Here is a 144,179-nt window from a genome sequence, read left to right as displayed (position 1 = left end):
CAAAATCCAGGAACACTGGTTAGGTTAACTGCCCGCCGTTACATGACTAAAATACTGTTGAGAAACGGCGTTAAACCTAAAACAAACAAACAAACATTGGGTTAAATATCATACGTTCCACATAAGCGTTTTTTTATTGCAGCTACAAATTCTGAAAAAAAAACACGTTGCAGTTTTAATATATTTCGAAACTTTCGAATTTCAAAGACTGATGTATTCACACCTCTCAACGTACAAGGTTGTTACTATACCTGTCCATTATTAACCTGTACCTGTCCATTCTTAAAGTTTCCATTATTTTAAGAATGGACTCTTACAGGTTAATAATGGACAGGTATAGTAAAATAATCGTGTGTATAGAGCGGTATCGGTACAATAACCTATATAATGGACAAAACTAACAAAGGATTACGTCACAACCGTGTTTTAACTCTAGAAAAATGTATTTTAAAACAAGCTCTTAATTTACTCACTGTATAGCTAAAATGTATTTTTTTTCTTATAAGTAATATTTGTGTGAATGTAATAGTTTCCTGAAATCTATATATGTATTAAGGACATGTTACGCTCTTTACATAATGCTCCAAAAAATACAAACTCATGATAATGAAGTAAAAACGATAATCTAATTTTGACCAAAAATCCTAATGACAACTAATGGCAACATGATAAGAATTTTGCTCTGAATACACAATGTCTCAAATTGATATATTAGTTCTACATAATATTTTCTAATGAGTCAAAAAGCTCAAAATTCTCACATCACAATGACAAGTAAATAAAGTGCAGTATTTGAATAGAGTTACAAACTTGAAAATACTCACACCATGACAATACAAAATATACAAACGCAAAATCTATGCAAGCACCTGATTTTACAAAAGATATAAAATTGTAATACCATGAAAACTTTTAAAAAAAGTTGGTAAATTTGGTCTATCATATTTAAAATTTCTAGTTGTCCTTGGAAAGCTTTATGAAAAATGTTCCTTTAAAACCCTAAACACTGATGCAGTTACTTCCCGTTACAGGACATGGTAATTGTTTTATGTTGTTACAAACTTGAAAATACTCACACCATGACAGTACAAAATATACAAACGCAAAATCTGTGCAAGCACCTATTTTTACAAAAGATGTAAAATTGTAGTACCATGAAATCTTTTAAAAAAGTTTGTAAATTTGGTCTATCATATTTAAAATTTCTAGTTGTCCTTGGCTTTATGAAAAATGCTCCTTTAAAACCCTAAACACTGATGCAGTTATTTCTCCTTACAGGACATGGTAATTGCTTTAGGATAAATTACAAAGCAGACACACTAGTGATAATCATGTGAATTGATCCAATGCTGTCTCCCTATTCATTATAGTTAGCAAAATCTTAACCTTTACCCTGCTAAATTTTTAAAATAGACTGTTCAGTTTGGACAGCACCACTTCTTATTAAAATGGGATGTCCACTGAAAATTTACTGGCTGAATAGCGAACAGTGCAAACCATGATCGAAATGCATCAATCTTAGAAAAGAATTACACAAGAAACATTTGTGTGAAATAATTTTACAATCGGGCCAGTATTTTCATGCATGAAAGCTTTTTTAAGTTTCCTCTATACACATATAGAGAAAGAATACCACACCTTCTGGCGGTCATGTTTTTTGACAGGTCGGAAAAGTTGGACAATCTTGGTAGAGGGGCACAGAAGAACCATCTGAGTGGAATTATTTTCAAATCAGGTCTGCTTTTTCATATAAGAAGATATTTCAAAGTTTACATTTTATATATAGGAAACAGTGACCATGCACTGTGGCTGCCAAGTGTTTCGACAAATCGGATAAATTTGAACAATCAAGTTTCATGAATATAACGTCATAAATGTACCCTCTAGAATGTTTACGAGCATTTTCTTTGATTTAACCTGATGGTCTAGGTTTTGACCCCACATGACTCAATTTCGGATTTATCCTAGGAGTTACCAAAGATAAGAGGTAAGGGTAGATTTCTCAGAAGCACAGAACACGTAAACACAGCCACAGAGCCACGGAAGATAAATATTTTGACTAAGTTTCACGAAGATAAGGTCATAAATGTGGTCTCTAGAGGATTAACAAGCTTTTCCTGTAACTTGAGCAAGTGAACTAGTTTTTGACCTCATATAATACAGTAAACATACTGACCAAGTTTCATGACGATAGGGTCATAGATGTGGCCTCATGAGCGTTAACAAGCTTTTCATTTGATTTGGCCGGATAACCTAGTTTTTGATTCCATATAACCCAGGTTTTTAACTTGGCCTAGGAATCATCAAGATAAACATTCTTACTTAGTTTCATGGAGACAAAAACATAAATATGACCTCTAGGGTGTTAACAAGCTTTTCCCTTTGATTTGACCTGGCGACCTAGTTTTTGACCATACATGACCAATTTTCAGACTTGTTGAATGTCACTTCTATCATGTTCACAAGATAAAAGTAAATTGTTTTTTGCTCTTTCAGGGGTCAATCATGGGCTATAATTCCAGAACCTATGATTGGATCTGACAGACTCATCATGAAGTCCAGGATCTATTGTTGTTAAAGGTATTTTGCAAGTTTGCAAGTTTGTATCAAATCAAACCATAAATGGAAGTCTCTATATGGCTGCAAAACTCAAATAGCAAATTTTGACCCTTTAAAGGTCCATAACTCTAGAAGAATTGATACAATCTGGCCAAAAAGGACCGAACTATCATGCCAATACAAGTTTGTGCAAGTTGATTAAAGTTTATTGCAAAATGAGGTCTCTATCTTATTCACAAGCCAAAAGAGCAAATTGTAGCCCTTTAAGGTACTATAAGTCTGTAAACCATTATGGGATCTGGCCAGTTTCTGAAAGGTGTGTGTGTGTGTTTGGGTTTAACGTCTTTTTCAACAATTTTTCAGTCATATAAACGACGGTGTCTACTTCTAGCAGTAAGCACAGCGCCCACCTTTTTAGTGCTGCCTCACTGGAATATCACGCCGTAGACACGTGGCATGATATCCCACCCAGTCACATTATACTGACACCGAGCTGACCAGTCCTAGCACTATCCCCTTAATGCTGAGCGCCAAGCGAGGAAGCTGCTAGTACCATTTTTTACGTCTTTGGTATGACGCGGCCGGGGATCGAACCCACGACCTCCCGCACTCGAAGCGGACGCTCTACCACTAGGCTACCGAGGCGGTCTTCTGAAAGGTACCGAGATATTAAGCCAGTACAAGTTTTATATAAGTTTGATAAAAACTGATTGCAAAATGCGGTCTCTATCGTGTTCGCAAGAAATTGCGTACGGACGGACGACTGACGAAGGGCAATCGCAAAAGCTCACCCTGTCACTACGTGTGCTTAAGTATTTTTGGATGTTGAGGAGAAAAGTGAACTAAAATCTCTAAATAAGGTGAAAAATCGGTAAAAAAAAAACAAAACAGGAGACACAAATGATCCAGAATTGAGCAAAGCAATATTTTAAGAAATAATCTATTGCACAACCGTTTTTAACTCTTATTATACACGACTGGTGGTAAAACATCTTACGTAATAATTTCACAAGAGCGTAGCCCGTGTGAAACTATTTCGTATGGCGTATAATCGCCGGTTTTGCTATAATTTATTACGATTGTAATATGTTTTTAACTGTAAACTCGGCGATATATGACCATTTTGTGTCGATTCGCCGTAAAACCTAACTCACTCACTCACTTTACTGTAAAATTTAGATCAAATATGATAGAACTGTTTCTTCGATCATGTTTGCCTTCAAATGGTAGGTCATCACGTTTCTTTGTTTATACAGGCCAGAACCGCAAATGATCGTATTAGGGCGCTAATGATGGCGAATCATTCTGCAGTGTGTGTTTGTGGGGTGGGTGTGTGCGTGCGTGCGTGCGTGTGTGTGTGTGTGTGTGAATTAATCAAGACAGTTGTTCTATGAAAAATGTCGTTTTAAATATGTTTTTAAGTGAAATGTTAGCACTATTTCTCGAGACATATATGGCGCTAAATGTCACGGCGACGTGACGTGACATAATATCGTTGTGTTGGCTTTGGCATTGCCTGTTATATTAACGATTATATGTTAGGACCATTTCAAAATAAGGACTGTGCAATAAAGTTTCAACTTCCTTACTAAAGCTAACTGTTCTAAATCATTTATCCTTCTTTGAAATAAACTGTTTTATGGAAAGTAAAGTAAATAAAAATTGTATATATTGGACTTGAATGTGACATTATATTTCAGTCGTTTTTCCAAAGAGTACTGGCTTCCACAACCGCATGAAATGCGGAAATAGTTACAGTTCTGTCTTGAGTGTGCTGTTTCATATTTCTAGGACCATCTTTTCTGATAGGGATGGTGGTGAGCGTCTAAATCTGCTTTTGCTTTCCTTGATTGCATCCAAGTCTTCAAAATGATCATGTTTAATATTTTATTACTTTTTTCTTTTACCATATAAGTCATAAAACCTATAAGTAACTTCCAGATTGGAATCAGGAAAGGTATGCAGAAGTTGAAGAAATGCCAATTCCTACAGAGGATTTGAAGCTTATATTGCCCCTTGTTCTCGAGTATCTAATTACAAATAGAGATAAGTTAACTAACTCCTTGATTTCTATTAATAAACAAATTCATACACATATGTTGCATTTGAATGCACGTAAGTAGCAAAGTTCTTCCTTGAATGATATGAGAAGAAGAGGAATCTGCCGTTGTTTAAAAGATTTCTGTGCACCAAACACCAAAATTGTGGGATTGCCCACTGTTAATGGTTGACCCCATTACTATTTTACAGTTCATGTCCAAGAAATAGTTATCAAGTGTTTTTAACAGCTTTTTTCGTTCATCCACTGTAAATTATTAAAAAACAAACAACAAAAACATAGGTAACTTCACCTATTGATCTATTCAGAATGACGATATCAATTATTTTCGTAGGAACACTCTCCATCATGGGCATTGATTCGATCTACTTGCTATGGTTTCTGTGCTCCGACCGTGTGTCTTTTGTGTTGTTTCCTAAGCTACTTTGTGCAATTTATTTACGGCCGACCAACACATATGGTTTCTTGTCCGGTTAATACAGTTTGGATATATTCTTTCGATTAGCTGCGGGCGAATTTGCTCTTAGAATTCCAGTTTTGATAAAATATCCATGGAACAGCCCAGAAATTCCAGCTATTTTTGTGCACCATACAGAAGATCAAACAGAGAGCCGTTATAATACGGTACAGCATTTTTTATGTTGATATTCTATATTTTTGTCGCATCTTGTCGTTTGTTTATTTACTAACGCCACATGGATGTTTTTTTTTAAACAGGAATAATCTCTTTCACAGTTTATAGATAAAGTACAAATCCTCAATGAATTAAATCAATTTTGAAATCGGATTAAGAAAGGAAACCGAGATGGACGAAATGCCGTTAAAAGTGGCATATGCTGGTCATTATAACTTTTGGGGTTGAATTAGTAGTTTGTTAGAAAAAAAAAACAGAAAAAAGTCCTCAGAAATATCAAAGAACATTTTTGAGATATTGTATCTGTAATTCTGAAGTAACGTCTACATCTTGTACACTGTATACAATATGTTTTATTGTTCTTGTACTGGTAAACTACAGCAAAAATATATTCTTCGAATATCAGTTAACAAATAGTGTTAGCTCTCGAGCACTTACTGGTAGTCTATCTTTAGTAGTTTACTAGTGTGTCAAAATTCAGAACATAGGTGTCAGAATTCAGAACAGAATTTCTAACTAAACTTATCTATACATATTTCTAAAATAGACTCGTCGGCATTGGAATTAAAAGGTATAAACACCGTAATTGTGTATCACAAAGTCAGAAACAAGAAAAGAGGCATTCGTATGTGATTATTGAAACAAAAATGTATTCACAATGTTACTGCAGATGGACGGGGTACTTGATAATATCATTCTTTGCTCGAAATTCATAAAGTGTTACGACAATTATTTATGCTTTTTGAACTGCCTTATTATGCAATGCATGCTTGTGCATTTCCCCCCTGTATTGTATACTTAACTAAAGATTATAAATCAGCAATAAAACTTCAACTTGGAATTAGTTTGAGGTTCGGACATTTTGTCTAATAAAATAACCGGCATATCAAGCATAGAAAAATATAAGGTTCCTTGCATTCAAGCGACCCATTTACACTTTGCTGGCGTAAAATAATTCTTCCAAACATTCAAGGAAATCTTATGTTCAGCAAATGTCGGTTTGATAAAGATAATACGTCTTGTCTTCAAAATAACCAGTTAAGTGAAAAACGCACAAAACGATTTTTGTTTTGCATAATACCCAGTTAAGTGAAAAATGCACAAAATCGATTTCTTCAGACACTCAAAATGAGGAAACGAATAAACATTATGCATTGGTTTAAACATATATTTAATTCTATTTAACTTCTGTTTCATGTATGAATTAAATAAATTTGAACCGTTTTTAAATTCAATTAAACTGGAAATCTGTCACGTTCTAACCCACATTGTTATCATACATAAAAAGGATTGGCTTTAAAAGTGTTCATTCGTGCAATTTAATCTTGATTTTCCTTGGTAATTTTAACTTTTACTTTAATTCCAACGTCGCTTTTACCCAAGAAGACTGCTTGCAGTTCCAAATGGCGTCATTTGTTTACTTTTTGACCTAACAGAGGACACATTTTGCAGTGGTAAATGTGTTTGTTATATACGAATTTTCAAAATAACGATAACGCCCAGTTGGTGGCCATATAATTTATCTTCTCTCGGCTTTTGGTCTTACATGTTTATCTTTGTTTGTTAAAAAGTTATTGAAGGTAAAGAGTCAGTTTATACTGACGAAAAAATCGTAGCCGTGCATGAAAATGTAATTCCTGTACAAAACGAACACATTACGGGATGTTTATTGATTTGGACATATACATAATTTTATACTGTAATTTAAGATTTTTATCTAAAACCTCCCATTGCAAAAATATTTTGGTACAAGCAACATTTTGTTGTTTGATGTTGTATACATAACACATTTGGTGTTTGATTGTTTTACCTATTCAATCCAATTTAAAGATTGGCAATTGGAGATATTTAAAAGTGATATAATTACATGTAGCATCATAATTGAAACACAGTTTTCCTACAATATATGTACAATTAACCCCATAAAATGTCAGTTTATAAAAGTTTTCAGTTTAATTTCATTCTAATTATATCTCAATATTATTCATTGTTTTTGCATTAACATAATATTTCCATACTGGTATAATCAAACATATACTTTCTTCGTGTTTAAGTAGCGTTTTTTTTGTGCGGAACCCACCCAGTCATGTGGTCCAATTATTTGCCTGTAATTGACACTGATTCGTTCAATCATTTTAGATCCTACTACACAGCCAACACGCAAACTTGCATTCTTCTTATTCCTTCTTCTCATAATTTTTATTGTTATTATTTTATATTTTCATTATTAGATTAGTAGATTTACTCAGCATCCGTCCATTATGAAAACGTTTACATACAGAGGCAGCCACCCTGGGTGCCAACTTCATCCTCTTTCAGTACAGACACAGAGTGATCTGACTAGAGCGACAGAAAGGCCCGGTAATAAAAAGAGAGAAATCTTTAAGAAACAGGCATTTCTGGCTTACTGAACTTAGCTCTTTTTTAATCATTAATGTGCTTAGTGTACAGCATCAATACACACGTAGCACTACTTCATTTGAAGAACCAATGCGCACCTCATACCTAGGTGGTCTACTCTAAAGAGCATCTCATAAATGCCAAGCGCTTGACTGGTATTTTAACCCTGGCCCTCTAGATTGAAAGTCAAGCGTGTCACAAATATACCAACGTTTCATTGCATTTATTTCACCAACGTATTCATTACCAGTCCGGATTATAACATATTTATTGGACCTTTGCTGTTGAAAAATGATGTAAGTTTCAAAATTACAAATCAATTTCATTAACTTTTGCCTTTTAATTCTCAATGAATGTGTTTTTTATGAAATATATTTCCTTCCTTTTTAGAAGTATTTTGTTTGAGTAACTAAAGAAATCAAATGAGAGTTCATTGCAGGATGTACAATGTTGACATTTTAAAAGAGATGGTGCATTGTACCTTAGTCCTCAATGTAATCTGCAATTTTGTTTAGGTTCTTTCTATCATTTGTACTTTACTAACGTGATGAAAATTCGTTTTTTGTCTCCAGGTTAATATGTCCTTGACCTTTGATCGACTGAACACAAAAACACACAGGATCCTTCCAAAGTGGAGATTAGTCGAAATGTCAAATTTGAAAGCCACACTAATTACACTTTGTTACTTACAGACAATGTTGAAGGATGGACAGATGGACGGATAATACCATTCTATAATACTTTCCGCTTTTTCAAACTGCTGTATAAAAAAAATATAACAAATTATTTTAAGGTATATATAACTTAAAGAAGTCTGTATATTAGACTTACGCCACATATAAAGAAATTAATATAGGGAGATAACCTTAAAACAAGTGTGGTAAAAGTTATGTCCTTGTATGCTGCACTTCATCTCAATGTTCTCTGTCGTATATTATCTGCGTAAATTCCCTACATAATTGTAGTGTAATGCCCTGGACAGTAAAACTTACTAAATGGGACATTACTAAAAAGGTATGGTAGAGTAAAGGTTTGCGTGCGTCGCACATTTTCACATGAACATGTATTACGTGAAACTTATCATAAGTGCCAGTTTGGTTTTATATTTCATTCATGAGCTCGACTCCACACGAATATGGACAAATATCAAATAAAGGAAGATGATTAAACAAATAAGAAGGATAGAGTTATGTCATGTTGTTGAGCTGTCCGTAAGACAGCACGCTAGACTTATCTCAGTGCTTGACTCTGAATTTCATCTTTGCCTGTAAAAACGTTATAAAACATTAACCAAACAAAATTCTAAATTTAAAAAGGGCATAACTATATCAAAATTCAAATCAGAGTAATGGGGATTGTTTCTCCTTGTGTAGTAGTAAATTGCTATTTTAAGTTTCAAGTCAAAAACTTTCATAGTATGAGAGATATTTGACTTTATCAAAACTTTAACAAAAAATCGAAGTTAAAAATGGGCATAAGTGTGTCAAATATAAAATCAGAGTTATGAAGAGTGTTTCTCCTTGTATAGACTTTGATAGTTAATAACTATTCTAAGTTTCAAACTATGATAGTAAGAGAGATATCTCACTTTATCAAAAAACTAACCAAACAATTCAAAGTTTAAAAGGGGCATAACTAAATTAAATTTCCTCATCGAAATTAAACTTTTTTGATGGAAATAAGGAATACGTTATTGTCTTTTTAATTTTTTATGGTACCTAGAAATATGGCATACAACGGCTGCAGATTGGTGTCATCAAAACCATTTTCATATCTGCTCCCCAATGCGACAGTAATTAACTGATCTTCAATACCAGGAATTAAAAATGTACAAAAAAGCTAGAGAAATGCATAATATTTTTGTTGCTTTCACTAGTATTGGTGCGAACCACATTACATTTTGTATTATATATATATATATATATATATATCACCTTTAAATATTTCTAATTGCCAGTCTTTATATTGGATTGAAAAACTTCAAGAAGACATCTCGGTAGAACAATCAAACAACAAAAATGTCGTGTATACAACATCAAACAACAAAATGTTGCTTGTACCAAAATATTTTTGCAGTGGGAGGTTTAAAAGTAGCAGATAAAAATCTTAAATTACAGTATAAATTTATGTATATGTCTGGATCAATAAACATCCTGTAAAGAGTTCGTTTTGTACAGGAATTACATTTTCATGCACGGCTACGATTCTTTCGTCACTATAAACTGACACTGTACCTTTAATAACTTTTTAACAAATAAAGATAAACATGTAAGACAAAAAGAGTGAAGATAAATTTATGGCCACCAACTGGATGTTATCGGTTGAAAATTCGTATATAATAAACACACCACTGCAAAATGTGTCATCTGTTGGGTCAAAAAGTAAACAAATGACGTCATTTTGAACTGCAAGCAGCATTTTTCTCACCTAAAAGCGGCAAAATGCAAAATACGTCCAACCCCTGCATTTTATGTGACTACACTCTTTCACAATGTATGCATTAACCTGTAAATGTCACGCGTAAATAATTAAATGTTATAAATAAATGCAATCGCACACCTGGACAAATCTAAAGAGATTAATTGATACAGTATTATTATGCACTGCTCTAAAAGACGAAATTTCGCATAATATATTATGTGACTTCTTTCGAAATTGAGGCAGAGCACAAATTGTATCTGAACATATCACTTAAACAGGTTTTGATTAAAATAAACTTTTATAAAGACATTTAATGTCTTCAAACAGTTTAGAAGATATCTTCGCATTTTATTCTTATCATTTATATGACCGTAAATAGAGATGTTGAACAGTAGAAGTGCAAAATTTGGGATCTGATGAGATTTAAAATGGATTTCTCCTTCGGACAAAACTGGATTATGTGCATTTTCTTAGAGTGTTTCCTCAGTAATTAGTGAAACAAAATGGAAAACAGTTGGTTGTGTAGACTATTAACTTTGACTATATTTGCTCTATTTATAAGTGGCCTAATTAGAAATCTAGACAACGATGCAGAGCATGCTAAAACAAATCCTGCTGAGCATGGTCTTGATTCAGATGGAACCGGGATTAGAAAGTTTTACAACGAGTCAGAAAGTTCAGTTGCCGGTAGTTTCGAGCATCTTCTTAGGAGAGATAGGTCACTAATTGATGGGGAAGAAAACGTATTCATAGAGAAGTTTATACAAAAACGTTGGAATGTAAGCATCAACGTGACAAAGCTTATGGAAGAGTACTCTCTCATATGTCCTCTGCGAGATACCTGTGGTGTGCATTTAAGTAAGGATCTGGTGTACTCTGGAGAGATGGATGATGCATTTTCAGGTACAATGCTTTTTTTATCTGATAGTATCATGTACGTAAATGAAGAATGAAGATCTAAGTAAGAGAAGGAATATCTAAAAAGGATGTTGACGTATGGGTAAGGTCGTTGACTTCCAATCACATATCAATCACTGCTGTATGTTCCAAACTTCATTACTTTTATGCATTGAAGCTATCTAGTAAGCTTGCTAACGGTTGTTGGTTCTACCCAGATGCTCGCCCATGCCTAAAATAATGTTCGACGAGGCACCTTCCATCGTGAAAGGCTAAACATTCTTTATATGGGGCATAATTGTGTCGGTGTTTTGTTAACCTTCTATACCTCTGAAAAAAGGGCATTTGAGAAATGCAGACATTTATAAATGGTTTATGTTAATTGCAGACCTTTATCGTTTTCGAAGACAAAGTATTCAATACCAAGGAATAACCAATGTAAAAATGAATTATTTATACAAAATTGAGGCGATACAAATGATTTATCAAATTTGCATAACAAATTCCTAAATATCAATGTATGTCATTTAACGGACATTTCAGTTAATGCTCATACCTATGCATTATTATAGTGCACTTTATTTTCTTAATTGTACATAATAGCGCTAGATTTTTTTTTCAACCCGGCTTTATTCCTGTTTTCAGTTAATGTCAGTGTGTTATTCGTTCTAAGTGTCGACATACTGTTGAGTTGTATAAATATATTGTGCTTGAAATGAGAATATGCATATTCGGAATAGTTTTACATTATAAATGAATAAGAAATATTTTTAAGTAAATATTAGGAATCCATCACCAATTTGGTGTTAAATAAAAAATGCATTTACATCTCAATATTTCCCAGGACTCTTATCTGATTTTTAGGAAGCATTTAACGTCACTTATCTACATAAGTGACGTTAAATGCTGCCTAAAATACAATAAACATATACAATTCAACAGCTCACTGACACTTTGTAGTACCGCTTTCTCTGCGAACGTAAATCAGGAAGATCTACAGCTGTATTCTGTAAACTGACAATAGAACCAAACACTGTTTGTTTTTTTAATACATTCCATATTTAGATGCTAGATGCGTGAGGGGTGCGGCACATTTCACTCCTTCTCATAGGCTCAGTAAATCCGAGTATATTACTGTGCAAAAGGCGTAAAACCAAAATATTCTTTTTAATTTTGTTAAATAAAATAAGCAATTTCGCCTAGTTTATATTTACTATATGATTTAAGAAAGATATCATTATCTTTTGTATTGGGTCACTATTTTCACTATAAATAATTCATTTTAATATTTATTATTTCTCTTCATTGAGAACTGTTTTTTTTCCCCAATTGGTTAATGCGCAGAAACCATCTCGAAATCATACTGAAATGCAATAATACGTTAACGTAACTGTATAGATATTATCATTAAGCAGTTTTGTGAATCTATAATGTGTCAATATTTTACAAACTGGAGACTTTGCCTTAAATTCGCCGGGTTCGAAAACGTTTATTTCAGTTAAGAAATCATATAGAAAACGTAGGTGTCCAAAACTAGGTCAGTAGGTCTAAAAATAGAAAAACTTTGTGACCTCTCTAGAGGCCATACTTTTCAATGGATCTTCATGAAAGTTAATCAGAATGTTAACCATAATAATATCTAGGTCAAATTTGAAACTGGGTCACGTGTCTTCAAAAACTAGGTCAGTAGGTCAAACAATATAAAAACCTTGTGACCTCTCTAGTGGCCACATTTTTCAAGGGATCTTCATGAAAGTTAATCAGAATGTTCAACTTGATGATATCTAGGTCAAATTTGAAACTGGATCACTTGCTGTCAAAAACTAGGTCAGTAGGTCAAATAATATATAAACCTTTTGACCTCTCTAGATGCCATATTTTTCATGGGATATGTATGAAAGTTGGTCTGATTGTTTATCTTGATGATATCTAGGTCAGATTTGAAACTGGGTCACGTATGGTCCAAAACTAGGTCAGTAGGTCTAAAAATAGAAAAACCTTGTGACCTCTCTAGAGGCCATACTTTTCAATAGATCTTCATGAAAGTTAGTCATAATATTTACCTCGATGATATCTAAATCAGATTCGAAACTGGGTCATGCGCCGTCACAAACTGTCAGCAGGTCAAATAATAAAAAAAAAATTGTGACCTCTCTTGAGGCCACATTTTTCATGGGATCTATATAAAAGTTGGTCTGATTGTCCATTTTTATGATATCTAAGTCAAGTTCGTAACTGGGTAAAGTGCGGTCAAAAACTAGGTCAGTAGGTCTAAAAATAGGCAAACCGTGTGACCTCTCTAGAGGCCATACTTTTCAATGGATCTTCATGAAAGTTAATCTGAATGTTAACCATGATAATATCTAGGTCAAGTTTGAAACTGGGTCAGTGTCACAAATTGACATACGGGCCTTATTTTATCTGTAGTGTAAATGCAGGTATTGCATCATCTTTTTGTAAATTTTTGAGTTATTGAGGTAAATGTCAGATTTCACGCATGAAATACCTCTCATGTTTTTCTGTATTTCATAACTTAAATTTCCATGTAAATTTCATTAAATTCTGTTCAGTAATAAGAAAGTTGATATTTTATAAACTTCAGTAATTTATGTTTTTATCCCCAAAACCACTATAATGGGCCTCAAATTGTCAATTTAAATTCGCGCCAAAGTAATTAGATTCCCCGGCTATATCGTGAATCCCGTGGAAACACAAATAGTCGGAGTCCACGGCTTAGCCGTGAATCCCATGAAATTTAGTATTTGGCGGGACATTATCCTTTAAATAGACTGGACTAGATATGCCTTGCGCACACCACCTTCCGACTTTATAGACGAATCTATGTCTGATTAAATTTTCTTGCTAGAAATGTATGCTCGATCGAGGTAAGAAATTTATTTGTTAGATTTTTGTATGATTTTTGCATTACGATTTTTATTTGGTAAATTTTTGTGCATTCTGCAGAATTCTGTAACATTTACTTTTCGGCATGTGATTTTAGCTAGTTTCGGTATGTCAGGATGATTTATTAAATTTTTCAGACTTTTGTAAATTATTTCGAAAGAGGAATCTAAAATGTTTCATTTATATAAGATGTAAAATTTGTACTGAAATTTGTAACATGATATTTATAAAGTACTTTGTTTCAAAAACTTATGTCAAACATTTTTGTTAATTATGGAACGCCATTACTGCATTGTATGGTTATGTATAAATCTATATGGCAAGTCTAGTGCCATGTTTGTAATATATTATTGTAATATGAAATTGTGTGCCAGTCTATTGCATACACATACAATGTCCGTTTTGTTGTATGACATTAGATATTATATGGATGCCAACTATCATATAACGTTTGATTTACATTGAATTTTGTTAATTTGTAGTTGTAAATAATAGCTGCAGTTTATCATGTCCGTATCTATAATGTTTCATCATATACTTTTCATATTTTTCTCATACTTTAACTTTAGTCTTTTAAGTAAGTAATCTTTGTAATAATGGAAGTAATAAGTGACGTATTTTAATCATGTGACGTTTGAACTTAGTAGCACATATATTTTGTATAAGTAGCACGTATTATTTATGGGAGCCTACGGAGGTATGGTGTACCCAAAGGAGCAGCTTTATGCCCTGACTTATTTGTTTTGCTATGGTGCTTACCATATGTTATATATTTTAGCTTCTTCCGCCAGACGATTTTACCTGGTGATGTCATAACCCGGAAGTACAATGCCCGAGGTTCACTTGTCTTCACTCGCCTGGATGTGATATTCCCAGCGCAGAGCTTTCGTCCCATGGTTGTGCCGTAAACCGCAAAGACGATGATTTTTGTTATCCTCTGAAGTCAGCTCAGGGATGCAATCACCTACCACCATAGGGAGCCAATACGGAATCAACGTATTCACGGTTTAAAGGGACTAGAAGATATGTTGTCATATATTGTTTGTGCTACTTAAAGTTCACAATTAAATTAAAGAACTGTGTCACGTCAGATTAGAATGGACTATAAGAACTTTTGTATCTAGAGATACTGAACTTTCTTTTTTTTTCTTTCTTATAATCAGTTTTTTTTTCTTTTCATATCTATTCATTGTTAATAATCATCTTATGTAAATAAATTTGTAAATATTGTAAAGGGTGTTGATTTGTTTTGATGGTTACTGTCGCCGGTACGGCCTTTCCTGTCACAGTCAGGTGCCGTCAAAAACTAGGTCAGTAGGTCAAATAATATAATAACCTTTTGACCTCTTTAGAGGTCATATTTTTCAAGGGATCTGTGTGAAATTTGGTCAGAATGTTCATCTTGATGACACCTAGGTCAAGTTCGAAACTGGGTTACGTGCGGTCCAAAACTTTGTCAGTAGGTCTAAAAATAGAAAAACCTTGTGACCTCTCTAGATGCCATACTTTTCAATGGATCTTCATGAAAGTTTCTCAGAATGTTCATCTTGATGATATCTAGATCCACTTTGAAACTGGATTACATGTCCTCAAAAACTAGGTCAGTAGGTCAAATAATAGAAAAATCCTTGTGACCTCTCTAGAGGCCATATTTTTCAGATCTGAATGTTCATCTTGATGATATCTAGGTCAAGTTTGAAACTGGGTCACGTGTCGTCAAAAACTAGGTCAGTAGGTCAAATAATAGAAAAACCTTGTGACCTCTCTAGAGGCCATATTTTTCAGATCTGTATGAAAGTTGGTCTGAATGTTCATCTTGATGATATCTAGGTCAAGTTTGAAACTGGGTCATATGAGCTCAAAAACTAGGTCACTATGTCAAATAATAGAACATACGACGTCATACTCAGTTCAAAACTGGTTCACGTGGGGACAGGTGAGCGATTCAGGACCATCATGGTCCTCTTGTTTCAGGAAGCGGACTAGAGAGTGGTTCAAATAAGTTTGAAATTTTCATCACAATCGAGTTAAAATAAATTAGTATGAACTAACCTAGACAAGTGAGCTGTATTTTTTTATTCTGTCGTAGTATACAACAATCAAATATTTGTGGATCATGAAATATTGCTCACAACACGGACAAAAAATTAAAACTGACTTGACTCAAACCTTTTGATAAAGAAGACTTTCTTCACTGTACGAATAATGGTTTCCAATTTTAAAGCGCCATTTAAGTCATGACAATAAAATAATTTTAAAACGATGATATCAAATCAATGCAAGCTCATTACAATTTCATGTACGTTTACTTATAGCATTAAGTTTATATATCTTCGCTTCGCTCTCGTCCGATATGGATTTCCTCGACAGCGTATATCCCGTATCCTGTCACCAACAAGCAGTGTACCTAATAAAGTATATGTGTGGATAAGCAGGGAGTCGTTACGGTAAGCAAGAAAGACAACACCCACCAAAATTAAAAGAATTTATTTCTTAAGAGAACATAAATTTACTTATTAATATAGATGGATGGTCCAGTGTCCTGCGTTAACATTTGTACTTTAACATCTCCTTCCCTGAAACTTCTCTGAACCCCACTTGGGTCAAGACCATGACTTCTCATATGACACCAGTACTGGTTTTTCCAGGATGCGAACTCGGGAGTGGATCAGATAATTATGTTTTAAGCTTTCATCAAACTCGAGCTTAAATAAATTAGTATAAAATAAAAACAAAATTAAACAAGAGGGCCATAATGGCCCTATATCGCTCACCTGTTATCATTGCACTTAAGGACAAGAAGTTCAAAAAATCATAATCAAGATCAATCAAAAGAATCATGAGAAAATATAGTTGAAATTTTCTTAAAGGTACAGATATGTCAAAATACACCAGTCCTATAAATTGGAGGTACCATCCATGTTGTACCACAGGAAAGTGGTCTCAGTTTTTCCCTACGGCCAATAATAAAAATGTTACTAAATAAGTTATTTATAGTAACATAAAAGGGAAGTAATTAAAACAAAAATAAGAATCTGCCAAATAAAAACAAGAGCACTCCAATGCAAGGCAAATGCAGAGCAATATACACTCAAAACAAAGTCATATGACCTTTGGCCCCTAAGCGTGACATTGACCTTGAAGTGAGCCATCCGAAGCATGCGCTCTGCACATCGTTTTGATGAGGTGAACATTTGTGTCAGGTTTCTTTGAAATCCTCCAAGGGATTCAAGAGTCACAGAGTGGAAGGAAAATTGCTAACCAACAGACAGACAGACAGACAGACAGACGGACACGGAGGCGATAACATAATACGGCTCTTAGGGCGTATAAAAAGGAATCAAGATCTTATGGTGATACAAGTTGTGTGCAAGTTTGGTTAAAATCAAATCATAAATGAAGCTGCTATTTTGCAGACAAAGTCAAAATAGCTAATTTTGGCCCGTTCAGGGGCCATAACTCTGGAACCCATTACGGGATCTGGCCAGTTCAAGAAAGGAACCAAGATCTTATGTTGACACAAGTTTTTGTGCAAGTTTGATTAAATTCAAATCATAAATAAAGCTGTTATTGTGCAGACAAGGTCAAAATAGCTAATTCTGGCCCTATCAGGGGCCATAACTCTGGAACCCATAATGGAATCTGACCAGTTCAAAAAAGGAATCAATATCTTGTGGTGATACAATTTGTGTGCAAGTTTGGTTAAAATCAAATCATAAAAGAAGCTGCTATTGCGCAGAAAAGGTCAAAATAGCTAATTTTGGCCCTTTCAGGGGCCATAACTCTAAAGCCCATTACGGGATCTGGCCGGTTCAAGAAAGGAACTGAGATTTTATGATGACACAAGTTTTTATGCAAGTTTGATTAAATTCAAATCATAAATAAAGTTGCTATTGTGCAGACAAGTTCAAAATAGCTAATTTTGGCCCTTTCAGGGGCCATAACTCTGGAACCCATAATGGGATCTGGCCAGTTCAACAAAGAAATCAAGATCTTATGGTAATACAAGTTGTGTGCCAGTTTGGTAAAAATCAAATCATAAATAAAGCTGCTAATATACAGACAAGGTCAAAATAGCTAATTTTGGCCCTTTTAGGGGCCATAACTCTGGAACCCATAAGGGGATCTGACCAGTTCAAGAAAGGAACCAAGATCTTAAGTTGTGTGCAAGTTTGGTTAAAATAAAGTCATAAATGAAACCGCTATCATGCAGACAAGAAATTGTGGACGGACGACGGACGGACGGACGACGGACGAAGGGCGATCACAAAAGCTCACGCTGTCACTACGTGACAGGTGAGCTAAAAATAACAAAACCAGGGACCTTGAGTTTGAGCCCCAGCCAACACCCTCCTTTTTAAGGCCTTTTTAATTTTACTTATTAATAAGATGTTGAACTTTTATTTGCATATCAGTCCAGTACAGTTGTTTTATGTAAAGATTTCAGCTGTAAAACATGGTAGATATTAACAAAGGTTTTCCTAATTATTTATGTGCATAAAAGGACAGAAAGTTATGAAAGACTGGTTGTCTATACATATTTAGAATGGGTCAGAATGCTTGACCTCTTCAATGAGTTTTTATTTTAGAAAATACTCAAAAAAATGTCCGTAGCAAGTGATGTTTTATTCCCATATTTCCAACAAAAGTACGTGCACAAAACAGCTTGTGACCTTGTATTGAAGATGTGTCCGTATGTTAAGTTTATTGTTAATTAGACTGATCAACACATAGAAGGGAATGATGGTCTAGTGATGAATGTGTCAGCTACTCGATCAAACAGTTGCGAGTCAAGCCCCATTTGGGTCACCATTGCACCTTCTTATATGACACCAGTACTTGTTATTTTTGCCCGAGTTGACCATAGCCTTATTTTGTATATAGCCTAGCTGATTCTTAGCACTGCCTTGTTTCGGCTACCGTGATTTGCCTTGATCCAAGACTCATTTGATATGGTTCATTATCACTGAGATCACTTATTTTGATGTTCATTATCATTGAGGTCACTTCTTTTGATATTGTTCGTTATTGAAGCCACTTCTTTAGATATTGTTCATTATCATTGAGGTCACTTTTTTTGATATTGTTCATTATCATTCAAAATTACCTTTTTTTAAAATTGTTCGTTATAATTGAGCTCACTTCTTTTGATATTGTTCCTCATCACTGAGGTCAATTCTTTTGATATTGTTCATTATCATCGAGGTCACTTCTTTTGATATTGTTCATTATCATTCAAATTACCTTTTTTTTAAATTGTTCATTATAAATGAGCTCACTTCTTTTGATATTGTTCCTCATCATTGAGGTCACTTCTTTTGATATTGTTCATTATCATCGAGGTCACCGCCTCGGTAGCCTAGTGGTAGAGCGTCCGCTTCGAATGCGGGAGGTCGTGGGTTCGATTCCCGGCCGCGTCATACCAAAGACGTAAAAAATGGTACTAGTAGCTTCCTCGCTTGGCGCTCAGCATTAAGAGGATAGTGCTAGGACTGGTCAGCCTGGTGTCAGTATAATGTGACTGGGTGGGGTATCATGATATTCCAGTGAGGCAGCACTTTAAAGTTGGGCATTGTGCTCACTGCTACAAGTAGACACCGTCGTTTATATGACTGAAAAATTGTTGAAAAAGACGTTAAACCCGAACTCACACACACACTTTCTTTAATATTGTTCATTATCATTGAGGTCACCCGCAGATTAATGGAGGATACCACTTGCTCGTTTAAGTTAGTCTGTTGTTTACTGTAACATTGTTGGCAATAAAGTAAAAGTGTAATACCAGGTGATACTGCCTTTCTTGTCTGTTTGTGACTAGCTATTTTAGTATTATAACGGTCGAAGTAAAGAAAGATATCACTGGTCAGTCATAGTGTCTCTTGTGGAGTACAGTGTAATGCCTGCTAAAAAAGTTAGAACTGAAATGCCAAGCCTGAAGGTTTGGTTATTCTTTTGACAAAATTGTATGTTTTATCTAGAAAATGAACGTGGTCTTCTTATGGTTAGCCGATTTCTTTCCCACGATCTAACAAGTGTTCCTAGATCCTAAACTTAAGTCAAATGCATCTTCATACGAAAGCTTGAAGGTCTCTGGCTATTTGCATAATGAATTAAATTCAGAGTATTGCATGTTTGTTTCAAGTTTATATTTTTTTATTTATAAGATATGGTGTAGATACATAAAGATGACCATTTGTAAGACTGACCTTTAATCAGACTAGGTGTGGATGGGGTGTGGGTGCAGGTGAATCAACTTCAGATAATTTGCCATAAAACCAGAGATTGAGAGGACTGGATTGGATGTAACACATAAACTAAACTAAATAATGCCTATATACTTCATTTCATATCATTTTCTCATTTTCTGATTTGCAGAATTTGCAGAAAACGGAAAAAAGTATTGTCCATTGAAAATCTACCATTATATCGTGCTCGTGATCATAATCTTTCTGTAGGTCTTGTAACATTTTGAATTTAATGGTGTATATTACTCATGTCATTAAAAATGCTTTTTCCTTCTTGGGTAAAGTCCGAAAGTGATTTTTGTTATATTTTTACAGGAGCATCTTGCTTTTATGCAGACAGATATATCCTAAATGCTTTTAAAAAATCAGAATACAATGTTAGATTTACATGGTTTTATTGCTTTAGTAGCTCAAAAGGGCTGAAGTGTCTACATCAAAATATTTTAACACTTTTTCTCAAACTGCTGGAGATATATTTAATATTTAAGCTCCTATTATCTGTGAAATTGAGAAATCGTGAAGTTGAAATCATGACATCGTGACACTGAATTCGTGAAATCGCGAATTTATGAAGTGGAAATCGTGAAATATTAAATCTGAAATGTCTTTACAAGTCTTTCGTTATAACTTTGAGTACAAACTGTTATAAAACTTTCTGTTTATCTTTTTCGTAATTCTTAGGGAATTACCTAAAATATCTTTTTAAGTGCGGTTTAGGATAATTATTTATGGAAAATAACTATAATTATCATTCATGTCGAAATTGCCTGTAGAGAAAACTGAAATTTACAGAATTAAGTAAGCAATGATATCTAAGTAAGACAAAAAATAATCACCTCCTCGTCCCTTCCGCGCACACTCCTCATTTCAGTTTTAGACTGCGCTGGTTCAGCATCAACGTACCACACAACACACGTTGACGGGGTCGAATTCCTAGTGGCATAACCTTGATTTAGGATAATCATCAGTAAGTTTTTCACCCATGAATACCCGTTGATTCCATAATTGTACGGGTTCATATACGTGAACGTTGTAATTCTGTTTTGATAAGCGTCTACGGTATTAAAATTCAGAACATACACATTTCAAGCATTCCCAGTTTAATTTGTTTTTCTAAAAACTATACCCGAAAATATCCGAACATGTAGCGCGCAAACGGATTAAATCTATCGCCGTAATATCATTTGGGAGAAGTCTCATTATTAGAAGTAGTAGTAATATCATAATTATCATTATCAATACTTTCTTTCTTTTTTTTTACTTTAGAGATTTTCTACACAAACAGGTACACGTACAAGTACGAAACTGCAACCTCTCTATTGAAACATAGGCGACCGCCCTATTTAGTTTTATCCCAAGTCATGGTCAGACTTCACTTAAAGTACGGAGTATGAACTTACTTAAAATAGGTTTCGTGAAACAGTCATTTGCACAGTTTACTCCAGTTAAATTTTGTCATAAGTAGGCTTCGTGAAATGGACCCTGTTCCGTACTCCACATAGATAGCGATATATTATCTATTTTACTTCTCTCACATTTCAAATCCATTATTTATCGAAATAAAAGAATATCTGTGCTTTTCAAATATGCTTAAAATAAATATGCTGTGATCCCAGGCTATTTGGCGTCATGTAAAATCGTTGAAATAATTTAGTTTAATTCAGCTACACAAGATATCTTCTTTTCTCGTCTGATAAATTGTTAAGACGTCAGCGAAGGGTTTCGGCAGTGGATGAAAATCACTGAAAAATGCAGAAGATGTCTGAATTTTCTCGTAAAGCGTATCAAATTCGAAAACGGTAGAGTGTGAAAGGTGTATTTTGGCGTTCTTTCTTCAGCACGCTCGCTAGATTGCGGTCACCCTGTGTTCCGTTTGTATTTTTCAGGTGACCCTGGGTATTTGATGTTACTTTTCAGGTCTTTACTTTTTATATATATTATATTAAAAAAAAATCTTCTGGAGTCTTACTGATAGAATTTCAGACTCCTGTAATTATAAATAGGCCAATTATTGGGTGTGGCAAAATGATTTACACGATGTCACCGTTGGGACAAATCATTTATTCTGGTTATGGTACAAAACACGGATATGTCCATGTTATTAAAGACAACAAAACAAAATAATACAAGACAATTTATATTTACATTCAAAGCAAAGTATTGAAAGAACCAAATATTATATATTTTAAAAAGTATCTGTCATGAAAAAACTCTATTATTAATGTTTAGAATCATGAATTTTTTTTCTCGTTTGATATTGTTGACCGAAATTTATAAATTACTTTATTTCAGCATTATAATTCATTTTAAATGTACCATACACGCCGTTATAAATATGACGCCCTCTGCTCATTGCAAAACTAGTCGCTAGATTTTAACAATTAAAAAGACATGAAATAACCATTTTACCGATATTTTATTGAAATGTACAACAAAGTATTTATGACTTGTAATAAACCATGACTAAAGATAAAAAAGATACAGCCTGCCCTGAAAAAATAAGAATACGGTAAATTATAATTTCCTTTTGGCATTTGACCCAGCATCTAAAACTCTATTTTCAAGAAATACCAGTAAAACAGATGTTATTTAATTGATGATGTTTAACAGTTTTTCCAACTATCATACAGTAGGGTTATTATAACAAGAAGGAAACTTGGTTCGGCTATATTCGGAGTTTGATCTGGCGGATGCACCTCAGATCAAACTATTGTTGTAATTATCTTCTTATTATATACCTCCATATCTTCTCCAATGTCTCTCTGTAGATATCTTCTTGGATTCAGTGTTACTATATTTTCTCGTCCTCTGGGGACATGGAGCTCATTCAATAGGTGTGTAATAGAGTTCCGTTGCTAGGGGGCGCAAGAGCTGTTGCACATTTAATTACCTCTCAGACAAAACGAGTCTCCTATTATTCTGCACGGTTACATTCTAGGCTTCCAAACGATCTTTTTACAGATTTTGTTTTGAAACATTTAGCCAAAATATAACAATGAACCAATCTGAAATCGTGGATATGAATCAAATACTCAAAGACACATGCCTAAATATTTTACAGAATCGGAGTTCCATGTAGTTCACAGCGGACTGGTTTGCAAAATTTCTTATCCTCAAGTACAATTTATGATATGATTTTAACCAGATTTTTTAAACTTGTTTCATTTGCCTTTTGTTTTATGTCTATGAATGTTTATTGAATTCAGTATGAATTAAGTCGCTCGTTAGACATTGGTAAATCGGTGCAATATATGTTCTTGACAGGCAAATTGCATACGTTGTGATATTTTTATATATTTGCAAGTACGTAAGATGTCCGACTCCGCAGAAGTTGCCAGTTACAAACATGTAAAGCATTGCGTCAAAAGCAACTTGGTTCACTATACCAACCTTAACAGTCGGCTTTATTTTATTGCGATTTTTGTTGGAATATGAAAATTCGTTTACTCTCGTAAACAGACTCAAATCGGGTCTGCTATTCGTTCTATGCTTGCAAAGGAAGTCCTTACAAATTTGAGCCGTGCCATGAGAAAACCAACATAGTGGGTTTGCGACCAGCATGGATCCAGACCAGCCTGCACATCCGCGCAGTCTGGTCAGGATCAATGCTGTTCGCTTTCAGAGCCTATAGCAATTAGAGAAACTGTTAGCGAACAGCATGGATCCTGACCAGACTGCGCGGATGCGCAGGCTGGTCTGGATCCATGATAGTCGCAAACCCACTATGTTGGTTTTCTCATGGCATGGCTCATTTTATTTTCAAACATGTCTATCGACGGAAGATAAAGTAGCTCATCTACAATATAATTTACAATTTTATACAATTTACAATACAGTAAAATTATTAAAACGAAATAATACAATTATTTAAACGAAATACTACGGTACAAACAATAAACAAATACGGTACAATAACAAACAAGACATTAATATCCATTGTCACTGGCACTAGACCAGAAAGAAAAAAAAACACTGTAGGTATTATACCCTACACCCAGGTGTATTTTCAGAACCATGGTCAGGAACGGGAAAATGCACTTAGCCTTTTTAAACGCGCATTTTCGTTCTGGTCTTGTGTCAGTGCTCATTGCATATCGCTAAATGTAATAAAAAAATGATACATCGTTCCAATCAGCGATTCGCAATTTTTACCACTTGATCTTCCAGTATATTTCCGTAATGGACATAATCTCCCGCATCGGACGATGAATCGTCTTAGGTTGCTGGGGAGTGTTTTTATTATTTTTTCATAGTATTTAAGCAATTCCTGGAAACTCAAAAATTTCTGTTTTCACTGAATCAGTTACAAAGTAGCAGTGCTTGTAATTTATCCTGTATTCTTGCATAAAAACTACTTTTTTCTCTGGATCCGCCCATGTATAAACGGGAGAAAAATCGTGTGCAAACAAGGCAATTCACGTGCTGTTAATACATGATTTTTATTTTTGAAATGCTTTGCCAGGGACATATGTATGTATTTCTGCGCAGACTGATATTTGGCATCTGCATCTTGTTTCTTCCATAATAACCTCTTCTTGTAGCATTATAGATACAATGTAATCCATAGTATGTTTAGCTGTATCAGTTTCCAACCCCAAATGTACTGCCCCCATCAATGTACGCACTAGCTTCTCTTAGAGTTTACTCCCTTTACAAAGCGTCTGTTCAGTTATTGTAAATAACTGTGAATAAATAAGTATCGCGTGTAACTTGTGCTATTGCCCGTTTTTAGGTATTATATTAATGGTTTTTGTTAGTATCAGTCGGTTTGTTTTTACCTGATTGTTCGCAGAATTCATATAATAAACCTCGAAAGCTAGTCACTAGCTTCGTACTCATCCGTACTCTGTTTGTTCGTACTCAAAATAATTCGAATGTAAAGTTGTTATTCTTAAAATAATTGTGTTCCTATTTATCAAATTTTTTAGTTGTATGCAAAATTATGTGTAATGTAACGTTTGTAATAACTAAAAATAAAAATAAGATGCTCAAAAACCTTCAAATCACGCTTTTAGTAGTGTTGTTGTTATGTGTGCCCCGGTTATGGATATTTAAAACATGTTTACCGTTTCCAAGAACAACAAGAATGGTAAATAAAAAATGTACCGGAATCGTCAAGTCATCACATATGAAAACAATGCATTTAGTCGTCGTGTAATGTTTTTTTATGCAAGAATAGCGACAATACACGTTTGTTTTGTGTATTAACGCCTGCAGAAGCCCTTGGGATATGTTTGTGACCTCGACCTTCGGTCTCGGTCACAAACAATCCCGCGGGCTTCTGCAGACGTTAATGCACAAAAAAAACGTGTATTATCCCTACAATATGACATTAATTTGTGCTTCAAAACTACATTATTGAGTAGGTCCTTTATGGTCACCACTAGTGCGAATAGACATTTTAACTGCTTATAAAAATCCAGGAAGTTTCAACATTTTTGTTTGTACTTAAATTTTATTTATGCAACTTTATATGCAAATTATCCTTCATTGTGCCAACCCCTGCAATTTGAAAGCAAAATGCCAGTCGTCAACGATGTTTCAGGAGATAAAGCGGCTCAAAGTCTGTTGCAGTAAAATCATTACTAGTTCGTTCACATCTTCTTACGCAATATTGTGTTACAAAACTTATGAAGCTATGCAAGCAACTGTTAGCATTTCCTGTACATATAAATTTATTTCATTTTGAACATTAATTTTAGTGCACTTGGAATGAGAGCACACTAAAACTATTTTACGAAACATCGACCGGGACCAAGAATCGAAACTGCTCCCCTGCCACTAAATGATATAAACCGTTGAATGATGAAAGTATCCGCATGAAATTCAACATCAATAAAGGCTTTATATCTGTTGTATAGATGCTTGTATATCTTTATTGTTTTTCCTTTCTTTATGAAAAGAATAAAACTATTGCACTTAGAGCACACTAAAACTATTTTACGAAACATCGACCGGGACCAAGAATCGAAACTGCTCCCTTGCCACTAAATGATATAAACCGTTGAATGATGAAAGTATCCGCATGAAATTCAACATCAGTAAAGGCTTTATATACGTTGTATAGATGATTGTATATCTTTATTGTTTTTCCTTTCTTTATGAGAAGAATAAAACTATTAACACTGGCTTGTACAATACGGGATGAATTCGGACTTGTTCCAACCTTAAGAAAATATAAAACACCACTGTTTGCTCGGACAATATGTATTTGAATGTAGAACACCTTATAATATACCTTACTATAAGTAGCAATAAGACTGGATAGAATACAATCCAGCCAAATTACCGGACACGGTCCAAATATCCGATTATTGGAGGCCATGGATTCTATATAGTTTACACTGTGTCATTGCTATAAAGTTCGGTATATTTTATACAATTAAATTAGTTACGGGATCAAGTTTACTATATCGTGTTCAGGTATATAATAAGCAACACATTAAACGGCAATGACGTATATAACGTGGTTTCAAACACTCCTAAGCTATATTAGAACTAAGCCTTCGTGCAAATATAGGTTTAGTAGTGCTAATCGTTTAATAAGTGTATAGTATTGTACAGAACAATGTTACATATCTTAAACTAATAATACGTATACCACAATAAAATAATGCAATACCATATACAGTATAATAAATAAAATACAATACGATACAAATGCACCAAATTCGATACGGTAAGATACGAGTATTTTGCAGAACCATGTTTTAAAATATTTCAACACGACGAAAACGATATACAAATAATCCACTCGGACGTACAGGACGAAGAAATTATACGTCTGAGGTTCATATTTATTAAAACATGGATCTGTTATATACATGTATTATTTCGATTATAAGGCGTGTAAGGCATGTAAGGCGCAAAAATGCAGATCGACGTGACCTCAATGTAATGTTTTAATTATATTAAAACACGACGTTCCTTGAATAATCTAGGAGTGCGACGCACATGAGTTAATCTGCACGCCATATATTAGATTCAGTATAATGTGAATTAAGTGTAACGCCTTCCTGATATATCATTTCGATTTTTAAATGTCTTTTATATAAACAAATCGATCAAATATAGTAGCACTTATTCTCGGTGCCAAATAATATGTTGATGTGACGCTTATTTTGCCGTGTTTTAATGCCAATTAACAGTCACGTCTTTTCACAGGAAACGATACCTGTCCATTCGATTACGACACTTGACGATACAATACCGAAAAGTACAGTACAATACAGAAAAATAAAAAAGGGGGTATTACTTCACCAAGTACATATTGTGCTCTCAACACACTTGACGGTCGGGCAAGCATAATGGATGAAAATGTAAAAGCATTCAACGTAATTTACGACAAAATTTAGCAACCTCACAACAGTAATAAAACGAATATTTTGATGTTAACAGTAAAAGGAGAAAAAGGATAACTTTCACATTTAAATATATATTTCTTAAATCAAACTCTTTAACGAATGTTTCTTTTTAATACTTTTATATGGATAAGTCATATCATACGCTTATTTATGTTGAAAGTTTTTTTTTAATATCTAAAAAATTGTTTTTGTTATTTTAGTAATTGCGGATTTTCTGCATTAAGACGGATTTCTGGAAAATCAATACGAGGGATGTTCGAAATGAATTGCTTATTTCTATCTGGAGACTTCAAATTTCAAGTTAGCCCAAAAGGGCTCATTTCATGCCCTCGAAGTACTCCCCGTGGCTAGAAATGTAAAGTTTCAGCCGATGTATCCACTTCTTGAAGGCGTCACGGTACGCTGATTTGGGCACAGTAATAAGGTACTGATGAATGGCAGATCCAAGTGCCTGTCGGGACTGGTATTTCCGCCCAGCAAGGAATGATTTCAATTTGGGAAACAAAAAGAAATCACATGGGCAAGGTCTGGGGAATACGGGGGGTGAGGCAAAACAGTTACTTTTTCTTTCTTCAAAAACGCCGTAACTATTGCGGAGGTATGAGCGGGGGCATTGTCACGTAGAAGACGGACATGTTTAAAACCAGTGGCAGGGCGTCGTTTCTGATAATACTTTTTCAGTTTCTTCAGTACTACGTCTTTGTAGTACTTTCCGGTGATGCTTTTGCCCTTTTTCACCGGCACTTTTATTGCGACTCCTTCACCAGAGAAGAAGATTGCATACAAAACCTTCTTTGCACTCAAAGAACGTTTGGCAATTATTGGGCGTTTGCTGTGTTTAGTGGCCCAGATCTTATTGCTAACCTTTCTGACGGGCTCAAAATAATGGACCCAGGTTTCATCACCTGTGACGACATTGGCAAACTGCTTCTTGTCATATTTTGGAAACATTTGAAGCAGCTTTTTGGCCACTTTAACCCGTTGCCTCTTTTGCTCACCAGTCAACAGATGTGGCACCCATCTAGCAGAAATCTTTCTGACTTTCAAATACTTCTTCAAAATAAGTTGAACCGTTGATAGTGATATGCCTACCTTTCGTGCAATATCACGAACTGTAAATCTGACATCTCCTTCAATGATTTCCTTTATTTTGGAAACGATTTCTTTACGAGATGCAGATTTTGGCCTACCTGATTTCGGTGCATTTTTGATGGACTCTACACCAGACTCAAATTTCTTTTTCCACCGCCGAACTGTGTCATAAGACACACAAGAAGGTCCATAAGCAGTAGAAAGTTCAGTCCTCAGCTGCTTCAAAGAACAACCAAGTTTTGAGCGAGCTTTGATGTAAGCCCGTATTTCATCTTTCTTGTCGACGCTTCTACCAACCATTTTTACTACAGTGGTCAATGATTGCGTGTATTCAAATGGCAAATTTTATGTCTTACACTTAGTCTAACATGTACATTTATACACCGTTGTGTAGGTATTGAATAACCCTATACAGGTAGGTATTGGTTTTTATCGTGCCCCACGTGGATATCGAGCTAGAGGACAATAAGCAATTCATATCGAACACTCCTCGTATATTGCTTTGTTTTGGAGTGCTGATTTCTTTAATCCAGCACCGCGACCTATATTTTTGACTTTTGGTATTTGATGGTATACTTACTGGATATGTCATTGCAAAATAAAGCACTGACCAATATAAGCTACACAATTAATATAGTTTCTACAATATTTCTTCAAACAAACTGCAATGAATACAATACAATACAATACAATACAATACAATACAAGTAAACCTTGCCTATAAAATCGTTATCCATCCTCAACTAGAATACACATCTACACCCTTACATCCACATGCAAAGGTAAAAAACACACAGAAAAGAATAGTTCAGTTCCGTGCTAAATGTATCATATGAGATTTTACCTGTCTTGTCAGTGTTACAGCCATGCAAATAAGACTGTGTTGGCGTTGGCTAGAACACATCCCTAACCCAGATGCTTCTTTGTGGTTGTGGAAACCACTCAGTTTTAGACCAAACAGCAATGTTCCTGTTTAAAGCCATGCGAATGAGACTGTGCTGGCGGCGCTCCCTTGAACATATCCCTAACCTAGATGCTTCTTGCATTTTCACTTTAACTGATGTTGGACCAATTAGCCTTTTAGAATTCTCACTTTAACTAACAAGTTTGCGTACGCTCCATGTGTCTATAACACTCGAAAGAGGCGTTGACGTTAACCAAAAGACAGACAGATAGGTAGGTAAACAGATAGCTAGATAAACAAAACGTTCTAATCCACCAGAAAAGGTTAGATCTGAAGCGCCAACAACATGCATTTAAAATTTTGTCTCGCGTGTGCTGCTTAGCTCAGTTTGTCTTGTCCCCTGTTCTGTAGTCGGGACAGAGACCAGAGATATGAACATTGCAGCAACCCTTTTATTGATAATATATGAATAAAATATGAAAACACCCTGTAGAGCATTCAGTCCGGAAACAACAAATGAAAACCAAGAAATTCCGATGACGTTGTCCAATATAAGGAGTGGCCATGTTATCCCAACTAGAGTACACAGTTTGATGTACAGGAAGAAGTCATGTCGATTCCTTGTGCTCTGAACCCTAGGCGAGGAGTGGATTCTGTAAAATACTAGAGCGAAAAATACAATATTAGAGATAAATATCAGACCTGCAGGAGCAACAAATGTACAAAGGAAAATGTTGAAGTCAGAAATAAAGCAGTGATGTTTGCTATAGCCAATGTCTGTTCCTTTAGATTCTGTCAAAGTTTTAGCAACAACGACCGAGACAAAAGCGCCCGGTATTGCAATAATGTACAAGAAATATTTGACAAACAAATTCTTGCTGGTGCGCGTTTGAGATAGTTGGCCTATATAGAATATTTTGAACATATGAAAAGAAGACACATTCATGACACAAAACGTTCCCACCCAGAAGAAATGATTACCGATACCGACAGCAATGCACACAAGGTGTGACTTGATACTGAGACCGAACTGCAATAGTGACTGAGCCATCGTTAGGAAAACACAAAGTATCATATTTGTCTTTCCTGGAACAGTACGTAAATCTGGAAATAGACTATATGTAATAAAGGTTAAACACAAACATATCAGAGAGATTATCGTGCATATTAAAGTAAACAAATTTAATACGTTTTCTAATGGGTGCGGTGGTGTCACTGCTGAGGAAGCTGATTCTTCGTGTAACATCTGTCTAAAATCGGTTGCACACACGGCAACACCTATTCCTTTTATTTCTTTATACTTTGAACGACCAAATGAAACGTTGAGACTTTTTACATGAACTTCTAAAGTCTGTGCATCAATCAAAACACCATTACGATCGAATTTCACAAATGGACAGGTAAGAAAATTATCAACTTTAAACTTACGCCTCGCTATGAAATCCTGATGTCTGGTTATGAATATTTTGCAAGAATGTAAAGATACACCAATTTCCTTGAAGGAATGTGTTGCCCGTAGGACAATTAATTCTCCATTTTCTGTGCTGATGTCTTCTGTGTGGTAAGTAGCAGTAAGAGCTTGAATGAGTGCTTCACGGACAGACATTATATCTTCCGCATAATTCACAGTTATCCAAAGATCAACAAAGAGTTCTTCTCGACCAGAAAAAGTGACTGTAACTGTATCTGTTTCATCCTCAAGACATGAGTCTAATGATTCACAAAAAGCACTAGAAATAAAAATATCAGTTGTTGCAACATTGAAAATATTTATCACTTGATTTCCAATGTTTTCACACAGGTTTCCTAAATTTATTGTAATGGATGTGTTGTCTTTTCCTGTCCGATTTTTGTTTGCTTCCAATGGGTGCAAGTCTATCTTTAAATTGTACTGTTGGTTCCATGCGGACTTCATGAAGTATCTGCAAGTGCTGTTACGAAGAATCATTCCTCCTGCGCAATAAAGTTCCCGACATACTCTCTGAATTGGAAAACAAATATATAATAATAGCGACGTACACCTATACTAAGCATTCAAAACATCAAAACTAATATAGATGGCACCAGATAAAGTGGACACGATGATTTCATCCTGACTTTATATAGCCCGTGACACACTGGAAAATGCTTTGTTTACAATTTCGAAGCTGCCCACACAATTTAGAATTGACTAAAGTCACGCTACAGATGGTACGCTATGGAAATTAATAAATTATCATTTGCTAAATAACTTTTTAAATAGACTTAAGTACATAGGTACGAAATATTTACATACTGCTATTCAACACCTACGTTATATGTTATGTTAAGGATCACTAGAGTACAAGAAAGTTATACTAAGATATGGGCACGTTTTACATTTGTGTTGACTGTAACGTTTCACGTTAAGCAAATATGAATGTCACTTAAAACATTCAACGCTACTGTTTTGTTTTATGACAACTTGACAGTGACAAAATGTAAAATGCATTTAACTCAATATATTTTGTACTGATTGTTTTGTAATCTTTCGCAATAAAGATTATATCTAGAACAGCGGGTATGAAATATGTGTACCCTCAAGGTATCAGTTATCAGAAAACCTCTGTTCTATGGCTGAATGTATCATTTTCTTTACTTGGAATTGTAACAGACTAGCGCGTGATCTGACGAAATGGTGTACTTTATTTTCTTTCTTTTTTATCTGAATTCAAGTTCTTTTTTATCTGAATACAAGTTCTAAGATACTGACAGTCATAAATATCTGTTTCTGTTAAACTATAATTATTTCTTAACAAGTGCAAACATCAAAATAGCTGCTAAAATTTCATTTTAATCTATTTGAATTTTTCTCGTACATAAGGTATGATATAAAAGTGCAGTTGCTAAATGTGGTCATGATCACACCTTCTCGTATTACACCAGTACTGGTTTTACAATGATGTGGAGTCAAAAGTGAAAAAGCTTTAACCTTTCGTAACAGTTGTACTTAAATAAATTAGTATAAAATATATGGTATAGGCATATGCTAGCTACACTACTTTTTTTACAAAAAAGAATATTGATAATAGAGAGTTTGAGATTTCAACCTTCGCCTTCCCCTTCAACGTCTCTCATATATATTTGGGGTATAACGTCACCGATATGCGTGTATTTCATATATGTCAGACGTTGCTACTAACTAAAAGTTTTCCATGTAATATCAAGTAAGCCTAAGACTTCGCTTTATTACTATGTGAAATAAAAAGCTTAGTTTCAGGATTTCTGCTTATTAAGTTATTCGATTATCCATATGTATAACTGGACTAAATTTGATGCGAAACACTTTCAATAAGTATAAGAATAATAAAGTTTTGTTTGGCTAATGATTTTAACTAAATAAATTGAACTGAACCTGGACGTATGAAGTTATCAACTGATTTTGAGAAATTTTGAGATTTTGTTCTAACTTTAGCTTCTACGGCATATTTGTGTCCTCAGGCGGTATTTATTATACCAGATGGGCCTTTTTGTCGTTAGAAGTGAAGTTTTGAACGTCCGAAGATGTGATATCACGAAAGTCAAAACTTCAGTCTTTGTACATCTACTCTGTCCACATACTCTGTATCAAAGACTGAAATCTGGATGGAGGCACATGGCATGACAGTCATTTTACTTGAAAAATGAATAATAACACGCGATTATCATTTGGTGGAACATTTTACTTTAACTTCCAAATAAAATCAATCCGTTTCTGTCGGTCACTTAATAAGACAATTGCGTTTTAAATATAAACATAAAATGGTACTAGTAAGACGGAAATTTTTTTCTGAAGTATCAGACAATTTCAGATCTATGATATCATGATGCGAGAAGTTTCATGTTAGCTGTATGGGATAACTTCATTCTTTACATGCACGGACCCAGAGCCTGGCAGAGGGGTATTGTGGGTCAATCCCCCTTTGATTCTTACATTTTACAAAGAAAATCTGTCTTGAAACTCGGTGTGACTACCCGCCCCGCCCCCCCCCCCTCCCCCCTCTCCCGCCCCCATGAATGGGTGACCCCTCTTTAAACTTGGTGTCCCTCTAATCAAAATTCCTTGATCTGCTGCACATGCTTTACTTATGAAATAATAGTATATTCAAACAAATACGTGTATATGCCCACATGTTATTTTGTGCGATAATTTTCGTCTCCACCTAGCAGTTCTTGACTGTTTCGCTAGACACATGGTGACTTGGCACGATTATATTGAGCTGTCTGAGAGTTTGGCATTATACAGAGTCAAACTGAGTGTCATGATGCCAAAACGTATGATATCACGAGAGTATCTTACATTTGTTTCAAATCGCTTATTAAATGTATTCATAAATTGTGTATATTGGCTCATGTTATCAACATATCTTTTAAAAGGTTAGATTTTCAACAGGTACAGTCTACAAGTAAAATGCGTCTTTGAAGGAATTCGACGTACAAAGTACCAGTTCAAAGTAAAAAAAAAACTATAAGAAAAACTATGAAATACTAGTCAAGAGCTTTTCGTGTTTGCTTTATCTCATATATTTAACTTAACTTCAAAGTATATCGAGAAATGCATTTGTAGTAGTTGGTGTCTCATGTTTTTGTTTAAAAAATATTAACTGTAATATCTTTCAAGAACACCATCAACAATAGAATACGTTGATATGATTATCATTTTTATTTCCTCTCATGCATAATTTACAATCGTGCATTGTATAATGACATCATTTTATATAAAATGTTTTTTTTTTGTAATCGCACTAATATCCATGCGTTGATTATGTTAATTGAAATGTTTTTATTTAATATTCATTTTTAAAACCTCTTGTAAAAGTCCTGCACTTTCGGACAATTGATATCAAAATGCACGAGAAAAACGATCATAATTACAGATAAATTGAATGGGCGGATTAAGAGAAGTAAGGTTCAGTCTAAAGTTTGAAATCTCAAGGAATTTCAATCGAACTTCAACTTCATACGTTAACTTCGCAAGAGACGTTGAAGGGGAAGGCGAAGGTTGAAATCTCAAACTCTCTATTATCTCGATAATCTCAGCTTAAAAACATATTGCGCTGCGTTTTTAAAGAAAAAAAAGTGACAATTACAACGTATAAAATATAAGGTAAGACATAATAGTGTTCACCGGATAGTTTTTTCTCATGAGAAATGACGGATAACTTGAAATGATTTTGCAGATCAGTCTGAGAAATATACAGTTCTTAAAAATATGTAGGGACACCGATCAATAAGTAAGACCCATATTCTCCTTGAGAATCTAACTGAGAACCACGTAACAGAAGTGTTTTCTCATCCACCTCTGATTTATGTTGGGAAGTTTTTATTAATACAGCCCGTAAATAAACCAAATATAGTTTCAAACAACAATAAATCTGTATGCAAAAAAGATACTTAAAATATAGAAATATATATCGTTAGATACCACTGTATAATAAAAGCCATGTAGTTTTTTTTCTTTTAATACTTTACCAGAATATGATCGTACGTTCCGTTGTGACAGTTTGGTATTTCGTTTGTGAATTGCATTTGGTTGAAGTCCGCCGCCGACAAAGAAAATATGTACTTATAACTTGGAACTTCTATCCAAGGAACTATGTGCACAAGCGTTATTACCTGCAAGTATTCCATTAGCATCAAAGGTTAGCGAATATTTGCACATATATTGACAAGTTTTATTATAAAACGAAGAAAGCACATCGTAAAATGATAAGTTTACCTCCTGTGACAAATCTACATAGTATAACAGTAAATGTGCATCCTGTACTATTGAATGTACAACATCTACAGTATAAAGCATAATTCAAAAGGACACAATATTTGAGGAAAATGACGTCATATACCAACGGTAAAAATGACAGCTTCTGCTTGCCATAAAAATAAATCGTATTTTCTGTATTTAACTGTTAAATATGACAACATATTGAATGTGCTAGTCTAAAGATGCAAGGAAGTGTACTAGCGTTCGAACTTTCAATCTCTAATGTACCTTTACCTCAAACGTTCGAATGGCGCCATGCTTTCCATGCATGTCGCCTGAACATCTTGCTGCACTGTGGCGTAAATTGATGGCAAAAAGTGGTCTGCCAGTAAAAATATTACAAGGAGAATTCTAATTATAAGAGACTGAAACGCGATTGTGCCGGTTATGTGTAGTCTGGTGATTTAAGCGTGCTTCATTTGTCAGTAAAATTATTACCGAATTGTAGAATGACTGCGAATAACAATGCTATTTTTACAATGTATTGCACGCAGCAGGCGGCTTTTGACAGTAACAGTTTACATATTTGAATAGTACTTGCACCGACATAACATTTCTAACAAATACTTTAGGAGTATGCCATACAATATCTACGCAGATTATAAGTGGTAAAATGTGTCTTACTTTTATCCATTTTGGAAGGTTGCATTCAGCACAATACATGTTTTTGTATGGGCGCCATCGTGGCTGTAAACTTGAACTATGACACAAGTCCTTTAGCTTTCTTTGCTCAGTCTGGTTGGCCGTATTGTTTCCTTTGCATTCTGATACCAGCTGTGTATCATTCTCACCGGAGAGTTGATCAGGGTTACAGAGAAAGCATGCAAAATTCTTGTAAACTTTCTTGTCAACTCTGTACTCTGAGAGAAACATTGTCTCTACTGAAACACTTTCACAGATTTCCTTTGTTATTACATCGCCTGAAAGCCACAGTCCAGTTTCATTGCAATGTTCAAAGACTTTCCTTTTAGAGAAAGGGTATTCTTTTTCGCTCACTGCTATTGATTCGTAAACAACATCAACTGATGACTCTTTTCTTTCATATCCAATTCCTTCCAAAGAGGCAGATTTTATTGCATTGTACTCTGCTCCTTTACAGTTCGAGGAGTATGCGGGAACAAATGCTATTTTTATGCAATGTGTCTTAATGATGTCCTGCAACATTGTCATATTTGTATAAAGAGTAGGTTCTATAAAATTGTTACAATGTATTTGAATGTTCAAGGTAACATTCGAGTTGTTGTTATTGCATAAATAGCAATAAATATTTCGATACGCAATCATCTTGTCGTTTGCGGTTACAAGGATGTTTAAGATGGCAGTATCTGCAGCGGTAGAACAGTTCATTTCAAGTTCAACTGCATTGTTTTCGCCAAGGCATGTATCAATTAAAGTGTAAGATTCTGCAGAGCTAACATTCAGGAAGTCACTTGCCATGCCTAAATGGCCAGGTAAGACTTTGCTTTTCTGAAAGGAGGGAAAATAGTCATGGCCGACGCATGAGTATGGTTTCTTAGTGAGAACAAGGTCCCAACAGCATTTCATGTCTTCTGCGCATGTATTGTTGCAAGAACATCTATCACAAACAGGGTTAGAGAATCGATTAAAGTTGGTTAATGTAGTCTTTACTAATTCATTTGATGGATCTCGAAAAGATGTGTTCTGATAACAAAGTACGTCTACTCCAGTACCACATACGTCGGTATATCTTTCCAATTTTTCCCTGCTGTACAAGGTATTTTTACTAAAGTTATGATGCCGAACAGGACTATGAACTATATTAAAGTCATCCCATAGTAATCCGTGGAGATACGATTCAATATTTTTCAGTAAGTCCGTTCCCGAAAATGGCACCGAGACTGTTATTCTGGAGTTTACCTTTTCGTAAGTCTGATTTCCAGATAGTACACTAACAGTGTGAATGTTTTCTCTAAAAGTTGATTGGTTACTTATTTTGTTGCATGCATAACAATAAATGTTCTTAAAAGGTTTTAATCTTTTTGTGACTGGAAAGATTTTGCAGGCGTGTTGAATAGCATGTCCTGAAAGCTCACTTGACTGGCCACACGTGTCAATAAGTGCCACATTCTGCTTAGCGGCTACACTGGGATTACAAATGTAACAAAATACATTTTGGAATTCCCTGTATGGACTCCAGAAATTTTCACACGCCCAAAGTATATCTAAATCATTTTCCCGCCAAAGACCAGTCGTATTGCATGAACTAATTAGTTGTTTATTATTTTCTTCTGTGTTGCAATACGATTTTACATTGCCAAAACCTCCATTTGGATTAAAAGTTATTTCACATTCTGACTGGTTCAGTGCTCTTTTCAATGCCATAAAGGAAGAGACTAGGTGCATCTGTGTCTCTAATAATGAAGAGTTAAGACATTTAACGTCTCTCTTCCAGGGGACACAACTCTTGTCATCGTTACATAGTGCACAGAACATGTTACTATAATATATGCCCGTTATGGAGGACGTGCACGGATGAAATTCAGTTTCACACATTTCAACGACAGTTTGATTCTCATTGAATTTTCTTAGGCAGGTAGTAACCATGTTAAAAAGCTCCTTCTTTTCTTTTGGATACAAGATTAAATTAACACAGTCTTGTTTTACATATCCATAATGGCTACTGGGGCAACATCTACCGGAAAGGAGGCAATCTCGTGAACAATAACATTGTGCACAGTCTGAAAAAAATACCAATTGTAAATCCATTTATTAACAGCTGTAGTGCCTAAATTGTATAAGGTTTTGCAAAAGATAAATATTAACAGTTTAGATTTTAATTTTCCTGAAGATTTAAAATAATATTTTAATTTTAAGTGAATAATTAGAATAAAGTATAATCATTGAAATAAAGTGTCATAAATACATCTTTACGTTTTTTTTAAGTTATTTAAAAATATGACTCTATTTTAAATAAGCCGTGTTTTCTTGATTAATCATAAGGACTGGATAAACGCTCAGTGTTGTCCTATTTTCTGGTCCTTTTAAAGTCATGAAGTTCATTCATATTCACTGGAATAGAATTCCATTCAATACGGTGTTATGGGGCGTGGAGGAGTTGCATTACCTCTCATAAACAGACTCAATTTTTATGTTGTTTGGTTGCGTTCTATGCTTCCAAAGGATCTTTTCATATATTTTATTTTCTGATAAGAACTTCGAAACAAAGAGCTCTTTAACGTTTTATCAATAGACATTATTGTGCTTCTCTCGGGTAGTAAATGTTCCGGTCATTCAACAAATGTGAAATTTGAAAGTGTTAGTTATTAGTGCATTATGTTTTGGCCCCATAATAAGAAGACATGTTATTAACAGTCAGTTGCTAACTGTCTAGTGTTCTGCGACAAAAATATAATGTCAATAGAAAAAATAGTGCAATAAACACAGTGCAATTCTTCTTCTACACCTTTGTTGACAAAATGATTTCTTAACTGCAATGAACGTTTTCGAAACTGGCGAATTAATGCAAAAGTCTCCAGTTTGTAAGGTATTGACACAATAGCAAATGAGGGGTAAGCTGTATTGTTCAGTATAGATTCACAAAATTTCTTATTATAATGATAATATTTATACAGATGCTTTAACGTATTATTTACATTCCCATAATATTTCGTAGTAATATGCCCGCCCTAGCCAGTTTTCAATACCGAGTGATGATTAATCTTAAAATGAAACATTTATTATGGTGGCATATTTCTGCCAACCACATATCCACTTACTTATGTAGACAGTTTTCACTAAATATGTCACATATCCGGTTATTATCTGGCAAGTGGCAAATTTGCGTGTTATCCAGATTTTATTTATTTGGTTAGGTTTAACGTCGCACCGACACAACTATAGGTCAAATGGCGACCGTTCCCAGCTTTGATGGTGGAGGAAGACCCCAGGTGCCCTTCCGTTCTGAGTAAAACCACTGACCTTCCGTAAGCCAGCTGGATGGCTTCCTCAAGCCCCATGTGAGGCCTGAACCCACATCGATGAGGGGCAAGTGATTTTAAAGTCAGCGACCTTAACCACTCGGCCGCGGAGGCCCCTATAGCATTCAGAAGGAATGATAAATTTGCATAATTATCATGCCCATTTACATGTATGTATTTCATTCATTCCGTAATGACAGGGGACAATTACGGGATTTTACCAATCATAACTGACTAACTGACAAAAATCAAGATACCTAGTTAACATATTAAGTGAATATGTAGATGGCAGTAGTGGGCACTACGAAAAATTCGAGATAGATAAGTGGATATGTGGTTGGCAGAAATATGCCACCATAATTTATAGTGGCAATAGTCACACAACACAAAAATAATCTTATCTTTCTTAAATCATATAGTAAATACAATCTTGGCAAAATCGTCTTTTCTAATTACCATAATTAAAAAAGAATATTTTGTTTTACGCCTTTGGCAAAATAATATGCTTTGTTTTATTGAGAGTCTATGAGAGGAAATGAAATGTGCAACACCACTCACCCTTCTGGCACCTGATTATGGAATATATTAAAACAAACGGTGTTTGGTTCTATTGTCTGATTACAGAATACAGTACCGTTTTCTCTGCAAACGTAAACCAGAGAAAGGGAATTCTACGACTGTAATTCTAGATTGATTATTTCTTGGTATAGAATTCTTTTTCTTCGAAAATGGCTAAGGTCTACAATGAACCCTTAGCCTGCTAAATTTCTTAAATGGAATGGTCCATCATTCAATTTGAGCAGAACCATTTATTACACAAAGGAGTGTTCACTGAAAATTTACTGACTGAATAGCGAACAGTGCAGACCATGGCCAGACTGCACGGATGTACAGGATGCTCTTGGTCTGCACTGGTCGCAAAGGCAGAATCAATTGCCTCCAGCAGGCCAAAGGTTAACATAAAACATCTATAAACATCTGCATTTCTAAAATGCTCTTTTTGTCGGTAGTGGATGAAGTTTAACATTACACCGACATAATTTTACGTCATATGACGAATTTCTATCTGTTTTGGTCGTGGAAGACATGTACAACAGGTGCCTCTTTGAGAATTATTTTAGGCACGGGCGAGCACCTTGGTAGAACCGCCAACCTTCAGCAAGCTAGCTGGGTAGCTTCCATGCCTAAATGTAATGAAGTTTTGAGCACACAGCAGTGAGGAGTAAGGGAATGGAAGTTAATGACCTTAACTATAATTCAACATCCTTCTAAGATATTCCTTCTCTTTATTCTTCATTTACGTACATGCTACTATAAGATAAAAAAGGCATTTTACCTGAAAATGCATCATCCGGCTCTCCAGAGTACACCAGATCCTTAGTTAAATGCACGCCACAGGTATCTCTCAGAGGACATATGAGAGAGTACTCCTCCATAAGCTTTGTCACGTTGATGCTTACATTCCAACGTTCTTGTATAAACTTCTCTATGAATAAGTTTTCTTCCCCATCATATAATGACGTATCTCCCCCCAAAACAAATTCGCCACTACCGGCACCTGAACTTTCTGACTGTCTAATCCAGGTACCATCTGCATCAAGACCAAGCTCAGCAGGACTTGTTTTAGCATGTTCTGCATCGTTGTCTGGATTCCAAATTACGCCTCTTATGAACGGAGCAAAAACAATCAAAGTTAAAAGTCTACAAAACCAACTGCTTCCCATTTTTTTGTAGCACTACTTACTAAGAGAACACCAAGAAACGGCACATAAACCAGTTATGTCTGAAGCAGAAATCCATTTCAGTCTATTCAATTCCCACATTTTGCACTTCTACTGGTTTTCATCTCCATTTACGATCATATAAACGACAAGAAAAACAATGTGAAAATATTTTCTTTATGGTTCGAATACAGTAAATGTCTCTATAATCTTTTTTCAGTCAAAGATAATTTACCAAGTGCTCTTTGCAGATACAATCTGTTCTTGTTTTAATTTCGAAAGAAGTCACATATGCGATTTAATTTTAAGTATTCTTGAGCAGTGCAAAATAAATAATGTTTCAAATAATCTCTGTAGATTTGCCCAAGTCGGTGATTGCACAAAAGGTGTACTTAGTATTAGTTACGCGTGACATTTTCAGGCCCGTACATAAAAGAGTGAAGTCACAGAAAATGTGGTTCTTCTTGGGTGAAAATTCACTTGACGTTTTAGTAAAAGTTAATATGCACTGGAAAATTAGTTTCAAACAGCATGAAAATTTACACTTTTAGTGCTACAGGTTTTCATTTACATTATATCAACAAATACCAGATTTTTCAAATGTTTTTAGACAATCCTGTACATGTAAAACAGAGGTTTAAAAGAGTGTAAAATAGAATTAAATATTTGTTGAAACATATGCATAATGCTGTTTCATTTCCTCATTTTGAGTGTCTGAAAAAAATCGATTTTGTACGTTTTTCACGTAACTGGGTACTATGCAAAATAAAACAAACAAAAAAAACCATGTCATTTTTATCAAAACCGACATTTACACAGCATAAGATTTCCTAGAATGTTTGGAAGAATTAATTTTTACGCCAGCAAAGTGTGAATGGATCGCTTAAATGCAAGGAACCTTAATTTGTTTCTATGCTTGACACTTAAACAACCTCATTGTCCTTACATTTCTTAATCCTTACCCTGCTGAATTTCTATGATGAACTTGTCCAACTTTCAATTTGGACAGTACCATAAACTGTGAAAAGGGATGCTTACCAAAAAGATACTGAGTAAATGGCGAACAGTGCAGATCATGATCAGACTGCAGGCTGATCATCATCTACACTGGTCGCATTTTTTGCTTAGGCAGAATCAATCTTATCCAGCAGGATACGGGTTAATCCTATCTTATGTTTTCGAAATTAATTAAATTCATTGAACATATGTACGCTATCTGTAACCTGTAAAAGGTGATTCCTCTACACTGCCGAGAAAGATCGTGTAGAAATAAGTTCACAGATACCTTAAGAAAATCTACAGTAAAAATAGGATGGACTGAAAATGATATTAAAATGCTATCTCATCAACTCATCAAAATCACTTCTCTTCTGTCAGAAAGGTAAAAGATACTTATGTATAAAATGCAAAATGCATTCAACTGTTCATGATATTTACGCTTTTTATTTTGATTCTTCTGTGTGGGTATCAAAGTTTATTAATTTTGCATGATTTAGTCCATTTAGTATTTATAAGATTCCGTTTCACTGTTTGTAGTAAAGGATGGGACTATTTGGCCTCGAGGGTAGCGGTTTAAGGCGGTAACGAGGCTCCGTGCCGAGTTACCACGTAAACAGTTACCCGAGAACCGGGTATTCCCATCTGCACTTACAGCCAGTGATAGAATCTTTTTCATGTATATCAAATTCAAGAAATAATAGTAAAAATCAGATCACACGAACAAATTTCTATTTGGAACTATTTCCCACAGAAGCGTATTTAAATAAATCGCGGGAAATCAACATCCGTAAACAGGAAAGATGTCATGGTGTTTCAAATACAAATAACAATCTTTAGTTCCGGTATTGTTTTATCCATCTCACTACCCTCAAGTTTCTAAATCCGATATTATACTTTCGGATTTTTTTTTAATTCCTTGAGTATTTGTATGTCACCTATAACCTGTAATGGGGTAATTCCTGTGAAAATATTAGGCCTATATGTAGACATGACAGATCGTGTAGAAATGAGTACACAGATAGCAAGACCTTAAGTAATTAAGCAGTTCTTGGGCTTCCGTTTTATCGTCAACTCATCTAAAAGACATTTCTTCTGTCTAGATATGTAAGGCGATACTAATGTAGTGCATTCAACTGTTCATTGTATTTTCGCTTTTCTATTTCTTTCTCATGTTCGGGTATCAAATTTTATTTGTTATGCATGATTTTGTCCTGTGAGTATACATAATTATAGTATCTTTACGTTTCTGCATTAACTGGTGCCATCCGAGAGGACAGAGTCTTTTATGGAGTTAAGAAATGTTTATCCGTCTGGAAAGAGAAGATTACATATAAAACCTGTGTAAAATGATATGATAATTGAGTTGGTGTGTGTTTTATACAAAATTAAATTTACAAATTATGCAAAAATATGGAATAACTTTTAAATTTGAAAACATATAGTTGATAGAGTCTTGGCCGGGTGACTTGACTTAGAACTAGACATCGCTTCTGGAAGCTTGGTAACACATTTATGATTTCAACAACAACGCATTGTACCTTTATCATACCCCCACCCCTACCCCCACCCCATCTTTCATTCAGGTTTTTGTTCTGTAATATATCTGACTGAAAAACAACATTCAAAAGAATATGACATTACTTAGATAAGGGACACCTAAAACAGAAATGCGCCAAATTCTTTTTCCCTTGTCACAGGTATGTTGCGTTAGTAAAACCAAACGGAAAGATGCGACAAAAAAAAAGAGAGCTTCGTTACATAAATCAAAAGTGCTTGACATTCATATACAAATGCAGATGCACGAGTTGAGAACTCCGTGACCGTGGGGTTAAGGCCGCTGACTTCAAATCCCTTGCCCCTCACCAATGAAGGTTTGAGTCTCACTCGGGGAGTTTAATTCTTTTTGTGAGAAAGCCATCCAGCCGGCTTATGGAAAGTCGTAGGTTCTCCCAGGCGCTCGTCCGTAAAGAAATAATGCATGGAGGGACATTTTTGGGGGTCTTCCTCCGTCATCAAATGCTAAAAAATCACAATATGACTTATAATGTTATCGGTGTGACGTCCGACCCAACAAAAGATTCACAGACAACGGCGTAAATTCATCCCCTGCCATTGTATGTACAGAAAGATCTGACGAGCGGGATAGAACAAGACGGAGTCAACAATACAGTGACATGATTATAACCAGTTAAACAAGCTTTTTGTGGACACAAGCACATTTCCGTTGGCGTCTTTGTCTTGGTGTATGGAAAATAGGTCGCGTAACAAGTTGATTATCAGGAAGGTGCTTAATGGGATGGTATTCTTTCAATGCTCGTCGTAACAACTTCTGAAATATTGCTCCAACTGTAACCATTCTGTACGAAAATCTCAACGGTCAAAGAATAACAGATGCATTACTGTATACTGTGCAATAGTAGCATCACATTTCGCCCCATTAATGAGAAATTAGACTAATTAACGTCAGCAAGAATTTGTGCTTCATAGTTGTTTCTTACTGTTGAAGATAGTGCATTTTGCTATTCACGAGGGATTCGAGTATTCGTGGCGCCCTGAAAGCCAAAATAATGGCTATATATTTTTGATTATTTATCATGATAATAAAATGAGTTGGTACCTTATCTGGCACTTAAAGAAAAATTGAAATATATTTTTAAGAATTCATAAAAAATATAATAAACAAGAGGACCATGATGGTCCTGAATCGCTCACCTATCCCCATATGACAGTGTTGAACTGAGTATGACGTCGTTATTTCTATTATTTGACATAGTGACCTAGTTTTTGAGCACATGTGACCTAGATATCATCAAGATAAAAAATTCTGACCAATTTTCATGAAGATTCATTGAAAAATATGGCCTCTAGAGAGGTCACAAGGTTTTTCTATTATTTGACCTAATGACCTAGTTTTTGAAGGCACGTGACCCACTTATAAACTTGACCTAGATATCATCAAGGTGAACATTCTCACCAATTTTCATGAAGATCCCGTGAAAAATATGGCCTCTAGAGAGGTCACAAGGTTTTTCTATTTTTCGACCTACTGACCTAGTTTTTGACCGCACATGACCCAATTTCGAACCTGACCTAGATATCATCAAGCTGAACATTCTCACCAATTTTCATGAAGATCCATTGAGAAATATGGCCTCTAGAGAGGTCACAAGGTTTTCCTATTTTTAGACCTACTGACCTAGTTTTTGACCCCACGTGACCCAGTTTCGAACTTGACCTAGATATCATCAAGGTGAACATTCTGACCGAAATTCATGAAGATCTCATGAAAAATATGGCCTCTAGAGAGGTCACAAGGTTTTTCCATTTTTAGATCTACTGACCTAGTTTTTGACCCCACGTGACCCAGTTTCGAACTTGACCAGGACATCATCAAGGTTAACATTCTGACCAATTTTCATGAAGATCCATTGAAAAATATGGCCTCTAGAGAGGTCACAAGGTTTTTCTATTTTTAGACCTACTGACCTAGTTTTTGACCGCATGTGACCCAGTTTCGAACTTGACCTAGATATCATCAAGGTGAACATTCTGACCAATTTTCATGAAGATCCATTGAAAAATATGGCCTCTAGAGAGGTCACAAGGTTTTTCTATTTTTAGACCTACTGACCTAGTTTTTGACCCCACATGACCCAGTTTCGAACTTGACCTAGATATCATCAAGGTGAACATTCTGACCAATATTCATGAAGATCTCGTGAAAAATATGGCCTCTAGAGAGGTCACAAGGTTTTTCTATTTTTAAACCTAATGACCTAGTTTTTGACCCCACGTGACCCAGTTTCAAACTTGACCTAGATATCATCAAGGTGAACATTCTGACCAATTTTCATGAAGATCTTGTGAAATATATGGCCTCTAGAGAGGTCACAAGGTTTTTCTATTTTTAGACCTAATGACCTAGTTTTTGACTGCACGTGACCCAGTTTCGAACTTGACCTAGATATCATCAAGGGGAACATTCTGACCAATTTTCATAAAGATCCCATGAAAAACGTGACCTCTAGAGTGGTCACAAGCAAAAGTTTACGCACGCACGGACGCACGCACGGACGCACGCACGCACGGACGACGGACGACGGACGCTGCGCGATCACAAAAGCTCACCTTGTCACTTTGTGACAGGTGAGCTAAAAATCAACCGCTGAAAATATTTCCAGGCAATTCTGCTAGGGTTTGATGAATGTAATTCTTGTAACTAGTTTTTTTAGCCAACATTATTAAAATGCCGCCGAACTCTAAACTTCATGCATATTGTTTTTTTTTCATTTTTCTGCATGATGGCTCCCTCCTGTAAACACTTAGTTGTCGTTGTCAAAGGAGACTGATTTAACTGGCTTCATTGGTTGGATTGGATACATGGTTTTCTCTGGTTTGACGTTAAACTTGCAGTAGGAGGATGGTAGAAACTAACTTACCGCAGGACATATTGCATCCATACACTTACAAGAGTTGAACGTTTAGAAGGGTGAAGATCCAAAGCAATGAAACATCGATATAAAAATGGAAGAAAGTTAACGTGATTTTATATTTTTGATTCATTTTTGCTTAAATTACCGTTAGTATCCCTTTACTATTTCTTTTGTTTCTCTCTATGTGCATATGTAACAGTTAATCTCTTCAAATGTTTACTCTGAAATGGCAACTTTTAACCATGTACCTATAAAAAAACCTGTTGGCTTAGCGACGCCATATATTCCAATATGGATACAGACCCCCCATCCCCTCTTTCAGTCTATTATCTTTAAAACAAATACAGTTTATTAGGAATGAGATGTCATTAAAACAGCCTCGTTCTCATCAAACATCTGGTCACATAACTGGCTTTTCTTCTAATTATACAAAACATATTACTAAACGTTTGTTTTAAAGTAGTGACCCCGAATGACAAAAAATGAGAGAAAACAAGAATTAGTGTTGATCTGAAGCTGATATATTTTCTACAGCACACTTGCGAACATACACAGATTCAAGATAAAACTATATATACAACTAAAATGTGATTATGCCATTTAAGAAGGCACTAGGTAACTGATAATCGGCAATATCCGTTCGATTACATGTTCTTCGTACGCGAATTCTTTGGTTTCCTCGTATGTGCTACATTAAAGATCGAAGTACATCGAAATAAATAATGAGACTATGTAATCGCCGGAATTTACCGATTGACATGAAAAAAACCGGCTCAATAACGTATTTCACGACAGATGTTCTCGTTCCTCTTCAAACGTTTGTCGCAATGGCGACATTTCCATTTGTTTGATTTTGTGGATTGATTCACGTTTTTTAGTCTCAAATATATCGAATCTTCTGCTTATTATACGATGATGGAATAAATAATTGGTCGCATACGACATGAACATGATCGTGTTTAATGAAAGGAGCATAGCAAAAGTACGGAACGGAAACATCTGGCCATTTGTTTCACTGAAAAATGGATATTTTATCAGAACTGGAATTCCAAGAGCCACTTCGCCCGCAGCTAATCGAAAGAATATCCCAACAATATAACCAGACAAGGAACCATACGTATTAGTCCATCGTAAATAAATTGCACAAAGCAGCTGAGGAAACAGCACAACATACACAAGGTCGGAGCACAGAAACCATAGCATGTAGATGGAATCTACGACAATGCCCATAATAGCGGAGAGAGTACCCACACCAATAATTGATATCCTCATTACCCATATGATTTCAGATTCTGATGCCTGGAAATAGAACAAGAGGGCCAAGATGGCCCTAGGTCGCTCACCTGAGAAACACACCATAATACACCATAACAGTGTAAACATAGACCTAGTGATTGCATGGAAAAAAATATTCTGACCAAGTATCATTTAAATTGGTGCAAACACAAGAAATTTTTTTATTTGACCTAGTGACCTAGTTTTTGACCCCAGATGACCCATATTCGAACTCGACCTAGATTTTACCAAGGCAATCATTCTGACCAAATTTCATGAAGATCAATTGAAAAATACAGCCTCTATCACATACACAAGGTTTTCCTTTGATTTGACCTAGTGACCAAGTTTTTGATCCCAGATGACCCATATTCAAACTTGACCTAGATTTCATCAAGGCAATCATTCTGACCAAATTTCATGAAGATCAATTGAAAAATACAGCCTCTATCGCATACACAGGGTTTTTCTTTGATTTGACCTAGTGACCTAGTTTTTGACCCCAGATGACCCATTTTCGAACTCGGCCTAGACTTCATCAAGGTAATCATTCTGACCAAAATTCATGAAGATCAATTGAAAAATACCGCCTCTATCGCATACACAAGGTTTTTCTTTGATTTAGCCTAGTGACCTAGTTTTTGACCTGAGATGACCCATTTTCGAACTCGGCCTAGATTTCATCAAGGCAATCATTCTGAACAATATTCATGAAGATCAATTGAAAAATACAGCCTCTAGCGCATACACAAGGTTTTTCTTTGATTTGACCTAGTGACCTAGTTTTTGACCCGAGATGAACCATTTTCGAACTCGTCCTAGATTTCATCAAGGTTATCATTCTGACCAATACTCATGAAAAATAATGGAAAAATACAGCCTCTATCGCATACACAAGGTTTTTCTTTGATTTGACCTAGTGACCTAGTTTTTGACCCCAGATGACCCTTTTTTGAACTCGGCCTAGATTTCATCAAGGCAATCATTCTGACCAACATTCATGAAGATCAATTGAAAAATACAGCCTCTATCGCATACACAAGGTTTTTCCTTGATTTGACCTAGTGACCTAGTTTTTGACCTCAGATGACCCATTTTCGAACTCGGCCTAGATTTCATCAAGATAATCATTCTGACAAAATTTCATGAAGATCAGTTGAAAAATACAGCCTCTATCGCATACACAAGCTAAATGTTGACGGACAGACGACAGACAGACGCCGGACATCGAGCGATCAGAAAAACTCACCTGAGCATTGCTCAGGTGAGCTAAAAATAGATGAAGTTACAAAATATCTAGGGGGTGGGTGTTTTTGCAGTGGAAGAACGGAAAATGATGTTAACTTCACTTGATAACTGTTTCTCGGACATAGACTGTAAAATAGTAATTAAATCAGTCATAAACAGCATACAAACCCACAATTCTCGGGTTAGCTGCACGAAAATCCGTCACTAAATAACCGCAGTTTCCTATTCTTCTGATATTATTAAATGAGGAACTTGGCTACATATGTGCATTCACATACAACATATGAGTGTATAAATTTATATAGTAATAGCAAACAAGGATTTTCTCAACAAATCGCTATTTTTAAATAAGTGTGGACATTTTCTCATTTGATCGTGATACTAAATTAATACTTATTTAATACTCAATTAACTCAACGTGGTAATTTATCGTATACATGTACTACTAAAATTCAAAAAGACCTACTGTTGAAAGGACGTATATAAAGCTGGATGGTGTTATAAGTGTATGAATATCATTTACCTGTGGTCTGAAAACAAGTTTGTACACATTTCGTGCAAACATGGTACTGGCTGACAATGTTGTTGAGTCAGCAGACGACATGACTGCTGCTGACACAGCTCCCAGTCCAACAAAGGCCACTGCTTTCGGCGTTAGATACTCTAGAACAAGGGGCAATATAAGCTTCAAGTCCTTAGCAGGAATTGGCACTTCTCCAACTTCTGCATACCTTGTCTGGTTCCAATCTAGAAATAACTTATAGGTATTATGACTTAAATGGTAAAATAATTCAGTTCATACTCACACTCAAAAAAACTTATGGCAAGACCTACAAACTGTTTTATGTATAGTTGACATTGACCTTCATATGATCGTCACCTTTAACATTTAAACCTAAAACAAATCTTTCACCATACACCAAAGAGCATTATTTTACGAGTTGAATACACAGTTCCTCGTTTCTAAATATTTTGATATCATAGTTCATACATAATGTAGTTGAAACGAAACACCAATGATGCAATGGGTTTGTTACGGTCAATCTCTTTTCTATATCTTGAAACTAGATATTATTTATTTACTGATGTCATTTTAGTATAAAAGTCAGAATATACCTGTGACGCTCGCTACTATCCCTATCAGAAAAGATGGTCCTAGAAATATGAAACAACACACTCCAGACAGAACTGTAGCTATTTCCGCATTTCGAGCAGTTGTAGAAGCAAGTACTCGTTGGAACAGCGACTAAAATATAATCATCAGAGTCAAGTCCAATATATTAAATTTTCATTTACCCTAACTTCCAAACAACATTTTGTTTCAATGAATGATAAATATTTTAGAACAGTTACATTTAGTAAGGAAGGTGTAACTTCATTAAACATGTACAGTCCTTGTTTTAACTGATCCTAATATATATTAGTTTATGCACATGGTAAAATGGTGTTTTGTTCAATTCTGGAATAGTTATGCCTCCCCTTTTGATTCCCGATTTTACACCGTATTTGGAGCTTTTAGTTCATTTTTCATCATAACGTTCTAAAATACTTTTGCTATATCGTTGTATTCACATATTGAGTTTACAGCTTATTTTTCTTCATTGTAGTTTACAAGAACGCTGTAAAAGATTTTTTCTCTATAAGTTTGTATTCTCATGTTTCAACAGTGAAAACCATATAGTATGTCCTATTTTCTATCTTATGTTGCTGTAAATGTGAACACATAGATTTTATTGGAATACAAGTGTGTGTAATATCATGGCCAGTATAGAGCTCCTGTTCGCGTACTATACTAAACTACAAACTACATGTATATATTAATGCTGAAGCGTTACTCACATGCCATGGAATTCCACCAAATGCAATAAATAAGTAATTGTCTATATACACTCCTGCATAAGCGGGATCGAGGGTCTTTACCCAGTTAGATGTAGCATTAACTGTGATATCTCCAACCGCCTCATGAGTCATGGCAAATGGGACGACAAGCCACTGAAATAAATCATACATATATTATATAAGGAAAACTATTTACTTAAAGACAATGCATATAGTATAGATTTCCCAAACGATTATTACTGTTAAAAGCTTGTTTATTTTCAATAGTATTTTTTATGTCTGAAAATATTAAAAGAAACACTTTCCCCCTTTACGAACATTAATGACGTTCAGGGACAGTGTATTCATTTATTCGTTTTTTACGCGTTTTATGCAAGAGTAGTGTTAACGCATGTTCATTTCGGACCTCATTACCGGGCTATGGCACCAACGAAATGCCTTGAGATTCTGCAGATGTTTTAACGAAAAAACATGCTTTATCCCTACATTATTTCATTATACATATAAGCACTTACCAGACCTACAAACACACAGCCAAGCTGTACAATGTCTGTATACGCTACTGAATAAAGCCCTCCGAAGAAGGTGTAAAAGACCGCTATGCATGCAGACACGATAATTGAAATTTTGGCGTCTAACTCTAGAATAACTGATAAAGTTGCACCTGCAAAGAAAGAAGTTGACAACACGATAATACAAATATTGGCATCAATTCATAAGAATAACTGATAAAATCTATCACCCGACTAACTGGAAGAGCTGTACCTGCAAAGACACAATAATACCAATCTTGATATCCATTTCTAGGATAACTGTTAACTCTGTTCGCTATTCTGACAGTAAATATTCACCCCCATCCCCACCCTTTTGAAAATAGATGGTACGGTAGACCAGTCCATTTTAGAAATATGGCAGGGTAAAGGTTAAATATCGTGTTACCAGATACATACTTTTTCAATTTAGATATATGTTCTGTGTCCTGTATTAACCTATAGGAAATTAAACTAACAATGAGAGTAGTACTGTCTGAAAATTAATACATTACAGTTTATTTCCACTTGCCTGTTTCTGCTGAATAATAATAAGATAATAAAGAATCTTTAAGAACGAAAACACATTGTCACGTCATTAATATATTATACTTACCAAGAGCGGATAATATAGCACCTGTCCAGAACACTTCGCCCATTAACGCTGGAATAAACAATAACCCACCCATTCTCTCTCCATACTTGTAAGTAAACGGGTCTAGCATTGTAACGTACCCTTGAGATCGCATCTTGCCGACAAAGAAGTAACCGGCTGAGAAAAAATATGTTTCATATTTATACAATACCTCTTAACAATATGCCAGTGTAAATGGACGTCAAGAATGCTTTCCTACGAAACTGAAGGTCGCGGGTTCGAGCCCTGGTCACTTCCATTGCAATGTAATTTCACCGCAAATTGCCTAAGCTGACTTAGCTTTAAATTGGAAGCAGCACATTGCTGGGAGTAGGATTTAATTGATGTTATAAGCTCTTCAAAAGTTCTTTAGAGTTTGTAAGCATTGTTCCACAATGTGACGGTAAATAGAATCCATCTTCTATTTACCTTTATCTCTCTGATCATCTTAAATTCTTACTGAAACAATGAATGATTTACACTTCTAACCTTTTACTTTTTCATCTCTTCGTGTATTTTCAATACTATAATTTACACTAGAGTTCGTTCTCTACAAGAACGTTATTTCGCCTCGAGGTTTATCTCTAGCGTTTCACACCAATATTACTTACACTTAGGTTCCACATATGCTTTAGACCTAGTACGTGAACGATATTTTTTGTTTCTCAGTATCGTCTACTTTAATCTGACGAATTCTGGGAAGGGACCGATATGGCTAACCGGTGTTGACTTTAAGCTGCACCTAATCTTTAGCCTACTGGCGGTTAGTGATTCTGCCTTTGCGACCAGTGTAGACCAATATCGGTCTTCACTGTTCGCTTTTCAGTCTGTAAATTTTCAGTGAAAACCCCTTCGAATAATAAATGGTATGGTACTGCTCAAACTGAATGACATGTCGATCAATTTTAGAAACCTAGCAGGTTAAACTTTGTATAAGTATTTACTTGCCTAAACATAGTCCAGTTGCATATCCAAAGGGAGCTTGGCACCAGATGAGACCCGTCGTGACTATAGATTCCGCTGTTCCATTGATAGCTCCTCCTCCAATCAAAGTAGCTAAAAACAAAACTTAATTCATACATCACCTTAATACGTTAGAACCAGAGTCAAGTAAAGAAAATATTAATTAACAAATCTAGAATGGATATGCGACGTAAATGTTGCAATATATTTTCTTTGTTGTTTCCCTTTCATTGCAAAATAATAACTATGCATAAAATATATTCAAATAAATGAATACTTAACAGTTTTACAAAGTTCTAAAGGATTCGTGACTTCCATAATTCTCATGTAAGAAGTTATAATATGCAATGCCAGCGATTTTAATTTATTTCGACCTCTGTAAAATCATCGCACTGTCTTGATATATATAAAAGAAATTGTACAGCCACACCTGTAATGGTAAAGGTTCCGACGAACATGCCTATGTTACGTCCTGCTATCATCATATTGTCTGCCTCTTTACCTTTGTCCCCCTGTTTGGTCTTTCGTCCTGCCCACAGACCAACCAGTAAGATAAGCAGGTAAAAGACGATGATTGAAACAAGCCCTAGTACGTGAATCGCCATTGTTGTCTTCAATTAGATTCTGAAAACTTAAAAGGACAAAAATTCTAAATTTCAGTTTTTATGCATTGCAAATCTGATGGGAGCCTGGAAAGTTCCAGCTTAATTTACTTTCTGTGGTACCAAGACAATATTTTTCTTTTGAATAAGATGCCTCTAAAATTGTTCCCAATTTTATCATTCAAAGTTTGTTTTTTTCTCCAGTAATTATACAACTAATATAGGTTAAGAAATTATATAAAGTGTCCTAATTCACATATTTGACTTTCGCACACCTTTACTTGTGTACCATAGGTATCTATGCTTTTTTTAGTATTTTCCAAAACCTCACAAGAGCTGTTCGAATACTGACAAGCTAAGAGTTAAGTTGAATCAAAATGTCAAAAAATTTACTGAATATGTATGGGGCTTCAGTAATTTATTGATATTTATGGCTGTATTTCTAAAAGACATGTAAATATACCCATAACTCAAGAACCATTTATTTTGAACGACAGAGAAATCGTAAAATACATTTTGATATCGTACGTACCGGTATTGAAAGTGTGTTTTCAAAGGCTTGAACTATCTTGGTTACTTATCGAAAAAAAACTTCTATCAGAGTTTTGTTCAATAAGTAGATGTAAATGCATTGCACGAATATATATAATATTTGTTTGTATGAGAACAAAAACACTCAAAAACAATCAAGGTTTTGTGTTACAAAATTTTGATACATATAACAAGGATAGTTATGAAAGCATCAACTGCCAAATAAAAAACCGCTTTCCTGTGTTTTAGCAGTCCTGGAACGAATTCATCGGGTTAAGTATCAAAGTAGATAAACAAACTTAAACATCTTGCAAATATGAGCTCTTACATCAAATTAAATTAAGCAAAGAACTAAAGAACTACATGTCAATCGCCTCTCTTAAGCGATAGTAAACGGTAAGTGTCCTCTAAGAGACAGATTGTATCATGTCTCGCTTTCATGAAGTTATATAGTTATGCCTATTTATTTCACATCGATTCGAATGTCATAATCGTACTGAACCATGACCATGCCATTTCCTTTGCTTCGCCCCTTCGCGTAGTACAGTGGTAGCTTCGATAGCGCGATTACGCGATAAGTGACTGGAAAATACGATGCGATGGCACGTTATTACCATGAGAAAACGCGGTAAGATGATGCGAAGATTTTAGCATCACACTGTCTCATCCTGTATTTGCATCATATTATCGCGCTATCGCCATAAGAACATATTTGAAAGTTATATGACCTATAGGTTTCAACGGGCTTGTTATATTAAAAGAGAGAAAAAAATGAATTAAATGGACGCCCTGAAACTAAATAAATCGCCGTAAAAATCGGCAACGTCACTACTATTTAGGGCATGGCTTAAACGTGATTTTTCGACGCCATTTGAGTAAAAAGTTTGCATTTGACCTTTTTCATAATTGCAAATCGGGTGAAGATCAGCATTTGCTATTATTATTAGCGGTCAACGTCTTGTTGGGACTTAATTTCCCGGGAAAGTAGACTGTCGTCAGTGAACAGCTTGGTGCCGGATAAAGTTATTCAGCCAGGGAGGTCATTAATGTACGTCAGGAAGAGTAGAGATCCCAGCACCGTGCCTTGGGGTACGCCTGATAATACATATTTCTCTGAAGACATCTCTCCATCAAGCAGGACATTCTATTCCCGGTTGCTAAGGAACAACTGGATCCATCTGACTGTACTCCCTCGTATGCCGTAGTAGCCTAGTTTGTACATGAGGCGTTGGTTGGGTGCTTTGTCGAACGCTTCAGCGAAATCTAGCTGTATCACGTCGACTTGGTTCCTGCCATTCAGCTAACTGGCGATCAATCGGATTGTTCAAATAAGTTGGGTCTCGCATGATCTTTGGCACGAAAACTGTGTTGGCAGTCATGAAGTACTTTATTCTTCTCGTAAAAACGCATGATAGAGCTATGAATAATATGTTCCATTTTATTGGAAACAATTGATGTTAGTGACACTGATGTTTAATTGGAGAGTAAGTGTCTTTCTCCCTTCTTGAACACAGGGACGACATGTGCGCCTCTCCAGTCTTAGGGAACCGTGCCATGTCCATGAGAAAACTGGTATAACCTGGCCAGGACTGGTGCTAGTTCATTCGCGGCTTGTCTGAGTAGTGATGAGCTGATGTTATCTGGTCCCTATGCTTTGCGAATGTTCAGTTGTGACAGCTGTTTATGTACTCCAGCGGTGTTGAATAATATTTCAATCATTGAGGGGAATGGGCTTGGTCCTTTGTCAGACATTGATGTTAGATCTTCCCTGGTGAAAACTGACTGAAATTGTATGTTTAGGATTTCTCCTTTACTTTTGCTATCACTGTGGATGAAACAATCTTGGTTCTTTAGTGGTGCTACACTAATAGATTCCTGTGTCTTGGCCTTCACGTAGCTCCAGAAACGTTTCGGTTTGTCAGCCAGATTAGTTGTCACCATATATCTTTCATGTATAGTGTTTGTGGGATTTATTTATTATTTGGGTTTTACGGCGCACTAACACAGCATAGGTTATATGGCGCCAAACAGGACTACAAATTTTGGTTTCACATCTCATATACATCGAAATAAAAACATGAGGTATGGAATCAAAATTTGCATACCTGCTGGAATCATAGAGTTACCGCAAAACCAAGTGTTAAGACCCTATTGGTCGCCTCTTACGATCATGCAAGGGTAAGGCAGTGGTTCCAATTCTTTTCATACACAGATCGTCCCAGAACCACATGGGGCCTGTGTTTGTGGGAAGTTCGAATTTCCCGTTGAGTTGTGGTTTTGAGATCAGTATACCCGGACCAATCATCTGGACTTCTTTTACGTTTAGCCTTCTTGTATGCCCGGAATTTGTGCTTGGAGAGTCGGCGTAGTTTCGTGTTTATCCAGGGGTGGGCGAACCAAGATGCTATTCTGCGGGTAGGAACATACTTGTTTTTGACGGAGTCAATGGCGTTCTTGATCATGCGCCACATCTGTTCCACTGTCTGGAACTTTTCTGACATGAAATTGTCATTAAATGCAGCGAGGGTGTCCTTGGTCCCTTATGTGTCGGCTTTGTCCCACAAGTAGATGGTTCTTCTTTTCGGCCTGGAGCGAACGGGCTGCATGGCTGTGTCTTAACGTCGTAATCACTCTTTGCGGAGATTGGGAGCAATGTCTTACATCGCTGTGTGAAGCTCGGGTAGGAGGTGAATATAAGGTCGAGGACGTTGTTTTGCCTTGTTGGTGTGGTCACCATCGACTCTATGTCTAAGTCTGATACAAGGTCTATGCATGTATAGCTCAGGTACCAAATGAGGTATCTAGAGTGTTAACCAGCGTCTGCAAATATTTGACAAATACAAAATTGATGATACTAGATAACCGAATTCCATACTTAGCCCGGGCTTCATCGTCCGAAATTTAATTTAGACAAACATTCTAACCATCTTATGTTAAAATCGGGCCAACATTGTGACGTCTAGTGTATTTCAAGTAAACTGACGACAGACGCCGAACCAACAACCTATACCAATAGCTCATACTGAAACTGTGGGTGCGCGAAAGACGATAGACGCCGAACCAACAACCTACACCAATAGCTCATACTGAAACTGTGGGTAAGCGAAAGACGATAGACGCCGAACCAACAGCCTATACCAATAGCTCATACTGAAACTGTGGGTGCGCGAAAGACGATAGACGCCGAACCAACAACCTACACCAATAGCTCATACTGAAACTGTGGGTAAGCGAAAGACGATAGACGCCGAACTAACAACCTACACCAATAGCTCATACTGAAACTGTGGGTGAGCGAAAGATGATAGACGCCGAACCAACAACCTCTCCTATACCAATAGCTCATACTGAAACTGTGGGTGAGCGGAAGACGATAGACGCCGAAACCAACAATCTATACCAATAGCTCATACTGAAACTGTGGGTAAGCGAAAGACGATAGACGCCGAACCAACAACCTATACCAATAGCTCATGCTGAAAACTGTGGGTGAGCTAAAAGGCAGGAAGTTTGGTACACGGCCCCACGTGCGGTTATTTATATATCACCGAGTGCGGTATTTTTATCTGACAAAAACAAAAAAACTCAATCGCCTAGCGGCCTATCTATTTATGAAAAGCTATCCTACCTGTACCATTGTATATTAAAATACAGCAAAATTTTATGTACTTTTTACTACCTTTCTGAAATGTGATACTATAGTTTTTTATTATAAACTTTGCAAGTCGAACTTTTATATAACTTAAACATTTAAGCATATTCTTTAACATATAAATTTACAGAATAAACAAATATGAGCCGCACCATGAGAAAAACCAACATAGTATGTTTGCGACCAGAATGCCAGGATCCATGCTGTTCGCTAACGGTTATTCTAATTGCAATAGACTTTGAAAGTGAACAGCATGGATCCTGACCAGACTGCGCGGGTGCGCAGGCTCGTCTGGATTCATGCTGGTCGCAAACACAAGTTTCGTTGGTTTTCTCATGGTGCGGCTCATTATTTTGTTCTCTTCCTTCTTTAATTTAATGAGAACGGCTGAACATACAGCAGTGACATTAAAGTATTATCTTGAAAATTCTACACTCAGGCTATATATATAGGTTATATTATAATTTTACAAGTATGTCTACGCATAAGACATTATAACACAAATGTGAATTGTGAAGACTATACAGGCGAGGCAACTTGAAGTGTACTTGTGCTCCATGTAAGGAAAAGGCCCCAACTTCCGGAATTACAAAAAAGGAGGCTGTTCGTGATAGAGTAATATATTTTGTGCTGTATATGTCATCTCATTGCATTCTATCATACCTTAAAGTATCATTACATTTCTTTCAGTAGTTGCAATTTTTCTGTCTGGACACTAATTTGATGAATAATTAAAATATTAGACATGAGTACGGTTCTTTTTTCTGCATGTCTAGCATTAACACAATGAGTTGCAAAACTATTGTTTGGATGAAAAAGAACGGAATTAGAGACTCTGTTAGTTCTTCAAATTAGATATATTACCCTTACGCTCCGCACTTTGTCTTATTGCAATTTACTACCGGATCAGGTTCCCTTAAATTTCGTTTAGTAGTTGCAAAGATACTAGACATCATTTTTAATAAAAAATATTTAGTACAGAAAGTGGGATCAAACATTAAAGATATGTAGTTATAATTATTTCACTCTGCGCTTCCATTTACTGTAGTCTATCACTAAGACAAGTTTAACTAGTTGCAAAGGAATTTTCCGGACAAAAAAAAAGATGTGAAAAGAATACGAAATGGGAGCAGAATAAAATATATTCAACATAAATGTGTTTTTCACATTTTTTCACATTTTTTCACATCTTACTGTCACAATTCATACCACCAGTTTTCTAACTCTAACATTTAATCGCTGAGGCAAGTTATGAGTGACGGACATAGGGACTCACGGACGAACTGGCGAACGGACAGACGGTGCTAAGGATAATAGTTATTGACATTGCAAAAGTAAAACCGTTTTAAGAGTTTTGTATTTTAAAGCAGCATGCCTCCAGATTTGGCTAAAAAATAATATTTCTTTCAAATTGAAGTTTGTCATATTATGAACATTAGAATATGAGATTTTTGCGTCGGGAATCGAACCCCGGACCGCCGCGGCAATAAAGACATTTTCCCGTCGTCGTAACCAATAGCGCTATAGCTGAAGTAGTGAATAATGTCTTCAAAATATAGATATTTATAATCGAGACAGTTTACCTGGAGTAAAAGCGTGACAAACGCTTTTCGATTTTCATCGTAAAAAGTAGTAAAAACAGCTAATTCTCATGTGTTTCCGTAACATAAAGTTTGTCAGTAATTAAGTTTTAAAGCCTTCTTACGAAATATAGCATTTATTTCAAGATATCTAAAAAAAAATTATTTTTTTGTTGTTAAACGATCTGGAGGCATGCCGCTTTAAAGTGTAAATGTAGTTAAATCGGTTAAAGATATGTGTCAACCGCCTCGCTCCGCTTACAGTAAAGAATAGTTGTTCCCCATAGGGTCAGATTTCGATCTCCCGACAGTAATTTGAATAGACTGAAAAGTTACACTTCGACTGAGAAATAGTGCATAAATAACCGCAAACAGGCAAAACATAAAATAGCATGTTATGCATAGTTTTATCAAACAACATGTATCCGCTATCCACTATTGCATAATTCCCTCTTGAATTATAATATTTATTGCATGTCTTTCATTCAAATTTCCGACACTATTTAAAACTATATTCCGTATCTTTTCTGCAAAACCTACTGGATTATAAAAACACACCTTTGTTCATGATTTAAGAAACATATCTTAACCACCGACACATTATAAGTCATATGGGCATTTCCAACTTTTGATGTCAAAGGACGACACTAGAAGCCCTTTGTGCATTATTTCAAACATTGGTGGGAACCTGAATAGAACAACAGGCTTTCAAGCTCTACGCCCAAGGCAATGTCTCCAACCAACAGCATTGATCGGATCAGAACGGGACCGGCCGACCCAGGCCTAGGCATCAACGACCCACACGGGCGGCGGTCGCACGGCGCGATCGCGGGTCTTCCCAGCCCGAGACAGTCCGAGCAGTGGGGTACCGGTTTCCCTCCAGGAGCCACTTAACCAGCCGGCCACGAAGACAATTTCCTTATATTTGATCTAGTAAAACATATCGTTTGGTGAATTCCACAGAGCCTTGGGTATTTTATATGTATGCTCTCCCATGTATATAGATTATATGCTTCTTAGGTCTAAATCAGTAGATGGAAATAAAACAAAGTGCGTAGATCATTTTCAATAAGACATAGTCTAGGAAAAATGAACAACTTTACCCCGGGTCCCGCCACTTCGTCTGAAATCATTCACCCTCCATCGCCTCTGATTCATGTCGGGAAGTTGGCAGTAACTTGCAGAAAACATGTTTGTATTGGTACAGAATCCAGGAACAGTTTGGTTAACTGCCCGCCGTTACATAACTAAAATACTGTTGAAAAACGGCGTTAACCCCAAAACAAACAAAAAAATGTTGACTATGACCGACAAACTTTGGTGACAATTTAACCACTGTATTGGCTACCACAATAAATACACACAATTGATACAAAACTTTTAATGACGGTGTGCTAGTGGCTTATATGGTTGCCGGTTTCTACTGGTTTTTCTTTTTTTGTTGTTGTTGTTTTTTGGCATGCTGGCGTGTTTGACTAGCGTGTGCCAATACGACAAACATTTTATGTACCAACACTACAACACGACAAATTAGCGTGCCGATACGACAAATAAGGTAGCTGGCATATTGGCGCACTAATTTGTCGTTTTGGCGTGCATGCTTGTAGGTGCGGTAATTATAAAATTGGCACTGAGTGCATATATCTACTATGACGTAATAGATGAATTTTCAATTATCGTAAACCCTTATGCTTTGTTAAAGTATCAAGCTAGCTGACAAAATGCATAGGTCCAACTTCTAAATAGGATTTAGCAGGGAAATGTAGAGATACATAAGGCCTAAAAGGAATTGTTTCCGGTGACATACTAAAAAATCAGGGTATGTAAAGGGGTTGGATTTTTTTTATCAATTGGGACTTTTCGGAAATTATTTTTGTATCAAAAAATGAATAGAAATAAGTCGGTTATGCCTTTAGAGCATCAGTACGTTGATTTCTAACATCACTGACCATATCGAACTAGACAAAGTTTGGTTTAAAGCAGAAAAATAACCTAGATATGTTAACTATTTAAAGGAAGTCATTATAGAAAGCGAAAGGAACCAATGGTCGTAAAGACTGTTTTACGAAGTAGTAATTTAGTGTTACAATTATTAACACTTACCCTATATTATAGCGTTTTGATGTAGTTCACACGTGAAATGATTTCCTGTTCTATGTGTGTGGGGGGTTTTTTTTTTTTTTTTTTGGTTTGTTTTTTTTTTAATAAATTCTTGTGTCGATATAATAAGAACGAGCAAAATGTTAAGCAAATTTGACCTATATTATCGTCTACCAAAATGTTAAATAAAGGCAATTCTCATGGAAACTCTATAATCACCATTTTGACTGCCATCACCTCATTTACTAAAATGTCAAATATAATCACTGTAACACACAGAGATAGGGGAAGTATTTTCAGAGAAAAATTATGTAAAAAGTAGATCAAAATCAGCAAAAAGTCCTGGTTTCTTATCGATGTTTAAATCATACCAAATATGCTTTTCTGAAATGCCAAAAGCTAATAGAGTTTTACTCTTTTTTTTTGTGAATGCTCATATGATTACCCAAGGAAGGTTACGTGCCTGGTTCGGAAGAAAACGATACTGACCCGCAAAACTTATAAGGCTTCGGAAGGAAAAAAATGATTTGGCGAGATATAAATACGTACCACCTGATGATTCGGTGGGAAATCATTGGGTACCCGATGAAAAAACGATTACTTCTGTATTTTCCCCTCCTAAATACCTTGTAATGTACACGATAAAAACGATTAAAGAAGTACCTTGATTAATGTGTTAATTTGTAGCTAGTCTGTTTTGGGTTTAGTGTTATTTTTTAACTGTAACAGTGGGCAGTTAACCTAACCAGTGTTCTTGGATTACCAATACTAAACGATTCTCCTCAAGTAGCTGTCAACTTCTTCACATAAATCAGATCTAGAGGTGAAACTACGTCAGACACAAAGTCTTTAAATGAGCCATGAGAAAACAAACATAGTGCGTTTGCGACCAGCATGGATCCAGACCAGCCTGCATCCGCTCAGTCTGGTCAGGATCCATGCTGTTCGCCAACGGTTTCTCTAATTGCAATAGGCTTTGAAAGCGAACAGCATGGATCCTGACCAGACTGCGCGGATGCACAGGCTGGTCTGGATCCATGCTGATCGCAAACGCACTATGTTGGATTTCTCATGGTGCGGCTCTAAATTTATAAAATCGTCAGGGAGAAATGACGCGCTCGGGAATCGAAAACGGCCCCGAGATCTGCGCTATCCCTATTTAGCTAAACACACGGGCTATTCTGCATAACAGGAAAAACTAAAAGTTAACGTACAAATTAGTTTTATACCCTTATATAGCCCGTGACAGAGGGTTACACCCCTTCACCATAAAAAAAATAAACAATATCAAAAATCTGTGACAAGTTTCCTTTATCAGAGAACATTGCAAAAAATGTAATAAACTGTAAGTCTTGTTCAAATATAGGAGACAGGTAAGATATTTTATTACCTGAGTGGACCGGCCACTTAACCCTTATCCTTCTAAATTTCTATAATGAACTTGTCCATCTTTCACTTTGGACAGTCCCATTGACTGTTAAAAAGGATGCTTACAAAAAAAATATTGGCTGAATGGCGAACAGAGCAGATCTTGATCAGACTGCATGAATGTGCAGGCTGATCAAGATTTACACTGGTCGCAAAGGCAGAACCAATGGCGTCCAGCATGCTAATGGTTAATGTTGTTGGGATTTTGTGAAAAAAATTCTGACTGGATTTGCTTGAAAAAAAAAATTTCCTGGTTTAACATATTGACAATAAAATCGGGCTCGCAATTAAATAAAAAAAATGGCTACAGGTCAGATGAAAAAAAAAAACAACGTTATTTCAAGTACCCTTATAGCTATATTACCCGTTTTTCTTTTGTTTAGATAGAATATCATTGAATACTGCACTCCCCCACGTTTCCCCCCCCCCCCCCCCCCCCCACCAACACACCATATACAACTATTTTTTTGTTTGAGTTTAAAATATTTTCTAAGAATCTAACTTCTTTTTCAGGTGAAAAACATGACTAGGTAAACATGACTACATGTTACGACAGAGGCCTGTTGCTCTCAATCCTCAGCAGAAGACAACATCCGGAATTCACAGACTTCCGTCATGCAAGAAAATGTGATAAACAAAAGGTAAACATTCCTGCTGTTTTCAACGATCTAACAATAATCACTTACTTTAAAGATAACAAAAGAAAACGTAGGATACTGTTAAAAATTTACCTTAGATATAAAACGTTTGTCCGCTATTTGGCAGTATGTGCAGCAATTCAGTTAAAGCAATAAATCCATTTGACGTTGTTTAATCTACTATCCCACACGAGTGTTACAGTAACACGTATACATACGGTACAATATCATATCACTATTTCGTACCTAAATGTAATTTGTAGGCTGATTTATTTACTGGTATCAGTTAACTTGTAAATAACAAAACTTAATTCACTTCAGGGTGGTAGTGTTAGATATTATTACCTGAATTGTATAATAATAATCAACCAAGATGGCAGACTATTCATAAATGTTCATATAATTTACTTCACGATATAAATTCAGTACGACATGTCATTGATTAAAATATCTGCTGGTAAAGTTTGAGCTAAATTTGTTATGAAAAATAAGAAAAATGTATATTTTGGTTACATTTTCGAATGATTTTCCATTGATACGACTGTTACCTATTTACAGCGAAATCTGTTTCACCGAAGTAATGTTTGGGATCATGGAGGATATTCAGTTGTACGATAATAAAATATAATTCCATTTAACCCTTACCCTGCTAAATTTCTATAATGAACTTGTCCATCTTTCAATTTGGACAGTACCATTAACTGCTAAAAGGGGTGCATACCAAAATGATACTGACTGAATGGCGAACAATGTAGATCATGATCAGCCTGCACGAATGTTTAGGCTGATCTTGGTCTGCACTGGTCGCAAAGGCAGAGCAGGCAAACGGGTGATGCCCATTTCATTACCTCTAATGAACAGACTCTGTCAAACCGAGTCTTCTGCTATGTTGCTTGGTTGCGTTCGTTTGATTTCAATGGATCTTTTATTTTTATTTTAGAAAACCCATGTTTTCTGAAGAAGAAAAACATTCTTTATACACTGCACTTTTTATAATTGATTAAAACATTTGCAAATACAAAAAAAAGTGTACAAAATGATAATTTCAGTGCAAAATATGTAGTGAATCATAAACAGAATGTTTTGATATGACACTGCTTTTATGCAGCGTCAATGACTTTTGTTATGGCATAGTTTTGTTTTGGATATGTTTGTTTTTGATATTTGTTTAAATACATGTTTTATGCATGAGATAGTTTTACCAAATACACCTTGATATGCATTATTCAGCTCAGAAATTACGGTATCGCTCACCCGAGTGTAACTGACATATTATAATGTGTTGATGACTTTCTTAGTTGGAAAAGATCAACAAGATCCCCGACAGTTCTATTTATGGCAAACGAAGCAGAGTTTCATACAATTCACAATGTTGGTCTCTAATTGCCATTTTTATGGCATATAAAGTAGTGTCTTTTACTGAACATTAATCCCGATCCATGAGAGCAATGTTTATGGCAAAAGAGAGAAATGTTTTCTACTAATGAACTAACTATTATTCCTGACTGCTTTGCTGATGACAAATAAAGAAATGTTGTGTACTACAAAAACTGACCCCCAATCCCAGAAAATCATGTTCATGGCAAATACAGAAGTGTTTCTACTGAAGCACCCAGATCCAGGAATTTATGTTTATTACAAATAATGCAGTTTCGTTCGCTGAATAAAATCCCTACAATCCTTGACTGACATGTTTATGGTCGATTAATAAAGTTGTCTTTACTAACTTAGTTGTGTGTACTTTCAACGGAAAAGATGGTTGTAAACAAGTATGTTGTAGTTGTAACAAGCATAGATTATAAAAGATCAATTTTATTTGAGTCGTTTGCATAAAGAATCATTTTATTTATCTTAATTAGGGGTTTTAGAGGAGATGTCAGACAAAGTAGAAGTCGATGTACAAGGTACGGACCAATGGATGAACGACGGACAGAGAATGACACAATAAACTTGTCTTTGATTGAATTGTGCTTCAACTTAAAACCATGGTGTGTCTTTATTTCCAAGTATATTTGCACGAATTCGTTTTGATAATGTATCCTCGTATCGGTACGGCCTTGATCTGTACATCTCTCTTGCTTGCTGATCAACAGGTTGCCACTTTGAGGATGGCTGCAATAAGGTACTGACCCTCTGAAATGAATGAAAACAAAAGCTACACAGGGATGTCAGAAATACACCAAACAATACGTATAGTATTTTATATATTATTTGATTAAAAAGGAATTTCGTTTCAAATGTTAGTATGCAATTTCTAAACTTTTACCAAGCATAAACGTACTAGAAATACGGTAAAAGCATAATTTTCTACTTGGGCCAATTGCCGTTGGTTTGATGGCTGACCTAATCCCCGAAATCAAATCCCATTTAATAAATAGATAAAGTTTAAACCAAAAGTCCACCAATTTATATCGCTGCTGAAAATACATCTGTGGCCAAACATGAAAGATAATATGATTTCAAAGTACGATCAAGAGGCATAATTACAAACTTGCTTTAATGTAGTAGTACAGGTCGCACAGTCGACATGCATGGCATATAGCCATTTTGCAGCTTCGAAGCGGTAGCGAAAGTCGGGATACAACTTTTAAATTAGGCAAAGACGAACAGATGGGTATAACCACCAACATGCTTTAATCAACCTCGAGATTTTCGATATGCAAAACTCCTGCATCATACTCGTTTTAAACCACAGTTGTGAGCTGAGTGTGGATAGGCATGTGATTTGAAATCAGTGGCTTTAACATTCGACAATGAAGGCATCAGTTATCTACACTTTGCATTTAGCTGTCTGCAAAGTATCTTTCTACTGGACACTGATGGGTGGATATACTGCTGACATACACTTAAACGAAACGAAGCATGAAAGTCTGAATGTAACCATTAATGCCAACTTTTGTCCAAGTAAACACTATTTCACTTGTCTATAGACTAAACGTCAAAGGACTTACCTGTTTCAACGAGCCTTCCGCATTTCGTATTTCTTTGAGCATAACGAATACAACCGGAACAAAAGGTATCAATGACATCAATATGCCAATGGCAATGGCGTAAGGCTGATACACGTAAGAGTCTCCGTAGTTAGGAGTTGAATATGTGAGAATTACCACAACACATGTTATCTGTGCGGAAAGAAAAGAATATTGCAAATTTAGAATAATCATGAAGCATGCTTTCAGTCAGGAAAACAGCATAGTGTCATGAAACATATATCAATTAGTGTCAGTTTATGATAATCATAAAGCATGTTATCATCCCGAGAAATGAGTTTGCTACTTTAAGGCATCTTATTAGTCCAAACAAATGCAAAATGTCATTTTATTCCTCCATCCCCTTACTTCGAAGGTCAATGGAAATAGATTTAGCGTTGTCCGTACGGTTTTTCGTTCGTGCGTGCGTGCATCCAAAATTTAAAATGCTTATCATTCAAAAAGTATTGTAGTTATAATCACCAAAACTGAAACAGTTATTTACTACTAGTAGCACGTGACCTTTACTCACATATAGCATTAGCCCCCATTGACCCAGTTAAAGTAGTTTTCCCTCTTGATTTGGTAAAACTAGGACATTTTGACTGTACCAAATAACTTGTTGATGGATCTTCATGAAACTGTACACAAATGTAGATCACTATAGAACGGTCGTATATGAGCAATGCTTCTCAGGATTACTTCAACAACTTCATAAATAGTGTCCTTTAATTGTTTTACAATTCATAAACTCCCACTTAACAAACTAATTCAATGATGGATCTTCATGAAATTTAACACAAATATAGATCACTACAGGGCGTTAGTGCTTGCACAACTTTCATCAGTATCTATTTAGTAACTGCAGATTTTTTGCCCTTTTATTGTTTTAAAATTAAAACATTCATCTGGAAATGAAATATCTTTCAAAATATAGTCCCCCTATTCACAAAACAAGATATTAATTCACTGAATTGGCTTGTTATAATGATCACTTTAAGCATCTTATCTGTCTTGAAAAAAAATAGTGTCGTTTTATTATGTCCATAACACACGTCGTCTCCAAAGAAATAGAAACTGATAGTGTTATTTTAGAACAATTATGAGGAATTTATCAGTCTGTAATAAAAATTGGAAAAAAATCATAATAATTATAACGCATGCAATCTATGAGAAAACAAAATAATGTTATTTTAGATTAATTATAAGGAGTGATATAATATCATAGTAATATCTTAGAATAATCTAAACGTATTATATCAAATAATAACGATACTCTAGTCAGATATAAAATAGGTCACCCTCAATTATTCGCAAGTAAATGTAAAAAATGGGTAGGTGAAGAAGGAAACTTGATGCACTTACAATTTTTGGTTACAAATTAATATAATCCATATTTTGTACATCCATATTAGAATCAATTGTATGAAAAGTTCAAAGCTGAGACTAACATTCCTGATATTTAAACTTCCCAATTTAATCTGAACAATGAAACTTCAAATTTAAACATTCATTTAGCTTTTCTGTCATTGCTACTGCACAGGCCCAGTATTGGCAGTAATTGAGATAATCTAGCAAACATTGTAGAAATAATAAACTATCGAAGTCTGGGATGTAGAACAATACACACAAATCAGCAAATGTTGTTATGATAAGATCTTAATAATGATAAGCAATAACGAAATATGATATGGCAACAAAAACGAGTTACTGTCCGAAAATAAAAAATAAACATCCATACCGTCAACATTCCTGTCATAATGATACACCAAAATATTCTCAATATTTTGGACACTTGACGTCCTGTCATTAGAGCAATATCCTCAGCAAACCTATCCGCTCCTGAAAATATCATTTAAATGGTTAAGAAATAATGTATAGACAAACGTTATTAATGGTCGAAAAAGAGGTAATATGGCCGCGGCATACTGAGAAATTTTCCTCACTTATCAGGGGAAGGAAGTGTGCAAATACTACGATTAAGTCAGTTTCGCTGTTAGCGTTTTCTCCCCTTAGCGCTTTGATAACTCTTATCTCAAACAGTGATCAAGTAACAAGACATCATCTCTTACATGCTTGATTGTCTATATACTTTCAATTGATATAAATGAATAGCATTCTTTATTCGGAATGTGAATGTTGTCACTGATGCTTTTCTTTAAACAAAATATTTTAGCAATTTATTTTCTGTGCTTTGCGCGAAACAATGGATACTTTTTCGCTCCTAATACGCAAGTGTTTCATTAGAAATTTATTCGTTTTATAGATTTCTGATCTGAAATTTTAATCCAACAAAAGTATTTAAACTGTACGAGAGGAAAACATTTCAATACAAGATAGTGATATGTTTTGTGATAGTATTTATTATCAGATCAGAAATCAGATTTTTTTTTTTTGAATAATTGATGTATTCTTCAGACTGAATGACAAGCAGATAGATCTATCAAGTTTACCAAATCTATTCAATAATTTCATTGCACATCTTTTAATAATATCATGTATTGGTATTCAAACAAATCAAAGAATACATGTGTATGTGTATGGATGAATGGCTATACCCTGTTTTAAATGTACGCATGCAGCTATGATAAAACATAGAGTTCTTATGAAATTTGATAATATTGAATTAGGTACATTATATACAATATCTGCCCATCTGTTTATAATATATCATCTCCAACACCATTCCCCTTATTTTCAGAGTCCTTATCTTTGCATCATCTTAACACACACTTATCAATAAGCATCAGTAGCTTTGCGGAGTAACTTTTGTAGTGATTCCTAGTGATTTCAGTCTTCTTTTAAGTTCTTTCGTGGTCATTTCACTGTCGGGTTTTTTCATTTTCTTTTTCAAATTGCTTTAAAACTTAATTACTGACAAACTTTATGTTATGGACACATACTAGAATTTGCTGTTTTTAATGCTTTTTACGATGAAATATAAAATATAATTCCTTGTGCTTGTATTTTTATCTATAGTTATATTATTTTATGAATGTTTGCCCGGTCCTGAAGATTTTTAAACGACATTTTGTAGAACGGTTTTAAGTACGTAGAAGAATGGTCACTATAGTAGAGTTTTTCGTTGAAAAATCATGATAAGTGTGACACGTTTTCCGTCTTTTACAGAAAAAATATATATAAAAAATGTCAGACAGATGACTCGAACACACTACCCTGCGGTTAGTGGCAAAACGCTTTGTCCGCATGATACATGATGGTATATTATTAGCATTTCAATAGTTATATTGTTGTTTAGGTTCGGACACCGAAAATTTATTTACGAAAACATGCGGAATATTCATGAGTGCCAGGTCAATACTTACGGACAATACGTAATTATATTATATAGTTTAATTTGAGAATTATTTTCTTTCCTTGTTTCTTATTATTTTAATAAAGGGTAAACCATGAAAAAAAAATAAAACCTAAAATGTTGACCCAAATGAACACAGGTGGTAGTTATTAGTTGTCGATTCTCCATTCATTATGAAACACATGTGCATCTGTCCACTGTTAATTACATCTAATTAAGAGATAAACATCTTTTTGGCGTAAAACGGCACGCACTAGAAAACTGCTATCAATTTTGTAATCTCATATTAATTCTTTGAAAGGCATTTAAGTTTAGTACTACATTGTCAAAAATTATAGCCATTTAGATTTCGAAAAATGTAGGAACATTTCAATTCTTTCTTTGCGAGATTTTTTTTACAATTGGTTATTCCATTTAATTATTAGAACATTTTACAAGGTGCGTATAAAAAAAACCTACAAATCATAGTCAATATCTTGTCAATTTTCTTTTAATTCTAATTCACTGATACAATTCACTGATACTTTGACATAAATCACGCATTTAAATTCAAATACTTATGTCATACATCGGCACGTGTCACGATGTTATACTTTTCATTCATACATGCCGTGATTCGGATGGAAACATACGTGTCCCTTTAGAATATAATTAACATAATTTAATTTCTGCGTACACTGATTTAAGGCATATGACCATAAAATTTATAATGCTAATATTTTGTTAATACAATACGCTGTCCCGTGCCACGATGATATATACATGTATACAAGAAACAGGATGCTACCTGACCAAAATGACACTTTAAATTTAAATTTAATAAATAAATTAATTAAATAAAGTTTAAATAAACTTATTCACTGAAACACCCAGTCATTTTGTCAAAATAAGTCATAATAAATATATTGTATTATTATTTTGGTTATTACTGTAACGCAACTACAGAGCTACTTTCACTTTTATTTTCGAATTTTTAAAAACATATCTCAGTATTTTCAAAGGAAAATGCCACGAAAACTTTAAAAAGAAAAAAACTTTTAAAAGAACATTGGTCAGAGGGAACGCACCTAAAAATCATGCTAAACTAAATAATTATACAATCATGTATTCCTATTCCGATACGGCTCTATCTTACCGTAAAACTTAGCACGTTTTTGTCAATATACAGAAAGCGTTGAAACTCTGTTTTTAAACTAATTTAGAAGCAAGAAAGAAATAACTTAATTTATAATAAAATATATGTCTAGAATGTGCATGGCGGGAACTTTCCAAATATATCAGGGATGAAAATTTAACTTTAATATTTCCATCAAAATAATCAGTAAAAACAGGGTTATCGTGTAATTCTGCCAAATATATATAGGGAGTATATTGAATTTGAGAGACTTTTTTCAAACGAATTTAGAAGCAACCAAATATTTACTTATTTTGAAGAAAAATATACCATCGTAAAGGTATTGAATTGTTTTTTAAGGAAATATCAGGGATGGTATAATAGAATAAATAGAAATGTGTAATTTATGACATTTTCTATGGTAAATGTATCATTTTCCTATATAAATCAATGTAAGTTTAGGAATAGGATTTATCAGTTGCGCTGTCCGGTGGCTTATCAGAATATGTGCCGTAGATGTACTGATAAGATCGCCAAAGAGGAGAATTGTTCAACATGAATATTTTCACGAGGATAGCTGGCGACGTATAACCGATTTTGAGTGTATTAATATTAGAAAAACACGATTTTGCTATACAATATTTCGATTCTAATTTGCCCTTTATCTAAAACAGAATATAAGATGTAACAGCAATCTTTCTTGGTCACAACAAAAACATTGACGTCATCAACCGTAAATGTTACGTCATTGTAGCGTAAGCGTGTTTTAACAGAAACAAGCTATTGGAAAATTTGTTACAATATATCGTTCTGAAATGATAACATTTCAGTTCAACATATAAATAAGAGCAATTCAACAGGACCTCGTATTTTATAAAGTAAAGGGTGTTTAAATCCATTTTGTGTGTATGTGTTATAACGAAATTTTCATTTTACGGAATCATTTTTAATTCTTTTGTAGCTCCATTTCCTATTTAATTCAAGCAACTTCCTATTTAAATGAAGCACTTCAAAATATACAGCGTGTCATAAAGTAGGGGAGACAATGTTTGCATTTTACTGAGTTTTGGAATGTACCGTAATGTTCCAAAAACTAGAAAAAAATACAAACCATAGACCCAGCAAACCATTATAGACTCCAGTGCAGAACCAAATAAAAGGGCGTAAGCAGAAATATACCAGTCGGATAACTGGAACAGATATATACCACCCTGAAAATATACAGTATAGTCGGATATGTATTAACAGATATATACAAAATATTTCAGCAAATATATACCGTTCCAACAACTGGAACAGATACGTACAGCGCTGAAAATACACAAAATTTCAACAGAATTATACCAATTAGATATCTGGAACAGATATACACAACCATGGCAAAACAGAACATTTCAAAAGAAATATACGAGCCGGCTAACTGTAACGGATATACTGCATCATGAATGTACACAATATTTCAGATAAATATACCAATATTTCAGATTGGTATATCATTCCGATACGATAACTGGAACAGTTATAGGCATACACCAACCTAAAATACTCAGAACTAAAGTAAAATATACAAGTAGGATAATTGGAACCGCTATACCCCACTCAGACAATACAGAAATAGTTAGATAACTGTAACAGATATACAACACAATATATGTACAATATTTTCAGCAGAAACATACCATACAGATATCTGGAACAGATAATTATGTACTGTGCCATGTTGAAAGTACTCGATATCTTAGGTTTTAAATATCATAAGAAGATAACAGAACGCAACCAAGCAAAAAACCACCAACTGAATCTGATTGTGAGATGAAAGTTCCAGGGTGCATATAAGATGTATACAGCTTAAAGATGAAAATCCTTTCTTCTTGTTTTCTTTCACTTTCAAACTCTTCTTTCTTTAGTTAGAAACATTTTCTGATACAAAAATACAAGTTTAATTTGATAACAATTAAATGGTTTCAGAACAATTTTTAGAAGTCTGAATTATTGACTACTCATAAAACCGGAATTTCACTCAAACTTTCAACATAGAAAAAGGTAGATAAGGCTAACATAATTGATTTAATTAATCTTAGTATAATGGTGGATAAATAACGCCAAACTTACACTCATCGATAAAGGTAGACCTAGAAGAAATAAGAACAATGCTGTCCCAATAAGAACAAAAGTTTTATATGGCAAAAGCTGTTTCGGGAACACGTCAAGCAAGGTCCCGGTAATAGTCTCCAAAAAGGCAAACTGAAAACAGAAAACAAAACAATGAAATAATATATATCTCTTAATTCTAGTATGTGAATTTTAAAAGCAAACAGAAAGACCTGAAATTGTTTTAAAAAGAAGGTAACTTTGCAAGTGCTTCAATATTCCGCTTTTGTCCTTTCTTATTACTTCATGCTTGTTGAGGAAACTGTATTGAACGTTTTCTTTGTAACAAATGATAATATTGTCCATTAATAATACGTAAGTAAGTTAAAAAATGGGTCAAACGTCATTGCCTCCTATGAGATCTTTGAACCTTACGCCTGTGAACAGAACTGAGTTCTATTTCTAACAATTTATACGCCATGTAACCATACCTTCTTAAAACCAAATACTTAATGCTTTGACGAAACAAACCTGTGCAAGGGAGATATGCTAATTTAACTAGTTCATGTAGTATTGTCAAGCGTTACACAATATACAGGTATTTGAAAATTTGTAAAATAACCTCCCTTTCTATTTCAAGACATTTAAATATTGCGACTTTTGTTACTATTACGTGTTAACGGATTCGCATAGAAGGGACGACTTAAATGCAATGTAACTTTTGCAATGTATGATTTGTGTAGAATTAACTGACCTGCTGGGCCTTGTCCCACTGTTTTCCCTTTTGTGGTGTCCAGTATATTTTTTTTTTGGAACTTTTAACCAAAATACACTTATTAAATGGCTTGCAGGTCAAATGTCAAAACTATTGCCCGGGTTCCAAAGGGCCACGGGTCAATAGTTTTGACAATTAACCTGCAAGTCAAAGTGTATAACGGGATATAAGAAATGAATTTTAAGTTTTGTTCTCAGATCCAGTATAGCCCAGTAAACGTACTGTATAGACCAGTTGTGGAGCATAAAACTATGGACCGGTAAGTTATTTAAGGAGAAATGTAGTAATGAGAAACGTATGCAAAAAAGAAGAAAATAAGCATATACGCACCACACTATCAAATGCTACCGTAATTAGCGTAAAGAAAAACAGAGCAGCCCATAGCTGAGGTAAAGGCAATCTGCTGATAGCTTCTGGGTAAGCAACAAAAGCCAGACCAGGTCCTGCAATAGTAAGGCGTGGTTTTAGTTTAACATCTACATTAAATTGTATTAACACTTCGTGTTAGATTGAATATTTTCATAACCATTGACTACCAAAAACAATTGAAATCAGTGTTTATCCCTTAGTCAAAAACATGATAAAATAGAAACAAGGAAGACAATCCTTGCATAATAGTAACAGATATGATATATTAGGTTATGCGACTTCATAAAACTTGGAATCCCGGGAGATATTTTCGGCAACGTCGCAAAAAGCACTTTCACAGAGCAGCTCCTTGTATTTCGGTATTTCATTAATATAATACGGGCTCAACAAATTAATCTAATTTCTATAGTCCGGCTTTTCACTTAGTGTTGAGCACAATTTCAATGTAAACAATTATATCTACGTAGGCATTTCTAAATGAACATGATTAAATTTCATCGATAAACTGATTTTTAAGAGTTCTGTAGAAATTATGTAGGAAAACATTCTTGTATTTTAATTTATTTTTAGTTGTTTAATACGATGACATGGTATATTCTAAACTTGTTAAAACAATCTATATCTCTAGGTCTGTCATAATAGCTTTATTGAAACTGACGGTACAAAAGGCATGTTCTATATACCTGTAGCTGTGGCGGCGGCTTCCACGGATGTTCCAGCTTCTTTCGCCATGAAACCAATTATGGTGAAAACGACCAATCCTGCATAGAATGCTGTAAATGCATCTGCCACGACACATATTGTAGTTTCTCTGTAAAATTACGTACAAAAAAACCTTGAAGAAAATATCAATATTAAACAGCATTCTAAAGCACACACATTATCTGAAACTTCAAAACTTCAAAGAAACTTTCAAAAACTTCAAACTTCGTTAATAAGTTTTGAATTTATTATCAAAATCTTTTGATTTTTGTTTGATTATTTTTTCAAACATCATGTTTTGTCGACAATATTACAGTTTCAGTCTTGTAGTTCAGTTATCATTAAAGCTGCAGAATATCTTAGATGACATTAAAACATAATTGAGCCGCGCCATGAGAAAACCAACATAGTGGCTTTGCGACCCAGCATGAACCCAGACCAGCCTGCGCGCAGTCTGGTCAGGACCCATGCTGTTCGCTGTCAAAGCCTATTGCAAGTAAAGAAACTGTTAGCGGACAGCATGGATCCTGACCAGACTGCGCGGATGCGCAGGCTGGTCTGGATCCATGCTGGACGCAAAGTCACTATGTTGGTTTTCTCATGGCGCGGCTCAATTGTTAATGTCTTTTGGTCACTATAAATTATGAAAACATTAAAGACATCATAAAATCCAAAATGTTCAATATCAAATCTTCAGAACGTATGCAATGATGTTTAAATGATTAAAAAGAAATAGAAGTGAAAAATCAGGTCCAGGGAAAAACATTTCTTAAGCGCACATATTTTTGTTTTGTCTACTCCTAAACGTTTTCCAAAATTTTCCAGTAGTCTCAATGGAATTTACAAAAATGGTTAATCAAACAGCATCTTCGCCTCGTACATTACGACATCTTACAGGTTGTTTACGGATGACTTGTGTTGTTCAAAATATTTTCCTGAATATTTAATATACAGTACACTAATGAAACTGTTGCAAGGAAAGCAAAATTTGAGCCGCGCCATGAGAAAACCAACATAGTGGCTTTGCGACCAGCATGGATCCAGACTAGTCTGCGCATCCGCGCAGTCTGATCAGGATCCATGCTGTTCGCTTTCAAAGTCTATTGCAATTAGAGAAACTGTTAGCGAACAGCATGGATCCTGACCAGACTGCGCGGATGCACAGGCTGGTCTGGATCCATGCTGGTCGCAAAGCCACTATGTTGGTTTTCTCATGGCGCGGCTCATTTTTCTTTGTTAATCAATTTTAAATGATTTACGATGTATACATGACCTGTGTGTAAGTTTCACCATTCTTTACAGTCTAACTCGTCTTGATGTTGGTATTTTTATCACTTCATACATCGAAACTCTCTTTGAATGTGTTTACATTAATGTCGTATCTTATTCTGTTAGCATTCGTGGCACTTGTATAGAAAATGTTGTCAGGCCAGCAAACAGATATACTTTTCACTTTTCATCTTGCTCACACAAGGATGCTAAGGGACGTAATTTTATTGTATACCAAAACGTATGAAATATGCTGACAGGCTTTTTGTTTTAGAACCAAAATGGGAGTTGCTGGTCTCTGTATTTTATTTATATAGAATCTAGTCTTTAAAAACGTTATAATAGTATCATTGTTTTACAATATTATTATTTTCGTTATTTTTACTAGTTATGATAAGGTTTGATGTAGATCTATATATAAGTTGCCTAACTTTCTGGTTTTGAAAGTTCTGAAATAATTTTTGCGAGCACATCATAGAAATTGTGTACGCTACATGAATAGTGATATTAGACACTTTGCAAATAACATTTTATGAAAGGAAAACTTTAATTTTAGGATATTTCAACATTCTTGTAATTTATAATTTAAACATTGTCTTCAGGAAGAATACACATTGGAAGTGACTGAATATGGCACATAAAGAATGAATGTATTGATTTCAGTGTATACAAAGTATATTATTGTCAGTTTCAAACCTGACATAGCCTGACCACATTTCATTCAACTGAATATATATTGTTGAACCACATAGGGGAGATCGTATCATATATTTATCATATGCTTTTTTTTATTAAAAATTTATATCTATAAGAGATGCATTTTATGAGTCAAAAAAGGTATTCTATAAACAGTTAAAAACACTGTTTTATAATAACATTAGTGAGTAATACGTAAACATTTCAGAAACATACACGAGTGATTTCTGATGAAATTTGTTATGGCTTGCCATAGTTATCGCCCCTCCATATGTCGGTCCCAATGAGTAGAACACTTGGATAGCAGCCTGTAGCCACACCTAAAATCATGAGCATGAAATATTACAATGCTGTCCATAAAATTTCAAGAATCCTGTCACAAGGCTTCAGTCAAATTCATAACCAAGAAAGTGATACCACGTGAATCATCGACTAAAACGTAGCAGATGAAGTCATTTATTGAAATCTAGAAGTCATTCATTGAAATCTAGGCAGTATTTATCTATTTTGTAAACGGTATGAAATGTAAAAAAACTCTCTCCTATGCCAGTTGCCTGTAAATTTGAAGGAATTTGACTGTATATTACATACAGGTAAAATAGCATTGTAATGAATACTAACATTGAATGGTTTTGAATTATTTTAATTAATGCTACATTTTGGCATTGTGATATTTTTCTGTAAGCATGTCTCTTAAAGAAAGTGGTTAATACTAGTATTACTATTACATGTTTCTCAGTGAATCATCAACTATATAATTCAGTGATAAGAAACTATAAAACGGGTATAGGTTAAAAGAAATGTTTTATGAGTAGTATCAAAATATGTTCACTTGAGAACACCATAGCTTGCATATACGAGTACATACGTGACTACACTATTCTTGTGTTCACTCTGGGAGCGATATTTTGATTTTACACGCGTTCTAAAATATGACTTTTGAGATCATATAAATAACCACAGCTATTTGCCGCCGACCATTACCAATTATCATACGATTTTCACGTGTCAGAAATTTTTTTACAAAAAAATCGATATTGCAAATTTCAAATATGGACATGTTTAAAAATATGGAATAACATACTACCTGCGGTGATGCAAGTTTTTCGAAGTTAGGAGTTATGTACCATAGGATTCCATCAACAGCGCCATCTAGTGTCAAACCTCGAATTAATAACACAGTCAGTAAAATATATGGTGCTGTAGCTGTAACATATACCACCTAAAATTCAGTATCGTAATTAAATGTAGGCATCAATAATTCATTACTGTAATCAGATATAAAATGTACTTAAATATAGGTTGTAACATAAATACAACCTAAAATTCAGTAACGTAATTAAATGTAGACATCCATAATTCATTACTGTAATCAGATATAAAATGTACTTAAATGTAGGTCGGAACATAAATATCACATAAAATTCAGTAACGTAATTAAACGTAGGCATCAATAATTCATTACTGTAATCAGATATAAAATGTACTTAAATGTAGGTCGGAACATAAATATCACATAAAATTCAGTAACGTAATTAAATGGAGACATCCAAAAATCATTAAAGTAATCAGATATAAAATGTACTTAAATATAGGTCGGAACATAAATATCACATAAAATTCAGTATCGTAATTAAATGTAGACATTCATAATTCATTACTGTAATTAGATATCAAATACATGTATACTTAAATGTAGGTCGTAACATATTTATCACATAAAATTTAGTATCGTAATAAGAAAGTGGCATCCTAAATTTAATATTGTAATTAAACATAGGCTGTAACACGTACCTCAAAAATATAGTATCGTAATTAAATACATGTTTTATATATATCGTAATTAGATAATGGTTCTAACATTACATGTACCGTACAAATTTAGTATGACACTTAAATGTAGGCTGTAACATAAATATCACAAAATTCAGTAGCGTAATTAAATGTAGGTTGTGTAGGACCTCCAAACGAATAAATGACCGCAAATATGAAAATGGTTACAAATGTAGGGATAATACACGTTTTTTTTGTGTATTAACGTCTGCAGAAGCCCGCGGGATTGTTTGTGACCGAGACCGAAGGTCGAGGTCACAAACATATCCCAAGGGCTTCTGCAGATGTTAATACACAAAACAAACGTGTATTGTCGCTATTCTTGCATAAAAATATATTTCACGGCGATTTATGTATTGTTTTCATACGTGATGACTTGTCGATTCCGGTACATTTTTTATTTACCATTCCAGTTGTTCTTGGAAACGGTAAACATGTTTTAAATATCCGTATCCAGGGCCCGGAAATAAACAACGCTATCAAAAGCACCTCTGAAGGTTTTTAAGCGATTTTTTATCTCTCATTATTACAAACATAAAATTACCATTTAATTGTTCAAATCATTTCACAATTTGGTGGACTCGATCACATTTCAAGAATGATAACCTTGCATTCGAGTTATATTGAGTACGGACACGCAGTTGGAGTACGGATAAGTACGAAGGGTAGTGTCAGTTTCCAAGCTGTTTATATAAATTCTTCGAGAAATTAGATAAAAACATACGACTGATACTTACCAAAATCATAAATATAATACCTAAAACGAACAATAGCACAAGTTACACGCGATACTTATTTATTCACAGTTATTTACAATAACTGAACAGACGCTTTGTAAAGGGAGTGAACTCTAAGAGAAGCTAGGGCGTACATTGATGGGGGCAGTACGTTTGGGATTGGAAACAGATACAGCTAAACATACTATGGATTACATTGTATTTATAATGCTACAAGATAAGGTTGTTAAGGAAGAAACAAGACGCAGATGCCAAATATCAGTGTGCGTAAAAATACATACATATATCCCTGGCAAAGCATTTCAAAAATAAAAATCGGGTATTAACAGCACGTGAATTGCCTTGTTTGCACACGATTTTTCTCCCGTTAATACATGGGCGGATCCAGTGAAAAAAGTAGTTTTTATGCAAGAATGTAAAAAAAAAAACTGTGTTACATATGTAAAAAACATTCCAATTAAGTAAGTCTTTGCCCATTGGTGTGTACTACTGTTTTTCACCATTGAATTTCGAATTTCAAAATCGGTTTGACATTTGTAGGAATATTTTTTGACATTCGTGACCAAAACAATGTTTTTTTACATTTGTGACGCGTTTTTATGACGTATGTGACCAGCGTCATCTTTGCATTCAGAACAACTAGGTTTCACGTTTGTGTGTGGAATACTTTTACATTTGTTACACATTTTTTTCACATTTGTTACCATTTTTACACTAATGACCATTTTTACATTTGTGGGTCCTCCATGCTGTAACATATGCCGCAATTAAATTCATAAATTTCGATATCGCAATCGTAATGTAATACAGTATCGTAGCTAGCGATTCATGTTTAATTTGCCGATCCTATTCTGGCGTTCATTTCGCATGAACTCCGAAAATAATTAATTCATTTTTTATATTTACATTATATTTCATTTCCATTTGTAAACAAGATTATATTATAAATTGCACACATTTTGTTTTATTTAACATTAAAATCAGCTTCCCGGTCATTCTGTTCACCAGACGGAACAGCTATTACGTCATCTAAGGAACGTTCTCCCTGACTATACGTGGACGTCGCAAAACAGCGGCCCGTTATCACTAAGCAGCATTGACGTCACGTTGGCGCCTTTCATAATTTTCAATGGAAAAGAATAGGGCGAATGTAAATATTTAAATATATAATTTACATTCGCCATATTCTTTCTATTGAAAATTGTGACGTTCATTTCGATAATTTTAACAATTTTCAATAGAAAGGATATGGCGAATGTAAATATATTTAAATATTTACATTCGCCCTATTCTTTTCCATTGAAAATTATGACGTTCATTTTGTATAAACAGCAAAAGGAAAGGCGCGAAAGTAACGTCGCCGTTGCTTAGTAATAACCGACCGCTGTTTCGACGACGTCCGCGTATAGTCAGGAAGAACGTTCCTTAGATGACGTTGTAGTTGTTCCGTCTGGTGGACAGAATGGCCGAAAAGCTGATTTTAGTGTTAAATGCCATAAAATGTGTGCAATCTATAATATTATCTTATTTACAATTGGAAAGGAAATATAATGTAAATATAAGAAATTAAACTATGTTTTCGTTGTTCATGCGAAATGAACGACAGGATAGGATCGGTAAATTAAACATGAATCGCTAGCGCGCGATTCATGAATTTGCCGATCGTATTCTGTCGTTCAAAGCGCGACTCATGTTTAATTTACCGATCCTATCCTGTCGTTCATTTCGCATTAACACCGGAAAAAAATCATTTCTTTTCTTAAGTATACACTAAAATTTAAGTATCTTAATTCAATGCATATATCACATGAATTTCATTAACTAATGTTAATGTAACTGAATTTAAACAAAATGCACATTTGAAACAACCCATTAGTCATTTGCTATCCGCGTAATACACATCACATACACCTGTAGGTCATATATTTTTGTTACTTCGATATAATTGAAAGATCTTATCAGAGACACAAACCTGTCACTGTTTATTATTACAGTAGATAATGATCTTGGCGGTCTATAGTTAAGAGTCTAAACGCCGCCGACTAAAGTATAGAAACATAGAAGAATGCCGAAAAAATGGCTCCGTGTGCTCACTAAACAGAAAATAACAGCTGGATTGATGTGGAAGTTCCGACAGATACGTTGTTTTGTATGTTATCGTGAGTATAGCCTAGCTCTCTCGGTATATCTGTATGGTTTCCCCTTAAACAAGGAGCTTGGTCCATTTTATATAGCAAACAAAGCCTTTTTTTTTTCATGAAAATATAAAAAAATATATGGGACATGATTTTACTGTGTTCTTAGATGAAAGTGCTTCAGCTTCTGTTAAATGTACTTCCTTTTGTTACTTCAGAATACAAAGATACAGTCCAGGCTATAAAAACAATCGTCTTCCCACATAATGTACGGAATCCTGTGCGTGCCACTTTAATTCTCGCCTCACCAACACGCGACCATGCGATAATTATCGCACTGACTAAATTTGTAGAGGGACTCATGCTGTATGAACAAAAGTTTTACCACATTTTTTTTTATTTTATACTTTCATTTTCTGCTATCTTAGTTAAGTTCATTCTAGTAAGTAGAACTTATAAAAATTGAGAAGTTATATCCAAACATAAAGTCTAAATACAGATGACTGGCATAAAAATAAAAGTACAGAACATGTGTGAAACAAATTACTGGCACCGGAGCCGAAAATATGTATCAATCGGTATATATACTCAGAGATTTAGGGTACCAAATAATGTAGAATTAGGTTACCAGGCCACTAGGAACATTAGAACACGGGACCGAAGCCAAAATAAATATCACTATCAATCGTTATCTATAATAAGGGAACCAGGCCAGAGAACATGTATACGTATCTGGAATGAAAAACGGAGGATATAAAGCGATGGAAGCCACTGTAAAATCAATCAAAATGTTGAATAAGAGCACAAGGTCACGTGGGACCAGATCTTGGGTCAGTTACATAATCCAGTAATGCATTAAATTATCATTACTCGTGCCAAACCAGTCATTATCTTTCTTTTACAGTAAGATAACATAAACGTATAGTCAATATCAAAATTACATTATAATTACTTTGTTCAAGGGAAAAAATCATTTCATCTTGTTATATTAAAATGGGAACGAATGTATATATACATTTTATTGCAAAAATTCTACACCACATTTTATTTTTTAAAATTGCAAACACTGTCAAAATTCATAATTTAATATTATATAGAACTATCCGCTACTAATGTGACTCACTATACCTTAACTAAAAGTTCCTTTATAAACTATACGAATAAAGTCTGAATTGCTCTTATCATAAAATGCATTTTCCTTAAATTGAAGTCTATCAGCCCTGAAGAATCTTTTTAATTAGAGCCGATGTTTATGGCATGTCATTAAAGTCTGAATCCTCATGACCCTGTTGAAATTCTGTATAATTAGGCATCACAACATTAGAAATTGTCGTCTGCTAGACCATGTCCTCATACTCAGAATTCTGTATAATTAGGCTTCACATCATAAGAAATTGTCGTCTGCAAGACCATGTCCTCGTACTCAGAATTCTGTATAATTAGGCTTCACAACATAAGAAATTGTCGTCTGCTAGACCATGTCCTCATACTCAGAATTCTGTATAATGTATTTAATTAATATCACCTTTGATACCTCATTGACCATATCGGCATTAGATATTTCCCTGTCGTGTTGTCACTGACTCACTGAGCACATGAAGGAATCAGTTGTTTTGTGCAAAAATGAAATAAAATATAAAAATTTCGATGCCGAGTTTTGAACCAACCCACAAAAGATATGTTTAACATGGACAGTATGCTTTACCTCTGACCGAATTTATAATTGGTACTAAAACTAGAAATATCTAGATTTAACATGTTAAAAAGATGTTGAAATCCCTATGTTCCATTTCAAAATATATTGATAGTCATGTTTGTAAACATCAGGTTATCGTTGCTACATCGCCATGCATAATAAACAACATATTATTATATTAAATATAGATCTAAATTAAATGTAACGTGGTCTCTTTAAAGCAAATAAACATGATTATTCAACAAATAGTAATGTTTAATGATTGAAGTCATGATGAACAGTTATAATATACAATTCATAAATATTTATAACTGCTTTTGATACAATATGTAATCTATATTCTCATACGAACCGATTTATTTTCCCTCTGAACAAAGAACACTGAAAAATGTATGTTATTATGAAACAATTTACTGCATGTAAGAATGAGTTGCTTAATACATAACATAACATATCATTTATTTGGCATTAAGCACAAAAACATTTATAGCCAAAATATTTAAATAAACTGATACAGATTTGTCAAACATCTAACAGACCACCTTTCAAAGAAACAAACTGCTAAATTTTACGCAATTTCTTTCATAATTAATGGAATTGAATGACTTCAAACACTTCACCAAATTGTAAAATTCTGTTTTGAGAATAAGAAGATAATTGTTTTACATGAACTAAACCCACTGAACTTCCTGTAACCAGACTACTTCATTCTACAAATCCTTGCATTTACAAATTATGCCTCTTGACCTGGACAGCCTGTCAAAATTCATTATATTTTACGGATGCAAATCGCTCATATAATTCGGGTTACATCAAGCAACTACATTCCCATTAAAGCTCCCTCCGGAGCCCTCGGATGACCGTATTATTCAATTAGATTCCATGCTGAAGATACGGAGACTAAAATTATAGCCTGGCTTTTGTTATTATAAACACAAGTCAAATCTTCATTGTTTAGCCTAATATTTCATCAAATAAAGCATGTATTTTATATGGAATGAAAAAGTAAAAAATGCCAATTCACTACTTGAGCCGTGTCATGAGAAAACCAGAATGCGCAGGCTGGTCTGGATCCTTGCTGGTCGCAAACCCACTATGTTGGTTTTCTCATGGCACGGCTCACTTAGAGTCTCCTTACCAGTTACTGTGTACCTGGCATACAACTAAGTGAGGAAAAATAAATGAAAATCTCTGATTGCTGATTGAATATTTATATAATATTACTGAATCTAGTTAAAGACCTGGTCCAGTCCTACCTTTTAACCTTAAATTGTCACTGAAAAAGCATGAAAATCCTAACTATGAACAGTGACGCCTGTCAAAACAGAGCCTATTTTAAAGACCTGCTCCAGTCCTACCTTTTTGTCTTAAATTGTCACTGAACAAGCATGAAAATCCTGATTATGAACAGTGACGCCTGTCAAAATAGAGTCTATTTTATATAAAATTCTATATAAAATACCTGTGGTTTTGCGTGCTAAAGTGTGGCGCGTGGCCGTTAACTGTTACCTATTGTAATTATGGGTTGCATACACACAATAGAATTTGAATAGCCGCGGAGCAGGGCTTTATTAAAATTCTTTATAAAATAGTGTGGTTTTGCGTGCTAAAGTGTTGTGCGTGGCCGTTAATTGTCACCTATTGTAATCATGGGTTGCATACACACAACAGAATTTGAATAGCCACAGAGCAGGGCTTTAAATACAAAATAACAAGTTATATACATCTTGTTCTCATTTATTTTTACTTATATATTTATTTATGTAATGATAATAAATAACAGTTTTAATTACTTGATATAAATATCTTAAATAAATATCTCAATTGTTTGCCGGAAGTAATCAAGTTCTGTAATGAAAGTAATGTAGTTGAAGCATTACACATGATCTGACGCAGTAAAGCAGAAAATTACCATTACATGTAATGACAATGTTCTTATATTACATATTACATTCAGCTACATCGCAGAATGCAAAGCATTATGAGACATTAAAAGTTATTTTGTTTCAGACTGCCCAGTCTTTCTCGGGACACCTGAACATGGATACTGGTGCCAGTCTATAGATAATTATCAGTAGACCACGAGGTCATGACCGCGATTTTCTTGCGCACAGCTCTGTTAACAAAATAAATATAATATAAAGCAAATACCTTTCCCAGTGACTTAACACCTTTGATAAGACTAGCAACTACAATAACCCACGCCACAAAATTGCTAAGTACAAGATGCCATTGCATTGTTCCCATATCTTCTAAACTATCTGACTTTCGTAGAACGTTGTATCTACAAAGAAATATGAATGCCAAACTCAAAGATTCCACCCTGACAGAAAATAACGCTTTATACACCATCGAATAGTCTTACAAAGTTTGTTTAGATTAAGTAATCTGTAATAAAGTTTATTTCTTTCTTCATCATGAAAACCCTTTTCTATTTAGATAAGATTTTTTTTCCAGAAAGTGTTATTTGAGAAGAATATATATGACCGTCTTTTCGTTTATAGTATGGTTCACTCGTGCTAATGCGCATATGTCTGAATTCTGAAACTTGACGAGTAAGACGAAATCTAATGCGAAGGTGGAGATAATTTGCTAAATAAACATTCTTTTCATCATACAGTTGTTTAACTTGTCACTTGCAAGGTTGTTATAGCGTACTGAACTATCTTAACAAAACGGAAATAGAAATATCGTAAACTGAAATGGTCAGCTTCCTGAATGATACGAGCAGATTCGAGTACCATCAAGACATTTATGGTCAAATACAATAGTTGAATTTAGGAAATGTTACTTACAGCCAGAATTCATTTGCCGGAGACGACAGCATCGACTTGTTTGAGATTTCTATGGCAAAACTTGATATATTGTGTAGGGGTGATGTGAGATTGCCAGCAGTAGTTCTGTTTTTCAATGACGTTGCATAAAACTCCGTTTCTAAATAAAAATAGAGTGTAGGTCGTATGAAACGGTATTCAAAAAATGAGGTCAGGTAACTATAACATTTGGCAGTTATACAAATAAACAATGTTTACGTAATATTTCAGACGTAATTTTCCACATGAAAAAAAAAACTTGACACGACTGTAAGCAAAAACTCGATATGTATATACGAGATCAGATAGAAATGTGTAAAATACTAGTACACGCTCTTTTAGTACAATAAGGCTCATTACAGATTACAGTATATTCTTTCTTTTCAATTTTTTAACAAGACATTGGTAACTTTCTTAGATAATTTCAGAGGCAACGGGCACTAAATATCCGACATTTACTTGAGTTATTACCTCTACAATTGTCCGTGTTCCACCAGTTGTTGCAAGTTGACCAAGGCAGTTGTGACTGGAACGACTGAACAAAATAGTACTGGACCCATCCCATGATAGACACATAGTACCAGAGTATGTCAAAAGAAATCAACACCATGAGGAAACCTATACCTGTAACAGAATAAGGAATATAGTAGTTTCTCTGAACCGCAACGTGGAATTACACTGAAGTGATTGGTTTCTGGTGTTTTTTGTTGTTGTTTTTTGTTTGGTTTTTTTTTTGTTTTTTTCGTTTTTAAAGAACAATTCTTGGCTTTGAATCTAATAACATGTACCTGCAATATTCAAAAGTGTACGTAGACTAGCTCCTAGACTATGATTTTTTTTTTAATTGTGAATGTAGCCAGTCTATATCCTATGTCCAATATTCTATATGATAATACTACACCCAGCTCTAAAATAGACTTGGATTTGTCACTATCGCATAAAATAAGAGAACAATAACAAAAATTGAAATTTTGTGACAAATTCTTTATTATCAGTCTAGTGGCTAGTCTAAAGTATACGAAACAGTGCTTATAAGGGTATAGTGGATTTATGGTGTAGAGGATGGATTGAAAAAAAAAATGCATTTACACGTAAATCATTGTATAAATTTCCATCTCATTCTTTTACTGGCTTGCAGACAGATATTCTGATATACAATTTGAACATTTGCTTATTTTGTTATTTTTCACATGTCAGCGTATGAAATTCGAGGCTATCATGTACTGACTTAATCAGTGTGTATGTATGCAGTTTAATTAGTGTGTATGTATGCATCAGTGAATGAGAATAATTTAATACATTTAAAAAGCTGAATGTTTTTGAAAAGAGTATATATTATTATTCTTATTTATGATAAAGAGATCATGGGAAGTATTTGTAGATGTGGTTTTCATAACTAATGATTAAAAAATGTCCAAAGCTATATTGTATACACTAAACCAGTGCTAAGTAAAAAAATGGAAAGGAGAGAAAAACATGATTTCAGCCGCACCAGGAGAAAACAAACATAGTTATTTGCGACCAGCATCGATCCAGACTGTTCGCTAATGGTTTCTCTTATTGCAACAGCATTTGAAAGGTAACAGCATGGATCCTGACCAGACTGCGCGGATGCGCAGGCTGGTCTGGATCCATGCTGGTCGCAAATGCACTATGTTGGTTTTCTCATGGTGCGGCTCATTTTATTAAAAGCTGAATGTTTTGAAAAGAATAGACTGACAGGTTCCTTCTGATATACAGGAAAAAAATACTGGAGATATTTGGAATGCAGGAAAAGTTTGTTTGCTATCCTCTATACCCCAAAGCACTGCAGTTTTGATATTAAAATGACAAATGGGTTAATGCGTTTGTAATATGACATTATTCAAACGTTTAAAAAAACAGTCGCTGTTGTAAGCGGGCACTTGCATCGAGGAACGCAGCCGGATGATTAAAACCGCTGATTTCGTGTAACCTGTCCGTCACCGGTGTAGGTTCAGACTATCATTTCAGATGTAAAATTTCTTCATACGATAAATCATTTTACAAGATCAGTACAAAATTGTCTCTCGAGACATATTTACTAAATGCATATACAATGTAGACGTTTCAATTAACTGAATGTACTGTTTATATTTCAAATACGCAATATAGTGTTAATTAAACAGAATATTACTAAACATGTTATAGACATGAGAAAAAACATGTTAATTATAATAAAGCATGTGTCGCAATATCTGTCTTTATAGTCATGATAGTGGGTCCAAGACATTCCGGATAAAACTTAGCTATCAAACTGGCTTGCGGAATGTCAGTGGTTCCACCAAGGTGCCCGTCCGTGCAAATATATGTTTAAGCTTGTTTGAAAAACAACAACATAATTGAGCCGCACCATGAGAGGCTTTGCGACCAGCATGGACCCAGACCAGCCTGCGCATCCGCGCAGTCTGGCCAGGATCTATGCTGTTCGCTAACGGTTTCTCTAATTACAATAGGCTTTGAAAGCGAACAGCATGGATCCTGACCAGACTTCGCGGATGCGCAGGCTGGTCTGGATCCATGCTGGTCGCAAAGCCACTATGTTGGTTTTCTCATGGCGCGGCTCAATTGTAGATTGCTTACCTCTAAATAAAGGACAAAACTCGAACGCACATCCTGCACTTTGTCCACTAAACTGTCCGAGACATACTTCAATATAATACAGCGGTCCACCGCAGGTAATCATGAAGAAGAAAAACGGAATGATGAACGCTCCACCGCCATTCCTTGCACAAAGAATAGGGAATCGCCATATGCTCCCTATACCAACGGTAAACCCGATTATAGCGAGCAAAAACTCCACCCTGCTTCCCCAACTCTCCCTATCATTATTCTCTTTATCTTGCACATTAGAATTTTCCTTTATTTCATTATTTTTCAAAGATATCTCATTCAAATGAACATCTTCGTTTAACGGCTCGGCCTCCTCCATGTTAACCAGACGTATTCCTATGTTAGTATGAATTACAATACCAGATGTTTAGAGTTTTAGTCCAAGCAGTATCGTTACTGGTTGCTTAGGTACTTCGCTTATATACACATGTGAGAATTATTTTCTCAAGTAAGCGCGTCTCAAGTTATGGTTTCATTTGGAAGAAAAAGGAAACATTTTAACATTTTCTCTAAATTTCATTGCATATAGTTGGGGTATTCAATATTAACAGTAAACATTTGTAATTATAGAGAAACCTCGATAAAATATTTTTGGCAACCAATAGCCGATATCGACAACGAAAAAGGTAAGACAGGTAGAAGTAATATAATATATTTCCTACACAAAGTTCCATTATTAACCATGCATTTTATGACCAGACCATTAAAGCAGTCGGAAAGCAGCCGGTCACATAACATCGACTTTATTAAATTTGAAGTTTCGAACCTTACGCGCGCGCGGCGTTTTTTTATTCCCCATAAGATTATATTTTCAGCAGATATATGGTAATCTGGTACCGTAGTCAGTGATAAGGTAACTGATACGGCAAGGTCCGAATTGCATATTATTTAGATGAGGAAAGTTCTTTTGAATAATATTTTCATGTATAAAAAATATTGTTCCAGTATAGCATATATCATTGTGTTTTAATATGCAATATAACAAGATGCATTTAACAAAGAAATTACTTAAAGACTAAAGAAAATAACTGAAGCGGAACTAAGTAAATACAAATTAAGGCCTAAAATTGTTTGTTTCCGGTATCCCGACCTACCCTAAAGTTTTGGCCCGACCCTAAATGTTTATGGCTTTGGAGAACTCTTTTTTCCAACTTTTTGACAAAGAGTTGCAAAACTGCACTTTTTATGCTGTAAACATGGTCAGTTAGAAATCAACTTACTGCAACCCCCTTATTTGAATTCATTTGACACAAACATAATTTCCGAAAAGTCCCACTTAATAAAAAAAAATGCAAAAATAAAATTACCGACCTACCTACCCTATTTTTTAGCATGATACCGGAAACAAACAATCTTTTTCAGGCCTTAATATGAAACGCTGAGCGGTAACGAAGGTTGGAACTAAAGACCTTTTGTAAAATCTGAATGTACTGCTACAAATAGATATACCATAATACTCTGCGTTATAGATAATGCTAGATTATTATATTTTATTTAATAGTAGGTGTACACTGACGTGAAAAAAATCAAACGTCTACAGGTATGTTGGTATACAAAATCAGCTAAGTCCAAATGTGTATCTTTTATTATTAGTACAACTATTAACGCAACAGACTTCATTACATTTTTTGTTCAGATTCTACAAAAAGAGAGAGAGAAAACGGACGCAAAGTATGTAAATTAAATGCAAAAAATAAAAAATAAAACATAGTGTTTTTTGTTGTTGTTGTTTTTTTCTACGAACGCAAGATAGGACCTAGCCTGGCTAGCTACCGATTATATAATAATAAACTTTTTTTTATTTTCTTTAATAATTTCTCTTTTATATTCTGATCGATCTATTCTGGCTCTGATTATCAAATGTTTTAAGAAGAAAAGGAACATAATTTAAAAAAAAAGTTATATAGCCTCAAGAGTTATCTCCTGTGGACAAAACATAGGATCTGAACACATTTCCTTTCTCTTATGCCCTGCGCCGTCACGCGAGTAATTGATCTACCTTCGTTTCGCTTTCTGTTAATTTACATACTGTAACAGGGGTTTGATATAACTAAAATATCAGATATAAATTAATATGAAATATTAGCTTCTGATTGATTGGAAAAAAATGCTTACTTTGGTATTCGTGTGCATAAAAACTGAGATAAACACCTGAAATGTTTAATTACAATTGAAAGTTGGTATCTCGAATTCTAAGGGATCGAGCGGTTTACTTCGAGATAACCGAATTTCAACTTTAAATGATATATTAACGCGTCTTCGGTATAGGACTTGAAACTGCCTTCGAGATAGCCGGAATTTTGAAATAAGAGAGTTGGAGATATCGACTTTCAACTGCATATTTGAGCCGCGCCATGAGAAAACCAACATAGTGCATTTGCGACCAGCATAGATCCAGACCAGCCTGCGCATCCGTGCAGTCTGGTCAGGATCCATGCTGTTCGCTTTCAAAGCCTATTGCAATTAGAGAAACTGTTAGCGAACAGCATGGATCCTGCGGATGCGCAGGCTGGTCTGTATCCATGCTGGTCGCAAAGCCACTATGTTGGTTTTCTCATGGCGCGGCTCATTTATACAATTAAATCGAAGGGCTCTGATCAGTGTTAAATGTGCTTTTTTTTTCAAATGACATAAAACATACGATACTTTTAAATACATTACCTTTCTTGGGAAAGAAAATTGTCTTTTGAGGTTTTATTATATGATATATGCAGAATTCAAATAAACAGCAAGATAACAACAAAATACAAATAATAAGAGACCATGTTCTGTCCCCCCTGTCTCACAAAGTAGCACCGGCCGGCCGGTTCTTTACATCTGGCACGCTAAACAACCAGGGAAACTTCTGGAATCAAAGTGTCTTCTATACACGGGTTACCGGTGATGACTATAGATAAGCTTTAAAATGCAATACATGTTCTTCATTTTTACATGACAGCTGTCAATAGATATTATAATTAGGCATATTGCGGTGGCGTAGTATGTTACATAGCACAGGCACCTTAAAGCGCATTCAGTCAAAATGTATTGGACAAACAAATTGGAGCATAAAAGCTGTTTAAAGAATTTTTATTGACAGGGAAAGAGTTAGTTATATTCCACTTGGTGAAATTCAAGTACGGACGGATACCACTCGGAAAGATTGAGCCGATACACAAGTACTCTTCAATTATGATATGAATTTCCAAATCCCGATTTTTTATTTGTTTTAGATTCTTATCACATCCTGATCTCTTTTCATTCTCTTCCCTTATCATAATTTAAATGATTTATTGGTGTTTTTTTTTTACAGCGATAAACATGTTATAGGGACAATTATAAGGGTGTACATTTATGTATCTTTATTTCCTCCAAACTGAAAAACACATTTTACATGCGTGTTTATGCAACATACTAGTATAATAAATTACTTTGAATTTAACATAGTGGTAAAAAATATTTACACAATTATAGATTAGGCTCTAAGTCGTAGAATAAGTTAATTATTTAACATTGATCTAAACAGTATGGCGATAGAAGATGACAGATATATATATATATATGTATGACAAGCCGATAAGCGCGAGTCCGATATGAATTTCAGATGGGCACGAGACAAAATTTATTCTGTATTCCGGGGGTACACCCCGAATCCGGGTATATTTTATTTCGTTTTAGTTGCATCTCGTGATCCTTGACCTTGTTCTCAATTTAACCTATTCTGACACCTTGTTGTTTACGCATGTGGGTTTTGCTTTTAACTACTGTTTCCCGGTTAGCCTGTTTAGAGTTGGTGCTTTAGTTCAACTTTAAAACAAATTTGGCTGATACCTGTATTTTGAATTATTGATAAGTTTGATATTTTTAACTTTACAAGACTTAGACTTCAAATAAAATAAATGTTTATACATCAGTTTAAGATACAATACTGTTATAAAAAAAACAACATGTAGATTTAAAAGAGTTTCTTTTCGACACCTAGCGTTTTGTATAGTCATCATCATCATCATCATCATCATCATTATTATTATAAGAACATAACTACATGTATCCTAAATGTATATATACATGTTGTTTAGTTTAACTGCGATTACTGTTTGGCACAATAAATATAGTAACCGAGGCAGACTGAACTTATATTTGTCAACCAGCCAAGAAAAAAGTGAAACGATGTCATCCATTTAAAAATATTTGGATTTATGTAATAGTTCAAGTGTTTTACAATACCTACAGTTTTAAGGAAAATTCAAAACAATATACATTGTTTTATAATAACGAAGGGAAAAGATACCATCTGCTTCAATCCCTTCAACAAATATTGTCCCGTTTACCACAATGCTAAGATAATTTTTCACGGTATGTCAGTCTTTACGCAAAAGGGTCGTTCTAGTTTATGTATAAGTCTAAATATTTATGAAATTTTTGTTTATTTTACATATGTACATAAATAAAGATATACTAGTACGAAAGGTTGAATTTACCGTACACACGAAGTCCAAAATTTCAAAATTTAAGTTCTGACTCATTTGAAACCACACAGGGGTAAATGGGATTTTAGTACCCATGGAGTCAAAGCGATAATATATGTTTGACTGGTAGAGCCAAAACAATTATTTTACCATGTTATATACATGTACGATACATGTTTTCTGCTGTTTACATATGTATATATGTATATGGTCGAATTTATTTCAACAGATTTTATGTGAGAAAATTGAAACATGGCAAATTTATCTAGTTTCGTCATCAGATTTCGCGACCGTTAGAGCAGAAAATTCAGGGCATGTGGACTGAAAACTAGATGTTAGACATGTATATGTATTGCTGATGATTTGTAATGAGAAACATACAATTATCATGATAATAATAATAATGATAATTTGTATTTCAGGTCAGTGTGGGTACAGACGTTTCTCTGAGGTTTTGAAAGTCAAGTAGGCGACTGTAGTCCGAGATGCTCTGAAAATTGTTTATTACCTCCTTATTTCTAACATTGAGGTCAATGAAATATACGGATTTTGTTTATTAGAAAAGATAGCCTCCTAAATTACACATGGAAGGTTGTTCAAATTCCATACATTTTAATTGTTCCGAACGTTTAGATATTATTATCGTGTATCTAAAAAGAATCATGCCTTTCAGCGCAATGATAATTTACTGAAAATGTTTCGCCTACCCTTTTGTCGGCGGGGATGGACGGAACCTTTTTAGGCATTTGTCTATATAGTAACATTTTGAAATAGACCTGAACAGATATCTGTATGCATCCTGTTTCACCATATACCATGTAACTTGGAGTTCATCGTTTAAGTTTTCTTTTAAAGAAATTTCAACCGTTATTGATTCAAATTCCCCATATTTCGGGGCCTTATAATAGTGTGTCTACCTAAAAGCTTTATTGAAAATATCAAGTAGAATATCTACATTGATTCTACGTTAACTAGTCACATTACGTTTTTTACCTGTCCCAAGCTTATATACGTATTAAAATGTAAGTTATTGGTGTAACTATCAGTGCTTATATACTTGTAATGTAGAACAATAACGAGGTGACACCAGGACACCACTTTTTGCGCGATATGTTTAGTCATTCATCAACAGTAGCTCCATATATAGCCCAATTTTGACCATTTTTGCCTGTCCTTAGCACGGGTGTGTATAATGCAAGCTATTTTTTTTCAAAGTCAGTGCGAACTGTACACTTGTGTACAAAACCTGAACGAAAAGAACTAGGGTAATTGTGAATTTTAAAACACAAGGTCTTACTGTATTGAGTGATATTTTTTTTTACATTTTCCAGTAGTCCGTTGTCCAGATTTTCAAGTAAGATACGTTATGCGAATTTAACTGACAACATAAACAATGATTTAAGTTTTATGGAACCTCATATTACTTTTAAATGGAACACATAGCATAGCTGTATACATTCTGCAAGTTATTTCATATTAGAATACATACTTTCTAGACCCGAGCAAGTTGATCGACCGCGACTGGAATTCTTAAATAAAAACATAAGATACGTTATACAGAGTTTGCAAGAAAATGAAAATAACTTTTTGAAGGGGTGGCCACAAACCGTATTATTATTATTAAGCCAGCTATGCCTACTTCATGTATGTGAAGGAATTAGGTACTTTAACAACATCTGGTGGAAACAAAATACATCGCGAACATGTTTGTTGACACACAATGCTTACTTAGTGAGAGTGTTAGGATAATGAATGGAGTAGGCCTATAGCCTAGAAAAAGTGATTAGTTATTAAATATGTATTGTATTAGACATGATATTTGGCAATATTATTACAAGTTATACATTTAGACTTGATGTTGAATTAACTTTGACGGTTTATTTAGCCAAAGTTGGTTGGTAACGTATCTTATGCATTATAACGTATATTATAAAAGATTCTAACACGATCCGATTCATTTTCCTATTAAACAAAGAAAGCTGAAAACAGTGAATTATTGTAGGGATAATACACGTTTTTTTTGTGTATTAACGTCTGCAGAAGCCCGCGGGATTGTTTGTGACCGAGACCGAAGGTCGAGGTCACAAACATATCCCAAGGGCTTCTGCAGGCGTTAATACACAAAACAAACGCGTATTGTCACTATTCTTGCATAAAAAAACATTACACGACGAATTAATGCATTGTTTTCATATGTGATGACTTGACGATTCCGGTACATTTTTTATTTACCATTCTTGTTGTTCTTGGAAACGGTAAACATGTTTTAAATATCCATAACCGGGGCACACATAACAACAACACTACTAAAAGCGTGGTTTGAAGGTTTTTGAGCATCTTATTTTTACTTTTAGTTATTACAAACGTTACATTACATATAATTTTGCATATAACTTAAAAATTTTATAAACAGGAACACACTTATTTTAAGAATAACAACTTTACATTCGAATTATTTTGAGTACGAACAAACAGAGTACGGATGAGTACGAAGCTAGTGACTAGCTTTCGAGGTTTATTATATGAATTCTGCGAACAATCAGGTAAAAACAAACCGACTGATACTAACAAAAATCATTAATATAATACCTAAAAACGGGCAATAGCACAAGTTACACGCGATACTTATTTATTCACAGTTATTTACAATAACTGAACAGACGCTTTTTGTAAAGGGAGTAAACTCTAAGAGAAGCTAGAGCGTACATTGATGGGGGCAGTACGTTTGGGGTTGGAAACTGATACAGCTAAACATACTATGGATTACATTGTGTCTATAATGCTACAAGAAGAGGTTATTATGGAAGAAACAAGATGCAGATGCCAAATATATCAGTCTGCGCAGAAATACATACATACGTCCCTGGCAAAGCATTTCAAAAATAAAAATCATGTATTAACAGCACGTGAATTGCCTTGTTTGCACACGATTTTTCTCCCGTTTATACATGGGCGGATCCAGTGAAAAAAGTAGTTTTTATGCAGGAATATACAACAATTCACTGTTCTGACGTCACAATTATTACATCATAGCGTCAAACGGCATAGCTGCGCGCTGGAAAAGAAACCGATTGAAAATGGGAAAATATTTAATGAATGCCGTCAAGCATGTACTTTAAAGTCCTTGGTAACGTGTTAGAAAAGAAATAACATATCTCATTTAGTGATTTGCTCTTGAATAAAATCATTGTTTGGAGTTCAGATGCGTATTATTATATCACTCGGGCTGCGCCCTCGTGATATAATTCTTCGCATCTGAACTCCAAACAATGATTTATTCAGCGACAAATCACTAAATGAGATATATTATTTCTAAAATAACACATTATTTATATATGTAATTTATAATTTTAAGTTAAGAAAATGTAGGTTAATAAACTTTTCTAGTGTAGATCTAGACAAAACATAAGCTTATAAGACGTATTTTCCTTTATTGAGTATGCTGAACAAGGCCAGTTATGTAACATATCTTACGAAAATCATAACGTATCTTATGAAAATCTCTTGTTTCATTCTAAAGCGTAGCAATGGAAGTAAAACTCATATGTTTACAAAAGAATCAGTAAATCTACATTTCATATTCTTTTATTGTCATCAATAAATGACAATAATATCAACCATGCAGAATTTTAGGCAGAAAAAATAGAGATGAATAGCAAAGAAATCTGATCTTGATTATCTTAACCCTGATCATGCTGGACACGACTGATTCTGCCTTTGCGACCAGTGTAGATCATGATCAGCCTGCAAATCCGTACAGTCTGATCAAGATCTGCACTGTTCGCCATTCAGTCAGTGTCTTTTTGGTAAGCACCCCTGTTAACAGTTATTGGTATGGTACTGTCCAAATTGAAAGATGGACAAGTTCATTATAGAAATTTAGCAGGCATTAAAAGGACAGAGTCTAAAAAACAACCGAATCCCACGGCTAGTAAACATAGTAAAAACACCAACAAGCACGGAAGAGATAGGAATAGAAGATATGAGATATATGAAAGATGCCGAAAGATAGATAAAATTTATGTTCAATACTTTAAAACGTCCATCATTTATAACTTCATAAGAGCCTGAAAATTATAATGAATTTGTATGTGTCTTAACCTGCATATTTGGAATTTCCTAAGATACGACATATGACTGTGATCATGATCATGATGGTGTATTCTTAAAAAAGTTAAAAAGAAAAACGTTGCATGTGTATTGTTTTAAAAGTAAATTCATTGAGCATGTAATATCTAATTATATTGTTCACGTTTTTCCTTGCTTTTTTTTTTGGTGTTACTGAAGTAGATATATGTCAAATATTTTAAACATGTGAGAGAAATACTGTAACCATTAATATTTGACTTTATATCAATGGTTTTGGATTATGATTTTTTTTTTTTTTTCGTATTAAACATTAATAATTACCTTTAAACAATAATATATGAATCATATTGCAAAAAGCATAAGATACGTTATACTTATATGACGGTCATGTCATATCAGATTTGAAAGATTTTTAGAGGAGTTAAAATATGCGTTGCAATAAACGGATGCACAGCGTTGATTGATTTTGAAATGAAATCACTTGATAAATGTATCTTTTCTTGAAAATATTAAATCTTTTTAAAATTGAAAGTAGTAAAATTTAAAAACATTGCTCCACCAATCCGATCTGTTAAATATGAAATATTTTACTTTTATTACAAAATTCCTTATTGAATTGTTTATAAAGCTATTTCTTATAGAACTTTCTTTTGAAAAACACGAAAAACTTATTTTGCAGCGTATTTTGGCCTTGGGGGAATGCATATTATTCAATATAATGTATCTTACGCTGTTCCAGCAGAGTGTTCATTCTTATATTCTGGTACAAAATCTAGGGCCTTTTTGGGTCCACTGACTTCAGATGTTGGCTGTTGAAACATTGTTCAATCAAATAAAAGCACGAAAAAATCATTTGAAGATAGGTGTTTTCCACCAACTACTTCTATTTCTGAATTAAACGAGTTAACGTAGAATCAATGTCTATCGCTATATTTAGCGGACTCTACATAGTTCCCTAAGTAAGGGATGCAATATGGGATTTGAATTTTAAAAGGAACTGCTTCTGCTAATAGGATACCTATATATGAGCCGCACCATGAGAAAACAAACATAGTGGCTTTGCGACCAGCATGGATCCAGACCAGCCTGCGCATCCGCGCAGTCTGGTCAGGATCCATGCTGTTCGCTTTCAAAGCCTATAGCAATTAGAGAAACCGTTATTTATTATTATGTATTGATTATAGTTTACATATATATTGAAATGTATTTCGTTTATCAATTATATCACTTGCATACAACCTAAATATGTTGCAATGCATCCATATGATAAACAAAATAAGAAGATAACAATTTTATCATGTTTACAATTTCATTTCAGTCGTAAGCCTTGACAGTTATCATACATGTATGTAACCTCGAAATCCCGAAGGCTGACAAGAGAAGTATATTTCCACTAAGCCCATTGGCTACCATAAAGTTAGTTAATCAAAACTTTTTTGATGTGTTCATGCAGTTTTAATCGGTAAAGTATCTATAATTATCTCCGTATTTAATACAAAATGAATGCCCAAAAGCACGACGGTTCCTAATTCATTATGAGTATTGTTCTCATTTTGTTTCCAGAAAATGGTGTTCAATTGGCGGTTGAAATGTCATAAACCAGTTAACCTTTTCCTTTCATGTTATTATACTGACTCAGGTTGTGCCTATTTGTCCTATTATGGCTGTGACTTCGTATATTTTTAGTGTTACACGTTCCCGATATGCAGTGCGTGTTTCTACCGTGCATTAAGTCCTAGTATATTCAGGTGGCAGGGGAGTGCAGATTCGCGAATTCCACATTGACGTGTGGGTACCAGTGTTGAAATATCCATAGAAATCTCGTTTTTGCTTATTTTTCTTTGAAACTACTATGGACTATTGCAGATACTATAGACTACATAAAGACGACTCTCCGGTCCTATGCACCTGTCGCTTTCCATGCCAGATGTAGTGAAAATTGGCCAAATCACCCAAATTTTATAGACCAAAATTAGCCTAACCGGGCCTCACTTTGAACTCTGCCATTCATCCATTTTGTATTTTTAAATCCAATTTCGTAGCATATATGTGTAGTGCGAACATAGATGCATACCCAGGTGGTGTGGAAAGTGTCTCCCAACCACCACTTTATTTCCCTAATTTTCACTTGAAAAAAAGTGGATGGATGACAGCCGAGCGTCTGGCCGACTTTTTGTTCTGATGTTTATGTTTTAGCCTCAACCGGAAGTACGGAGCTAGGAATTTTAAAACACCCGCCATGTAGAATCATTAACCGTTCCTCATTCCCTAGATATATTAAAGAATTAATAATGATAAATAACCAGTAAGATAGATAGGCCTTTATATCTACCCTGTCCTGTTTATACAGAAAATCGACCGGGGCCAAACTACGAAACCGCTCCCCTGCCACCTTAAGTTTTTAAGATGTTTAAATAAAATAAAATGTAACCTGTCCTGAATCCTAAGACACTTATAGTGATATCAACTGAACAAAAAGTGTTGCCGTACCTTGCAAGATAGCCGGTGAATAAGCCAACAAAAGTGCCCACCCCTCCACGCAAAAATCAGCCAAAATTTGCATTCTGAATCAAAGTAACCCCGAAAAACTATTTACTGCCTTTAAAGTTAATTTCACACGATATTAACATTTTAAAGCCTTTCAAATGTTAAAACCATGTACTTTTAACATAATTTTGGTATACAAATGCAGATTACCGTACTTATCCTATCGGGACACCCCTTAAACGCCACCCATCCATCATTTGGGGCCACCCCAGCCATTATATAGCTTAATGACATTGCTAGATATAGACGCAGGTGTTGCTTTTAAACAAAATGGCATGAATAGTCATTATCTAGGCACTAATTTCTTCTTTTGGCCGTTTTATGATACGAATCCTACATGCTGGGGGTCCTTAGCTTCATTATTATATGGCCACCTACTGCCATTTTGGGACTGGCTAGGCCGAATTTAGTACTCAGAAATGAATAAAAACCACTATAGGTTACAGTTCATTCCGTAATGGGTTTAAATACATGCAAAAAGTCAATATTTGAGTGGTTTGAAAATTTGCCGATTTTCCTTAAGGTGGCAGGGGAGTGCAGATTCGCGAATTCCACATTGACGTGTGGGTACCAGTGTTGAAATATCCATAGAAATCTCGTTTTTGCTTATTTTTCTTTGAAACTACTATGGACTATTGCAGATACTATAGACTACATAAAGACGACTCTCCGGTCCTATGCACCTGTCGCTTTCCATGCCAGATGTAGTGAAAATTGGCCAAATCACCCAAATTTTATAGACCAAAATTAGCCTAACCGGGCCTCACTTTGAACTCTGCCATTCATCCATTTTGTATTTTTAAATCCAATTTCGTAGCATATATGTGTAGTGCGAACATAGATGCATACCCAGGTGGTGTGGAAAGTGTCTCCCAACCACCACTTTATTTCCCTAATTTTCACTTGAAAAAAAGTGGATGGATGACAGCCGAGCGTCTGGCCGACTTTTTGTTCTGCTGTTTATGTTTTAGCCTCAACCGGAAGTACGGAGCTAGGAATTTTAAAACACCCGCCATGTAGAATCATTAACCATTCCTCATTCCCCAGATATATTAAAGAATTAATAATGATAAATAACCAGTAAGATAGATAGGCCTTTATATCTACCCTGTCCTGTTTATACAGAAAATCGACCGGGGCCAAACTACGAAACCGCTCCCCTGCCACCTTAAATTAGTTTAGACCAATTTTCAGCGGTGTCTATGTGGGTATTCCCTATCATCATATTATCCGCGGATACGATAAAGTGGGAAGACCTTCATCTACTTAATATTAATTATCGTTCAAGGAGTTATAGTTCGATAAAATTAAACTATATATAACTCCTTGAACGATTATGTGCCATGAGTAATAAATGAAAGAAAATAAAATTTAAATATTTGTTGCTAATGTTTTGATAAAATACTATAACATAATTAGTTTGTCAATGGTATAATCCAGCTCGAAAAGATTTAAAAATATCGTCACATACACCACATATTTCCTGGTCAGACGCAAAACAAACGTACATATAGATGTATACTTAGAACTATGTCCATATGTTTTAAATATGATTTGCTTTTAGGCTACAGTTTCTTTTTTACCTGATATGCCCATCATCATCAGTCAAATTTTCTGCGACCATTGTATTCTCTAACGTTTACATATCAAGGCAAAATATTTTGGAAAACAGGTCATAGTATGCGGTAGCTTTTTCATACGTCCTTGACTTGTCTTTCTCTTTATAATTATATAGAAGTGCTGGTTGCAGGAACTCGTGATGGGTCTGGTTTAGATTTGCTTGTGTCGAGGCGGTTTACGAATTAAGTACTCAGATTATCGTACTTAAATAATCTAATATCTTTGTCCTAAATATATAAATCAAGGTCGAGACTTTTCAAGTGGGTTATTTAGACGCAAAATTTTTGATCAATCATAGTCTATCTAAGGACTTTGACTGCCCAAGATGATTACATAAACCGTGCAATATCCAATTGCGTGTATATGTTTGACATAGTCCTCAGTGCACAGGTAAGCACTTTTCAATATTTCGTTTATTTTATTCATTTCTGTAGAGATTAAGTAGTTCAGCAAGTGGAAACCTTGAGACGTTTTGCTGTACAGTATGTACTTATTCAACAGCTTGCCCTGTCAACAGTCAAAACTATTATCCGACGTGCTTTATCGTGCGATATTAGAAATTAATTGTAACATATCTATGATTTACATTTTGACTTATGTATTGAATATAGCCCTGTCATATAGCATAAACCATTGACCGATGACATGTAATAATGTAATTTATAATTTGACACATGATAAATTTTCTTTATTGTTCTCCCTTGATTGATTTCTCAAGTTTAGGTCACGAGCACCTGAAGACTCGAGAACTTTATTACTTTTGCGAACATCTAACGTGATAACTATTGAAAGAAAAAAAAATCCTTACCCCATTAGCAACATTGACGGAAACCCTTATCACTTAAAAGTTACTGGCTGTATCTTCTTGAAATATGACTATGTACAACTGTGAGGATTTTTGTAAGTCCTACATTGAAGATTATTGTTCGTTGAGAAGGAACACTTAGAATTGGTAAGTCACACTTGACTGAGCAATTGGTCTCAGAAACTGTTGCCATTAAAAGCTGGCCAATCAAACTCCGTGCCTTTAGAAATAAACTCTGATGCAAAAATTATTCTTTCATAATTAAATTGACTCTCTGGCTGAAAGCGCTTCGCGGATTAAAATAACTTAACCTGAGGATGAAAAAGTGGCGTTGTTGAAACATGCCAAAAAGCTTCTGTCACAAAAGTTAACATACGTCGCTACCTCCAAATGCATGGTCAATATGTGACAACAAACCCCATTGCGGCCCTCTCATTGTACGCAACATATTCACACACCGAATGTCCGGATGACACACTCACGGGATTTAGAACAGATACTACTAAATTATAGCCACGAATTACTTGGTCAATGGTCACTAAGTTTGTTATTTGCGAGGATGTAGACTATTAGCGCATCAAATCACAGGTAGAATGGTCTTGTCCTTGCGTCCAATCCTTGGGTTCCACACAATGATGCCCAGTACTTAAAACAGACATAGCAACCAAAATATTACATGTGGGTCATTTTATATTTATATAGATGTGCCCAGAAGGGGCAACACATGGTATTTTGCCAAACTCCCCCAAAATCAATAAAAATGCCATTAATCTATTCGTTTTGATATAAAATGGTGACAAATGGCTGAAAACTCTTAACTTTCTTGTGGTTTTGGAATTTAGACCCAATTTTCGACCAAGTGGCTCTATTTTGGTCGGTTTTGGGACATAGTTAACGCTTTTTTCTAGCATTTTATCACTGCAGTTGTCTTAATATTATTGAAATTTGCATGTTTCTGAATGAAAGTGACAAACATTGTAACGATCAAATGGATCTAGAATCAAAATTCCACGAATTTGTTAAAACAAATTGAAATATTGCTTGCACAGGGCTAAATTTCGAGGTTTTTTTTTTTTTTTTTTTTGAATGGGGTGACCTGTGATAAATTGTCGTTTTATCTAGATTTTCTTAATATTTTACAGCGAAATTAAGCCGATTCATTGTGAAATAGGTGTACCTTGAGAATGAATGCAAATTCGTGGAAAAATCAAACACAAAAACTTTCTTATAGGCTGATCACTACCAGATCAAATGTAAGCCTCCGCAGGTCTAATCACTGTATCACTTTGCATTTTATCGAAATCGGCATGTTCCTATTGCAGGCCAGGCAAAAATGGCGGCGTAAGAATATAATATCTCGTAAGAAATTGAAAGAAACAAAAGGTAGTGAATTCAGCGGACTGTATTAAACGAACTGTAGTTTTCCTATGTAAAAGTTAACACACCCTTTTCTATTTGTTTTTCTAAAATAGCGATACAGTTCTTTATGGGAATACAAGTCTCCGAAACTCTGATATGCTAGAAAATGTCGAAAACCCGTTATAAAGTAAGTGGATTTTATATGAAATAAAATGAAAGCCGGATTTAGCGGTGTTCAGCCTAGAAGAAACTTTTGCTACGCTTTACCTTGTCAAGATTTTACCCTGAAAAAAAATTACATGAGATTAACTTGTTTATTATCACTTTTCGAACACACAGTTAACAAAAGCCCTTACTATTTCGGGATGCTTAGGATAAGGTTATTTTATGAATTAGGGTACAAACCAAACTAGTGCACTGAGAATTGCCTTAATCTATGTTCGGACAGCCATAACAAGAACTTATTTATCAAGTGCGTCAGAACATCGATTAGTTATTGAGGTTTTTAAGGTTTAATACATAGTATACTGTCATAACCATAGCAACGTATTCTGTCAGCCGCTCTAATGCACAAAACAAAACACGTCTTACATCGGCGGAAGCCATTTTTGCGCTTATTTCTGATTTTAAGCAGGTTCGGTTCGGAAAAATAATTATACGAACATTATGGTCCCCTCCTTTTTATTTTTTTTTTTCGAATATTCGAATAGATGTATGGTTATAGAATATATAAACCGTACCTAGTTAAAAGCTAAAATGCGAACTACATATGCTGTAAATTCTGAAATTCTTACTTTACTTCTCACAAACGTTCTTTTGTTTATAGGTTAAAATAAGAAAGACGAATTCAAAGAGAAAAGGATACTAAAGCATGGAAAGTCAAACAATAAGGCAGCTACGACAAAACGCCGATGAAATATCCAGAATACAAAACGGAATGTTTCAGAAGCAATGTATGTTATATAGTTGGTCAATTGCAGGTAACATTAGCAGTATACTAGCTACATATACAGCTGGTAGATCACTTGACCTACTTTCATCACTATTATACATTGGTAGATACGTAGTACTTTTATTCAGATTACGTCCACTGGAAAAAGAGATAACATCTTCCGAAGACGAAATTGACCACATTTTCCATGAAGCGAGAGTAATAGCTGAACTGAACGACTCGGTAAATGCAGGCCCTCTAAAAGATGGAAAATCCTCATTACGCTGTTCATCTCTATTATTATTTGTGTTGGATCTTCTGCAAAGAAGGACCGGGTCGACCAGAAACAAAGCTATTGATGTTACAGAAGATTCCAATCGTCTATTTCGCGGTATTCCTGCTGTCATTTTCGCTATTGGGCAACAAAAGAAGGAAATTGAACATCTGCCACCAATGTTGCAAAACATAAAGGTGGTTATTGAAGATATGGGCAGGAAGACAGCCGAAGTGGTAAAAGCAGTACCTAACGTTAGAATACCAGAAGACAAACCAATACCAGAGGCGTTACTTAATAGGAAAATAGAAATTAAACCACACTCTACGTTCTCTGAACCCGAACGTCACAAGAAATATCCTGATGTTTCAAGTAAAATTGAAACGGCACGAAAACACAAGAGAGACTTTCAGCGAAATGCTTTTGGCACAGTGAAAAGAGCCAGAAAATGTTTACAAGCAAGCGAAGAGGCGAAAACTTTACCAACATACCAACTTATAAAAACTCAGAGCAAAAATATTGGACTTCTTAACGAAATGCAGGAATGTCTGAAGGCAATTGAAAGTTTTGAGAATGAAACTAAACAACTTCATCTCAAAAATGAAAAAAATCAGCATTCTGTGGCTACACACGTCACAAAAATACTCCATGCAGCATCAGATGCATTCGATAATTTGAATAAATTTGATGTAGATATCAAATCTAAGCTAGAACAGCCGAATGTTAGAGAAACGGCAAAAAGGGTTCAGGAGCAAGCAGAAGAAGGCGGCCGTGTAAGTAAGTTTGTAAATGATGCAGTAAGTTCCATGACGCAAGCAAATCAAGCAATGAATGATGTTGAAAAAGAATCTACTTCTTTTTTTCGATCGGGGATAAAGGCCAATAAGATTTTACCGTCCGTAGGAAATACAGAAGATTGGGAAGACAGAGGTGATCGCTTAGCAATGTCTGTTGATGAGCTAGCAAAACATGCTCATTGCATTAAGGAAAATCCTGAAAAGATAATAAACGGCAGTTTTACAAACAACAAACCCGCGCTTGTATCGCAAACGACAGAAGTTGCAAAAGAGTCGTTAGAGATGTCTGATAAGGTTTTAAGAGTCTTAGACCAAGAAAATGGCAGTCGAAATTCTCCGGGTCAGTTTCGCGTTTTAGAACGTGTCTTTCACCGTGTATGGCCAGGATGTGAACACGACACGGACATACAACAAACGACGATGGAAATACGTTCCGAAGCCCAAAAACTCCGCTCGAAAATCAATGAACCTGATGAGTCAGCCAACGAGTTTAATAAGTTGTCATTCGTGATAAACGGTTTAGCTATAATATTTGACCTGTACAAATTTTTTACGCTACGTAGAACACACCCAAAAGAGGCGTGGTTGCGTGAAGAAATTGAAAGAATCATTAGAAACGACAATGTAGCGGGTAGAAGGAATTAAAACTGATGGTATTGAAAAGAATTGCATTTATAGTCGTCATTTTCCAAACATATAAAAAAATGTTTAATTTCTGGATGCAGATGCGTATTTACTTACTAATTATCATCCTCCCACAAGAGCAAAGGTCTCCAAAAGCAGCAACTCCGTTTGCATTATGGTGAGCAAGCAATTTTCGTCTGTATCTTTTGACTTCTGTTTGAACAATGTCCTTCTACAATGCATGAAAACTGCGCAACCAAACATGTATACATGAACATGTCAATATATTCATCATGGTGAAAAAAACACGTCCATTTAAAGTTCCACAAAGCTTGAATTTTTATGTTTAAAATATATAATGCAGCCGTCCAGATAAATATTTTGCATGCTTAGAAAAGGCACTACTTCCAATATTGCACATGAAGTTGTACCGTACGAACCACAAAGGGTAGTAATCAGAATTATGGATTGAGTAATACTTTCTACTATACTAACTCATATTCAGATGTAGGACATTGTATGAGGTAAAAATTATCGAAAATAGGAATTAAAAAGAAATTAATATTTTTCATGTTCGTAGCAAAAAGTATGACAGCAAAGTTATAATCAAAGAATTATGTGAAATAAACATTTGCATGTTGTATTACTTGTAAACTTTGCAACATAGCTTGTATACATGTACATAATATTATAGTCAGGATAGTAAATACGTCAGTTGAAACATTAACATGTTGTATTACTTGGTAAATGTGCTACATAACTTGTATACGTGTACATAATATTATAGTCAGGATAGTGAATACGTCAGTTGAAACATTAACATGTTGTATTACTTGTTAAATGTGCTACAGAACTTGTATACATGTACATAATATTATAGTCAGGATAGTGAATACGTCAGTTTAAACATTTGCATGTTGTATATCTTGTAAACCGTGCAACAGAACTTGTTTACATGATCATAATATTATATACAATATAGTGAAATACGTTAGTTGAAACATTTACGATGTTGTATTACAACCAGTGCAAAAGAAAAAAAAGAAAAGAAAAAAAAACTTGTATATATGTACATAATATTATATTCAGGATAGTGAAAACGTCAGTTGAAACATTTGCATGTTGTATAACTTGTAAACTGTGCAACAGAACTTGTTTACGTGTACATAAGATTACATTCAGGATAGTGAAATAAGTTAAAGGAAACATTTGCATGTTGTATGATTTGTTAACTGTGCAAAAGAACTTGTTTACATGTTCAAAATATTATATTCAAGATACTAAAATACATGTGTTGAAACATTTACGATGTTGTATTACAAACAGTGCAACAGAACTTGTATACATGAACATAATATTATATTCAGCGTGTTACATGTTAAAAAAACATCTTATAATTTAGATAATTTATAAAGGTTTCTATGCTGTTATAGAGTCTGGAGTCTAGTAAATTTGCCTGTTCTATTGCTTGTAAACTGTGCAAAAAAAAACTTGTATTATTATACATGAGCATAATATTATATTCAGAAGAATGAAATACGTGTATTTAACATTTGCATGTTAAATTAAATACATGATATAATGTTGATAATTTGTGAAGGTCTCTAAGTTGTTATTGAGTCTGGAGTCTGGTAAATTTGCATGTTGTTTTGCTTGTAAACTATGCAAAAGAACTTGTATACATGTACATATTTTCAAAATCAGGATACTAAAATACGTCCATTTAAACGTTTGCATGTTAAAGTAAAAACATGTTATAATGTAGATATTTTGTGTAGGTTTCTAAGTCGTTATGGAGTCTCGGGTCTGGTAAATTTAGCAATTATTTCAGTCTTAAATGCAACAGGTAGATACATTATAGATATAATTTCAAAGCAAATCTAGCAAGTATGAAGAAGCAAAAAGTGTCTTGATTGTTTTAGAAACATGTCCGAATTATTATGTTTCGAGTTTTAGAAATCTAAATAAAAGGGAAGTGTATTAGTTGTGTTACATTTGTCTGGTTTAAGACGCGTGTTAACTTACACGATAAAATATAGTTCATGGCGACTTTTCAGCCAATTGCCCTTCCGTATATTATTTCGGTATAAAACGCTTCCTTTCTGGACGAGCAGTTGCAGTCATTCCGATTGAGGGCAAGGGCGGGGAATTTTAAGTCAGCGACCTTAACAATCTGCCAGTGGAGGCCCCTTACATTAGTTTACAAATATATTTACATCTAAAACTTTACATCAACTTTTTTTACACTATTTCAAAAACACATTTATAATTAGTATTAAAACTAATATCTGTATGAGGTATTTTCATTTCAATTTTAACGTTTAAAAGTCAAATGCGCATGATTTTCGTGCGTAAATATAATAACAACGACAGTATGCCTAACGGTTTTTATTCAGAGAAAGACCCTAGATGCTCTTCTGTGTGGACAATATTATCCTTGTAGAACTAACGACCTGCCTTTAGTCAGAATGTTCCTCGCGCGGTTAGTACATCCAGCGGTGACGTACATGTATGTAAAATATAATTGTTTTATTACCTCCCTTTTTACATAATGTCTTAACGTCATTGAAACGTTTAATGAAAAAAGGCGTTTTATAGCATTGTTTTGCATATTTTCTACCTAGATAAGCACAACATTTAAATACAAAGCGGAAGTGGGTAAACTTCTTTACAATACATTTGTAAATGAAAAAAACATATAGACTTTTAAACAACCTTAAACCTTGTTAGCATAGTCATCACAGTTTCAGATGTAAGACAAACAATATACAGTGATCTTATTGTCATGTGTATTTGAGTAACGTCCCAGTGTAATGTTAGTTTACCATCATCCCAGATCATATATAGAGGGAATCACCATGAAAAAAACTGGTTTATCACTTTATATATTTCTAAAAATGTCCCATTCTTTAAGCAACGATCATGCACATGCTCGTCTGTATAAAAGACTACATTTACAACATGTAATGAATTCATTATATTTGATACGCTTTAGGATTTTGCAACTGGTATAGAGAAGTTATTAAAATGTTACAATGAAAACATGATATTGTAAATAAAAGAAATATAAGGCAGTTATTGAAATGCTTACATAAAGAATTAGGAGCTGAAAACTGCATAAGACTTTTATCATTTCAAAAGACAGCATTTTTAGGAAAATAGGAACAAGAAAAAATAACAGAACAGGTTCTGTTATCATGGACGAATAACCTTAAGATCAGCTATTCTTTTCTGGTAATAAAACAAAAAAAAATGCACTACAATATCACTGTATAAAGACACCGTGTATTTCCAATTAAATGAGAATAGTACATCGTATTTTTTTGGTGAAATTTGATATATGTTATCAGTAATAACATGAGGATTCCACAAACAAACAAAGTTTAGTGTGATTCCGACTTGTAGTTTCTAAACAGTAGATGTTTAAGTGAAAATATGTAAAAGCTATTGTCGAAATAAAGTATGTGAATAAAGTCTTAACTCCATCTACACATCACCATGGTTGCAGTCAAATAGGTATATTGAAGTCTTTAATTTGTTTTGTTTCAAGAAATCTATTTAAGTGACAGCCTTTAGTTATCTCTGGATAAAACTATAAATTTTACATTCCATTTGTTGTTACTTTTTTGCTGAGCAGGTATGTTTTTGTCCAGTCTACAACTGCTGTTTTTATAGTAATATACTCTCCACTGGGACTTGAACCCGGACCTCTTCCTACATGATGTAAGAAGCATTCTTACATTAAACTATGGAAAGGAAAACTAAATCACATGTTGTAGAACTGGAAAATACAATATTTTGGCACATTTATTTGTAATTAGAATAAATTTATATACATTGTAATGACAAAGTGAAAACGTATGGTTATACCTATTTTCCTTCAACCATTCTATTTTAAAACAAGAGTTCCTAGAAAATGAAATGCCCCCCTTGATGTATTCAGTTCTTGCACAAGAATAGAAATTGTTTGGTCACTGAGCACCGTTCTACTGTTCTGGGTCAACGTGGCCTTGACCTTTGACCTACTAACCTCAAAATCATTAGGGGTCATCTGTTGATCATGATCAACCTCTGTATTAAGTTTCATGATCTTAGGTCCAATCGTTCTCAAATTATCATCCGGGAATGGTTTAAGTCTTCCGGATCAATGTGACCTTGTCTTTTGACCTCAAAATCAATAGGAGACATCTGCTGGTCATGATCAACAACCCATTAAAGTTTCGTGATCCTAGGCCAAAGTGGTCTCAAGTTATCATCCGGAAAAGGTTAAATTGTTCCAGGTCACTACGACCTTGACCTTTGAAATTCTGACCTCAAAATCAATAGGGTCATATGCTGGTCATGACCAGCCTCCCTATCAACTTCGTGATCCTTAGGCACAAGTGTTGTTCAAGTTATCGTCAAGAAATGGTGTAATCCATCCGGGTCACTGTGACCGTGACCTTAAAAACAACAAGATTCATTTGCTGGTCATGACCAATCTCGCTTTCAACTTTCATGATCATAGGCCCAAGCATTCTCGAGTTAACATCCGGAAACCATTTAACTGTTCCCGGTCACATGGACCTCGACCTTTATCCTACTGACGTCAAAATTAATATGGGGTCTTCTGCTGGTCATGACAAACCTCCCTATCAATTTTCATGATCCTAGGCCCAGGTGTTCTAGAGTTACCTTCCGCAATTGGATTAATCTAGGGACAGACCGTCCGGCCGACTGACACCTGCTGAACAATATACACCACCTTCTTTGAAGGGGGCAAAAATGAGAATTTGAAATTAATCCAGAAATATAAATTCTATTCCTCTACAATTAAATAATATATGCTACGTATGTGCACAGTATGTCCCATATACATGCGTGCATTCAAATATTAAATATCGCTCAGTTAATATTTGATGTTTCCTCATGTTAAACAGCCATATCTATTGAACTGGTGTCATTTGAACCGTTATTCTAACTATTTTACTTTTTTTGCAAATATAAGAGTATATAAAGGACACAAATTACTGGGAAATAGCTTTAAGTAATTCCTGCACCTGCAGGGATGGTGAAATATGATTTTTCGACATATTTATTTCTGTTTTCTCAAAGATTCTAATCTTGTTATATTTATGGTTATATTGTAAAATGTGGTGAACTTCTATTTGTCCTTATTGTAGGGTTCAAACAGAACTTTCAAAACAAAATTGAAGTACTTTTCGAAGATTTTTCTCCATTTTCAAGGACTACAAAATTGCATTTGTCGCATTTATTTCTTTTACTCATGATGGATTCTGTCAATTTTCTACAATAAACACCGTGACATTCAATTCAACAGCGATAAAATTTCAGGTGATAATTGCGTTCAGAGTACTAAAATCCGTTCTATCATTTACTTAGTACACTATAGTAAGCTCTGTCAAAGATAGGTCTGTCATTTGTCTGTCTTTTTTTCCCGATATTTTGGTCTGATCTGTTATTTTGATTGCAGAATGTTGTGACAACAATGCCCAATGAATATGTCATTTTCGAGGCTTTTTTTTTCAAATGTAAGCACTTTCTGAGCACTTTTCAAGGCTGCCCTTCAAGCACTTTTCCAGGCCTGTGCAAACACTGTATAGGCTCTGGGTAAAGCTGCGCAAATCGGACGATAGGTCTTGTCACGCCTCCTCTAGCTAATACCGGCCAACTCTGAAAATAGAAGATTCTTATACATTCTAAAAATCACATTGCTTACAGTTAACAAAATGGAAGTGGCCAGGGGTCCGGTAACTGTACCTCCAGACAACCCGTACAGAGCAGGCTAGAGGTCCAGAAATCAATATGAATACTGAGAACAGTATTTACAAACAGCTACTATATTTTATCTTTAAGAACGGGAGGTGAATTCAAAAAAAATGTTTTCGTATTTTTGATAGTTTTTCTGGTTTGATGCATATTAAATATGAAGTTCTAACGGCGATTTCTAGTAGTTATCATTGTTTTTTTTACTCAAGCAGTAAACAAATTCAACAATTTATGGGCAAAATCCATGTCTCTTACCTCTGATGAACAGACTCAATCAAACCGAGTCTGCTATTATTATTCCTGGTTGCATTCTTTGCTTCCAAAGGATCTTTTTACAGATTTTATTAACGATCACAACAGCAATCTATAAGTGCCGTGTGGCGGCTGTAAAAAGTCTCCCCGTACTTGGATTAAGTGTTGTTATATTTTCTGGTCCTTTGGGATCATGGAGTCCATTCAACATATGTAACATATGTAATAGAGGTCCGCTTAAGCTGGTGCTAGGGGGCGTGAGAGGTGTTGCACATTTCATTACCTCTGATGAACAGACTCAATCAAATCGAGTCTGCTATAATTATTATTCTTGGTTGCATTCTTTGCTTCCAAAGGATCTTTTTACAGATTTTATTAAATGCTAAAGCAAAAAAAGCTTGTTATTTCAATTCATCAGTCCCGTGAAAAAAAGAAAAACAATATAAAGCTTCTGACTGGTGTACAAGTTATCATTATTTATTTATCGAATTTGCAATATCATATCTTTCCAAGATTAAAGAAATACAAATACTTCTATTGCCTGTGACGTGCCATTTTTAAAACAATAAGAACAAGGCAGTCTGAAAGACAGCTAAATACCCCGCCACTGCTATGGATAGTGAAAGGGTAAACCTTTGATTTTAGCTGTGACCTTGACCTTGAACTGACATGGCTGACTCATGAATTCTGCACAACGTCTTGATGAGGTGATCTTTTGACCCAAGTTTCATGAAAATCCTTCAAGGGGTTTAGGAGATACAGAGCTGAAACCTTTGACCTTCAGTTGTGACCTTGACCATGAGTTGACATAGCTGACTCATGAGTTCGTGATGAGGTGATCATTTGACCCAAGTTTGATGAAAATCCTTCAAGGGGTTTAGGAGATACAGAGTGGACACAAAATGGAAGGCTCAAACCTTCGACCCTTAGTTGTGACCTTGACCTTGAGCTGGCATGGTTGACTCATAATTTCTGCACATCGTTTTGATGAGGTAATCATTTTACCCAAGTTTTATAAAATTCCTTCAAGGGGTTTAGGAGATATAGAGCGGACACGAAATAGAAGGCTCAAACCTTTGACCTTCAGTTGTGACCTTGACCTTGAGCCGACATGGCTGACTCATAAGTTCTGCACATCGCCTTGATGAGGTGATCGTTTGACCCAAGTTTGAAGAAAATCCTTCAAGGAGTTTAGGAGATATAGAGCGGACACAAAATGGAAGGCTCAAACCTTTGACCCTAAGTTGTGACCTTGACCTTGAGCCGGCATGACTGACTCATGGGTTCTGCACATCGTCTGGATGAGGTGATCATTTGACCCAAGTTTGATAAAATTCCTTCAAGGGGTTTAGGAGATATAGAGCGGACACAAAATGGAAGGCTCAAACTTTTGACCTTGAGTTGTGACCTTGACCTTGAGCCGACAAGGCTGACTCATGGGTTCTGCACATCGTCTTGATGAGGTGATCATTTGACCCAAGTTTCATGAAAATCCTTCAAGGAGTTTAGAAGATATAGAGCGGACACAAAATGGAAGGCTCAAAACCTTTGACCCTAAGTTGTGATTCTGACCTTGAGCCAGCATGGCTGACTCATGGGTTCTGCACATCGTCTTGATGAGGTGATCATTTGACCCAAGTTTTATAAAATTCCTTCAAGGGGTTTATGAGATATAGAGCGGACACAAAATGGCAGGCTCAAACTTTTGACCTTGAGTTGTGACCTTGACCTTTAATCGACAAGGCTGACTCATGGGTTCTGCACATCGTCTTGATAAGGTGATCATTTGACCCAAGTTTCATGAAAATCCTTCAAGGGGTTTAGGAGATATGGACCGGACACGATTTTGTTACGGACGGAAGGACGGATGGACGCAGACCATTCCTATAATCCCTCCGCCACGGCGGGGGATTAAAAATACGAGAACAAACTTTTAAAATCATCTCCCATTTTTTAAGATAAGATTTAGTCTGCTCTTTGTAACAACTCTCAATATCCATATTGATTACCGGACCTCTAGCCACTGCCTAACAAAATACTTGATAACGTAGGGGCAATTTTTGTATTCAGGTTGTGGGAGCAGTCAAAATAATTTGATGGTCAGATTGTTTTATTTTTTTGATGTACAATTTCTACATTGCCCATAACTGGCATAAGAAAAATCTCAATATAATTCTAGAATCGCATCAAATTTGTTGAACCAGTAGTGTGAGGGGAATTAAAAAATGAATCATTTTAAGCAATATATAACCAGGTCTACAAATGCCATCCCCGCCACAATTAAATTACAACTGCTGCTCCAACTACAGTCACCAGCAGTAATGTGTAAAAATGCAGAAGCCAAATGTTTATAGAAGCCTTAATTATATTTTTGCTAAATCTGGAAGTCACGCAACCATCTAACAAAGTTTACTGGACCCAGTACTATCCTTAAATTAGTCAAAGTAATCTGACGCATTCAGTTTGCTTCATACTGTGACGGGTCAAACTGCAACAGCGGCTGCAAATGTCAGAAATTAAGAAACAGCCACTCAGCGACAGTAAGCTTGTCTATCCTTAAATCTGAAAGAAATATTCCTGTAATGTTTCATATTAAGATAAAGAAATAACAGAGATTAACTGTCATCGATACGAAAATATTTAAATTTGGGACGAGATGACTGGGACGAATTTACTCAATAATTTTGCATAAATATCTCCATAACTAAACTAAATCTATCTAAGGCTAATGACTTAAATCAGCACGACTGTCATATAAAAACTAGTATAGTTATTGTCAGTGGTCATGATTTTACTTGTATGAATCATTAAAATTAGATAGGTACCTCTTTGTCAGTGTTTATTTTTAGAAGAAAATTTCTGACATGCAAAGAACGTAGAAGAAATAGGCAGTAGTTTCCTCCACTATTTTGGTCTTTCCAGTGTTTGACGCGGGTGGCGATATTGCCCATGGCGATATTGCCCATATGAAAAATATATCTTCATACTTCTTAGGATCGTATCAAATTAGTTTGACTAACAATTTATATTAAATAACTTACTTGATAGTTTTGGCAGTATAAAACAACATCGTTCTTTTTTAAAATTTTAGTTTTTTTTTTTTTTGTTTTTTTTTTTGGTGGGGGGGGGGTATTTTGGAAAAGAAATAAACGCCCCCTTGGTGCAAAATGTAACGCCAGAAAGGGTGCTATTTAACACGGGTAGTCGACGAAAGTCCCCACCTGGAATGGATGGAACACCTTATTTCCTGTCTGCTAACCACTGCACCACTGACTCCCTGACGGGGAGATACGAAATGTCAATAAGGTAGAATGGCCTTTTCCTTGTGTCCGATCCTTGAGTTCCACACACTGATGACCAATATTTAAAACAGATATTGCAACCAAAATTTTACAAGATGATCATTATATACAGATGAGCCCTAGAAGGAACTTTTGCTATGCTTTAACTTGTATTTTATAAAATAGGCAGTTTCCTGTATACTATTGCTGATAGTTAATATAACAGCAAAAAGTGTTCATACTAGAAAACGATCAATTAACATACATATCATAAACAACAGAAAGGTAGTCTGATATTAAAATTCAATTCCGAAACGATAAAAAGTGCAGCGGCATATGAACGCTGGTTCCCCCTTTTTACCTTGACACAATACGTATAATTTAATATAGAAAAAGTACCAGCAACACAAAAAAAGCTTTCGATAACAACTGAACATATGGATAGAATACTAGTATATCATTAATTGACATCTTTCATATATTATAAGGGACAATACATGGTATTTTGTAAAACTCCTCGAAAATGAATGAAAATGTCATGAATCTATTCTTTAGGATGTAAAAATGTAACAAATGACTGAAAACACTTTTAAAAATATCTTGTGTTTTTGAAATTTAGATCGAATTTTCGACCAGGAGACTCTATTTGTTCCGTTTTAGGACCTAGTAAATGTCTTTTCTTGCATTTTAGCACTACAGTTGTCTAAAAAGTATTGAAATTAGCATGTTTTTGAATGAAAATACTAAGCATCATAACGATTAAATGGACCTTTCACGAATAAGGTAATTTAAATTGAAATATTTCTTGCACAGGGCTAAATTTGGCGTATTTTGGGGGATGGTGTGATCTGTAACAAATTGTCATATCTCTATATTTTCTCAACATTTCGCAACAAAACTAAGCAGAATCGTTGTAAAATAGGTGTACCTTGAGAATGAATGCAAATTCATGGAAAAATCAAACAAAATATGTTCTTATAGGCTGATCACAACCAAATAGAATGTAAGCCTCCGCTGGTCTAGTTACAAGCAGTCCAAATATAAATAGTACTAATCTTTTTTCCTTTCCTAGTGCATATTCTCGACAGCAACGTGCTTACTTATACCCTACCGCGTTTCAGTATGTATCATTTTGCATTCTATTGAAATTGGCATGTTCCTAGCGCATGCTAGGTAAAAATGGCGGCGAAAGAATGTAATGTCTCGAAAAGAGAAATTGAAAGAAGCGAAAAGCAGTAAACTCAGCGAGTTGTATTTAACGAACTGTAGTTTTCTTATATATAAGTTAACACCCCCTTTTATTTTTGTTTTTCTAAAGTAGCGATCTAGTTCTTTATGGGAAATCTGATATGCTAGAAAATGTCGAAAAAGCGTTATGAAGTAAGTGGATTTTATATGAAATAAAGAAGAGCTGCATTTAGTGGTGTTCAGCCTATAGATATGCATGAACGACTATTCGTCCAGACAATATCGTCATCAGCCAAGTATTAGCATAAGTAGGTCAAACACAGTGCTGCCGTTTAAATACTCGAGTCAAAAACAATGATAGACAATATTTCATATGCTTGAACTACAACTACTTCTAGCAAACATATAAACCAGAAATGCAAAGAATTATCTTATATCTACACGTCATCCGTCTTACCAAAGCGCTCAGTCCAGGTCATGTGACAACTCATCCCGTAATTTCTATCCAATTTCACACAACAACTAAAAGAACCTTACATATTTTAAGTAACCTTTTAATTAAATGGTATACAAAGCCATAAGCTAATAACCATAAACCATTACATTGACGACCACGCAAGAATCTCAAATATATACCGACAGCTGGTACTAATGATGTAGGCCATTTCTCCACCGCCATCACAAATCAATCACGAACGTAAAAAACAGTTTTGAACTTCTGGTTGACATTCTAACAAAAAGAAACACAAACAGACATATGAAAACGCACTTACATTGACGAATTCCTCCTGATTCTCAAACTATTCCCTTACAACAATGACAAACGCACTCGATTCGCCATAGAACTGACTATTTCTCAATGGCTGATACATACCACGTGGTACATAATAAACAACCACAAGTAGGTTAACATTTCATATACATAATAATTGATAATTACACATGTATGACTTCTGCAAACGTCTTAAGCCTTCTATTATCACATGAAAATACCATTACATCAGCTAATTACAAAGTGTAGGTTATACATCTAAAACGATCTCATGCATCAAAATCTAGGTCATCTGCACATGGCAAAAATATACCTAAAACAACGTTTTTACGCATGTTTTTCCCTCTATCACTTACAGCATAACATAAAACACTATTTTCAACATGAAGAGCTATAAATTTATATACTTACATTCATTAAAGTCAGGAATATATCCAAAATTACTTACGAAACGATAACACATCCAGTGATATTTGAATGCTGGTTCCCCTTTCATCTCTTTATACAATATATAATGCTGATAATTTTTCTGAGGCCTAGTACCAGGCACTCCAAAAATGTTCGAAAACAATTGGACACATTAATGTATATTATATACCATTAATTTATATCGTTCATTTATATAATATGAACGACTATTCGTCCAGAAAATAGTCTGGCTTTGCCAAAGAGAAATCTCAGTTTAGATAGAGGATAAGTGTTTGTTTTGAGTGAATATGGAATATATTTCACTGAGAAGTGAGAAAATTTCAAATATTTTCACGAGCGCGTAGCGCGAGTGAAAATGTGAAACTTTTCTCACTTCAAGGTGAGATATATTCCATATTCACTCAAACAAACAAATTTTCTTTTTATTTTATGCTCAATTACGTTGAGATGTGCATTTTGCAACTATTTTAATCTCAGCGCGGGAAACAGACGCGCGTAAAACAGATATGACGTCAGACGTGTTGTGACATTATAAAGACGCATGCAACATAAAGTTCCATTTTGTTTTATTTTTTGTTGCATGACGGTATGAAATTCTTTTTATAATAAGTAAAATGATTTGAATCGAGAAATATACTATAAAGAACAAAATGCGACTACAATTTTCATCCTGTTTTAAGCAAATAATTTAAAATTCATACACAATGTAATGAGGGGCGGAGCTATATCTCTCACAGTGTGAAAATATAGATTTTATATTTTCACAGTGTGAGTGATGAGATATGAAAATATTTAACTGATAGAATACAGTATTTCATTAGTTAGCATAAAATAAACATTGGTATTGAATGCGTCTATAGTGAATTGTCTTATTAATCCTGAAATGATCATTCAGTCAACAAACATAACATGTTAAACCTACAGCTATGAAGGTTTAAACAATACACAACCCTATAAGCGCTTCCAGTCAGCTATATTGTCCATGTTGTTGAATACATAGAATATATTCTATGTCCAATATCATACATAATTTCAACATCATTTCTCTGTGAAAATCTCTAAAATAGTCTGGTTTTTGTCTCTATGAAATTAAATTCATCAAGAAAGGGGAAAAATGTAGAAATATATTATTATCAGTCTAGTGCCTAGTCTAGGTAGCAGAGTACACTTAGATTCGAATATTTTGGACACAGACAGTCTTACATGTAGCAAGTCGCAATTTTGCACTTCCCGTATAAGCAGAATCAGGGTGGTCATTTTATAAAGTGCGTGCATGTTTTGTGCTTTTAATTAATGGCAAGATCAGGATTCTCATACAAGAATAAAGGAAGTTATGAAAACTAGAGTTTTACACCCTCCATTAACAAGAGCTGTCGGAGGACAGCAACGCTCGACTATTCAACAGCCTTGTCGAATGAATGAATAAGGAAGTCGAAAAAGGGGCAGAATTCAGTAAAAAAAGCAAAATAGGGTTATGGAACCTGCATGGTGCTTATCAGCTCATGACAGTGGACAAGTGTGTGGGTACCTACTGAGATACCAGCTTACATACAAAAACTTAACCAAAAATTTCTATGTTGAAAAAGGGGCATAATTTTGTAAAAAAGCAAAATAGAGTTATGGGACCTATTTTGTGCATGTCAGATCATGACAGTGAACAAGTGTGTGAAGTTTCAATCCTTTCCCATTAGTGGATACTGAGATACCAGCTTACATACAAAAACTTAACCAAAAATTTCTATGTTGAAAAAGGGGCATAATTTTGTAAAAAAGCAAAATAGAGTTATGGGACCTATTTTGTGCATGTCAGATCACGACAGTGAACAAGTGTGTGAAGTTTCAATCCATTCCCATTACTGAGATACCAGCTTAAATACAAAACCTTAACCAAAAATTTCTAAGTCGAAAAAGGGGCATAATTTTGTAAAAAAGCAAAATAGAGTTATGGAACCTGTGCAGTGTAAGTCAGTTTATCACAATGAATAAGTGTATGAAGTTTCAATCCATTCCCACAAGTGGTTGCTGAGATACCAGCTTACATACAAAAACTTAACCAAATCGGGACGCGGAAGCGGACGCCGACGCCGACGCCGACGCAGATGCGGACGCCAACGCATAGGCGAGTCCAATAGCTCTACTATTCTATGAATAGTCGAGCTAAAAATACATGTAGCACGCCAAAATCATCAATTTTGCACCTTTTGAACAGCCTACAATGATCCCGCTGCAAGAACAATGCCCAATTTTATTGCATTTCTCAATTTAATAGTCCTTACTGAACTTCTGGATATGACCGGACTGGAGTGTGTGTGTGTGGGGGGGGGGGGGGGGGGGGGGGGGGGGGGAGCATCCAGCTCGTTTTTTACAAAATAGCGAAATTGTTCCCGAGTATCAATCAACAAGCACACAGAACCCTTCCGTGGTTTGAATTTTTCCGCGAAAAGGTGTCTCATTGATTCATACAAAGCTATCAGCAGTTAGTTTTACAACTGGCATCAGAATTTTACATGTATCGGCTGTATAAATTTTCTAAAGAATTAACAATCATTACCTCTCACCTTAATTTACAGACATCCAAAATCACGAACTTCTAATTATTACAAATATTGACGGGGGCAAAATTCGAAGTGTACCCTGCTACATTAATATGTATTATTTAACGCGTGGAAGAGTCTATGCGCAGAGCAAAGCATGGATCTATTCGCAGGGAAGTGTTCCACACAAGTAAGACTGGTTGATTTTTGATAATTATTGATTTCTCGCCGGAACCCTAACGTCAGTATCAGGACCGGTGTCATTTTAACAGAATGATTACAGACTCATTGTTTGATACCAGTAATGTATGGGTAAATGCTAATTTAAAAGCTAAACTTATTGTTTTCTACTTTCGGTTTCAATGTTTCAAATCTTCTTATTTAAAGACAATCCATGGTAACAGTAGATTTTTTAAAACACACGCTGAAATATTTCAAAGTGTTTTATGATCGTCACCTAAATCTTCTTATTTAAAGACAATTCATGGTAACAGTAGATTTAAAAAAAAAAAAATAAACACGCTGAAATATTTCAAAATGTGTTTTATGATCGTCGCTTATGCTTAATACATATAAAAATACTACAACATGTTCGCTAAACTTAGACAGGGGCGGTGGAGAGTGGGCTGGGTTATTGTTTCCTACTTTCGGTTTCAGTGTTTCAAATCTTCCTATTTAAAGACAATTCATGGCAAAAGTAGAATTTTTAAAACATGCTAATATATTTCAAAAAGTGTTTTATGATCGTCACCTATGCTCAATACATATAAAAAATACTAAAACATATTCGTTAAACTTAAGCAGGGGCGGAGGAGAGTGGGGTGGGTAGGTTTGATCCTGACCCCAAGTGCCTATGTACAAACGTACAAAACAAGGACCCATGACATGTAATAATGTAATTTAATTTTACACGTGATAAATTTTCTTTATTGTTCTCCCTTAATTGTTTTCTCAAGTTTAGATCAGGATCACTTGAAGACTCAAGAACTTTATTACTTATGCACTTTAAGAAAAGCTGAAGTGATATTTATTGCTAGAATAAAATCCTAACCCCATTAGTAACATTGAAACCTTATCGCTTACAAAGTTACTGGCTGTATCTTCTTGAAATATGACTATGTACAACTGTGATGATTTTTTGTGAGACCTGCATTGAAGATTATTGTTCTTTCAGAAGGAACACTTAGAAATGATAAGTCACACTTGACTGAGCAATTGGTCTCCATTAAAAACTGTTGCCATTAAAATGTGGCGTTAAAACATGCCAAAAAGCTTTTGTCACAAAGGTTAACATACGTCGCTTCCTCCAAATGCATGGTCAATATGTAAAACAAACCCCATTGCGGCCCTCTCTTTGTGCGCAACATGTTCACGCATCGAATGTCCGGATGTCACTCTCACGAGATTGAGGACAGATACTACTATAAATTATAGCCACGAATTACTTGATCAATGGTCACTAGGTTTGTAATTTTGGTTATTAACCCGCAGAGAACAATAGAACAGTTGTGTAATGTGCGAGGATGGAGACTATAAGCGCATGAAATCACTGCATTAGGATGTTAAACAGAAAAATAGCGCATTTATGTCAATAAGGTGAACGGTCTTGTCCTTGCGTCCGATGCTGGGGTTCCACACAATGATGACTAGTACTTAAAACAGTCATAGCAACCAAAATATTTCAAGTGGATCATTATTATATAGAAATTGTACCTACCCAAGAAAATCTAAGGGGAATAGCTCTGAATTGACCACTTAACTTGAACCAACATTAAACTTTGGTCAAAAGTGAAAGAAAATCAGATCCTTTTTCCAACAACTGATCAGGCAGACAAAATATGATCTTCAACTGTTTAAATCTCTTTGTATTCAATATGCAATATGTACACTTTTCTCATGGATTACAATGACAGTTATTTTATAAGAGTGGTAGTGAGGCCCTGATAGAAAGTTTAGTAGTGCATAAAGATAATGTAATACAACGCCTAAATTCCTTTAAAGAAAATTACGACATTAAGAAACGTTATTAAGTTTTGATCTTTTATAGATAAGCCAGTTATTTTATTTTTAGCTCGATTTTTCGGAGAAAAAGGATCATTCCTGTGAAGTTTGGTGTAATTCTGCCCAGTGGTTTTCAAGAAGAAGATTTTTTTAGAAAATGTTGACGAACACACGACGGACGACGCACGACGGACGACGGACATTGAGCGGTAACAATAGCTCACCATGAGTCTTTGGCTCAGGTGAGCTAAAAAGTTAAATTGTTATCACGTTTGTGTAACAAAGTACAATGTAGCTAGATTGCATATATTTATCACTTCAACGGATCATTTTGAAAGTGTTTCTTATTGTTCCTTCTCAAGAGAAGGAACACTTATGGTGAACATGTTACAAATGACTGAGCATGTAATACAAGGGTATCGTCAAAGGTATCCGATTTCCCGTAGGGCGCTGCCATCTTGGATTCATGCATATTCTTTACCTCTAGCCCAATATGTGTTTACGCATAATCAATCTTTATTTCAGTCTTTAAAAAGTGCAATACAACTACGTAAAATAACAGAACAAGAAAACACAATAATAAAGTTTAAATCATGTAACTCCTCGATGACATATTACAGTAAAGAATCGAGATTAATGAAATGAATATGCATCATCTAAAAATAGACTCCCGGCAAAAAATTTACGTAATGAAATTGTCCATGGTTTCAGATTTGCAAGTCATTTCTTTTGCTTACTTCTTTACTTCCTGATTTGTTTTTTGAATCGTAATATGCATGTACGAAATTTCTTTGTGTTAAGTGTGCAGGTACTCGCTGGTGTAGTCGCGTGATGAAAATATCCGGAAGTGAAATACAGACTGCAAGACAAATGCTCAAATAGCATAATATGTACTGCACTTGCTTATATTAAAAAAAAAAACAAAAAAAACACTTTGGGTTATGATAAACCTGTTAATACTTAGATTAGTTCTTAAATAGATGTAATTAAGTTTGCACCAAAAATGACAAAACATATTTTTCTCATTGCATTATAATAATTAAACATTTGTAACATTATGCTAATTTAACAATATCCCTTAAAAAGAATATTTTATATGCGCTAGAAGGAACCTTTTGGTAAGCTTAATCTTGTGTTATAGTCATTTTGAAGAATTTCTCTTACTGTTCAGGAGTACATTGCTTCAAATTATGTAACACGAAAATCATTGTCATCAAATATAATTACAGTGTTTTAAGGCAGTAGTTGTAATTACAACATTTGAAGGTAGCTGATAGGTAATGACTCTATGTAATGTATTTTAAGCAATTCAATATTCTCTGGATGGAACTAGCACGATCAGTGTTTAACTTAAAAAACGAATAAATGCTAAAAAAGCATAATTATGGAGATTACTTTATTTGATGAATTTTTGTTACAGGTCAACTACCTTAAACAAACTTTAAGGTGTTTTATTTATTGTTGTAAACAAAGTAAGTGAGTAACAATAATTTACAACTTAAAATGTTTACACAACTTGAAAAAAAATGTTTTTGCTGGGGCCTCTTATTTACACTAACATCAGCAATCATCACCTGAATTGAGCGCATTCATGAGCGGAAAATATTGATTGTATTAGTAAAACGGTGTAGGGTTCGTTTACATTATAAAATATTAAATAACTTCTTTCAGGTAAATATTTGTTTGGTATAGTTTTGGTAAGCTTATAATAAAGGGCATGTCATTCTCTTTCACCCAGGTTTTCTTTCATTAGTTTTTTTACTTTTGGCTAGCCTTGAAATTTGACTTTATTAAAAGACAAAAGGAAGTTCAGTATAGGCTCTTTCAAAGTGTTGAAAGTAGAATAAACTTATGCTATACTCTGTTGATTTTATTTAGCTGCGGAAACTTTTGATATTGACTATAATTGGGGAAATCCTAAAATCATTGAAAAACGGTCAATACAAGAGTTGTCCATTTTGCTTTAGATATTTTGAGAAAGTCTGTTTTTACATGGAGAAGAGGAAAACAATAAATATATTTAGTATGCACTTAGCTATCATTTCACTCAAAAAGATCTGAAAAGATGAATTTGAATTTTGTAGATACCATTTCTATAATCATTATATATTATTTACATGTACCTAGAAGGGGCAACACATGGATTTAGCCAAACTCCCCAAAAATCAATGAAAATGCCATGATTAATCTATTCGTTTTGATATAAAATGGTGACAAATGTCTGAAAACTCCTAGATTTGTTACGGTTTGGGAATTTAGACCTAATTTTCGACCAAGTGGATCTATTTTGGTCAGTTTTGGGACATAGTAAACGCTTTTTTCTAGCATTTTATCACTGCAGTTGTCTTAATATTATTGAAATTAGCATGTTTCTGAATGAAAGTGACACACATTGTAACGATCAATTGGATCTAGAATCAAAATGCCACAAATAAGTTGAAACAAATTGAAATATTGCTTGTACAGGGCTAAATTTCGCATTTTTTTCTTTCTTTTTTTTGTTCTGAATACGGTGACCTGTAATAAATTGTCATTTATCTAGATTTGCCGATTCATTGTGAATTAGGTGTACCTTGAGAATGAATGCAAAATCAAGGAAAATTCAAACGCAAAAACATTCTTATAGGCAGATTACTACCAGATCAAATGTAAGCCTCCGCAGGTCTAATCACAAATAGTCCAAATATAAATAGTGCTAATCATTTTTTTCCTTTCCTAGTGCCTTTTCTCAACAGCAACGTGTTTACTTTTACCCTACTGCGTTTCAGTATGTATCACTTTGCATTTATCGAAATCGGCATGTTCCTACGGCATGCTAGGCAAAAGTGGCGGCGTTAGAATATGATGTCTCGAAAAAGAGAAACTGAAAGAAGCAAGTAGTGAATTCAGTGGATTGTACTGACGAAATGTAGTTTTCTTATATAAAAGTTAACACATCTTTCTTTTTGTTTTTGTTTGTTTTTCTACGTAGCGATATAGTTCTTTATGGGAATATAAGTTTACAAAAATCGGATATGCTAGAAAATGTCGTAAAAAGCCTCATGAAGTAAGTGGACTTTATATGAAATAAGATAACAGCCGGTGGTTTTTTAATGGTGTTCAGCCTAAAAGGAACTTTTGTTATGCTTTAACTTGCTGAAAAAAAAACTGCATGAGATTAACTTGTTTATTATTACTCTTCGAAACACAAAGTTAACAAAAGCCCTTTCTATTTCATGATGCTTAGGATAAGGTTGTTTTATGAATAATAGTACAAACCAAACTAGTGCTTTGCTGATTGCCTTCAGACGCGTAGCTGCTTTTGCGCAGATACGCAGCTGCATAATGAAAATCTGGTCTCACAAGGGCGGAAGCCATTTTTGCGGTAATTTCTGATTAAGCGGGTTCGGAAAAATAAACGAACATTATGGTTCCTTCCTTTTTTTATTCGAACATTCGAATAGATAGCCCTGTTGCCGGTAATATGGCGCACCTAAGAAACATTTCGTCATTTGTTGTGTACTTACATAAAAATGGCCGATACCGGAGAAAGGTTCTGGATTTCTGCAGTTTAAATGACCGATAGTGCAGCAAATAATTACATATGAATATTGTTTTACGGTTAATATCTTTTCCAAAATTGTTATACGCGTTGTGCAAAGTTAATTGATTTTTTCATGACTTCTCGTCTGCGCAGTTAGACTTGTTTACATAGCTGAACGTGTTTTTGTTCAGCAGGTGCGTTGAAAACGACAACATCTCGCGTATTTTACAGTATTTTTTAACGGCGACGTCATTTGCGCCATATTACCGGCTGCGCCATATTACCGGCTTTTACGATATACAGTATAGTAATAGAATACAGTCTACTCAGGTATAATTCCAAATCGATTTTCATGAAAATCAAAATTGGACTTATGCTTCAACATGTACAATATCGTTTCTACATATCCATGAATACATCAATTAACTGCCAAACATGTATCTAAATTCTGAAATATCCCTCACTTTGTGTAATATTTAAATTTTCGCGACTCGTCACCTCGGCTATTTCGAGTCATTTCTGGGTATTCCGAATATTACCGTTACTCATTTATACCTTTCAATGTTTACTGTCGGATACTAGTTTTAAAATGAAATGTTCTTCAGAATGTTAGAAAAACTTCATGACCGGAAGATCACACAAATTGTTAACACTGTTGAATTACAAAATAAGACCACGATGAAAGCTGTTATTGTTACAGTTTCAACATGGAGACAAACTGCCATTCCGTGTAAATTTTGTAAAACATATATAATTATCATGTAAGATGGTTCAAACTTACTATTAACTTGAGTTCAAGGCATTTTAAATGAATAGGGAGACCCTAGTAAATATTAGAGATTTTCAGCTTACTTCGACGCGTACTGCGGACCACGGACTAACTATAGGGGTTTTCTCAAACTGTATATGAGAAATTTATGCATATTAAGCATCCGGTTCTAATGCCGTAATACTGTTTTCATTCAAAATATCCGAAGAAAGATGGCTATAAGATTTATCAATGTCCGTTTTATTGTATATGAATTACCAATATATTTTGTCTTACAAACTTTTTTAACAGTGTGGGCGCAATTTTAATTTTTTTTTCACCATTTTACTTTTTATATCGCTTTTTTATTAATGTCTTTCGACTACTGTATTAATGAACAAGAAGCTAAAGGATCTGTATCGCAAACTTGTTCTTTTTTATTTGAAGTGCTGCATCTTATTTATATGATTGCTGTCAATTTCGTGAGGTTCTAGCAAGTATTCTCTAGCAGTAAAAACGGCTGTTGATTCAACGATCAACATACCCTATAAACCAGAATTTGAACCAATGACCTTCTGGTGAGCAAACAGACACTCTTCCCCTGCGCCACAAGATGTTCACCCGACCCCTATGCGTAGGGGATTACAACAACATTTTTGGTATATTAAATGTATATAGTGTATATTGAGCATGGGATTTCGTATTGTAGCACGCGCAACGCTGAAATGCTATTGTACGACGCACAATTTGGAATATGCACGGTACGATGCGTGACATTATAATACACCGAGGTAAAAAATGCCGCGCGTGGTATTATATATTCTTAACTATTTCAAACCCTACAAATTCAGTTTTATACGATAGTAAATTCATTCAGTATTCTTGGTCACCCTATCATGATATACGTGATGGCTACATTGTGAATTTTTAAACCAAGTATCTACACATACCATTTTTGCATGTGTCCGACTAAAAAGGCTTTGTCAGTAATGATAAAAGGATAGTCTCGACTTCTAAGCTTGTTGTACCAAATGAGCACATAGAATTGCTCAAATGGCATCATAGGCGTTCATTAAGTCAAAAACATAATTTTGTTGACAATTCTATGCATTTACTGGCCATAAAACATTTTTGAAATATGATCGGAATTTTGACCTTGGGCACTTCCCAGGCCCTTTCTTCACAAAACAATTTTAGGTCTCAACTGGGTTTTAGATTGAAATGTTGACAGCTAGTTTTAATGGTACTTAAAGATTAAATTCCAGTTGAGACTGACAATCAATACTGAATAGTCACTTGAAAATAGTCATGAATTTAAATATTAAATTGTAACACGCAATATTGATATTAATGACAATGTTTCATTATCAAACTCGGCTTGGACTCAGAATGTTTCGAAAACAGAAGCCCAGGAATTCAGTCTTGGCGTGATCTCGGTCATCAAGATCGAGCCTGTCTTGATTATTTTTCAAATCTGATATCAGATTATGTTTATATGAAGATGATATTCTTTTTTTTTTATTTTGAAACATACTGATACATAACTAATACAGGATGTTGCCGCTAAATTATGGTAATATATTGGATCTCGTTTCGACGGGGTTGAAAGATGCATGTATGAGAACTTCCCGTATGTTTTGACAAAGTGTTGAACTAAATCATTTAAGGTAGTCCATTAAAACTTTTTGATTTTATGTAACATTCTACATTAATTAAATTTTATCAAATATTAATGAAAAACAATAACTTTTTCCAGACAGAAGTCTACGAGAACACGGTATTTATACTATGCAACAAAAAATAAACGGACGTTTGTTTTATTCAGAATGTATCAATTTTTTTCACAATAACATTTTGTACTGTTGTTTTTTTTTCTTCTTATGTTGTTGCTAGTCTAGGAATCGTATCGACGGACACAAATTTAAACAAAACTGTTTTTATAGTAATCGCCGTTATATTCAAATCCATGATTCAAGTTGCACATTTTCAATGCATGAACATATTAAGATGAAGTATTATCGTTGCACTGTGGGTTCCAAGTTGTCCCTATCGCGCGGAAGAAATGTCTTAATATCATAACAAAATGTTAAAGCATACGGGTATTTGAAGAACATTCTTAAGGCAAGTAAAATGCGACAGGGTATTAAGCTGAATCTAGAGGCGTCCTACATGTAGACATTAATGTAGCCGACTCGTTTAAATGTGACGAATTAAAAGTAATAGAATATGACATCTGAAAATTGCGATTACATGATTGTGTTAAATGTAGCCTGTTCACTATCCATATATTTTCAAACGTATGTATTGTATCAGCAGGTGATTATATCACAATACAATAGGGTTATTATAACAGTAGCTTGATCTGGGATGCAGTATTCGGCTCGAGTGGATTTTGCCAGATCGGATCTCACGAGGCGCGCAAGCGCCGAGTGTGATCCGACTTTGCAAAATCCACGAGAGCCGAATACAAAGTCCCAGATCTAGCTGCTGTTATAATGACCCTTTTATTATATACCTTTTCCATTTTGATTCTTGATTCGTTCTTGAACAAAATGTTCAATGTTTATCGATATTAAATGAAACTTAGTGTTTGTTTGTTTTGGGTTTAACGCCGTTTTCAACAGTATTTCAGTCATGTAACGGCGGGCAGTTACCCTAACCAGTGTTCCTGGATTCTGTACCAGTACAAACCTGTTCTCCGCAAGTAACTGCCGACTTCCCCACATGAATTATCAGAGGTGGAGGACTAATGATTTCAGACACAATGTCGTTTATCAAATAGTCACGGAGAACATACGCCCCGCCCGAGGATCGAACTCGCGACCCCGCGGTCCGTAGACCAACGCTCTTACCTACTGAGCTAAGCGGGCGGGCTGGAACTTAGTGTAGTTTTTATGCAGTACAATACGGAATTTTTGTATTTCTGTTCATATTTAATTGTGAAATACAAGCCGATTTCTTACAGAATTTATATAGGTATATAATAAATAAATTTCTACAATGAAGGCAAAGTTACTACTATATTGGTAAAAGAAACATATATACCATACTAGGTATCTTTTTTCTTGCGAACCTTTAAATATTTTGAGAAAACCCCTATTGTAAGTACGCAGTCCGCTGTCCGCAGTCCGCGTGGAAGTAAGTTGAAAATCTCTAGTTAAGGGTGATGAAAGGGACGTAAGGTATACATGTTATATATAAATAGCTATTTGGTAGAGAACAGAACAGACATAAAGTACAGTTATTCGGAATACCTTGGTTAAGTAATAGATACAACAGTTTTTCTACAAAAGTGTCCTCTTACAGACATAATATTGTTCGAGGCGAAGCCGAGGATAAAATTGGTGTTCGTCCTAGCGAAACGGCTTCTTATGTCTGTAAGAGGACACTTTTGAAGAAAAACGAGTAACTGTATCTGACTTATACGATGATAATATGAATGAATGAATAAATAAATAGAACAAGTTATTTGTTTCGAAAGATAAACATTAAATTAGTTTCGTGTGCCTTTTTTAAATATCTTGTATCAGCTAGTGGTATTACCCGAAATTTTCGTGCATTCAAATTTCAAACGGGTGGCTGTACATTTGTTTGTATACATTGGTATACATCGCTACATGATATACAACTTGTTAAAATGACAAATGCGTTTTAACGAGAAAATGAACGAACAAGACGAAACCCTGGACCTCTTAGTACCATCCCTTACTGTTTACATTGAGGCATCGGAGCTCCGTTGCTGGAAGTGCCATTTTTGTAATGTAGGTAAGGTAACTTGACATGGACAACCAAGATGGTGTCACAAAATTGGGGTTGGTCAATTTCGTGACACAATCTTGTTCATGTCAAGTTACCTTAAATATAGGTTTGTTGTAAATTTAATATTGGACTTCGTAAAAGGTGTTTATAATATCTGTTAGCAATACACTCGCCTTAAATGTTTTTAAAACAGCATGTTAAACGGAAAAAAAAGGTCACGAGGTAAACGTGCTATGTAGGCTCACAAAAAGAATTGTACCTAATATCTGAAGAAGCTTTCGTGTGTACGGGCCCTCCGTAAGGATTTTAATTTACCCAACATACAAAACTTTTTTACCTATATAAGAATACAGTTCGGCAGCAAATGGAGGTTTTCAATGAGGTCGTAGAAATTTAGCGGTGTGCCGTAACCATGGGCTACTGAAGCTGATAATCGCGGAAACTAAAAATCTTTCTTTTGTAATATTTCAAAAAATAATGGTATTAGAAACTTGATCTTTTCAAATTTTTATTAAATTATGAATATCTATTGTTTGCAGTGATTATATTCTAAATATCTTATTAAATTTCATAATTGTCGTCAGCACGTGCAATTTTAGTTATTAGCACGTGCATTCAATTGTGAACCAACAAGGTGCCTCTTTTAATCAGAAAATGTTTTTTGGACTGAACTACAACAATGGCTGATTTTTGGCTTGAAAATGTTGTATAATACGCATTCAATTAAATTCTAAAAATTTTGATACGTCAGTTTAACACCATTTCATATATCAATGCAACGGATTGCATGCCATATACGTTATTCATTCGCTTCCTTTTTCAATACACATGGACAATGAAGTTAGGGAATAACTCGTTGAATCTCGGCTTGGAATATTTAACATAGATAATATGAAAAAAAAAAATGATTATCAAATTAATTGTTTGAAAACATGTGAATAAATTATGCTTTTTCTTTTTTCCTTTTTTTTTTTGTGACATTGTTACCGGTCAGTATTGTATAGTTACGCTTAACATATAATGTTACTATTACGAATTCAAGTACTTTAGATTTCATACTTCTATCACTTTAATAATTAATCATATTGGACTTCTCTCCATAATTTAGCGGTACAATAATGGGAGTAAACTAGGCCTAGAGTAAAGACTCCCAGTGTAAGTAGAACGCTTCTACCAAGGTGATGCTAATGTACATGTTTATATGGAAACCTGGTGCGCCATGTTATTTGTCAATTGCTAAATATCAGATAACAATGCTAAATGCCAAACACCTTATGCAAAATGTTTTGAAAACGAAATGACATTTATTAAGTACTATTGAAAGCTATGGAAAGCCGGTGTGCCATGCTCATTTCCAAATGCTAAATGACAAACATTTATTGCAAAATGCTATTTGCTATATGCTTAATATCAAATATTGCCTGTGAAATGGTACATTTGTAATTGTCAAACAATAAATGATAATTGTTAATTGCAAATACGAAACAATAAATGCCAAATGCGTATTGCTAAGTACTTATTCAGATAAAGAGCTGAATAAATCAGTGTATAATTGCATCCTGTAAATAGTCATTGGCCTTTGTAACATAACTTTGTCTCTATTTAAATTTTTCTTAACATTTTAGAGTGAAAAGTTTCGATCATATCATCTCATAACACTCAGAACATGTTATTGCTTCAAATCGGGCTGATAGAACTTCATATGTTTTCACGTGATTAAAAGTAACAGTCATTAGTGTAAGGGATACAGATTATTAACTCACAAAGTTAAAGCATTTGACGAGTAGTATTTGTCATTTGGCAATAATTATAGGCACTTAGCACAAAGGATATGGCATTTGATATGTATTGAAGGCCGGTGCGCCATGAATATAACCGAATGTTAAATGATAATTATTTAATGCAAAATGCCAATAACTTAATGCTTACACCAAATACTTAATGCTAAATGCCAATCACTTAATGCAAAATGTCAAATGCTTTATATAAAATGCAACATACCAAATGCGATATGCCTATGGAAGGTCAATGCGCAATGTTAACTGCAAAAATGTTAATGCAAAATGAAATGCTATTTACGAACTGCTTAACTTCAAATATTGGCTTTCGAACGGTAATTGTCAATGATAAATGCTTTTTTGTTAAAACAATAAATGTCAAAATGCTCATTGCTAAGTTTCCATTGAAATAACCATATGAACAAGTTGGCGATGGTGCCAGTCTGTATTTCTTGTACATGTGAGCATTGAGCTTGTTGTGCCCCGAGCGAAGCCTGACCAACATCACTTGTTCAAGGAGATGAAAAGCATTTTTCTCTATCCTTGGTCTCGTTAGTGCCTTGATGATGGTGACTTTCTTCTTGTAACCCACAGGTTTTGTTGGTTGTTCTGACTGAGCTTCTAGCTTAGCCAGTTTGTCTGCCTCTTCATTGCCTGCAAGTCCACAATGCATGTAATCCGCTGAAGTGCTACTTTGCAGATTATACTCGGGCTCTGCATTCTCCTGGCTAGTGCGGAGCTTTATTGTTGATCAGAACTTCCATAACAGACAGTAAATATGTGAGAAAGACGACTGAGGAGCTTTCTTCTGCCGAGTCTTCAATCATTGAGATGGCCTTCGTGGGTGCTTCAGTCTCTGCCTTGTAATTGCTGCAGTGTTTTCCTGTGGCTGCATGTAGAGTTTTATGACATTTAGCATTTTGTATACGGCATATAGTATTTTGTATGTAGCATTTAGTATTCAGTATGTGACATTAACATTAAGCTATTGACATTTAGCATTAACCACTTCTTATTTAGCATTTGGCAGTTAGCATAGCGCATCGGTCCCCACTAACTACGCAGGGACAATGAGCCCAAGTGTTACGAAAAGAGAAGTTCACCAAGCATGTAAGATGATGTTAGATGATCTGTTTTTGCAATTCAAAATGTAGTTCCATGTTATTGATGAGATCTTGTATATGAGTCAGATAAGGATGTGACAGTTATAGCTTTGGCTTATCTGTATTGCTTATTGTATTGAGAAAAGACCTACACCACTTTCACTGTGAATTTCCATGTCTACATGTATACGAGTTATCGCTAAATGACAAATTTCATGGGAGTATTTTCAGATGGTGATGTTTTTCAGACAGATAATGTTTCTTTAATATATGTAACCTAACATCTCAATATATATATTTTTCATTTTTTTTTTATATTTAATGGCTATATAATATTATGTGTTTTTATATCATTGAAATGCTGTAAAGCACTGAAAATGAGGTCTCAAGATTTAATTGTTTATATGAAACAAATGAAGAATGTAACCTTGTACCATTTCGGTATTTTCACTCAAAGCAAATTGATTTTTAATATAGTGTGCATATTGATAAGTCGTACAAAGTTGCAATAAAGAATAAATCCTAGCACTGAGACGTCTAGGATTTATTCAAGTTGCTCAATTTGAGTAAGTGGTAGTGTGTGTGTGTGTGGGGGGGGGGGGGGGGGGGGGGGGGGGTTTGGCCATCCGCATTTATTCATTAACACTTGAAATTCGTCCTTACACATAGTCCTATACTTACGTTTTGTTTGCTTTTTAAAACGAGATTATGGTATATGTATGTTTTTCAATGTTTAGAATGTAAGTCATCATAGTAAAACGATCATTTGGATTTCACTTGTTTTTCAAATTGTCAATAAATTGTAAAGTGTTTTGTATATAAAATAACTAGAAATATGCGACGGAGTCGGAATGAAAATGTATAAAGATAACATTGCAAACTGTCACTTTAACATATGCATTTTTTTTCGTATCCGCATGCAGAGGATGTTATACAAAATATATAGTACTTGATAACATACCGATGGTGATGATATCTCCGGAAATGTATTGCATAATAAGAGATTTCAACAGAGTAACAATAAGTGACCCACCCCGAGAATAAGAAATATGCAAAACATTATTATTATTTCGCAAATTTCATCGTACATTCTTTCTACATGTACATTAGCATCACTTTGGTAGAACCTCTCTACACACTGGAAGCCTTTACTCTAGGCTTAGTTTACTCCCATAATGGTTCCGCTGAATTATGGAGAGAAGTCCAGTAATATGATTAATTAATAATTATTAAAGAATTAGAAGTATCAAATCTAAAATACTTGATTTCGTAACAGTAATAGTAAAAATATCAACGAAAAAGGGAATAATTTTATGCTTGCATTATAATATGTTAAGCATATCTATACAATACTGACAGCTAACAAAAGGCAATGTCACAAAAACAATTTATCTACATGTTTCCCAACCATTAATTAAATAAACTTTATTGTTTTTCATATAATATCTATTAAATATTCCAAGCCGATATCTAACGCATTATTAATTAACTTCATTGTCCATATGTATTGAAAAAGGAAGCGACTTAATAGCCTATATGACATGCAATCCGCTGCATTAATATATAAAATGATGTTAAACTGACGTATCAAAATTTTTAGAATTTTAATTGCATGCGTATTATACAATATTTTCAAACCAAAAATCAGCAATAGTTGTAATTAAGTCCAAAAAAAAATTTCTGATTAAAAAGGGCACCTTGTTGGTTTACAACTGAATGCACTTGCTTATTACTAAAATTGCACGTGCTGACGACAATTAAGAAATTAAATAAGATATTTAGAATATAATCACTGCAAACAATAGGTATTTATAAATTAATGAAAATTTGAAAAAATCAAGTTTTTAATACTACTACCTTTTGAAATATGACACAATAAAGTTTTTTGAGTTTCCGCGATTACCAGCTTCTGTAGCCGTTTCCATAGTTACGGCACACCGCTAGATTTCTACGACCGATCTTAAAAGTCAGTTCTTACTTTACTTAATTGTTTTATCATAGTAAAAAAGTTTTGTATGATGGGTAAATTAAGTATAGCATATATTTTGAAAGATTCCTCGTATATAAGCTCACCAGAGCACATGATGCTCTTTAAAGATCGATAAATGCCTGGTTCACCTTACATTGATTACACTCTGTCTACCTTGCTTAATCATTGTGTATCTAACTTGAACAAACTATTTAAACAATTATCATCAGTCAGAAAATGTTATTTATAATCAAGTTACAAATTGTTTACTCTGCATGTGTGAAATTAAAAATATCTAATATGTATTTGATTAGGTCTAGAAAACAGTTCTTTGTTTTCACGTATCTGAACGACCCTACTTTTTAGCTCACCAGTCACAAAGTGACAAGGTGAGCTTTTGTGATCGCGTGGCGTCCGTCGTCCGTCGTCTGTGCGTCCGTGCGTCCGTGCGTGCGTAAACTTTTGCTTGTGACTACTCTAGAGGTCACATTTTTCATGGGATCTTTATGAAAGTTGGTCAGAATGTTCATCTTTATGATATCTAGGTGAAGTTTGAAACTGGGTCATGTGCGGTCCAAAACTAGGTCAGTAGGTCTAAAAATAGAAAATCCTTGTGACCTCCCTAGAGGCCATATTTTTTCAATGGATCTTAAGGTTTGCTTTTTATATATTTATACACGAGAATTTTGGTGTTTTACATGCCATGCCTTTTTGTTTCCATTACGTGTTTAAGAGATTCACCTGGAGGGTATTACTTTTATTTACACTGTCCCGTGTCTTTGGAACATGGTGGGGGTAAGAGTGAGGTTGGGTGCGCACCATAAACCGGTTTAAGCTCCCCAGTGGTGTTTTTACCACTGACCGTTCCAAGGCGGTGCCCCACTGTGTTCTTTTGTTTGTTCGTTTTGTCCTAATGTGTTGGCTTTGTGTGTGTGTGTGTGTGTGTGTGTGTGTGTATGGTGCACGCGTCTGCGTGCTGTGGGTTTCGTTTTGAGGAGGCTGCGTTTTTGGTGCGTGGCATTCCCTGTTTGATATTTGTCTTTATTATTTCATGAAAATTGGTCAGAATGTTCACCTTGATGATATCTAGGTCAAGTTTGAAACTTTGTACGTGGGATTAAAAACTAGGTCAATAGGTCAAATAATAGAAAAACCTTGTAACCTCTCTAGAGGCCATAGTTTTCATGAAATCTGCATGAAAATTGGTCAGAATGTTTATATTGATGACATCTAGGTCAAGTTTGAAACTAGGTTACATGCGCTAAAAACTAGATCAGTAGGTTAAATAATAGAAAAAACTTGTGACCTCTCTAGAGGCCATATTTTTCATGTGATCTGCATGGAAGTTGGTCTGAATGTTCATCTTGATGATATCTAGGTCAAGTTTGAAACTGGACCAACTGCGGTCAAAAACTAGGTCACTAGGATTAAACATAGAAAAACCTTTTCACCTCTCTAGAGGCCATATTTTTCAATGGATCTTCATGAAAATTGATAAGAATGTTCACCGTGATAACTAGGTGAAGTTTGAAACTGGGTTATGTGCAGTCAAAAACTAGGTCAGTAGGCCTAAAAATAGAAAAACCTTTTGACCTCTCAGGAGGCCATATTTTTCATGAGATCTTCATGAAAATTAGTGAGAAGGTTTACCTTGATGATATCTAGGTCAAGTTTAAAACTGGGCCAGGTGCCTTTAAAAACTAGGTCATTAGGTCAAATAATAAAAAAAACCTTGTGACCTCTCTACAGGCCATATTTTTCAATGGATCTTCATGAAAATTGGTCAGAATTTTTATCTTGATGATATCTAGGTCAAGTTCAAAACTAGGTCACATGAGCTCAAAAAACTAGGTCACTATGTCAAATAATAGAAAAAACGATATCATAATTAGTTCATGTGGGGGCAGGTGAGCGATTCAGGACCATCATGGTCCTCTTGTTTGTAATCTGTGTTCCTTCAATAAATTTCTGTACAGCTCTGTTCAAAATTTTTGATTTTTCTTGTAAATTTACGCTAAACAAGGCTATAAGTAATTCTTATGTGCTTGTCTCTGTAAAAACACGCTTACGCTAGAATGACATGACGTTAACGTGCGTTGACGTCAAAGTTTTTGTTGCGACCAAAAAAAGAGCGCTACTAAATTTTTCATTTGATTACTGTTTTAGATTAAGACAATATTAGAATCGAAATAATATATAGCAAACAGTAATACGTCGTACAAATAAGTTCTGCACATGATTGACAGGAAGGCAACAGTACGATGGTGAAGAACGAAGATGCGATGGCGAAGTGCGACAGTACGATGGACTGTCACCATCATATTGTCGCGCTTTGCCATCGGACTGTCGTGTTATCGCCATCGTCCTGTCGTGCTTTGTCATCGTTCATCCGTTCCTTCGAGGCACTGGCCCTAATGGAACACCGTAGTTTTCACATGGCGCGGCCCATATAATTTTTGATTTGTCAGGTATTGCAGATATTTTATGATGACTGCGTTTAAAGCTATCATTTACGTTCTGTTTATAAGTGGAAATCAATATTTCTTTTGTTGTTTAAAAAGCTTTATTTATATTGCAATTCTAAAATACTGATGCCTTCAACAGAAGATAACCAAAATTTAATTCACCATGGAAACGGACATTCTTTACATCAGGCACACTATATTACTTCGTTCACAAACTTCACGTGCAGGTAGTTAACTGATACAGGACAGTTTTATTTATAAAGTGTCCGCTTACAACCGTAAGAAGACACTTTACAATAGCTCTGCTGGGGGTATAGTCGTATAAGTTTTTGCATGCAAGTACATGCAGCTAACATTTAAAGACATATAGCTTTGAAACTTATTTATTCTTTTTCTAGGTCAATATCCAACCTCACTGGGTCAAGTTATATAACTCTAACATGTATTTTGAGCAAATTAAGCCACCCTTATAGACTTAAGTTTTACATGCAAGTTACTATCTCCTAAACTAATGCAGATATTGAATTGAAACTTCAAATGTGTCTTCGGGGTTATAAAACTAGTTGATAACACCAAGTCCCATAACTCTTACTTTCATTTTGGCCAAATTATGCTCCCTTTTGGACTTAGAAAATTCAGGTTAAAGTTTTGCGTGCAAGTACATACAGCTATTACTTAAAGGCATATAGATTTGAAACTTATATTTTTCTTTTTCTAGATCAATTACCTACCACACTGGGTCAAGTCCCATAACTCTGACATGTATTTTAAGCAAATTATGCCCCCTTTTGGACTAAGAAAATCCTGGTTAAAGTTTTACGTGCAAGTTGCTATCTCCAAAACTAATGCACATATTGAATTGAATCTTAAGATGTGTTTTCAGGATTATAAAACTAGTTGAAAGCACCAAGTCCCATAACTCCGACCTGCATTTTAGCCGAATTATGCCCCCTTTTGGACTTAGAAAATCCTGGTTAAAGTTTTGCGTGCAAGTACATACAGGTATTACCAAAAGGCGTATAGATTTGAAACTTACTTTGTCTTTTTTTAGATCAATTACCAACTTCACTGAGTCAAGTCCAATAACTCTGACATATATTTTGGGCAAATTATGCCCCTTTTTGGACTTAGTAACTTTAATTTGAATTTTCTATCTCCAAAACTAATGCAGATATGGAATTGAAACTTCACATGTTTCTTCGGGGTTATAAAACTAGTTGATAGCATCAAGTCCCATAACTCTGATATGCATTTTTGTCAAATTATGTCCCTTTTCTAATTTAAAACTCTTACCGGTATTTAACATTTTGGGTAATATTTTCCTGCTTCTGTGACAATATTTCGAATAGTCGAACTTGGCTGTCTTACGGACAGCTCTTGTTATATGTAAAGTGAAAATATTTACATATCTATAGTGTGATAAGTATATATTGTGCATCATGTCCATGTATTATTCATCTGTGTACGTCACCTGACAATTAAGTCAGAGTCACTTGAAGAGAGCAGCTCTATATTTTCTAGGCAAAAAAATAGCATCTCGAGTCAATATACAACATACTTAAGCAGTGTTTATCGCTTGAAAAATAGGTAAATGATAAAACCTACGGTTGTTAAATATGCAAAAATGCTTAAAGATTACAAACATAACCATTTTCCTAATGTTGCTGAAGTAATTGTTTTCAACAGCTGTAAAATGTTTAGAGTGGCCCACATTTTAGACTGATTCGGAATACCCGAGTAGACTGTATATAAACCATACCTAGTAAAAAAAACTAAAATGCGAACTACGTATGTTGTAAATTCTGAAATTCTTACTTTACTTCAAACAAACGTTCTTTTGTTTATAGGCTAAAATAAGAAAGACGAATTCAAAGTGAAAAGGAGAATAAAGCATGGAAGATCACACAATAACGCCGCTACGACAAAAAGCCGACAAAATTCAAAATGAAATATTTCAGAAGCAACGCATTTTATATGGTTGGTCAATTGCAGGTAACATTTGCGGTTTACTAGCTACAGTTACAGCTGGCAGATCACTTGACCTACTTTCATCACTGTTATATATTGGTAAATATGTAGTACTTATAGCTAGATTACGACCATTGCAAAAAGATATAAAATCTTCCGAAGACGAATTTGACCATATTTTACGTGAAGCGAGAGAAATAGCTGATCTGAACAACTCGGAAAATGCAGGCCCTCTAAATGATGGAAAATCTTCACTATGCTGTTCATCTCTATTATCATTTGTATTGGATCTTCTGCAAAGAAGGTCTGGGTCGACCAGAAACAAAGCTATTGATGTTACAGAAAATTCCAATCGTCTATTTCGCTGTATTCATGCTGTCATTTATGCTACTGGGCAACAAAAGAAGGAAATTGTACATCTGCCACCACTGTTGCAAAAAATAAAGGTGGTTATTGAAGATATGGACAGGAAAACAGCCGAGGTGGTAAAAGCAGTACCTAACGTTAGAATACCCAGAGACAAACCAATACCAGAGGCGTTACTTAATAGGGAAATAGAAATTCAGCAACACTCTACGTTCTCTGAACCTGAACGTCACAGGAAATATACTGATGTTTCAGGTAAAATTGAAACAGCACGAAAATACAAGAGAGGCTTTCAGCGAAATGCTTTTGGCGCAGTGAAAAGAGCCAGAAAATGTTTACAAGCAAGCGAAGAGGCGAAAACTTTACCAACATACCAACTGATAAAAAATCAGAGCAAAAATATGGAATTTCTGAACGAAACGCTGAAGGCAATTGAAGGTTCTGAGAATTAATCTAAACAACTTCAACTCAAAAAAGAAAATAATCAGCATTCTGTGGCTACACACATCACAAAAATACTCCATGCAACATCAGATGCATTCGATAATTTGAATAAATTTGATGTAGATATTAAATCCAAGCTAGAACAGCCGAATGTTAGAGAAACGGCAAAAAAGGTTCAGGGGAAAGCAGCAGAGGGTGACCGTGTAAATAAGTTTGTAAATGATGCAGTAAGTTCCATGACGCAAGCAAATCAAGCAATGAATGATGTTGAAAAAGAATCTACTTCTTTTTTTCGATCGGGGATAAAGGCTAATAAGATTTTACCGTCCGTTGGAAATACAGAAGATTGGGTCGGCAAAGGTGAACGCTTAGCAATGTCTGTTGATGAGCTAGCGAAACATGCTCATTGCATTAGGGAAAATCCTGATAAGATAATTAACGGAAGTTTTAAAAACAACAAAACCGCGCTTGTATCGCAAACGACAGAAATTGCAAAAGAATCGTTAGAGATGTCTGATAAGGTTTTAAGAGTCTTAGACCAAGAAAATGGCAGTCGAAATTCCCCGGGTCAGTTTCGCGTTTTAGAACGTGTCTTTCATCGTGTATGGCCAGCATGTGAACAGAACACGGACATACAACAAACGACGAAGGAAATACGTTCCGAAGCACAAAAACTCCGCTCGAAAATCAATGAACCTGATGAGTCTGCCAACGAGTTTGATAAATTGTCATTCGTGATACACGGTTTAGCTATAATGTTTGACCTGTACAAACTTTTTACGCTTCGTAGACCACACCAAAAGGAGGCGTGGTTGCGTGAAGAAATTGTAAGAATCATTAAAACCGACGAAGTAGCGGGTAGAAAGAATCAAAACTGATGGGATGGAAAAGAAATGCATAAAGTCATCATTTTCCAAACACATAAAATGTCTTTATCTGGATACAGATACGTATTTACTTAATAATGATTATCCTCTTACAAGAACAAAGGTCTCCAAAAAGCAGAAGCAACTCCGTTTGCATTATGGTGAGCAAGCAATTTTCGTCTTCTGTTTGAAATATGTCCTTCTACAATGCATGAAATCTGTGCAACCGAACATGTATACACGAACATGTCAATATATTCATCATGGTGAAAGAAAACGTCCATTTAAAGTTCCACAAAGCAATAATTTCTATGCTTTAAATATATGAAGCAGCCGTCCAGATAAATACTTTGCATGCTCAGAAAAGGCACTACTTCCAATATTGCACATACAGTTGTACCGTACGAACCACGAAGGGAAGTAATCAGAATTACTTTCTATTATGTTAACTCATATTCAAATGTAGGACATTGTATGAGGTAACAATTGTCGAAAATAGGAATTAAAAAGAAATTAATATTTTTCATGTTCGTAGCAAAAAGTATGACAGTAACGTTATAAACAAAGAATTATGTGAAATAAACATTTGTATGTTGTATAACTTGTAAACTTTGCAACATAACTTGTATACATGTACATTATATTATAATCAGGATAGTATATACGTCGGTTGAAACATTAACATGCTGTATTACTTGTTAAATGTGCTACAGAACTTGTATACATGTACATAATATTATAGTCAGGATAGTGAATACGTCAGTTTAAAGGCCTAGATTCACTACTATATAAGTGTCCCCCACCCCCACCACCAAAGCCAATATACAACTCCCATCTTATCTGCTGCTTATCAGCGATTATGTAACAGTAACTGATTAGAGGGCAATTAGCAGAGCAGGGACACCAAATAGACCATGAAGATGTGTGCAGTGGAGTTGAAAGAAATTTTTTTTTTCAGTGAATGTGGAATGAAAATAATAATTATTATTATTTTGATATTATATAGATGATAATATTAACTATTACTTTAATTTTATAGTAATAATAATGAAAATAATCATAATCATTATCATTTTTAATTATTATTATCATTATTATTATTAATTATTATTATTATTATATTACATAAAAGATACAGTAATAATATTGAAAATAATAATGATAATAAAACACAAGTATAGTGAAAACTTCATGAGTTCTTTGTGCTGACACAATATTTTTCGAATTGGAAATTGATTTTCTTGTATTCATGTAATCAACATTATTTGAATATAAAATTATTGTGGTCCATCTATACTCAGTTTGCCTTTTCAGTATGTTTCAAAAAGTTTTTTCATGCTCTGCTTTGTAACTTTGAAATACACATTCTGTTTTCAATTCTAGACAAATGTTATTTACAGTATTCTGCAAGCTTTAGATGAGTGAAAGTCACATTTTTCTAAAATATCACATTCTCCAGAGAGAATTTGAAAAAAAAAACATGCATATTTCTTTAAGTAAGTTTCTGATTGTTTCATTATTGTGAAAATAAGTTTCTGATTATTTTATTATTGTGTTTGATCAACAAATATTTTTCTTTACATAGAAATGCCAAAAATAAAAACTAGTATAACTTTAAAAGTTATCATTTATTCATTAATTTAAAATAAGTAACATTGTTTCCCCTTTTCACTAATTGATACACTTGTAAGGTAGACTGACTCTCCAATAAACAAGGACCCTTGTTTATTGGAGCCAAACTGTGATGGTCATTAGCCCCCAACTGTGCTGGTGAAGACAGAAATCCCTTGGCCTACTGCCAAGACCTAGGCCTTTAAACATTTGCAATATTTGTTGTATATCTTGTAAACTGTGCAACAGAACTTGCTTACATGTACATAATATTATATTCAGGATAGTGAAATACGCCAGATGACACATTTCCATGTAGTATTACTTGTTAACCGTGTAACAGAACTTGTTTACATGATCATAATATCATATACAATATTGTGAAATACGTTAGTTGAAACATTTACGATGTTGTATTACAACCAGTGCAAAAAAGAAAAAAAAGAAAAAAAAACTTGTATAATTGTACATAATATTATATTCAGGATAGTGAAAACGTCAGTTGAAACATTTGCATGTTGTATAACTTGTAAACTGTGCAACAGAACTTTTTTACGTGTACATAAGATTACATTCAGGATAGTGAAATACGTTAGAGGAAACATTTGCATGTTGTATTATTTGTTAACTGTGCAAAAGAACTTGTTTACATGTTCAAAATATTATATTCAAGATACTGAAATACATGTGTTGAAACATTTACGACGTTTATTACAAACAGTGCAACAGAACTTGTATACATGAACATAATATTATATTCAGCGTGTTACATGTTAAAAAAAACATCTTATAATTTAGATTTTGTAAAGGTTTCTATGTTGTTATAGAGTCTGGAGTCTAGTAAATTTGCCTGTTCTATTGCTTGTAAACTGTGCAAAAAATTGTATTATTATACATGAGCATAATATTATATTCAGAATAATGAAATACGTGCATTTAACATTTGCATGTTAAATTGAATACATGATATAATGTTGATAATTTGTGAAGGTCTCTTAAATTCTTATGGAGTCTGGAGTCTGGTGAATTTGCATGTTGTTTTGCTAGTAAACTATGCAAAAGAATTTGTATACGTGTACATTATTTCATTTCCAGGATACTAAAATACGTCCATTTAAACATTTGCATTTTTAAGTAAAGTCTCTAAGTTGTTGTGAAGTCTCGGGTCTGGTAAATTTAGCAATTATTTCAGTCTTTAATGCAATAGGTAGATACATTATAAATATAATTTCAAAGCAAATCTAGCTAGTATGAAGATGCCCCATGTGTCTTGATTGTTTTAGAAACATGCCGATTTATTGTATTTCGAGCTTTAGAAATTTCAATAAAAGGGAGGTGTCATCAGTCGAGTAACATTTGTCTGGC

General features: G+C 34.7%; 5 protein-coding genes across 7 annotated transcripts; 2 read left to right on the top strand and 3 right to left on the bottom strand.

The window, feature by feature from the left end:
• Positions 1-29,824: 29,824 nt before the first annotated feature.
• On the bottom strand, positions 29,825-40,899 carry LOC123562453 (uncharacterized). Its single transcript, XM_053527808.1, has 3 exons — positions 40,512-40,899; positions 35,862-36,361; positions 29,825-31,460 (listed from the first exon to the last, which is right to left on the bottom strand). Exons 1-3 carry the CDS (start codon positions 40,897-40,899, stop codon positions 29,832-29,834), a joined length of 2,517 nt encoding a protein of 838 aa, XP_053383783.1. The 3' UTR covers positions 29,825-29,831.
• Positions 40,900-46,834: 5,935 nt separating this feature from the next.
• Positions 46,835-63,771, bottom strand: LOC123562452 (high-affinity choline transporter 1-like). 2 transcript variants are annotated; one of them, XM_053537556.1, is made up of 9 exons: positions 63,442-63,771; positions 53,248-53,448; positions 52,803-52,910; positions 51,837-51,992; positions 51,206-51,354; positions 50,691-50,843; positions 49,968-50,097; positions 49,375-49,598; positions 46,835-47,627 (listed from the first exon to the last, which is right to left on the bottom strand). In XM_053537556.1, exons 2-9 carry the CDS (start codon positions 53,420-53,422, stop codon positions 47,115-47,117), a joined length of 1,608 nt encoding a protein of 535 aa, XP_053393531.1. In that variant the 5' UTR covers positions 53,423-53,448; positions 63,442-63,771; the 3' UTR covers positions 46,835-47,114. The 2 variants fall into 2 exon arrangements, with proteins under 2 accessions (XP_053393531.1, XP_053393532.1); XM_053537557.1 differs by having other exon boundaries at positions 53,248-53,441.
• A 362-nt stretch (positions 63,772-64,133) lies between these two features.
• On the bottom strand, positions 64,134-88,888 carry LOC123564919 (sodium- and chloride-dependent glycine transporter 1-like). The gene is made up of 13 exons (XM_053537554.1): positions 88,465-88,888; positions 86,335-86,487; positions 85,846-85,984; positions 85,202-85,334; positions 77,737-77,871; positions 76,866-76,969; positions 74,666-74,793; positions 73,944-74,056; positions 72,860-72,991; positions 71,859-71,958; positions 68,059-68,159; positions 66,300-66,470; positions 64,134-65,481 (listed from the first exon to the last, which is right to left on the bottom strand). Exons 1-13 carry the CDS (start codon positions 88,811-88,813, stop codon positions 65,326-65,328), a joined length of 1,914 nt encoding a protein of 637 aa, XP_053393529.1. The 5' UTR covers positions 88,814-88,888; the 3' UTR covers positions 64,134-65,325.
• A 12,600-nt stretch (positions 88,889-101,488) lies between these two features.
• LOC123564917 (uncharacterized) lies at positions 101,489-107,969 on the top strand. Its single transcript, XM_053537555.1, has 2 exons — positions 101,489-101,588; positions 104,189-107,969. The coding sequence occupies exon 2, from the start codon at positions 104,234-104,236 to the stop codon at positions 106,007-106,009; it is 1,776 nt and encodes a 591-aa protein (XP_053393530.1). The 5' UTR covers positions 101,489-101,588; positions 104,189-104,233; the 3' UTR covers positions 106,010-107,969.
• A 12,207-nt stretch (positions 107,970-120,176) lies between these two features.
• On the top strand, positions 120,177-143,882 carry LOC123564915 (uncharacterized). 2 transcript variants are annotated; one of them, XM_045358840.2, is made up of 2 exons: positions 120,177-120,403; positions 139,407-143,882. In XM_045358840.2, exon 2 carries the CDS (start codon positions 139,452-139,454, stop codon positions 140,343-140,345), a length of 894 nt encoding a protein of 297 aa, XP_045214775.2. In that variant the 5' UTR covers positions 120,177-120,403; positions 139,407-139,451; the 3' UTR covers positions 140,346-143,882. The 2 variants fall into 2 exon arrangements, with proteins under 2 accessions (XP_045214775.2, XP_053393533.1); XM_053537558.1 differs by lacking the exon at positions 120,177-120,403 and adding an exon at positions 127,901-128,152.
• Positions 143,883-144,179: the final 297 nt, after the last annotated feature.

Source organism: Mercenaria mercenaria, chromosome 2 (assembly GCF_021730395.1).
Source record: "Mercenaria mercenaria strain notata chromosome 2, MADL_Memer_1, whole genome shotgun sequence".
NCBI classification, from domain to species: domain Eukaryota; kingdom Metazoa; phylum Mollusca; class Bivalvia; order Venerida; family Veneridae; genus Mercenaria; species Mercenaria mercenaria.
Note: the sequence above shows the minus strand (reverse complement) of the source record. Positions and strands in the feature narration are given on the sequence as shown.

What these genes read in the sequence shown, in the direction of transcription:
- LOC123562453 (XM_053527808.1), bottom strand. Translation starts at nt 40,899, where the DNA reads ATGGGAAGCAGTTGGTTTTGTAGACTTTTAACTTTGATTGTTTTTGCT. An exon ending in GCCGGATGATGCATTTTCAG is followed by an intron (nt 36,362 to 40,511) that starts GTAAAATGCCTT and finishes GCATAAAAATAG; the next exon opens with CATTTGTTCCCGCATACTCC. An exon ending in ACCTTCCAAAATGGATAAAA is followed by an intron (nt 31,461 to 35,861) that starts GTAAGACACATT and finishes TTTCCAATTCAG; the next exon opens with AGAGTATGTCGGGAACTTTA.
- LOC123564919 (XM_053537554.1), bottom strand. Translation starts at nt 88,813, where the DNA reads ATGGAGGAGGCCGAGCCGTTAAACGAAGATGTTCATTTGAATGAGATA. An exon ending in CGGTAGCATTTGATAGTGTG is followed by an intron (nt 72,992 to 73,943) that starts GTGCGTATATGC and finishes TTCTGTTTTCAG; the next exon opens with TTTGCCTTTTTGGAGACTAT. An exon ending in AATGGTTTGCTGGGTCTATG is followed by an intron (nt 68,160 to 71,858) that starts GTTTGTATTTTT and finishes TGATATTTTCAG; the next exon opens with GAGCGGATAGGTTTGCTGAG.
- LOC123562452 (XM_053537556.1), bottom strand. Translation starts at nt 53,422, where the DNA reads ATGGCGATTCACGTACTAGGGCTTGTTTCAATCATCGTCTTTTACCTG. An exon ending in CGGAACCTTTACCATTACAG is followed by an intron (nt 52,911 to 53,247) that starts GTGTGGCTGTAC and finishes TTTTGTTTTTAG; the next exon opens with CTACTTTGATTGGAGGAGGA. An exon ending in GATAGTAGCGAGCGTCACAG is followed by an intron (nt 49,599 to 49,967) that starts GTATATTCTGAC and finishes AGTTATTTCTAG; the next exon opens with ATTGGAACCAGACAAGGTAT.
- LOC123564917 (XM_053537555.1), top strand. Translation starts at nt 104,234, where the DNA reads ATGGAAAGTCAAACAATAAGGCAGCTACGACAAAACGCCGATGAAATA.
- LOC123564915 (XM_045358840.2), top strand. Translation starts at nt 139,452, where the DNA reads ATGGAAGATCACACAATAACGCCGCTACGACAAAAAGCCGACAAAATT.